General features: G+C 50.5%; 1 protein-coding gene across 1 annotated transcript; it reads right to left on the minus strand.

Moving 5' to 3' along the window:
* Nucleotides 1–42,948: 42,948 nt before the first annotated feature.
* On the minus strand, nucleotides 42,949–102,453 carry LOC108927599 (heparan-sulfate 6-O-sulfotransferase 1-A). The gene is made up of 2 exons (XM_018741010.2): nucleotides 101,753–102,453; nucleotides 42,949–45,382 (listed from the first exon to the last, which is right to left on the minus strand). The coding sequence occupies exons 1-2, from the start codon at nucleotides 102,247–102,249 to the stop codon at nucleotides 44,686–44,688; spliced, it is 1,194 nt and encodes a 397-aa protein (XP_018596526.2). The 5' UTR covers nucleotides 102,250–102,453; the 3' UTR covers nucleotides 42,949–44,685.
* Nucleotides 102,454–144,179: the final 41,726 nt, after the last annotated feature.

Consider the following 144,179-nt stretch of genomic DNA (forward strand, 5'->3'; position numbering starts at 1 on the left):
CGACCCATCAGAATGCCGTCTGCATCTGCGTACCGCCATGTTGGCGAGGACTACAGCACAGAAAAGGTCTTGACCAGGCGTGATAAATGGCTTCGGTCCTCTCTGCTGCCGGGAGCACCACAGTACACTCTGGTGCACCATACTCTGCACCATTCTACACCACTCCGTCTCTGACGACAGAGGCGGGGGAATCGAGGAAAGCCTTTGCAACACTTCTCAATGGCACTGTTAGAGCAAAACAAGATGTGGACACCAGGTCCACTGAATGAGAAGGTACAAAATGCAGCTTGTTACAATTTCCCCTACATGCGGTAATGTAGATTTCACAAGTATTACATAATATCAGTATAGATACAAGAAGAACCTGCAGTGTTTCTCTGTGAAATGATTCACCGAAATTGTACACATGAGAACATATCTGAGCATGTGAACCTGGTTCCCACACAGTCAAGTCCTTTGCAGCTGGAAATTAAATTATGCATTCAGTATTCAAACCCTGCTGTCCGCTTCTTCTTCCACATTTATACAGCTGAATATGCACAGGGAGTTTCAAGTATCTCGCCCAAGAGAACAAAAGCAGTTCCCTTGCAGAACTTAAACCCACAACCTTTGGGTTTGCTATATTTTTAACCGATACATAGACAGAGACGCCCGACCGCCTCCCTGCACCAGAAACAAAGCGGGTCAGGTGGAACACGAAAAACAACCAGTGTGACATTATTCCAGGAGAGATGGAAGTCAGGGAGTAGGACTTAGAGCGAAAGTAAATGGTGAAGCCTGGCAGTGCAGAGCAGGCAGACAGCAGGATCAAGATGCTGAAGCGCAAGGAGTGAAAGGATGGGGTGGGGGGTTGGGGGGGATGGGTCCATATCAGGGATCGGCATTAGCTGGGAAAGCTGGTTTTCAACAAGCACCTGCCATAAGTGCAGGCCTGGAGAGGAATTGTGTCCATACATACACATAGAACCATACACACATGCAGAGAGACAACATGCACCACACACACACACACACACACACACACACGCATACACGCGGACACTCGCAGCATCCAAAAACACAAATTCTGACTCATCTGCACACTCTTACAGATGCTCAGACACATGCAGATGCTGTGAGACCCACCAGATAGTGCTTGAGCAGAAAATCAAGCACATTTGAAGCACAAAAGCTTAATATATCATCATAAACACCATCGCTTTTTGAGACGAGATAATAGAACATGGTTAGAAGGAGCCATTAGAGAACAACTACTATCCCAGCGACGGTAAACCACAGTGATGTCTACTGACCACCGTTTCACACACAGTGGGAAAAAAAGCCCATGAATTCTTCCCACCAACAACACTACTTTCTGCCTTGATGTGGTCGCAAACGTCAGGTGTTTGTTTTTCCACATTCCTATTTGTGTCGCGCTCTAGCACTAATGCAGCAAAACACATCTGTTCCCTTCCTATCATTATTCACACTGGAAACGTCTTCCTTTTCGCGGCAAACAAGACCGTTGAGCCACTAGTTAGGGGATTCGATGGCAGATTGCCGAGGATCTTTGAAGATCCCGCTCGCTGGTGTCGCCGGACCACCGAAGCCGTTAATGAGCCGCACGGCACAAACTCCTTTGTTCGTGGGCCGTCTCCCAATATGTGCTTAGAGATCAGAGGGAAAGAGAGCTGGAACGGGAAAAGAGCTTCTGATCTTACCGTTTTCAGCGCTCTCCGACTGCGGGCTCTAAGTGTGGTTTCGCCGAACTCATTGCGGTGTGAAGGTGAACACCATTCTGCATACGATTAACCAACTCGGCTACGCTGCAAGCGATTCTGAACATTTTCCGAATCTCAAAGACAAATGATGTCTCTGCATCATTAACTTAGGATGGAAAAACAGTTAAAACGTCTGCTGTGGTTCTAATTACTTACTAGAGAAAGACGGGGTGGAAAAATGTAGTTGTTGAGGCCCAAAGGCTTACAGATATGAAAATGATGGCTCAATTATTGATTATTGACTCACGTCTGAAACATCATATAAGGTCAAGGGTAACAGGTAGCCTGTTGGTGACCAAGGGCTTTCGGTGGTGACGACTGGACATCCTGCTTTTGCAAAGAAGGCAAAATCTGCACTTGGAAACTTAACAGAACATGGTGTCAGACTAATGCTGTGTGACCTTCAGAGGGTCAACAGTTGAAGGGGAGTGTGGATGGGGGGGCTCGCCATGTCGCCACGGGGATCCACATCTGAAACACAATGTGAAACTGATGTTGAAGCCTTTTCACAGGATCATATTGAGCTGCTTGGGGTGTGAGGGCAACGACCTCGGTTGAGTTGAGATTTGCGAGGTTGGGCTGGCTGAAGAGGTGTGTGTCTTGAGTATTTGTAGCTGTAAAAGACAACTTAAAGGCATTGCATTAACCAGATCCCAGGCAGAAAAGCACTATGTCCATGATTATTCCACCGCAGTGGAATAAGTACTGTGTTCTCACAAAATGCATGACGGGTGTCTCTGGCAGGGGGAAAAAACAGCTTATATTATTAACATTGGTAAATGCCAAACTGGCTGTTGCCACACACACACAAATTTGTGTAAACAGACATGTGTGTGTGTATATACTGTTTGTACATATTTCAATAAATGTAACTTAAATGTGTACGTGAAAATCTGTCCAGGCGTACAGAAAGAAAGAATCACCTTAAAGACAATCCTACAGAACAGAGGATGCTTTTTCTGTCTGGTGTCATGGTGAGGCTAGACATTGCAGCTGATTAAATTATTCAGCACAGAGGTAACACAACGGTCAACGTGCCCCCGGAGACCCAAAGTACGTCCTGCTATGGAACCCCGTCTGCTGACGAAAGCAAGGTTCAGCAACTGACCTTAAGAGCGGCATCAAAACAAGCAGCAATTCCTTAAAACAAAATCAAACACGAGCATCAAAAACCAAACCTCTGCTCATGTGATCCTGCCCCTACATGGAAAGAAACAGCTTTGTGTTCTTTTGAAGAGCATCAGCACCAGAGCAATGCTGTACCAAGACAAAAACAGCACCTGAGAGAGACTCCTAATTGTACCTTTTAAAGCACGAGAAACCCCACATGGGACTGAGTGAAACACGAGAAACCGTTCGCTCTGCACATTTACATAATCGCCTTCCATGGTGTGATTTATAATTACAGCAGGAGAGCTCAGTTAAGGTGGTCGACATGCCATCGCTCAGCGGCAGTACACCTGATCTATAAAGCCTCTGTATAGCCTCTACACCTGTATGTATAAACCACTGAGGGAGCTATATATTATAATATTGTTATTATATTGTCTGTGCACAATGTGAAAACGGGTAAATGAAGCTGAAGCATCACTTTCTCATCCCTATGGCCATTTGCAACTCGGGCACAAGGAATCTCCAGTCAAATTTCTTGCATAATGTCAACAGGCTGCCATTTCAAGCCAACACAGATGCCCCGACACATGCCCTGACTTCTAACATCCATGATGTCCATATCACAGAAGACATGGAATTACAACCCTCCATTGCATGGTGGTGGCTGGGCAACTCCTCCACCTTTTGGACCTGAAGTTCAGCATGGCTTTAGGTGTGTGTCTGCCTCACACAGTCTCCTTGTCTCAAAATGCTCTGTCACTTGGCCAGCTGCACCTCTGCAGGTAAGACTCCCATGGTAGCGGAGCACACTGAAGTGGACACAAGTTGCAAACCCCCCCAGGGGACAGTGTGAACAGTCTAGGAGGTGGCCCGTCAGTCATCTGGAGTGAGATGACGTTGCTTTGCATTATGTCCAGGGGGTCGTGCAGAACCATGGTGTGACAAGTGCCTTTACCTCTTCCAATACTGTTAGGTCCCCCTCGACGTCTTGCAGTGTCTTCACTGCCTTCGTCTTGTCAAGTTGTCTGTTGTAGTTCCGCCCCACTTCTGACACCAGTGAGACAACAGGGAACTTGGTGAACCAACGCTTGCGTTTTTTGTCGTTTTTTCACTATTCAGAGCACAGGTAGAAACCCGTAAACCAACAGAGGGCATGTAAGAGAAGATATTCTGGGACTGAGCAACATAAAATGACAAATACACATAAGCAGTAACCCACCCCAGTAAATCAATAGATCCACTGAATGGAGAATTGAACAAAAGTTAAACCAGTTACAAAGCATAGGTATGAACAATAACTGTATCACAACAATTTCAGACTCTGTTCATGATTCTTAAACCTGTATTTTCAGTTCAGTTTCAGTGTTGTGAAGCATTGTGAATGGCACACAACAATCAAGGACACACACACACACACACACACACACACACCTGGGAACCAGTAGATAGGAAGACATCAGCTGCTTCTGTCTATCACTTTCTGTATCTTGACATTAAAATTCAATGTGGAATTCAGCATGGGGTGAACGATGGGGGGGCTGAGGTTGGCAGGCACTCATACATCAGCAGTCTTATCAGTTCCAGTCCCTCCCCAGCACTGGCATCACTGAGCAAATGTACCACCTCTAACTTTGCATTAAATCCAGCAGATTAAAGTGATAAAGTTTGTAAGAATGATTGACTGAGTTCATAATACATCCTGGCTGGTGACACAGTCAGACTGCGTACTAAAGCAGCCCGGACATCGACCACAACCACAGCCACACCTAACGGCTACGTGTTCGGCGGTTGTGGCACACTTGAGGTTCTACAGAGGTGCATGGCATGAAGATATTGCGGCTGGACTGCTGAGTGGTGTATCTAATGATGACTGATTCTGTGTGATGACAGACACAAGTTGCAAGCAAGTTGGTGGATCCAAATGCAGAGTATTTAATTACACTCAGTAAAGTGAACATTAAAGTAATAACTCAGGATGATCATAAAGAATAAGCAGTAACACTGAAGAGCAAGAACTAACGGTCCTTTTCCTTCTCTACTAGTGGCAAGAGCTCTACCTCCCTCTGCCTTTATAGGCGGAATGACCGTGAAGCAGGTGAGAACAGCTCTGCAATTGGAAGGGCTCAACCTGTTGGGTCATATAGACGGGCAAACCCAGGACGTGATATTCGGAAAAATACAAAAAGACAATCATTTGCAAAAAATCTGGAAATGAGCCAAAGAAGTATGAAGTTAAGACAAAAAGTATCCAGATTTATTTTTAAAAAAACATTATTGCAGATGCTTTTTGACTTGTAATTAGCAAATTCTCAGTAGAAATGATACACCTTGCAAGTTTCAGTTCAAGTTCATCACTTCAAAGTCAATATTTATTCTGAGAAATGCAAAATTAATCAAACAAACAAAAAACATTTACTTTCTATGGCAATGCTGTACCCACACTTTACTACAATAGTTACAAGCATTACAAGGACGTTACAAGGCCATTGCCAAGGTGCTTCTCTTCGGAAAGAAACTACTGTGCTGTTTTTAGTTAACCTGCATCTAGAGTAAATTCATTGAATACCTCAAATGCTTGATTTAAGAATCAGGCTGAATGTTGCAAACTTGTCTCTCTGTCTCTGAGAAGGATGGGATTCAACTGCCTCCTTTTCTGCCATCTGTTTCGATCAATGTTATATTAAATGTGATCTGGAGGCAAAACTCAGCCTGGTCACAGAAAAGCACAAAAACATGTTAATCCCACAAGGACTTTTGTACCAGTTTAAACATTTTGGGGCTTGTGATGCTAAAAAATCTGTATTACTGGCAGTATTAAACAGCAGATGCATTTATGGCTTTGGAAGAGCACTTGGTAGGAAACAGTATCACTGGATTCATTGGATCATCGGTTACACAGCAGTGCAAATGCAGGAAAATGAACAATGTGATAAAAAGGTAGGATGTCAGTTTAGTAGGTACCGTATGAACTGTAATTATGCAATATGAGTTTGCATATTGAATATGAATGCATGTAAACCATCGTGAGCTTGGTAAAGAACAGGAAAAGCGTTATCCGTGGTCAATCACACCCGTTCTTCTGATATGTAGTGTTTATCAGAACATGTCACTGATGGTGAAATGCAGGAATGAGGCCATGTGCTACAGATGGAAGGGCTCCCACACTGACATCACACCATTTGAGAACCTGATCTTGTATTCAATTCACTCTTCCTTAAAAATGGAATAAAAATGCCAGGGGCAAGTAGTATGGAATATACTGTAATTCCTCTATTTTACAATCTGATGAATCCAGGTTTGCCCTGTAAACTATTCATGAGCTGCACAGCTAAATTCCTCCATTTCCCCCCTTCCCTGTTTCCCTCGTTTCTTTGAATCCAAATCCAATTTGAAAACCACAGTAGATTACCATCTCTCATCATTCCATACATATTTTATGCATTCAGTGTCATTTGGAGACAAAGGTATTGTGCGTGACACTGGTTCATCTCAAGGTGCTTCAAACGTTTCCAAGTGTGCACACACACCCCTTCCCCCCGCTGCCAAGACGAACTCAGTCAGCCATAGCAGGTACACTGTATTTTTACAAATGCGCTGTCATCAAACTCTACGCAGTGATTTTTCACAAGAGTTAAAACAACATTGAAAAACAATGAAAAATTTAGATGACAAAGAAATACTAAAAATTGCCCTTGGTGGAGGATAACCCTCATCCTCTGATACTCCGTCAAGTGCTCTTTATGGAGTCTGAACACGACTTTGATTGGATTAGGGCCACTGAACAGAGAATTGAGAGTGTTAGAGAAGAGATAGACAGACGAAAGGAGAGTTGTGAGCACTGAAAATGGAGAAGGTGACCTTCACTCCAGGCATCGTGCTGTGGTGGGAGTATAACTTGGAGAGCCCGTAGTGTGGTGACCTGGAACCTAAACTTCTTACTGGAACGAGTCTCAAATGTCAGCCGCTTTACCACACGGTTCCTGGTGGTAGAAAAGGAGATGATGAATTAAAGGGAGAACAGGAAGGAGGTGGGAGGTACTCCACTGGACATTCCAGCCCCTTTGTCTCCAAAATTATGAAGATCCATTGGTAACAGTCCCCATTACCTTCATCCTTACAGGAACATTGGAGGAGAAGATCAGATTGATGTCTTCCATTGGATAGATGCCAACAAAGAATTTGGAGAAGTGCTCCAGATCTCTCTTTAGCTCTCTGGCATTCTTACACACACACATCCACAGTGCCAATAACATCAGAGACCACAGACTACCTCCGCATACCTTGCGTATGCAAATACACACCCCCCCCCAACAGCGAATAGACCCAATCTACCTCTGCAGGACTTTGCACATGTGCGACTTCCATGTTCACATTGCGCACTGCACACTTTATATATGTATATAACCGCATTTCTTGGATTTTTGCACTAATAGTAATTTTTGTAAATTTGTGATTTACGCCTTGTGTTTTTCTTCTGTTTTTCTTTTCTTACATCCTTATAATTTATGTCGTTAGGCTGCTGAGAGGATTCACAGAGTAAGAATCTCATTGTATGGTGTAACGAACTGTTTACTGTACACATGACAATAAACTCTTGAGTCTTGAATCTTCTTGTTTCCTGAATGAAGTGTATTCACGAATGAGAAATGCTACCAGAGCTGGGAAGACCGAGAGCGTCTCCAGGCTGCAGTGTAACAGGAGGAAAGTGTGGAAAGGAGAACCAGAGAGGAATCTCTCGGTTTGGGGCTCATGTTTTGGCTGCAACGCTTTACTGCATCATGTTCAGCCCCAGAAAACAAGTGTGGCTTTGAAAATGTAAGTAACCCAAGGTTCCGGTCAAAATGAGAAACATCAGACACCCTGCTCCTGACATCAGCTCCTGTTATTAAAATTTAATCACTTCGCTGATCACCGCATTATTGCCGTGATCAAGAGTAATTCTCAGAAGTGCTCTGCTCTCTTTAAATGATTCATGCAAGGTACCCTGTAATGAAGAACATGCATTGGCTGATTTATTTGAATTAGGGTTTCTGGAAAAGAGAAAACACCTTTGAGAGAAAATGTACATTAGCAAAAAAAAAAAGTTTTTAAAAATTGTTAAAACAGGTTCATATAGAGCAGCTATAAATGACTGAGGCAGAGGGCAAAAACACACATGGACTTAAAATACAAAAAAGTGCTTGAAGACGCCAAACCTAAATGGAAAATTGTTTAATTCTCTTCTGTCTTGTTAGTGTAGCTGGAGATTAAGTCTCGTCCATGAAGTGTGTAAAAAGGTGGCGTACGGCATTTTGGAGACTGCAGCAGGCCAAAAATGTTTAATTGAAATTTTAAAAGAAAAAGGAAGAAAAGAAGCAGTTTCTGAGGAAATAATTGCCCCCCGAATAGAGGTTGCATTCCACTGAGCATTTTCATTAATGACAAAATGACAAAAACTGCTCCGTGAGTCTCCTATGAATGTGTTGAATGTTCAATAGCCGTAGAGACGACAAAAGCAGCAAACAGCAGAAGCAAAACTCCCATTCGGTCACGATCACTTAATAAGGTTAAGATCTCGCCCTTCCAGCCACGGTCCGCAACAGAACAGCGTACAGGTGAAAGGAGGCTTCGAACCTCTCCTGAGACTTAGAGCCACAGAGAAGCTCTTCCTTTTCCTGCATTCGTTGCTAAATGAGGATTTGCGTCCTTGGAGCTCAGACCTGAGAGACCGGAGCATGAGTTGTAGAAACAATAGTTGAGAAATGTAACAAGAGGCAGCCATGAATACCGGAGACACATGTTTTGTTGCCCAGAAGTGCGGTCCTTGTGTTCAGGTGTACAGGTGCATCGTTGGAAGGATGCTGCAGCGTGCAGCAGGGACGAGTAGGGCGAGCGGGGCGTCGGGACGAGCACGGGGGGCTACGTGGAGCCCGAAGAGGTCTGGGTTGGCCGCTCGTCCTGGCAAACCCCGCGGGTGTGGCGGCAACTGCAGGCAGCTTGAACATCAATGTTTAATGAGCGTGTTTGCATTTCCCTAACAGCCTAAAGAAAATGGTACAACAGGAAATAATAGGGAACGGTGCTGAGCTCTGCCCAGCGCTTTTATCATTTCTTCTGGGGGTTGATGGGGCACAGAGAATGGGGGCTGAAAGAAGGGGGAAATGAAATGAAGGGAAACATATCCAGAGAGCAGGTAACACAGATTCTACCCTAACAAGAACTTGGAAGACACTTACGGTGACCCAGAGGAGCAGAACAACAAGAAAAGACCAAACTTGCTGTCCTTACAACTACATTTATTTGACACTTTTCTCCAAAACAACTGACAATGTCAAGTTACAATTATTCACCCCATTACCCAACTCAGTAACTTTAGGGGAGCAATTTAGGGTAAGTACCTTGCTTAGGGATACTATAGTCAGAGGTAGTGATTGAACCTGCAACCTTTAGAACCAAAGACAGGAGCACTAAGCCCTATGCCAGCAGCTGCCCAGCACTAAAAGGGAAAACAAGTTCCTGCTGATTGTTTCAACTATTGTTTGTGTTCCTTTTGCTGCTAAGATCTATTTGCCATGAAAACCCCAAACAACCAGCCAGACGTGGACTTGAACAACACAAGGGCCTTTCATTGTACTGCCCACCCATGAATTGTACTGTGACTGCTCACGTCCGGCTCATGATGGCCTCTTTAAAGTTTTTAATCGGCATAATTAGGCCTGAACAATGTTGGTCATGTTTTCGGGAGTAAACGACCATCAGTCCTCATGTCCGCAAAATAAGCAGCAGAAGAAAGTTCACCTCAAGGTTGGGCGTAAGGAAATGAGACTTGACTTCACCTGCTGGGAGACCCCATGCGAGCGTACGTGGGACCCGTCACGAACATTTAAGTCAACTTTACCCTGTTATTCTTGTATTTTGCCCCATTGCTCTACAATAAACTCTGTTTTCGGGTACTAAGAACCCAAATTCTCATTTCTGCAGCACACTCAGTCAGGTGCAGGGGGCTTTCTTTCTTCGCAGGAGTGACATGAAATATGCCATTAATTAGTTATTCTTGTAAGAGGTGCCATGGATAATTACTGGGAGATACCAAAGGGGCTGGAGGATTTGCTTGGGTAGCGCAGCCATAGCTAACTGTGGATATTCAGCACCAATGAATTATTCATGGCTTCTTCGTCCACAGCCAGAGCTTGCTGTCAAAGCCTCGAGGCAGAACAAATGTGGTTTTTTAAAGAAATATTTCAATAAAATTGTAGAAGCGGCCTTGAGTGGGATTCTTCTCCTCTTATGCCTTGCTTTTTGAACAAGTGTTTTCACAAGCACAGTCTGTGAAATGGCATAATCCTAGAAATCCAACAAAGAATGAGGATCTTCTGAGTAATGACTGTTCTGTAGCCGCTGGAATGTTGAACCGAGGTATTTCGAACTTGTGCCATGTTCTCCCTGGCTCCGGACAGGAGTGTCTGCCAGGCAGGTGCTAAGGACACGTGTAAGTGAGGTCCAACGACCGGCTGTCTTCTCGCGCTCCGTGTTTACGCCTGCCTGCCACTGCTTGCATACTTTTACTTCGAAATATTATTATATAATAATACACACTTTGTGGCCCGCAGAGAAACATGACGGTGTACTAACACATGCTTGCAATTCCGCATACCAATACATGACATTTACTGTACACTTATTCTTCTGTGGCATCTTGCTCATTTCCAAGCCTCCGTCCCCCACTCACCCTTACTGCTCTTGGCCATCCGCTGCTCCATCCCAACGTCAGGCTCCTCCGGCCGTGGTGAAGAACCTGCCCCAGATGCTTGACCTGTAGGAGACCATTCTGGGGACGGACCTGCATTATTGATCAGGTGAGAAGGAGACCTACTGTTTTGAATAATTCATGAAACCCTGGACTTTAAACTGTTTGGGTTTGCTCACAGTGAACTGCAAAATCCATTAACACAAACACGTGGGGACTCCAAAGCTTTCGGGAAATGTAGTCCCCCCAGTGATTTTATTGTCTGTTTTCCACTGTACCGTTATGAAATTGTAAATTACTTTTTTCCTGACTTTACAAGGCCACTTATCTTTTTGTCAGCTTGTTACAAACGTGTAACATTTCTCATCTTGTGTGCTAAGTGCATGTCTGGCAATGTAATTAAAGAATCCATTTTCAATATGTAATTTATGTAATAAAGAAATTAAGTACAGTCCCAATTACAGAACACGTTCTGTTTAACCAAACGCTGAACTGCACTCACTTCACACACATTCCAACAGATAATTGAACAGAAATCATTTGTCACCTTAGTGGTAAGTCTGAATTACAGTGTGCAAAAACAGCTCATTATTGTTAATAGCTACAGATCGTCACAGTACCGTTGTCTCATCAGCTCCAATTAGCAATAGATTTTCCATAAACAGCCTGGGTGCGATATGGCACAACAATCACTGGACACCAAGAATGAAGATGTGCGCCAAGGCATTTCAGAGCCAGACCAGAAACTCCTAAAACTCAGAAGTCAAAGTGTCCCTAAAAGTCTCTTTCAAATAGTTATAAGTGGACAGTTTCCTTTTTACATTTGCTCTTTGTGTCAGAAAGCCATACCCCAAAAAATAAAATGCCAATAGATAAAATAGATACAAAAAAAAATCTATAGTATGACAGGTAATTAGACATAACAAAAATAAAGACAGTTCAGACATTCCTCCACACTTAAACAGAGAGCACATTCACTTTTGTGTTAGTATTGTAGTGCACAGCACTCTGGGTTTGAATGGGGGGTGAAGAAGGACACCCAGGCCACATTCATGGTGACTGTTCTCCTAGAAAACCAGTACACATAGAGAAACAAAACTCTAAGGACTTCTTTTTCTCCAAGACCCCTCTCTCAAACCAGAGTGCTTAACACCCTCACTCCTTTTTCTTTACCTTGGCAAACACAGTCACCACATTATTTTCCCTGTAAGTCCCCCCACTGGTTGCAAACTTTAATTCACATTTTTCCCATAATGCAACTATTTACAATAAACAGGTTTCCTGCTCAAACATGCAGTAACAGGGGTTGTTACAGTATGTTTTTTTTCTGGTGGGTAGTCAGAAGTTTCAAGAAAAATCAATGTTTATCATTTTGTCATCTCTCCAGTTTTGAGATTAAATACTTCTCTTTGTCAGTGAAATTGGATAATTATGTGTGACTGGTTGGATGTGGGTTCATTCATGGCTGAATGTGTGGAGTCTATTTGTGACGGTGGCTCATTTGTTATACGCTAAAAGCCCCAAAGCGTTGCTGTTCAGAAACAGACAGGTTTCAGTTCTAGTGAAACATATGATTCAACTTACAGCCTTGGCTGAGAAATGAGAATGAGAGAACCTGCAGGATTTGCCATTCAAGACCACGAATTGAATAGCTCTGCCCTAAACCCTGTGAGAATTAATTGTTTTCGTGAAAAAACTATGTCTTAATTAATGCATTCCTTTGTTCCATCTCCCGGTGCCCTTCCTCCCTTGGAGGATATGATATAAATTCCGGCTTCTTTCTCTCGTCACTTTGCGGTCAGGGTTGTCTTTCCCTTTGTGACACACGGTCAATTTTCGACGTGAACGAATCAGCATTAGCACAGTCTGTACCAGAATGAAAGACGTATGTCTACCACTGCATGTACCACCCTGCCCACATCGTAATACTCACAACTATCCCACTTCACCTCTTTGAAGAAGCATCATCCTCACGATGTCCTTTAAATTACCCATCATGCAGGAAAAGCAGGCAGCCACATTCCATAGCGCTGCTTTCCAGCTGAGCACTAAGTGCCTGAAACGTTCTGTGGCCCACCCTAACAGTGGTCTCCAAACTTCATTCGCTGACGTTGTCAAGGGCGCGAACGTCCGATGCTATAGACCCAGAAACAGAAGCTGAACCAGCTCTTGAGATGTTGAGCTGCCCATGACAGGTTTCATGAGCACACAGACACATGCTGCTATTTTAAAGTGCTGTGAAAAATGGGAAATGTCCCTGCTACTGCCCCACCACCAGGAAATGTCCCAGGATGAATCTACAGTTGGCCCAAAGGCACCAACGGAGAGGCGACAAGTAGTGCTGCTCAGCAGGAAATATACCTACCTGTATCTGTAAGTGGAACCTGAGAGACAGAAAAAGAGACACCACTATTGTTTTTGTGTCATTTCATTCCTTGGTGTGGAAGACAATGCAATGAGCAATCATAAGTTTAAAAAAGTAACTCCGCATTCACGGTCAAAATCTGGTTGGAACACCTTTAGCTGCAATAACTGCAACTAAATGATTCGTGCAGCTCTAGACGAGGTCCTCATAACACAGGAATTTTGGCCCTCTCCTCCATGCAGGACCGATTTTGCTCAGCGACATTTGTTTTTTGAGCTATTAAAATTAGTGCTATTATTTCAGGCTCTAATTTAATATCAAAAAGCTGCACAATTTTAATCAGAAAAGGGGAACAAATGCTTTTTCATAAGACTGTATGCCACTAACAGGAACCTACCTCCACCAACAGGAAGAAAGGAGGGCTGTACGCAAGTTTGCGTTTGCCTTCGACAAGACTCAATAGCAGGCAGAAGCTGTCAGCTACGTTTCCAGTCCTGTCCTTGGGACATTCATCAGGGCACATCTGGCCTTCAAAATTACTCACCGCTTTCACGACCGAGGGTATCGTAATCCTCCCCCAAAGACAAAGACAAACACACGTAGTACCGAAGGCAACTGGAGTTGGACCTAATTAGCGTGGATGCAGGTGGTCTTCGCTGTTTCCAGTTGCCTGTGTCAAGCAGCAGTTGAGTGGTTGTCTCAACACACAGGTTCCACAGCAGCTGCAGAAGGGTGCAGAGGTGCCCGAAGAGTAAACGACGAGCACAAGGCCCAGGGACAATGCAAGAAATTCAACATCTGATTCAGTGTACTTGCTGGTAAGAGGGGAGCAGAAGGAACTCACAGATGCTTTACAGTTTCCCATTTAGCCAAGGCTTTTCTCCAAAGTGACTCACAACAATTTACCCCTTAATACAACTGGGTCATTTTACTGGAGCAATTTAAGGTAAGTACCTCACTCAAGGGTACCACAGATGGAGGTGAGGCTCAAACCCACAACCTTTGGGCCCAAAGACAGCAGCTGTAACCCCTACGCTATTAGCTGCTGCTTTAAATCAAAGGTAACAATACAGGCTACTGTTACACACTGGGACAATTTGTGGGGTGGAATTGGCCACAGCAGCAGGACTGGGGTGTCAGACAGCTGTGATTAAACAAAAATATGGTTTTATTTAACCAAAGAACAACCCAGCTGGAGGATACAAGTCTTTAATTTCTGTCAACCAGCAAAGCCACAGCGACCAGGGAACAGCGTTCCCAACCCCCCCCCGCGACCCACCCTTCGCTTCCTTCTTCTTTCTCCGACAACCTGCCTCATATAAAGTCTTAATTGTTCATTTACGGACAGATGGTCCTCATTAACAGTAAATTAGCACAGGACAGGTCCTGGAAGTTGTCCATCATGTGCAGCACCACCCCCTGCTACGGCTCCGCTTCTTGCCAGCCTACAGTATTTAAACACACACAGAGCTCCGCTCGCCTCTATTGCACTTGACAAACTTATGAGGGTTAGTGAAAGAAGCCTGTTGGCTCTGTCCCAGTCACATGTGAAGTTAAAAGTGCCACTATTTAAACAGGTCCCAGAAGGGACGCTATTCTGACAGTTACATATGACATGTCCAACCAATGTAATATACTGCGAGATGAAAATATGAGGGAATTAAAGCAGACAGTCACAGTCTGTTAATACATGCACGTGAGCATGTAGAGAAGGGGCGCATAAGCGATCCCAATGAAAAACGGGAGGAAAAAGACTTTTCCTCAGGAAGAAGTTGGAGCGAGCCATTAATAGGACAAAAACTTAACAGATGATAACAAAATCCATTTATAAGGTCATTGATTAAAGAGTACAATTAATATTCTCTACAATTCAGGCTCTGATGCTGTGGGTGGCATTAATATTTCAGGCACAGAAGCTCGGCACTGTGCAGCAGGAAGAGCCTTCACCTTTAGCGACAGGGCCACTGCGCTCCTCTCTCTTTTTAGTTCATTTTCTTTTAGCCGAGTGGGAACTTGGCCGTCGGACCAGCGAAACCGTGCTGCCGTTTGTTTAAAAAGAACGGCTAGATGACTAATGAAACCTTCACCCATTTACGCTGCGATCTCAACAGTAAGAGCACGTTGGCTTTTCAAATAATCCCCACGACATCCACCACAGGAGAAAAAAAAACATTCACACATGGCTGGAAAAGTAAGAAAATTTGTATGGTTTGGTGACACTCTTGTTTCGCTCACGTTGATGCGTTAACCTTCTTCTTCTCTCTGTGTGCAGTCTTCCATCTCCCAGTTTCCTCAGCAGACTCTGCCCTACTGGACTGAGTGGAACGTTACACATCTTCTCATCGTCTGGGGGGGCTGGCAAGGCTGGCGAGGCTGGGGGGGCATGAAAAGAAGACAAAGCAATTACAAGGCTCGGTAGATAATGCGGCGCTGTACCACAGAGAAAGCAATCCTTTCTCTTTCCGTAATCGCTGCTCTTCTGCGCTGCTCTTCCACAATGACTGTTGAGAACAAAAGACGGATTTGCGATCCTCCGGGGACAAACGCTGTGCGTTGTTGGTAGCTGTTGGGCGGCTTCCAGGTTTAACGCTACAAATGAAGCCAGATACAAATGAAATGAAATGGAGGGAAAGACAAAGTCGCAAGAAACACCTGAGACGGAACATCCCGATGCTGCTCTGCTTCGCCACGTTAACTTAACAGAGTTGTGCTATTGTGGATGTGAGTGCGAACGTGAGAAAAAGGGGCAAAGCTTGTTTTTTAGCTTGCCGAGGAAGGTGGTCATCATGTCATCGTCATCACTGCACGGCCAGCTGCTAAGCTGTCCATCACACTCGCTGAAGTCGGGTATAAGGGACACCTCCTGGCCGAAAGGAACCCAAAACAGAGACAAAGAATAAAAGCCAAAGTCAACATGTACAGATGTTACAATTTAAACCGGCTTTTCCAGATGGACGACTAAGTTTTACACGCTGCCTGAGGCTACAGTATGTAACTGTACCGGGAACTTAATTTCTGACCCTGGAAAAAGGAAGACGGAGGTGAAGGAAAGCAGCCAGGCTGATCCCCAACCCCCTTTTTCCACGATTCGGTAAAAAGAAAAACTACACAAAGCCACGCAAAACAGACGGTGTCTTTCGTTCAGAACCTATCACATTTAAAATGTATCAAAGAAAAACAAGGGAAACTAAAGAGCGAACACTGATTGTTACAAAAATAATTATCATTCATAAACTCTGCCACATTTTCTTCCTTCTCATTGTTGTTCCATAACTGGAACATATGGCCTCTGTTAATCAAGCTAATGATCTGATTCAATAGACTCATTATTTTCTGTGATTTGTTCTCAGAGAGGGTCAGTTGTTGCCAGAAATGAAAAAGAAAAGGCTGATATTTACCCAGCACGCAAACTAATGGAAATGGGGAAACTGGTCGTATCGACACGCAAACTCTGGCTGCAGCTCCTTGTCCAGTCAACAACAGACCGCATCACCAATAATGTAGCTTTATATATATAGTGAGAACATTTGATCAACCAAAAGTAATTTATTCTAACACATTTCTAAATTTTCCACAGCGAACAAAGAAAAGAAAACCATTGTTTGTCTGTAGAACTACTGAAAAACACCATCCATCCATCCATCCATTGTAAGTGACTGCTTATCCAGTTCAGCATTGCAGCCTGGAGTCCAGGGAAGCACAGGGTGTGAGGAGTGTGTAGGAGACACCCTGGATGGGAGGGGATAGGATGGGATGGCCATCCATTGCAGGGCAAACAAACACTCACTCGTTCACAGCCTAAGGGCTCAATTTAGAGTCACAAGTTCATACGAAACACGACTTTCGACTTTGGGATGAAACTGAAGCGCGTGGAGGAGATGCACACAAACACGGGAAGAACATGCAAACTGCATGCAAACTCCACACAGACAGAGAGGGATTCAAGCTCAAATCCAGACCGAGGGCTCAGAAGCTCAGAAGCGCAACCGATACCCGTTGTGCCACCTCTAGTTTTCCATGCCGCTCCAAAAATAAATTGAATTCCCGACCATGTCCCTGCTACTAGGGGTCAAAATGTGAAGAGGTGCAACCTTCACACTCATCATGGTGAACGAGGCTGGGGAAGATATGGAAATGTAAAATGTGTGTATTGTTTATTATTACTAGATGAAGATCAGATCACATTTTAGGAGCCATTTCTGCAGAAATCCAGATAATTTGAAAGGTCACGCGCCTTTTTCTCACACCTGCAATTATAAAACATGACCAAATAATGACTCTACACCCATTAATTTCAGAAGACCTCCAAAGCCCCACTTTGGATATATTGTGCACGTAAAATGAACAGATGAGTCCACCGGAAATAATGACTTCATATTGCACGTTCTCCAGCTGGAGAAATGTGGACGAACAGATTACGGTTATGATGGGCTTTGACAATCACAGACCTTAGTAACAGGTAGGGTTTATGATGTGCATCTGTAAAGAATTTGTTTTCTTCATGTCAGACCAAAGCAGTAATCTCAGCTCGTACAAGAACTTGCTTCCTCCTGTCTGGGGGACTTTATTTGAGCAGTGTTTGCACTTATGTAGTGTGTGCTCAAAACTAACGACGTGGAAAAAAACACAATCAATCAAGAGTTTGTTTTTAAAAATTAAAGATAAAAAAAAATCTGATCGTTTCAAAATTCATTCACACACTGAATTGAATCACATCTGAAGCTAATCCAGTCTGTGGACATAAGTATGGAAATTGCGATTCCCTGGTGTTATGGGCCAAAAAATTGCATTATTATACAAGTATTATTTCATCATTATTGCTCTCTTCGCATTGTACGTATTGGAAGTGACGATTTCTTTTTGTTCACTCTCTGAATCTATTCAGCCTAGGCTTGAACCTTCGGACCATATTTTAGATATCGATATAAAAATATCTTGGACCCAAACAGCAAAGTTTGGCTGTCTCTGTCTTTACAATATTGTTTGCATGAGGGATTTACATATGTTACTGGGAATTAGTCATGCTCTGTGCTTCTGCTAACATTTGGAGGGGTGAAAGATAAATGTGCAAATGCAAATTGTATTTGTGCTCAAGTGTTTAAAGTGTTTTTTTACCGTTTTCCACGTACAATTCAGAGGCAGGGTATCTGTCAGCTCTCAAGTGCGGTTTGACTATGATGCCAGATGTTGCATAGTCAGAGTGTCAGAGTGTGAAAGAGCACCGCAATGGGGCCGTGGGACAGAAACTGACCGCAACATTGCAGGTTCAGATCCCAAGAAGTAAATTCACATAAAGTTCTTTAAGTAGGTAGAGTCAAAAACGCTGCTTTGGAAAACATTGCATCATGTAAATAAATAAAAGAACAAGAGAACTTCCACATTAGCACATCTTGGAAGTTGGTCAAAATGAATGAATGGGAAGCTTCAGAGTATCTTCTGGCAATGTGAATAGGAAATGAGTGCAATTGTATTTATATGTGTTTTTATTTTTTTAAGAATTGTCACTGAATGGTGTCTTGTGTGTGTGTGTGTGTGTGTGTGTGTGTGTGTGTGCGTGCGCGCAATTTTAAACCCAACTGGCTCTATCACTTGGCACTTTAATGTTCCATTGCTACCCCTCCAATCTCTCCCCCCACCCCCCCGGCCACAAAAAATACTGTTTATATCGAGTTCCGTTTACACTTCAGTTATTCTCATGTCATATCTGCAGGGGTGGCTTGGGTGGATCCCCAGGACACAGCACCAGGCCAACCTCCAAAGCACCACCGAGAACTTTTCTACTCGTTGACTGATGCGGGAGAAGAGCCCTCATAATATCTGCACAGTACACATATTCACTTTGTATTTACCTGCCTCTTCCTTTTATTAGCACACAACACCCTAATTTCTGAGTTGAATAAAGGCGGCAGACACTGGTGAATATCAGCATGTAGAGTAAGTCTTCATGCGGTCGAGGAAATAAAAATGATACCTTTGACAGTTGTACTATAGTACAAGCTATTTCAGTGACACTTACAGTTCGCTGAAGCTATTATCCAATGTCACTGTAGAAAGAGATAGTAAATTTAATAACAATAGCACAGTAGGGAAATGGAATTGGTAATGAGTGGCTGCAGAGCAGAAGCACTGCTCCGGCTGCTGACTAAGCTATTGTTTGCAGAATCGGGACGGTTACCACGTTGGCGGCAGTCATGCCGCAGCGCTTCATCGTCAAAATGCGTAGCCGACAGACTTTATTGGAGGGATTCGCCTTTCTAGCAGGATAGAGTGTATTTTCAGTGGCACGTTTTTGGTTCCCGCATCAGCGCCACGTATCTGCGTTCGCTGCAAAGGGATACGATACCCTGTTTTTACAGGTGGGAGTCTGGAGCTCCTTCACATTCCAAGTCATTCCTTTGAGCCACGGAGGACGTGGAGGCCAATCCAGGCGCGAAACCGAAACAGGTGAGTTATGTGTCGGCTTTTAAAGCACCGGGTATCATTATGTGTATCGCTCAAGTGTTTCCAGCATTTTCCAGGAGAAAAGAAGCGTTTGCTGGAGCGAGAGGAAAGGCAAAGGCCACGGAGTTTCAGTTAGAGAGAAACACTCGAGTCCAGAGGCCACATCAGGAGCCAAAGAGGGGCCGGTTTTCGCTGGGAGGGACTCGGGGTGAGCCGTAGCGGACGTCGGCCTCCGCCCGTCTCCAGAAGACCAGGATGACACTAAGCAGAACCGAAACGCTCGCTTCTCTTGTGTCCCCAGCAAGTGGTAACACACTGCTTGCAACATAATGAACTGTGTGTGACAGCACTGCCTTTGAGGGGAAAATCGCTTTCACCGCTCGATCAGAGCGCTTTAAACAGCCGCTGCTCGCCAGCACTTTGCAAATAATTGTTCAGTAGGAACGCACCATTAAAAGCCAGTTGGTATAATTAGAAGTCGATTTGGACACGAGTGGCAGATATGCAGCGTATTGATAATAAGAATGGCGAGAATAACGGGGAGGAAGAAGGAGAATGCCCACGTGTCCCTCGGCTTACGCAGATTTTCGACCCTGCCACCATGCAAAATGGCACGGACTTGCGGCGCTGGAGGCTCCGCTGAGCGATTATTAATAAAGTGAATTTCCGAGTGCCATGAAAACAAGCTCGTGGCCCTCGGCCGGACTCCGTCGTATTGCGCCACGCTGCTCAGTCCGCCTGCCAAGCGCGCTATAAATAAACTCCCATCTCTGGAGCCGTCCGGGGGAAGAATAACCCGTCAGCCCGTGAGCCCCGGACTCCCTGCAGCCACACACACTAATGCGAGTCTCCGTCAAGCTGGCTGCCAGACTGACGGGCCGTAATTAAGAGGTTAGCTGTCACCGCACCCGACTGCCTGACAGCCGTGCGATTGGACCCGACGGCGTGCCCCCGAGGCTCCTTTCGGTCAGTCGTTGGCCGCTTAGTTCTCAGCAGTAAAAGTTTGCACAGAACTCTGGGTAGAAGGAACATTGGCGGCTTGTACGTTGTGCTAAGTTGAAGCCGAACTCCCGAAGAATCAGTTGCCGCCCCCAAACTTTTCCCAGTTAACGATGTAAAATGTAAAACAAGTGGCCCCGAATGACCTCTTTCCAGAGGAACCGATTCAGGTTTTCTCATATAACCCATCTGATCATTTGTAACCTTTCAGACAAGTACTTGTTTTGGTTTGCCGCATCTGTTGATGTCTGGACGCTGTACCTGACTGCCTTGATTAGGGATGGATGAAGATAAGTCTGCTACCAGATGCTGTATTTGTTTTGTAAAGACTAGGACCCAACGTTCCTCTTAAAGACTTGTGAGTTTTGTGTCGGCTAATAGGAATGTTTAGGTTTAATTACAATACAGGTGGTTCCCGATTTACTTATGAATTTTTTACTTTACGATGGTGAGCTGGCGATAGACATTCAGCAGAAACCGTACTTCGAGTTTTGAATTTTGATTTTTTTTCCTGTGGAGCGACACTGTCTATACTGGTCAGTGACAGCGATTCGCATCTCCCAGTCTGTCACGCAGAGGTGTGTATTAGGTGTATTAAATGCATTTTCAGCTTACGATGGGTTTTGCGGAACGTAACCCCATCGTAAATCGGGGACCACCTGTTTTCTTAATTAGAAAATCATAATTCTCTGAGAATTATGTTGAGTGGGTTCAATCCCCGCTCAGTCTGTGTGGAGTTTGCATGTTCTTCCCGTGTCTGTGTGGGTTTCCCCTGAGCGCTCTGGTTTCCTCCCACAGTCCAAAGACATGCTGTTCAGGTTCCCCCATAGTGTATGAGTGACAGAGAGAGAGAGAGAGAGAGAGAGAGAGAGAGAGAGAGAGAGAGCGTGTGTTCCACTGATGAATGGATGAGTGGCCCAGTGTAAGTAGTGTATCTAGCAGTGTAAGTCACCTTGGTGAATAAGGTGTGTGGGCTGGTAACACTACACAGAGTTCAATGGAAGTTGCTTTGGAGAAAAGTGTCTGCTAAATAAATAAATGTAAACCGCTAAAGCACAATGGAGTGAAGTGGATTCTTTGAATGAGCTTGAAGTTTTGTTCCTGGTTGCATAGGGAGATGCAGGCAGGGAAGACTTTGGCACATGTAGATGAGCATTCATGATCTCTAAAAGACAACTCAAGGTCCTGTTCCTATGCTAGAAATCACTCAATGCATTGTAAAAACCAGTAAAAATGTTTGATAAAACAGTGTACAATGTAGAGATCATGACCCTGGAGTGTATATATGTTCAAAAATGTGCTATCGGCATGTTGTGCTCTTTCCCTGGTCGGCACAGCTGTGTGGAGGTATGAAAGGGAAGATGGTGTGAGGACCTCCAGGCCTCTCGGAGAGGTTTAACATTGAAAAAGTTCTCAAAGACAGCAGTGAGAAATTGTCTTTCACTGCATCCATGACTTGGGAATGAAGAAGAAAATCCATTCCCAAATTAAATTAATATGTCCCCCACCACACTAGGAAATAGCATTGCAAGTCCTCTGTGATGAGCGGGTGCCCAATATCCTGAGTGCCCTAGACATGTCCGTGGGGCTGGGACAGACTCAGTGCAATGATGAAAGCCCTGAGATCATTAAAAAGAGCTCTTGGCCACCTCTTGCTATAATTTACCATCGTAACTTGACATTGTTGAGTACATAAGGCTGTGTGTGCTGATGTTTGGGCTCATGGAAGGGAGGAGGGGGCTAATATTGAGAAGTGATTAATCACAGAGCTGTTCTCCATCCGTTCCATTAGCAGTGTTTTATTTGCTTTAACGATGCTTGCCATCTTGGGCAATTTGTGAAATAGGAATCTAAACACCAGGAACCCGACTGAAGAGGACCTCTCACCCTACCATACCGGTTTAAACTGCAAATTTCCTTCGGCAGCTCCTTTGACTTCCCTCATTTCAGAAAGGCAGCCATCTTCATGATACTGCTTAGGAAAGCTTTAGGGTTTGGAACAGACTTTTTCATGAGCTCTAGAAGTTAAATGGCTTATTCATCTACAGGAGGTGCATCAATCAATCCAAATGGCAGCAGCTTCAATTCAAAAGTGCCTCTGATAGATTACAGACGTAGGCAATCTTGCCGCTGGTGAAACTGTGACATGGATTATCCTTTGTTTTAGTATCCAAAGGCCTGGCCATTACATTCAATACCTTGATGAGGAAATACATTTCATTCTGGTGACTTTCTCTGTTACAGTTCATGGATCTGGGAATCGGGTCTGAAGTAGTGCATCTTCTCAGGTGAATTGCTGGCACACACTCCATTTATTTATACTCGGTTTACTTTGCCACTTTCTGCTTGCAAAATATTGTGTGATTAATGATAGTTTGAATTTAGAATCCCATTTTCCACAGAGTGGAAGCAAGGTCATTTTTTTAAAGGCAAACAATATACCAGTACGGGGAATAATAAAGTAGGTTGTAATCCTATAACTGCGACCAAAAATACAATTTTTAAGACAATTATCTATCTCAGGCAGGATTTGCATTCTCTCTCCAGTTACCGGTATGAACATAAACTGTGGAATTCATTTTCAGCCAAATAAAACACCAGGTACATACTAATTCTATTTTTCACAAGATGGATGTCATAACCTTGAAAGTTACGTAGTTCAAATGGAGGTCATTCTCCACCGTCCCCAATGTAAATAGACTGTTTAAGTTCAGAACAATGTCTAGTAGAAACAAAAACCTTACGTACTGTGCACGGGCTCCCACAGTGAGCAGGGAGCCTTCATCATTGCTGAGACACACTGCGGGGTTGCCATCAAATAAGAATGAAGTGCAACGTCAAAAAAAGGTCTTAAAACTTATGTTTTCCAGACTCACTTTGCCCATGATCTCTGTTAGTTCATGTAAGGTGTAATGTTCATGGACTATAACTTTAAGATCATCCTCAGATAAACTTTTAAGCAGCTGCTCCTGTAATGTAATGCAAATGTTCATACGTATGTATCTCCAAAAAAAGTTACTAGGGAGGTGATCAGGAATCGTGGATATTCTGATAAAATTTTATGCAGCTACTCGTATGATGAACATTGATTCACGGTGGAAGGAAACAAACTATCTGTACTTAAGGATCACACGTCGGCAACTATGTCTCGTTCTCCTAAGGTTACGCATAAATTGTATTTTCTATGAGACGTGCGTCGTTTTGAAGAAAAGCGTCTGCTAAAGGAATACATGTAACTGTAATGTAAATGTAAATATCTGTTCTATCGCCATCCTTTCCATACACAAGGCTGGACTGTGAGATCAGCATCTCTGATCAACAGGGTACCTGAGTGAGGCTTGTAGGTCGTCCTGAACTGTCACTCTGAGTTTGTGTTGGATTCACTGGACCGTGAGCCACCATAATGGACTCCCTTTGTAGCTGTCCTTCCCCAAAGGACCCTTGCACTGTCTCCAACCCTGCGCCCTCTATCCCGGCCCACTCAGGACAGCAGAGCAATGTCATTTTTTAGCAACACGATCCCAAGGGCTAAACTGTTCAAGTGAGCGAGATAGCTGCAAAGAAAACAGATCAACGGAGAGTTGCTCATATGGCTGCATCAGAGGCTGGGCTACTAAGTAATATCACATTAAATCAATTTCAATCCAGGGAAAATCTACACAGACATTCTTTTCACCAGAATTCACAAACTCGCTCTATACTCTGCAGAGGCGTTAGATGAAAGCGTGCCGACAACAAGAAGAAAATATGAAGTGGACGGGACATCATCACGTGTCTTTACATCGCTATTTTACCTGCACATCTTACAGTAAACATTACTATAATCATGCACATGCAAGAGAAGCTGTCTTTAGTGTGTGCAGATATAACTCGAAAAAAGGGATTTCTTAGTCTTTCAAAGCTGTCTGTTTGATTTATTGCATTTCTGCCCATGGATCACATCCAAACTCCGCCCCTTTTTTTTGGACTCACATAATGAAACCCCATGAATACACACACCATTAATATTATGTATACAACATTATGCCCATGACCGTCACTGCACCGAGATGACAGAGGCTATGAGAAAACCCTTATTAAAAACGGCATTGTAGTGCAACCTTTGCTGAGATGTGCCAATACGAACAATATATGGTCCAGGGAATTTAAGCCATCATGGTGTTAACACCCCTCCCCCCCCATCAGCTGTTTCACATAACCTGTTTGCCGGAGCACCCAAGGCTTTCTAAGAGACAAATACCTCTAATATTATTTGATTTCCTCCATGATTCTAAGCTGCTCCCACAGTCAAAATGTGATTCCTTATCAGTCCCTCGAGATATCAGGAAATGTATTGGCTTTGGGTTACACTATTGCACTTTTTCAACTCTTGTCATCCACATAAATAAGCTGTTTGGGTAATGCTGTCTGTAGCAGGCAAAGAGCATTGAGTATGTAGGGACTCTGAGAAATATCATGAATCCATTGGCTGTTTTTGGAGGCATGTCATGCTGGAATCTGGTATACAGGGTCATCAGTTGGGAAGGGGACAAAAGTAAATACTATAGTAATCCTTACAGTGTATTCAGAGCGGAAAGGGGTAACAATTCAAGCTTCATGTTTGGTTTTTTGCATCCGGTCACATTCCCAGAATAAAGTGTCAAAAATAGCCAGAAATATTGATTTAAAAGAGCTTATAGTGAAGACCAAGAGGGACAAAAGTGGCTTTCTACTGAAGGGCTTTTAAGCTGTTAAATTAATGTTGCTCCAGTGAAACTTGCAACCTGTCTAGTTCTGAGAATAAAGGCACCAAAGTACCTGAAGTGGCTTCTCACATGAAGCAAAGGTATCCCTGGAAGCAGCCAGTAAAGATGAGCTGGAGTCAGGGATACAGTGTAAATAAAGCAGGAATACGAAAGATGTTGTAGCACAAGCATTATTCTACAATTATTAAAGGTAAAAGAAGTAAACACAATTCCATTTAAGTGTTCGGTGCACTGTTCGGCAGGCTATTTTTTAATCTCTTTGGGAGTATTTAAGCATATACTTCTCTTAAATATGTTGGCAACCCAGGGAATAAGTTTGAATGGAAACAAATTTACCGTAACACGATGATGTAACCTTGGAAATACAGTCTATCCTATTATGAAAAATAATATAAACAAGAACATGTGCATCAGAAAAGTAGGAGGCAGAAAGAGAGCGATTTCAAAACCCTAATAAAAGGAGACAATAATAGCACAGCTATAAACAGACACTGACAACCCCCACCCTTCTTACGCCTGCACCCCTGCACCCCTTTACCCCAAAGAAGCTGTCAGTCACTCCGATATTTACAGGTGCTTGCTGGAGATGGCGCCCACTTTGTAGGCCCATCGTTCCCAGCTGCACCGTTGCTCGGGAACCCATCATTAATAGGATGAAAAGAATACCCCCCCGCCACCGTTTTCATGCCAAAAGACACAATGAAGGAGGAAAAAACAGATGCCGTTTCGGCTTTTACGAGAAAAGGAGGGAAAATGCGAAGGCCGCAGGGAAGCAAGAAACCGATCGCCGCAAAGACCGTTGTTCTCCGCCTAGTGAAAGCAGAGCTCCTCAGGCTCTCCCGGGCTCCCTCCAGATGCCGTCCCTTAGAGGCTCTCAGGTGTCTCAACGGGCTGCACCTGCGCAGGGGGCCTCGCGTGCCGGAGCTCGACAGACGCGTACGACGGCAAATCGATCAGACAGTATCGTTGGGAGCGCGTGAGACGAGACAAAGCGAACCGCTCCGCAACACTTTCTGCACGGCGGCTGCTGCCAAAATTGAGATGGTTTAACTGAAAAGCACGTCCCGCTTGAAAGTCTACCTCTCGCATTATTTAATTACCTGGAACGCATCCTGAGCGGCACCGCTTACGCACTTGGTGTATTTACCCAGTACGAAGTAACAGCTTCTTTAACACTTGGCGAAAATGCCAGAATGAAAATGCACAGCGGGGATAACAAATGTTTCACATGAGCATTTATACGATCTCATAGCATCTCATTTTGTTTCATGTGCGAATTCCCCTGAAACGCCGGGATCAGATTATCCCGCCGCATTGCAACGTTAGCCGTAATTCGACTTTTGGCAGGCGGCGTAAATCAGAATGAGGCCATGCAGCAAGGCGCGGGAGCCGCACGCGCACCGGTGCTGAGATGTGAGCAGAATGCGTAATAGTTTGCTGGTTTCGTCTTTGGAATCACAATGACTTTCCCGCGTGTCGGCGGTGAAGGGCGTCGATGGCTCCACGACGAGAGCAATTTCGCCATCAAGGCGGCACGTCGAGCAGCACATCGAGCGATGTGGGGGGGGGTTGGTATCTCACAACTAAGGAGGCGCTTCTTAAACCGACGGGCGGGCCGCTATTGCTGGGCCCATCGTTCACGTGGATCCACGAGGTGCGCGTTGGACCTCGTCTGCCGAACACGTTAACGCGAGAGCGGCGACCCGCCCCAAGTCAACGGCGTCTCGCGGACGTTTCCGTTTCGGCGTTCGCTTCAAGAATCGGCCCCGAATCCCGTTCCGGAAAGAGCACGTACTGTACGTGGGAGGACGAAGGAGACTTGAAGAGGAAATCCAGCTGTTGCTCGGAAAGCAATTAAACGCAATCGTGGTTTCTGGCACCGCGGTTTACTTTCGATCCAAAGCAGCGCAGTCTCTTTCCACACCCTTGAGACGTGAATATAAAGTATATATAAAGTGCTTTTGAGCCGCTCTGCCTCGTGGTTCTACTTAGAGCTGTGAGTCTCCTGCTGATCATTCTCGGTTCATCCTTTCTCTTGTAGAGACGAAAGCTCGCTCATCGGGCGCACCTTGCGTACCAGGTGGGTGTGTTGTTCGATGGCGACAGCGAAGGGTTTTGATGCTCATACCTAAGTGGGTGAGGCTGAGAAAGAGCTGAGAAGGAGGGTGAGAAGAGGGAGGGAACGTTCAGGGCTGTTCAGCATTTCAATATGTTTACTGCGCTACCCTGAAGTCTACTTTGGAAATAATTTGTTGGAATGAATACATTTACATTTATTTATCGATCAGACACTTTTCTCCCCAGCGACTTCCAGTGAACTCTGTGTAGTGTTATCAGCCCCCACCTTATTCACCGCGGTGACTTACACTGCTAGATGCACTACTTACACTGGGTCACTCATCCATACACCGGTGGAACACACACACACACACACTCTCTCTGTCACTCTCACACTATGAGGGAACCTGAACAGCATGTCTTTGGAGTGTGGGAGGAAACCAGAGCACCCGGAGGAAACCCACACAGACACGGGGACAACAATGAAACTCCACACAGACTGAGTGGAGATCGAAGCCATGTCCTCTCGCACCACCCAGGCGCTGTGAGACAGCAGCGCTACTTGCTGTGTCCCCCTTGGAGATAATGAATTATTCTGAAAAAAGAGCAAAATGTTAGTTGTGTAACTTTCACTGTTTAGCAAATATCCCTCAGTAGCATCTTGTATTGACATTTACCAGGAGCAGAAGGACAGCAGAGGAGAGCAGGTTTATTCATTTCATTCACGTCGTCCTGAGCTCCCAGTCCACTGACTCATTGGCTGTTTCATTCCTCTCACAGTGCTTTACACTTTAGTTCTCTCTCTGCGTGTGTGTGTGTGAGAGAGAGGTCATCGAGGCTGGAAACTGATTCTTACAAATATCACTCAAGTCATATAAAGCAGCTGTGGAAGTTTTGGGTAAATACTTACAGTCACTACAATAGGTGGCAGCTGATTTAGCAGTTAGGAGCATTTGAGTCCCATTCTGTCGTACCCATGATCATGGTACTCGCCAAGAATCACTGCATGATAGTTACTTGATGCTTTTCTCCAACACGACATACGGCATTAAGCACCCTCTAGGTGTTCAGTCATTTATACAGCTGGGTAATTTCACCGGAGTAATTTAGGGTAAGTACCTTGCTCAAGGGTACTACAGCTGGAGGTGGGACAGAAACCTACGACCTTTGGGTCCAAAGGCAGCAGCTCTAACCGCCTCGCTACCAGCTGTCTCCATGAACACAAATAAGTAAATTATTGTAATGACACAATGGTACCATGGTAAGGTGCCTCACACACGTCTGTCAACTAAAGGTTAGTAACAGGCAACGGGGCAGGTGGATCGGCCGAGTTTGCCGTCATTGAAGCACCGCGAAGAACTCGTTGCGCAAAATCAGTCCCGACTGATGATTGTCATCTGTCGTTGAGATGCTGGATGAGTGAAAAAAAAAAGCCCACCTGCAATACACCTTTCGCCTGAAAAGGTTGCAAACGAGTAAAACAATGTGGACTGAGAGTAAATCATCATTCGCAGCATTAAGGTGTGTGTGTGTGTGTGTGTGTGTGTGTGTGTGTGTGTGTGTGTGTGTGTGTGTGTGGGTTTGTGGGTATAAGGTGGGGCAACTGTCCTCGGGGCAACACACCTAGTGTGATGCAGATTTAGGAAGAAACACACACTGCTGAATGAGAAGGATGTTGCTGCTTATTAATCATTCAGCACTGAATGTCAGTTAATGTGCTGGAGAGAAGCATGAATAATTCACTTGTACCGCGGTAATCATCAGTCCAAAATGGAGACAAACCATTGTTTCGACTCGATTCCCTCATTCCTGAAAACAAAGCAGCGTCTGGGAGGTGTTCCTCTTGGGTGTGTGACGGCCCGAGTGGCGTGTCACCCGCACACACGCACGGTGGAGACAAAAGCACAGCAAGAGGACATTCGAATAAGTAAACAAAGACACAAATACAGTAATAAAAGGACGTGGACGAACGGAAAGACGACTCGGGGACTAGACGGACACGAGCTTCCGCCCCGGACCGTTACGCACAGAGATGTGTAAAAACGAAAGCCCGTGTGTTCCAGCCCTGCTTCACGTCACCGGACGCCCCGTCGGTTGCGACCGCGCTTGATGGGCTCCGCCCCACCGGGTGACACTTCGCTCTCATACATATTGATGGGGGTCTCAGCTGAGAAGGACACGGTGGAACAAAGCAAGCAGAGTGAAAGTTTGAGCGGTCAAGAAACGGTAAATCCCCTCCCTCCCCTCCAAACCGGAGTCCGGCAGCGTGCTGGTCAATTGGCGGCAACGGGATCGAGGGCATCGGCCCCTCCCACCTGCCCCTAGATAACCTCATGGTGACCTGTCCCAGCAGGGTCCACTTGACCGCTTTGAGCATGTGCATTGAAGCAGAAAGGAAATCGTTCATCCGGAGCACCGGGGGCCCTCCTGCCAACAGGCGTCCCTCTGAGGACGGCCTTCGGCCGACGCGTCCCGGGGACGCGCGCCGCTGCCGCGCCAGATGGGGGACCGGTCGGTCGGAGCCGGGGCGTCGTTCGACTTTTGTCTCCCCGCGACGCCCGTTTGCGGGTGGATTGCAGGGTATTGATTAGGACCATTTGGTTATTTATCGTGTGCCGCGTGTTGAGGGCCCTGTCAGCATATATGAATAATAACGTTCGTGTAGAAGCAGCAGGCGTTACTCATTATTGAAGCTGTGGACAAGGAGTAAAGTGCGGCCCGTACACCTACGAACCATACGGTACAACGCAATATAATACGGATGCTCCACCAGGGCACTTCACCGGAGGCGAGCGAAAGGGCGATGCTCACTGTCGGAGCGCATCGCTCGACTCTGCCGCCACTCCGCGCGGCTCCCCCGTGGAGATCGCCTTCCGGAATGTGGGAACGTTTCCTCGAGAAGATACAGCGAAGGTTGACGTTCGAACCCTTGCGCTTTCGGGGAACGTCAGCGCGGTCTTCGAGCCGCAGGCAGTCGCTAACGTCCCCCCGAAGGAAGCGACGCCTCCCATGATGCGCCGCGGCGACGCCGACGCCGAGGAGCGCTCGCCCGGCCTCTCGCCGCACTTAGCTTATCGAGTCGTAGGTGGCGCCGCGAGGGGGGCGGCGGTGCCGGAGCTGGGGTCATCGGGGGAGGCCATTTACACCCCCTGCGCCGTCTCCATAATCTCATTCATCACCTGTTTTCAAAGACAGGTTAGTAAAGCGCCGGCGCAGCACCGCGCCTCCAAATTGCTCCTGAAAGAGGCGGCGCACAAAGACAAGCACTTAGCGCACAGCGGTGACGAGGAACGCGCCTAAATAATGATGTTCCCGGGAAAAAGGAGGGAGGGAAGTGAAATGTCCATTAAGCACAAGTGAATGAGGCTCGGAGAGAATGCAGACAGCAGGCCTTTGTTTGTGGAGCTTTTCAAAAATGTAAATGAGATTCATGCACCCGGTCCCTCTTTCTTTCTCTCCCTCCGCTGTGTTTGCTGTCAGTCGGACGCGAGGAGCTTGTTAAAGTCGGATCTGTACCTGCGCACAACAACGGGTATCGGTTCGCAGAGCTGAACGGCGTCCTCGGGCGAAAGCCTCCGTTTTTCAGAGCAGGCTCTCGCAGCTCGACACACACACACACACACACACACACACACACACACACGCACGGACACACACACGCACGGACACACACACGGACACACTCCCGATCTCCGAGTGGACGTGTGTTTGCCAGCGTGCGGACGGGGGCCGGGTGTTTGCCAACTGCCACAAACAAGCTGCCTTTGCCGCTGTCCTCGAGCCCCGGGTTGCCATGGGGACGGGAGTCGGTGGCCGAGGACCATTCGGGGCCCAGCTGGGAGAGACGAGCTCTCGTTTACGGAGCCGCGATGAACGTGAGACGCCGAGTGTGGCTTTTTGGTGCGAGCGGATCGGTGCCGTGTGCGTTACCCACTTGTGGTGCGACTGTACCTGGGGTAATAACTACAGTCAGACCCCCCCCCCCCCCCCCCCAACGAGGCTCCGCTCAGCACTGATTTAATTAATGTGTTTGTCCGCATGCCGATAATGCGGTTCACCTTGGCGCTTTCTGAGTCACTAATGTGTGAGAAACAGCAATAATCACGGGCGGCGGGGCGGGGGCTGAGGGGGTGCAGGCCACCGGTGCCTCGCTGCCTGGGCCGCTGAACAAAGGCAGAGGCGTGCGTCTCCGCGGAGGAAGAGCAGTAGGGCAGGGCTGCGCCGCCGACACGTGACGGGCCGGGCCTCCCCGGGGTTCGAGGGAAAGAGACGGGACTCGACGGGACACCTGACCGTAGGCAGCAACGCCCCCCCCCCGAGCACGATGCGGGGGACGCGGACGGTGACGGGTCCCCTCGGACAAACGTCCATCCTGCCGCAGAGAAGCGGTGTTTGGTCAAGAGCTCCTGGTGCCGAATAGAAATGGAGACTTTGAGAGGAGTGAGCGCGCACACACACACACGCACACACACCTGTGGGACCGTGCATCCATAAACATACATACGGCATTAATACACACACATCGAAAGGGAAGGAGACAGAACGAGAGGCAACAGCATGTTAGCGCGTCCTTGACTCCAGCCTATACACGTCTCCGCAACGTTCCCACGCATCACACACGTCCCCCGTTCGCACGCTCGGCGCTCGGCCACTCGTCTCCAATTCGCAGCGCGTGACCGCTTCGCAACCACACTCATGCGCACATTACTATGAGTCACATTTATAACTAGAAGTACTTATAAATCGGCGTACAGAGGGACGCTCTCGCCAGCCGTGACCCTCTGACCTTTCGCGTCATCGCCGCCGTCTCTGTCGGCTTCGCGTGTCGTCCAATCGGGAGCGGCGTGGACACGTGCGTTCCGGCAACGAACGCCGAACTGTGTGATGCGTTTGTTCCTCGGACCGATGGCACGCGGCTCGCACGAACTGTGCCCTGCTCCTCCACCGGAGGCTCCGGTGTCTGACTGCGGGTCTCCCAGGCTCTTCGCTTGGAGACAGGTGGACTCTGAAAGACAAATTGCGCCCCCTGCTGGACTTCAGCAAGTGTCCGATTGGGATTTTCTGCATTTCCGCCAGTCCGCTGAGCGCGCATGTTTTGGAAATTCGGCCCAAGCAGCCACACCTGACTGTCCGCTGCGAACCTTTCGCTTCCTTCCTTTAGCTAAAAAGGTCTCTCTTTCCTGGACAGTAACAACTGGAGCCACAGGTGCAGCCCCACTCAGAAGCACATGGACACAGGAGGTGCTTTCAGGATCAGAGCTCAACATTTGTCTTCTCTGCATGTGAATCATGACTCCTGCGCACGACTCAAAAAAACAGAAAACAGAAATAAGAAACAAACAATGTGGACAAATGTTCTTTTCATAAAGTATTGGACAAAATGACAAAAAGCGTTGCCATGGTAACCGTAAAAGGAAGGGGGTTACAGGGAAAACGAGGACTTGAATTATGATCTACGTGTAGATTTCTCTTTTTCTGCTTTAAAGGGACTGATCTCAGCTGTTGGTCTGACTGTTCCAGGGTCCCCCCCCCTCCAAGCCTCGACCTTGACCTTTCCTCTCCACGTTCAAGGAGACAGGGACATGTTTGATGAATTCCCCAACGCTCCTCCCTGCTATGCCAGAGGTCCGCCAGAGTGTTTTACCAGCATGGCACTATGGGGATGACTGCAATGAGTACATTCATCCGCTGTAACGCCAGGTTGTTCTAAACACATTTCACAGGTGGTACGGTGTGTGCGACGCGGTCTCCGTGCTGACTGATGAAAGACAGAAAAACATTGTTGCGGGAGAGCATCAATCCGTATGTGCAAGGACTACAAATCTCACAAAGTCTTCGCACTTTGCACAATTTGATGTTTACCTTGTACAATTTAATGCACTTGAAGAGCTGACATGCTGATGATGTGACTCATACTGATTTTGGAAATCAGTGCTTTGTTTCACACTCACACTGCCCCCTGGTGGCCGCAAGTAAAAACAAGTCTAAACAACTTTTTTTTTCCTAAACATGGATAATAATTTTTTCCGGTATTTCATTTTAGAACACTTTTAAAAATGTTGTCATTTATTCAATTCTGTAATATTAAGTTCTTCTGTATTTCATTAATTACTGGGTTATGCACATTCACAGGCCATGAAAGAAAAATGTGGAATTTCTGCTGACCAACTATGGGGGGGAAGTAGAGCAGCACGGTGAGCTTTTGCTGAAACCAGCACAAGCTATTGACTCGCTCAAGAAACTCCTTACGGGAACAGACGTTTCAATTCCAAACATAGGCCTCGACACATCGAGCACCACTAAGGCAACCCCAGCATCCTGGACGTGTGCGTGTGTGTGTGTGTGTGTGTGTGTGTCAGTTGTAGTACTTGTGTCGACTTCCAAGCATATCTCAGAGTTCCTGTGACTCAGCAGGGAGGGGATATAAGAGTTAGGAGTGATAACAGCAGTTATGAGAATTGCCCCCTTAGCAATAATAATAATAAAAATAACAATAATAATAATGATAAGACACACACACACACACACACACAGACACACACACAGAAACTGCTTGTCCCGAGTGGGGTCACAGCGAAACGGAGCCTTACCCGGCAACTCAGGGCGTAGGGCTAGAGGGGGAGGGGACACACCCAGGACGGGACGTCGGTCCATCACAAGGCACCCCAAGTGGGACTTGAACCCCAGACCCACCAGAGAACGGGCACAGGTCAAACCTGCTGCATTACTGCCCCCCCCCCCCCATAATAGTAGTAGTAATAATAATAATAATAATAATAATAATAGTAAAGTCTGGCATCCAGAAACAGATTGAGTCGAACCCACATTTGAAATCATGAGCCGTAAGCATCTTCAGCACCAAACCAAAGAAACAAGAAAGAACAGAAGAAGCAGGGAAAGTCAGAGGAAGTTAACAGGGGAGGAAATGCGACGGAAAAAACGAGCGAGGCAACGTGTGACGCGCGAGCGACGATGAACACGTTTTACCGGACACGAAGAGGTGGCCAAGCGGTAAACTGGGAGCACGCGGAGTCCGGCGCAGAACGGAAAATACTCTCGGGACCACGGTCGCACCGACGCAGAGGCGTACCGCGGTACCGCACAGCCTGCGTAGGCCCGTCGCCCCGCGGCACGTGTCCGGCGGCCGTCGGAACTCCCGCCCCGGTTCCAAAGTGCCGCAAAACCGGAAAGGGGACAGACACCGGTGTCCTATTTCTCCGAGGAGCGCGAGACAACATTACCGCACCGTGTTTTTACTCTGCTTCTCCTTTTAAGTAGCACGGCTCCAAAAGTGAGGAAGCACCCCTGTATCCGGCAGTAATAAAGCTCACAAACTGCATTAAAGCTTTGAGAGGGAGATCGAATCTCCTCTCTGGACTCAAAGTGTTTGCGGTATCAGGAGACGAGACGAGAAACGCGACGGAGCAGAAACGATCCTTCTTCTTCGCCGCCGGGGTCGATGGGACCGGAAGACCGCGTACGGAGGAACTCGATCGCTCTCGTCAAAGAGCTGACGACGACGAAAGAGCCGCCCGCGTTTCCTCCACGCGGTCCTTCGGTAACCGCTGCGGCAGGCCGTTAGCCACGAGCTAATTAGCCGAAGCGATTCGACGTGCGAGCTGCGCAAAAATCGAAACGTTTGTGGGTTAAGCTCCCGGGCGGTGCGAACGGATGTTTTTGCGGGCCTAACGCGGTAAACTGTACCGTAAACACCTCCGCAGCTTTATTTCTGCATCGCTTCTCTTCCACAGCCGTGCTGGAGCGGCGGGGCAGCCGGGCGAAGAGGCGCTCCCACGCGCATCGAGACCGCAGTCAGGCTTTCCGGGGCGCCGTCCTTCGAGAGCCGAGACGACGCGGGAGCGAGAAAGGCGTCTTTCCTCCCCCGCCGACCCCGGCGCTCGGCCCGAGGCACGTCGGCTCCGGCCTTTCCGCAACGCTGCTCCCGGCCGCTGAGGCCGAGGGGTCTTCTTCGAAGGCCATCTCTCCCCTTCGCTCGTCTGTCTCACCCCTCTTCTGACATTTTCGCTGTCTCCGTTGCTGGCATTTTGTAACAGGCTTCACCCCAGGCGCCCAGCACGCCTTGTCGGCGACACGTGTCCGCGATGGACACGACAGCTCGACTGGTCTCCTTCCCGCAGGCGTTCAGCCCTCAGCTCCCGGAAAGCGACGACCGTTGGGGCAAAATGAGGCTAACGCGAGTGTCCAAATTCTCTGTAACCGGTCCTCCAACGTCCAACATGAACTTCACGCGACTCCGGCTCCGCTCTCACCGCTCCCCCGTTAGTGTCTCACGCCAAAACTCGCTCGTCCAGAAAAGCTACGCTGCAAAAAGTCACGCTTGTTGCGCTTCCATGGATCTTCACACCTCATCGAGGCACTATAATTACGGGAGGAAGCCCTCTGAGAACAGCCAAGGTGCTCTGTATATCTCCTCTCCGGCTGGCATCTTCATTGTACAAAGTGTCCTTGTCCACTGTGCTCTCTTCGCTGCAGAGACCGCAGAATTTCCCACAATCCCATTCGTGCAGGTCAAGCGAAGAGGCCGAGGAAGGCGTTGTCCGGCACCATGCGGCACGTTCGACCGAAAGCTGCGGGTGGACCGGGACGCCGGGAACCGTCGCGGTGCTTCACGATGGTCGGTAGCGCAAGGCAGTACCTGGGCATCCCATGAGCGTCAAACACGGTCACGGGGAATACGTACATGAGGATGCGGCGGCCGGACGGGCTCTGCATTTGAGCAGCCTCGGTTTGTCTTTGCCAGGTCAGCGATGTTTCAAAACTCCGGAATGTACGCTGAAATCCTTCCTGTCATGAGAAGGAGTGACGGACTGACTGACGCCTGAAAGCGCGCACACCGTTGGCCGCTTTGCGGCCCAATGGCCGGGGCTCCCCGACGCTCCCGACGCCCAGGATTAGAGCCACCCCGCGCGTCACCGATGGCTAGAGGCTTCACGGCGCTGCACGCCGCCGTTCTGAACGGCAGGGGGCACTGCGGCATCTCTGTAAATTCGGTGCCGTCGAGAGCTACAAAGAAACCGTCACGCTTTGTAGGCGACGTCCGATTCCGCCGAGTCCAGCCGGCCGGCGGTTCCGCGCTCCGGCCGGTAAGTCTTCGCGGCTGGCGAATCTCCAAGGTCTGCGCGACGCTCGAAGACACCTTTGAATACTGTCGAGGTTACTGAGAGATGGACTTTGCGGAAGGCAGGATCGATGGGAAATACAGAGCGTCCGCAGCACTATTCACCATCGGCGCCTCGCTACCGGCGAGACGAACCTCCTGGAAGCGCTGCGAAGGGCCTCCAGCGTTTCAGCTTCGGTCGGTCGGTCAGTCGGTCGGTCTTCTTTAAGGAAAACAACACAGTGTGCTGGGGTGTCACAGATTCACCTGTGGTTTCTATAGGTCTTACCAGTGAGCTCGTACTATAGTAACTTGTGGATATTTACTAAAGTGATTCATGACCGTGTACCACATTAATCTGATGCTGTGGACTAGACTGATTTGTTAGATTAATTTATGGCTGCAAAACATGACCTTTTTCGTCATGATCAGATCTCGGGTACAGAACTACCATTATATTGCTACGAATCAACGGAATTAATGACAAGATCCTTGTGTGTGTGTGTGTGTGTGTGTTTGAGAGACGGTGAGTGTACAAATTTGTGTCTGTGTATATTTTTATGTGTTTGTGCATGACTAAGAGCACATGGGTGCACATGTCATTTTATGCCTGCAAGTTTGCGCGCGTGCGCGTGTGTGTGTGTGTGTGTGTGTGTGTGTGTGTGTGTGTGTCCCACATTTCTCATGACCCTCACGGATACCCTCAGCGCTGACGCCCCTTCCTGACAAACTTTCCGGCAAGTTCAGTTCGCACCCGCCTTACGCTTCCACTCGCGTAACGCTCCAACTCGAGTTTCAGGGACACCGGGGTGTGTTTTCTGAGGCCGTGTGGAGACGCGTGTTGATGAAAACAGCAACCGAGAGCCCATCATGACAACAGATGAAATTGAAGAAAATGTTAAGAGGCAAATATTCCATTTGCTCTCATTTCATCAATTTAAAGCACTTAGGAGAAATGTGTATTAAGATGTGTATTTTTCTGGAGCCACGTTTGATTTAAAGGCCTTCCTCTCGGTGCCCGATGCTTCCAGTAATGAAGCTGAACGAGTCGGCGATACCGGTGTAAAGTGATGCGTCGGAGGGGCTGCTTGTAACAAGTTTTGCGGCGGCGCTGGCTTGTATTAAAATGGATCAGAAAGAGTGGGGAAATTTAATTTGCAAGATGTTCTAAAAATACAGACGTGCGCCTCTTATGCTCTTGCCGTCTCGAGTTCCCGTGTCGGGGCGGCGTCGGACGGGTGGCTGTCGGCTCCCCGGGACGACCCACGAAGAAGCCACACGGTCCTGCCGTGTGGGACCGGAACCCAAACCCTGCGTTACAGCGGAATCCCTCGGAAAGAAGGCGAAGCACCGCAACATTCTTCGACGGTCCCTGCTTGTCCAGCTCAGGGTCGTGGTGGTAAGGAACCTATCACGGAAGCAGAAGGGGCTGGGCAGTCTCGTCGCGGGCGGGACGCCGCTCCAGCACAGGACACCAACGCACACATTTGAGAGGCGCTTTAGAGCCGCCAGTCGATACGAAACGTGTCTCTGTGGCAGTAAACCAGGCGGAAACACGGGCCGAACACGGGTCACGCGATGCCTCCCCGCAGACCGAACCGCATCTCAGCCCTTGCTTTGAGAGAGCAGTGCTTCCCGCTGCACCGCTGTGCCGCTTTGACAAGGCACCTTAAACAGGCGGCCCTCGCAAACAGAGCTTCGAGGGAAAAACCGAATCATTACAGACGCCCCTCGACCGATGATGGGGTTACGTTCCGATGAACCCATCGTAAGTGGGAAAAGAATACGGCAGGGCACCTACCGCACGTCATAGCCCGGCCTGGCCGACGAGGCTTAACCGTGCTCGGAACACTTACCGTAGTCCACAGCTGGGCAGATTTAAGCAGGAGACACACGTGGGCGTTCAGCAGACATGACGGGTGATGCGAAAACACGAAATAAGAAACGCTTCCAACACAGTATCGGTTATTTACGCTCATCGGCGTGATCGCTACGGAGACTGCGAGCGCGGTTGAGAGGATGCCGCGGCTCGCCGCCATCGCCCAGCATCGGGAGAGAGTATCGTACCGCGTGTCGTAAGCTCAGGAACGGAGCGAAATTGAAAATTCCAAGTTCGGATTGTACGGAATGCGCATCGCTATCGTAGCATCGTAACTTGGAAAAACCGTAAGTCGAACCATCTGCGCGTAGAAGTGCGTAAAGAAGGAGGGGAATCGAGACGCGGAGGCCCACGTTGACATTCGCCCGCCTCCTTCACCTACAGCAAGGCACAAGTCCAACACCTCGAGCAGTCGAGGCGTTCGGAGAAAACGGCCTCGAGGCTACAAACACAGGAAGGAAAACGTGGTGCTGTTACCCTCTTTATGGATTCTAACTCATTTCATATGTTAAGAGGCTTGATATTCAGACTTGACCTATTTGGGAAATTTCAATCTTGTTAAAATTACCTGAACACACCTATTTTTTTCCTTTTCTTTTTTATGACTGAGGGCGCTGAGCAATTACTGTTGAGAAAGAGCCACCGAGACGTTACAAAGAGCCATTATGGCGAGACAAAATTAACTAAATCAATAGTGAGCAGCGGCAGCAGATTCCGGAGCGCTGGCAGGAAATCCAAACAAATCACGGGGGCGGAAACGACGGTGCCGCGGTTTTCTGCCCGGGCGCGCAAAGATAAGGCCTGCCTGGGCAAATTGTCGAGCCTTAAAAGGAGCAGAGGAGGAATGACGAGAAGCAAAATTAAGATGAAAAAAGAGCCCCGTTGTTCGTTCCATTAAACACGCCAAACAGCGAAACTATCGCGCGACACACACTCGCTTCCATTAAGGCCTTTCTTCCCGCTAAATGGAGCCGCTCTTCCACTCGCCGTCCGCGTGGCCTCCGCTCCCGTTCCTCCATCGGCGCTTGCGATCGGCGAAACGCTAACCGGACGTAAAACCGCGCTTCTCAGTATTTCCAATTACATCGCTAGATTACATCATTGTTCACGATTTAATGTTTCATGTAGCCGTGGCAACACGTCACTTGACTCGGGGCTTTTTCCGGAACGTAAATGGCGTCTAAAAACAAGACGAGCGGTTTCAAGATTCGAGGGACGGAGAAGCTGCCAAAGAGCTGCAGATTCAGGAATCCCCGGAGTGGAGCTGTACTTGTACCCTTGAGAAATGCACGCAAATAAAAGTGAAAGAGTAAAAAAAAAAAAAAAATAAAAAAATTCCAAATGGTCAACGGTGAAAGTTTCTAAACATTCTCTCTTCTTGTCTTTTTTTTACACAGCATCCCCTTCCGATGCTGCTCTCTGGGCATGATGCTGGGTTGCCGTGGCAACAGGGCATTTGTTTACCCCTCTGGCTGGTGCCCGGCACGGTCGCTGCGCTCCCGGAACTCGCAGACCCGGTTCCGGACCTTTCCGAGGACCCCGGTGCTCCGGTGCCACGGAGAGTTCTCACAACACGGTGACATCGCGCGCTGTGCTGGTTCAAGGAAATAACTTTTTAATAACTTTTTTTAGCATTTGTGTTGAGCTTTACAACGTCGCTCTCAAGTGCAGGCATGTCGAAAGTTTTGCCTGTTCTAATCTAAGTACCAAGACGCATCACTTTCTCCCCATTAAAAAGACATCCTATAACAATTAAAAGATGATTAGAGGACTAATCTCGAGTACTGCTCAGCACCGACACCTTTTCCTTTCGGTCAGGCGAAGGCGAGAGCGAAAGGGAGCCAATATCGAGGTAATACCCTGTAAGGAGATCTAGTCCACAAATGAACGGATCTCAGAGTTGCTGTGAGAGGCAACAGGATCCAGGCAAACGAAGAACGATGTGAGTTTGGGACAACCAGGAGCTCCTGGACAGCTTTCGTTATCCAATCTCCGCACCTACAGCGTCCTGGGTTGGAACAATGTGTGGACTTTCAATTAATTTTTAATATCATTACCAATAATTCACTTGGGTGATGCTTTTCTACACTCTAGGGTTTGTATTCTGTGCTACTTGCTGTAATTTACCGCTTTACACAGGGTAACTTTTTCCCGGTGCAACGGAGGGTAAGTAACCTACAGCGGGAGTGAGGATTCAAACACGTTTCACACACCAACCGAGGGGAACGAAAACGGGCCGAACATTGAACTGGAGAAGAAAGGAACGTAAATTCGGTTGGGGGGGGGGGGTCTGCTCTTGAACCCTGGAGTAAAATACTAGCGAAAGAACTTCAGTAGAAACTCGGGCTGCCAAAACAAGGGTAACGTGGAGCTTTAAGCAGTTTGGCTTTGTGACAGGAACACAAGTAAATAATAATAAACCATAAATAATAAAAAATAAATACATAATGTAAACAACCAACGCAATGCGACGGAGGCCCACGGGGAGCTTTTGCTTCTTCTGTTTGGCTGCTTTCCTGAAAGCCACAATGATATGGGCCACTGGATACTGACCATTGAGAAAAGCCATTACTGTCATTGCTGTTTAGAGCAAAATCCCAGGGGGGTGACGGTGGGGTGGGGGGGTCATGAACACAAGATCCTGGCAAAAGCGATTTATTATTTTTTTCCCTTACAGAGTGTTGTGTGTAGGGTGTGGTGTGTATTTTGTGTGTGTGTGTGGGGGGGGGGGCGGCACAGATCCTTTCATAATCGCATTAGGGTTTCGTTTCCCTAAATACAGGTGATCAATTCTCCGGCCGCAGAGGCACTGGAGCCTGTCGCTGCTCTTCTCTCGCTTTTCCCTCCTCTTTCGGGATCTCCCCGAAACGCAGGAGAGGTACGCTCCGAGCTGATGTCCAAGGAGAGCAGGCGGAGCGGACGGACGCCACGTCCCTCCCGTCCTCGCAGGACCAGACGAGGCTCCCAGGTCGCGGGCAGGATGCGGAGGGACCTTTAGTCCCGCGCCTGGATTCTTCAAGGGCGCACGTTGTTTACGTTGCCTCATCGTGACGCCGTCGCAGAGACCCTAGTGCACCCCCGACCGCCCTCCCCACTCCCCCCTGCCCCCACGCTCCCGTGGGCCCACGTAGGATTGAACTGTAGATCAAAGCTGACAGGCCTAAAGCACAAGGACTCACTGTTTTATGAGGTGGGAGCGGTGGGGGGGGGTCACAAACAACAAGCAGAACATCCCAGCAGGAAAAGGTGTGTGTGTGTTTCATCTCCGGTCCTGGCGTCTCCTGCAGCCTGACATTTCTAGCCCCAGATGGAACGCTGTTACCTTCCCTGGGGGATAATGTTCCACAGTAAAATGGTGTAAAAAAAAAAAAAAAAAAAAGGTTTCACTGCAGTGCAGTGATTTCCTTAGAGCGCTGTGGCTTCTGGGCAGTGTGTTTGTGTGGGTTTCCTCCCGCAGCCCACTGTGTTTCCGTCGAACTGCGGCGTGTGTCATTGCCGTGCTGTACGTAGGGCTGAATGACTGTAGGGAGAGTACCGCACTGTACTTTACCCTACTGTACTGTATATAAGAGCATTTTAATATACCTTGGCCAGAGCTGTTGGGTAAATACCAATGAATAACCATGGTATGTTACTCTGGAGAAGTGCACCTGCTGAATGAATAAATGTACAAGAAGGACAACCAACCTCTGTGAAGCTTCTGAAGGAACCGGATCCCTGGAAACCCTTCGTACGGTAAATTCTCCGAACTCTAATTCTCAGACGACATCATCACCATTAGTTTCAGTGGTACAAACTGACACCGAAAATGACACCAATTCATGCTAAAATATCACCGCATTCCACTAAAACGCACATTATTTTTTCCATTACATTAGTTACCGTAAGACAAGGTAACAAGGCAGCTTCCCTTCATTAATTACTCTGTTATACTGTAGTGCCGTTTACCTGTTTACCTCCCTGAGCTCCATCCTTTTGCAGCTATTATGTACCGTACACTTAAACACGCAGAAACAAGACATACATTTTATATATAACTCAGTGTTTATGTATTGATTCACTCGTTAATAAAAAAACTAACGACTAAAGAAGCCAATGAAAACAAGGTAAACATCCTCCGAAGGGTTCGCACGGTGTCTCGCAGCACCTTGGCGGCGCAGTCCGATATGGGTTCGAACCCTGCTCGTGCTTTTGCATTTCCCTCTGGTAAAAATTGCCCCGTTTCGTGTGTGTGTGTGTGTGTGTGTGTGTGTGTGTGTGTGTGTGTGTGTGTGTGTGTGTGTGTGTGTGTGTGTGTGTGTGTGTGTGTGTGTGTGTGTGTGTCGTGTAGGTGCTCCGCTATACAAGCGGGTGATGGGCGTGCGCTCGTCCGCCTTCATTAGCACGAAAAGCTCACTCACCACTGGTTCCAGAGAGCCGACGTGGAGCCGAGAGGAGAGCCGCCCGCGACGTCCCCCAACATCGTCGACGCTCGACACGTCTCGCTAAAAATCTGCTTCTCTTCTTTCCGTGACTTTGGATAAACGGTGGAGGCGCCTGCCCGTTTTTCACCTTTCCTGTCCGCAAATGAGCTCTAATCGCATGTAATTGTGCAGAAGCAGTTTGGCAACGGAGCGAATGAGCGCTGAGCTAATGGTTATGGATGATACGGCATGTGCCGTCTTATTCCTGCCGACGTCCACCTCTGCGCCGCCCGCCCTGAGCCGAGACTCGGGCCGCAAGGACCCCGTCCTCCGCGGGCGACGCGCACGGTGTGTCGGCGGAACCGGGACGGGACGGGACGGGAAGAGGACGTTTGCTTCCCACACAGGAAAGCGGGGACGACAAGACAGGAAAAGCCTCTTTTAAAAAAATCGCTCTTTATTGTCAGCTTGACGATTCAGTCTGCATGAGAGAAGAAGGAAAAGAAAGAAAAAGAGAACAGAACCACAGCGGTGTAAAAGAAACACGAGGACGTTAAACGGAGAGACACAAAGGAGGCGCCGTCGCTCCCTTGCTGGGTCACGAGCCTCTTCCCTGATCCCACGGATCCTTCGCCGCTACGACGACGCCGGGGGGACGGCGAGGAAGAAGGGCCTTCGTTTAGATGACATCACCTGCGAGACCCCACAGGATTGGTCTATCTTGGTCACGTGACACAAATTCCGACAGCAATTGGTCCATTTGTACATTTTTTAAGCCACAAAGTCAAATCGAAGAACACTTTTCCGTATTTTTATATTAAATTCTAGGTCAGTGAATACCCTTGATACAAATTCCAGAAAAGAATAAACACACTCAGCCACGTGTGACAGCAACTAATTTCTAACAAACAAAGTTGCATATCTTTAAAATCCTTACGTTCGGATTCTGTTTTTCAGCTCGTTTGAAGAGTTACGTTTAGTTTTCTCATAAAGTTCATACTGCGGGTACAGCGGTGAAGCAAGGGACCCCCTCCCCCCGTGGACGACCCCGTCGGAACCCTGGGCACTTCACAGAAGACAAAGGGTCGTGACCTCGGCCTTGGGCTCGTGGTACGAGAGGCGTTTTTGAACACGCGCGCACACACACGCGCGCGCACACACACAACCTCACAGACGCTCCCTGTCTCACTGTGAGCATCATGAAGGGCGACTGCGGACGACTACTACAGCAGGACCGAAACAAACAAACAAACAAACAAACAGCACATAAAGGACATGAAAACAACACCTGCTTTTCAGGACAGTTGTCTGACGGGGCAGTTTCTCCAAAGGTCAAACGGCAGGGACCCACCGACTACGCAGAGCTCCATCCCAGGCAGTCCACTTGGGTGACACAGGTCAAAATACAAATACGAAGGAAGTAAAAATGAAGGTGGGTCTATATTTATATGCTAAAACATGTTAATTTACCTGCAGTTTACCTTTAGCGCGCCTATTCAGAGACACGGAGGACTTCAGGACGACTACGACCGGATCATCTTTCCACAGAGCGCTTAAAAGTGGTTTAAAAGGAACCCATCGACGCGAAACGGAGGACGACCAGTAAAGGTTTCTTTTTGTCGATCTGAGGAGAAATTAACTCACATTCAGAGTGTATCTGAGGGACCTGGGTCCCGCTGACATGGAACCCTCCTGTCCAAACCGAGTCCCAAAGCCCATCGACGACCTGTTCCTTTGCATACTGTCGTTTGACGCGCCACGCGTTTTCCTTTCGAAGCGATCGGCGCTTTTTTGTTTTCATTTTTAAATTAAATTATTAAGAGTTTCCCACGATCCTCTCCTCCGAGAGGCGGTCCGCGCCACCGCCGCCGCGCGCCGGTCGGCCCCGAGCCCCGGTTCCGGAAGGCCGCCTCGCGACGTTCCGGACCACCGTCTCCTTCCCGTAACGGTCCGACGGAAGGGCTCCGCGGGACCGACGTGGGGGAGCGTCCGTCTCGCCGGACGAAGCCGCGGCGCCGAGACGGTCCGTCCCGCCTCTCGCGCTCCGCCCGCCCACCCACCCGCGCACCAGCTGCGAGCTACCACTTATTAATTATGTGGTTCATGTAGTCCTCGGTGGGCAGGCGCGCCGCGTCCTCGCCTCCGTCCTCCCTCGGGGGCTCGGCCCGCCGGCGCCCTTTCAGCGTGAGCCGCTGCTCCCGGCGGTCCAGCTGCCTCTTGTACTGGTAGCGCTGCTGGAAGAGGTCCTTGGCGTAGTCGTAGAGCTGCATGTCGAGCTCGTTGAGCTCCTCGATGCGCAGCACCGTGTCGTTGTCCACGTCCACGCCGGCCGCCCGCGTGCTGTTGTACTGCACGAAGGGCCGGATGAAGCGCAGGTGGAAGGTCCTTTCGAAGAGGTACTGGGTCTTGCGCTGGAACTCGGTGAGGCCGAAGAAGGCCATGTCGCGCAGGTTCTTCTTGGCCGACTCGAGCAGAATCTGGGAGCGCTTCTTCTCGGGCACGAAGGACATGTTGTAGCAGCCGACGAGGCTGAGGTCGGCCAGCATGCGCACCTGCCGGTTGTTGGCCAGGTTGTAGGGACAGTCCATGAACTGCTGCAGCGTGCAGCCCGACCAGTCGGTGCCCTCGTAGCAGGAAGGCAGCTCCTCGGGGGTGGGGGTGCGTCCGTCGCACATGTGCAGCGAGGTCTTCCAGGTGGCGCCGCGCTGGACGTGGCGCCACTCGCTCAGGTAGCGCGACACGGGGTCCCGAAGCAGCGTGATGTAGTAGAACTTCCTGCGTGGGGGTGGGGGGGACGGAAAAAAACACACAAATTAATTTGTTGATCAAGGGTTCTTCATAACCGGGCATGGCAGCGCGGGTGCAGTCAAGCATGCATGCACGCGCACACACGCTCAACCCCAGGGAATACAGACGGCGCTCGTGTCGCAAACAAAGCCATAAATATAAGGCTGAGCGAGAGACGCCTCGACATCACAGATGAACTGAGCTGCGTAAATTTCGAGAGCGCACCTCCACATAGTTCTCCCACATTTAGCGCACGTTTTGAAATACCACCTTGGGTGAAATGGAACGATCACGATGAAATGACCCGACGAAAGGTGGAGAATTCCAGAACGTCTCTGCGAGGGACACCCCTCGGGCGTCGACGCCCGCACGGTCAAACCGCATCCTGGCTGAACCGGAAACCCCGAAAAGCTTTCCGTTTGCGATTCTCTCCACGTTACTTTTTATTTACGACGACCGAAAAGAGGAAGAAGCGCGAGACAATAGATTCAGAAATAAAAGCGAAGGTACAAGTGCAGCTTAACAGTGTCGTCCTGTGCTTCACTCACTGTCATTTCATTCGTTTTATTTCAGAGGAATAACGTGAAATGAGTGGCGCAAACAGAGCAAATCCCAGTTATACAATGTAACCTTCCTGCACACCGATCGCTTCTGTATCCTTAAGGTTCGTGTAAAGGCAGTTTTCAAGTTACAATGAGACGGATTGCGACGTGTGTGTGTGCGTGTCACTACCACTTGGCCCTGACAAACTGCGCCCTGCAGGTGGCACTAAGCTCAGGACTGAAATTTTCACCTGCAGCGGAACCCGAAATGCTCCCCCGCACACCTGCCACAAAGGGAGTGATGGTACTTTCCGGAAAGTTACGGTCCAGCAAGAATAATGGCGCCTTGAGCCGTGTTTAAGGTCCAACAGCTGACGGGCAGCGGCAGCCCGATCCCGAGGACATTGTCCTGATCGGACCCACAGCGCTCGAACCCCATCCATCGAGGGGAAGAGGAGCAGCAGGGGAAGGGGGGGGGGGCAGACGAATGGGCGCAAGGAAGGTGGGAGAACAGGGTGAGAGAGGGTTGATCCCATTACGCCCATCGCACTCCGTCCAGCTTGTCCCGGGTTCGATCCCGGGGCTTCTGGGACCCCCTCGTAGAGTGTCTGGTAGAATAAGACAGGTCCCCCCGCCCTCTTGCCTGCAGAACCAGATGGATGGCGCTTGGTAACCTGCCTGGTACCGTGTCGCATGCTCACCAGCGTCCCCCTGCCCCCCGGTCTGAGCGAAGGGCAGATGAGCAGACGAACAGCTGACCTTCACTTACTTCCACTTACTCTCTGTGAGGTACAGTACTACTGACAGCTACCCCCCACCAACCCCCCCCCAATCCCGGGTCCGCTCGTGTCCGACCCCGGATGGCCGGAGCGGGTCCCCGGTGCGAGCCCGACGTCAGCAATACCCACGACGGCCACATGGGGGCAATGGTCTGAAATGTTGATGGAAAGAAATGCCACTTGATTCATGCCTCCTCCTCCCCGCCCCCCCCCCGCCAGCCGGCTACTGCAGCTGTAACAACAAACAGCTCGAGCTTAACAATAGGACGCAGTTCCTACACACAGAGACGCGGCCACACGACACCGTGGTGCGGTGCTAGAGACAACAGTTGACAGCCTTTGGAAGGAAAGTGCGCTACGGCGTCTCGCGGGTCACCGTTGGGGTCACCCTGCGGGACATTTTTCAGCTGCTTGCATCCGGATATTTAACTGCATTTACGTCTTCTGGGATCTGCACCCACAACCTGCAGATGACACACGTTTAGAAAATAAATGCTCATAATTTTTCCTATGATTATAATAAAACTCATAATTTTGTACCTCTTCCAGACTGATGGTTTCAGCTGAGTAACACAGCTGTCTTTATACGTCTCTCAGACAGCGTGTCCCTCAACCGATAGTCTGCGTGTACAGCGTGCACGCGGTCAGGTGGGTCGCGTTACTAATTCCATGATGCAATGGGCTCCGGTTCCCAGGTTCCCTCGACTCCCTTCTCCTGTATCAGTCAAGTTCACCTCCCTCACCTCCCTCACCTCCCTCACCTCCACCTTCCGCAGCAGCGCTCGTCTCTTCGCCGGCCGCATCGGACAGGGCGCCGCGCTGAACTCGGAGAGACTGTCACTGTGTTGGCGTCACTAATTAATCGGCAGGCCGTTTCGAAAAAAATAATTCATTAATTAAAATCAACGTAATAAAATAAAAAGGGAGGCAGGCCTGCTGCAGGCTGCTGCTCTCCACACTCCGCCACCTCACCCCAACCGCACGGCTCAGCGCCGGGACGCAACGGCCCGCTGCGACACGTCTGACGTTCTCCGTGGACGCCGGCCATCGCGAGCGTGACGGGATACCACGTTTAAAATCTCATTTTTCAGCGTTACATCGGCGCGGAAGCTCTGCTGCAAAGCAATTCCCCAAAAAAGGCTTTGGCCGCAATTTGCACATGCGGAGAGAGAGACGCGAGCGACAAACACACCTCTCGTCCTTCTTTGGACGGAGTCAAACCAGAGCACGCGAGTGCACCGTTTTACCCATCGCCCCTCGGACCTTCGGCCACATTGACCGTACGGTGTCAGCAAGGAGAGGAAGAGCGTTGGGATAAAGACCGTGTTTACCGTGTTTAACCCCTTTGGCTGGTTCCTAGCCACCGAGAGATGAGCGGAGCGTCTTCGGCACTACGCTCTACGGCAGGACAGCTGCACCACGGCCCGCAAGAGGAACTCTCTCACATCTTTCACTTTCCACGCTCCTTTGCCCAATTCATTGCCCGCGTCGCTATGACTTTGGGTGGCGACCGTCTGTCCCCCCACCCGGGCGTCCGAGACCACAGTCTGCCGTCCCCTCGACCGCCTCCCCCGCCGCACGCGGCGACCTTACCGTGGGAAAAGCACTCGTCTGTGGTGACCCTGCGCTTCACCCCGAGGGGCTTTTTAAGCAACACGCGAAGCTTAATGAATCCGCCATCCGCACACGCCCCGCGCCACGTGTCCCGGTCCCTCCATTTACGGCTCCCGCGAGTCAAAGCGCTCTCAGGAACCGCTTTGGTCGCGACGTCACAATAACGGTTACGGCAGAGTCGGTCTGCATCGGTTTAACACGGGGCAGCGGGAACTCAGAGCTACGAGGACAAAGAGGCGAAACGAAGGGAAAAGGAAGAGGAAGACGGAGCGACGAGCGCCTTCCACCCGCAGCACCGCTGTGCACCGCAGCTCCTTCAACCAGGACGTTTCTCCTGCTCTATTTACTCACTTGTAGTGAGAATCCAAAGGAGGACAACGGGGTAATAAATGAACGCAAAGAGGTTTCCAAAATACCCAGGGATGAGAGACCGTGTGGACTGGGCGCTTTGTGACCCCTGACCTCGGGTCTCCTGGATTTACATTTGGGGCAAATTTCCCAGCGATAAAGGAGGGAAATGGAAGGCAGAAAGACAGTGATTTACAGAGAATGGAGATTTGAGAGAAAACTGCAGCAAATCACCTTAAGGCTTCAGCAGAGCCAAGGGATTTCAGGGTTACAAAGTCTTAAGGATTACGGGGCCTAGAAACACACTGCCTTAATGGCCCCAGTTTGTGTGTTAAAGCCCTGGATGGTGAGGAGATGGAGGCGTGGAGCCGCCGCATGTAAGCATGTTCCTCAAGAACGTAAGGAAATAATGGACTCGTTTATCCTCCGCTCCAAAGTCTCCGGCTACAGGGGTTAAGCCTCTACATTTGAAACGTTTTATTTTCCCCATAATTTCATAATCTTACGTAATCGGAAAGGAGACCAGAAGGTGACCCATAGCTGTAATCGTAGGGTAAAGGATGGCCGACTGCAGGAATTTACCCCTTTTCGGAAATATACGTATTAAAAGGTCACGTCGCCCCCCATTAGCACTAATGAAAGGCTCCTGATGGAAGAGTGGGACCTCCAGTCTTGTGACCATAACATCTCCCCTCGACTCGGCGGTCGACAGCGACACGAAACCGCGGGAGACGCCAAAGGATTCCGAGTTAAGTCCACCGAGGTGGAATGATCCTACATTCCAGAATGTTCTCCAAACAAAGGCTGGATTGACCACGTTGAGCAGGCAGCAGTGGCGGCTGTGAGCAGAGGTCACCGGCGGGCCGAGATACCCCGCTGCGATCCCTGCGGTCAGAGCTACCGGAGTCTGAAAGGGACCGTCGTGGAGTGCCATGGAAGCTCTAAGAGACTAATACGATAATACGGCTGGTATTGCAGTGGTTAGAGGCACTGCCTTTGGACCCGAAGGTCATACGTTCGAATCTCACCTCCAGCTGCAGTGCCCTTGATCAAGGTACTCGCTCTAAATTGCTCTAGTAAAACTACCCCGCTGCGTACCCTGGTAAACAGCTGTAAGTCGCTTCGGAAAGAAACGTCAGGTACGGTAAGACCACGGTCCTGCCTCCGATTTACTGGGGACTCTAAAGTGACAGGTGGGGCTCAACAAAGGCAAGTGCGGCCCTTCCCGTCCACACCGGGCGCCGAGCCTGGCCCTTTCGCGGAAGTCCAAGCGAGAACGTGAAGCCGAGGCGCGACCGTGCGTCCCACCGTGTCGCCGCAGACGAACCAGAGCGCTAATTACCCTCCGCCCAGCATTTCGTATCTCGCCGCTCAGACCCAGCCAACGCTCTTTTGCCCCCAGCGTTTCGGCTCTTGGTCTCCCCTTCCGTCCTGCTGGCCTTCCAATTAGGTTACCATGGCGACAGCGTGACAGGTGAAGAAACGGCGGGACGATGGCAGGCCGCTTCCACGGCGGGGCTCGGGCCGACACACTCATCGAATCCATCCTTAATTCCGCCTCTTTCACAGCTCGACGGGCTTGGCATGGCGGCGGATGCCTTTTGTTGCCTCCGTCTCTCCAGTTCTCCCTTCTCCTCCCCTTTGGCGCGTGGCCAGGTTCTCAAGGCCAGTCCGGATTGTCGCGACGGCCGTCTTGTCGGTCCAAACAAAACTGTGAGTGGGTGGGCAACACAAGGCCAGAGTCGCCTTCCAGAAAGTCACTAAATGAAAGAGGTCGGGACACACAAACAAGTTCCTTGGATGCCGTTTCCTGGAGCCGACGCTGCCGACGTCCTGCGTGTTGAGAGCAACTGACATCTGGGAGTGGTTGTGGCGTTCGTGCGTGCGTGCGTGTGTGCCTGTGTGTGTGCCTGTGTGCACGCGAGCGCTTCCATGAAAAATGTCACAGGCCGTTTTTATACAAAGAGTCAGCAGATATAATACACCCTTAAATGAGCACAAAGCCTTTTTTTTCTAAAGTCTGTAAGAATAAAAGTGCAAAAACATCCTGTGTTTCAAAGTCCTTGTAGTTAGAGTTTTGTTCCAGTAGCGTTAGGAATTATTAATATTATAGCTAAGGAAGACAGGAAAACTATATGCGTGTGTGTGTGTATGGAGTGTGTGTGTGTGTGTGTGTGTCAACAGTGATGGGGGCTCCTGCCAACAGCAACGCTCGAACCACACACACCCAGTCACCGCCGACGCTCCAGGTTCCCTTTCCGCTCTCCCTCTATGACCCGCAGACAGGGAGACCGGAAATCTCCAAGGTCCCGCGTCAGCGGGACATGGTCGGAAGGAAGATCACGTTTTACTCCGGTACCGACCGGTGCAGGAAGGTGCACAGGTTGATGGTCGTCCCGGGCAATCGGAGGGGAACAGGTCCACTTCCTCATGGTCACCCCTTCGTACCGCCTTCACGCTCTGTCCTTCCAGATGCAAACAGAGCAGTAATGACCTCCAGCAGAGATGTCACATCTCGACACTCGCATCTACTGCATAGCTTTGCCCCAGCATTACTTTCCCTTTCATCCTACTGGCCTGTCAATTACGTTGCCATGGAGACACGAAGACAAATTAACGTATGGACCGTCCCAGCCAAACGGTGTAACTGGTCCATTTACGATCTCGCTCCCGGAAACATGGCACAGAGGGACCGGGGAGGCACCCGACTGCGCGGTTTCTCCAACACGGACCACCGCGCTGTCCGCCGGTCCGGTTCTGACCTCAAAGTGAGAAACGAGAGGATCCGGTCCCGGTCGCGTACAGGGGGCTCGGCCAGGAGGACTCGCGCGGGACAACGGCCCGCGAACGAGATCCCGCAGGGTACGAGGGCGACAAGGGCTGCGACCCGCAACGCCCCCTGCTGCCGGGCGTGACGCCCAAGTGTAAGTCGGAGTGTAAGCGCGAGCGCGCCGGGCGACGAGGGGCTTCAGTTCATGATGAAGTGGCAGGTCTTGAGGGAAGAGCGGATGAACAAGGCCTAATGGAACGTGACAGGCCGTGTAAACACCGGAGTGGAAACCCCGCTCCTCTCCTTCTCCGAGCCTGCAAACACCAGGCAGCTCCCTCCGTCACTCTTTCAATAAGGAGCTTTTCAATACGGAGCCCCCCCCAACCTCAATGAGAGAGAGAGAGAAAAGAATTTGACTGAAGGACAAGGACACTGGAGACATATACAGAACAACAGAGAACTAGTAGTACAGTGAGAAGCGCTACTGCTTTTGGACCCAAAGCAGCAGGATCACAGGTTCGAATCCCACCTCCAGCTGTTCTTCCCTTGAACAAGGTATTAACCCTAAAACTGCCCTGACAAAATCAGGCAGCTGTATCAATTACGTATATAATTCAAAGTACCTTAACAGTATGAGTCTCGTTGGAGAACGTTGTCAGAAAGTTGAATAAATGTCAACGAGTACAGTGCTCAGCGAAAACTTCTCGTTAGTTTCTAGCAAAGTTTTTCCCAATTTGTCACCAAGACTAAATGTCACAATAATACTTAAGTATCATTCCAACCATTTAACATTATTAGGCACTATAGTGACCTTCTCCCTTACAGAAAGCCACTAGTCTTACCTGAAATATGTGGTGTTTCTCAAAAAGGGAAAAAGAGGGCACTCTGTCAATTAGGAAAGGTCACTGAGCAGAAATAAAATTAATCGATAAAAAAGTTATACTGTAATAACATTTTTCTTTGTTTCATTCTTACATCATTCTTCTTGGGATATTTTTCATATCTGCTATCAGCTCAGCGATACTGAACTTGTGCTGCCATGTCACTACAGGGGTCTAAAATTCAAGTGGACAAAATGAAAGGAGGAGACGGATGGAATGGAGGACGGCAGAGGAGGAGCACTCGGTGGAAGAGGGCGGAGTCGACAGATGATTTTTTCTACGGCGGGGCGGAGCTAACGGTCGATTGACTCGAGGAGGGAGGAGCCAACTCATGATCTTCTAGAGAAGGGAGGAGCCGACAGTTGATTTAATTGAGGACGGTGGTGCTAATAGACGGAGGAGAGCAGAACCGCCTTGGTGAAGGAGGACGGAGCAGGTTCGGTGAGGTGATGCTCACAACACGGCGCCTGCGCCATGAAACGAGTCGACTTTGGGTCGAGGAAACCCGAGCACCGCTACCCGCCCGCCTGCCTCGGATGCCGGCTTCACCCCGCGCCCTCCCCAACCCCTTTCATCGCAGGAGGCACCTACAGCTGGCCCGAGCTGCAAGGCCTCCTGTCTGCCAACACAAGAGAGGGAACCCGATCGCAGGAGGGCTGGCGAAAGCGAACGCAAAGGACGCGCAACACACCGGAACACGTTCGCATCGCTTTTCGCCCAAAGTTGCCGATGAAATGAACGCGACGCCGCAACGACGGCCTGAACCCATCACGGCGGCCAGCGCGGCATCGAGCCCGTCCCATCCGCTCCGCGCCCCGGTGCTCCGGCGCCAGGTCATCGCAATCAGGGTCTCCATCTGTGAGCCTCTGGCTCCTGAACTCATTATCTCCTAATCAACAAATTAACTCCTGTTCCACACAGAACGATCCTCTTTTTACAGTTTGGGTTCGGACCGCAGCCAAATCGCCGTCCCGGCGAACCCGCGAACATCTGGTTCGAGAGCAGGCCGCGATGGGCGAGAGAGGAGAGGCTGCCGAATAAACGGACGACGTGCACCGAAGGTACGGGGAACGTTCCCAGTTCTCCCAGTAGCCGACCGAGGACAAGAGCAGCGGGCACAGCGAGGGAGTTGTTGCGCCAGTCCTGGATATACGTTGTTTGAGCGAAGGAAGGAAAACAAAAAAACGAAAAAAACGTTCCAGTGTACAGGTTGACCAGCAAGCTTAGGGAGAGACCCCCGACCCCACCCCACCCCCGCGCACGCACGCACACACACACACACCAAGAATGGCAAAGCGAACCAAGCGTCGTTCCTGTGCAGTGCGTCAACAACAGAAAATCAGAGCCGTCGCCGCCACACGAGGAGGCAGGAGGCAGGAGGCAGGAGGGAGAGCGTAACATGTGCCACTTAAATCCTAATTAATCCTTACATCTGATTAGGGAACACATGGAGACAACACACACACTCTCACACACACACACACTCAAAGCCAGAGAGTAAACTGAGGGCACTTTGAGGGTATTAACCATGCCATTCTTGCCACCGTCTTCCTTCCTTTCCTCCCCACCCAGTTCCCTTCTCGCCTCGTACCTTTACCCCCCGCCGAGCGCCTTCGCCCCCATCCAAACACAGGACCGTGAAACCACATTTCGGCTGTCGGTATTAAAGCCGCTTATTTATTTGGCGCCAAAGATAAACTAATCCGAGCAACACGCTTGCGAGAGCGATAAAGAAAATAATTCACAGCTTGCCAGGACACGTTCCGATAGCCCACACCTCTCGTGTCGCTCCTCGCTCTTCGCTCACCTGAGTCGCAGCTTTAATGTTCCGGCAGTAAAACGTGCGTTTCTAGGGGCACCTGGTAGCGTGCCGGTCAGAGCTGCCGCCGCTGCCTTTGGACCCCGAGGTCGCACGTTTGAATCCCACCTCCATCTACAGCGCGTTTGATCGAGGTACTTACCCTGAAGTGCCCCGGTAAAAGAGGTAAATATCTGTGGGCAGATTAAGGGCATTAAATCGCAGAGCTGTTCTTTCGGACAGCGAGCGCCAAGGTCGGGGATACCAGGTGTACGCCGGTGACGAGCTACACTTTAAAACGCATGCCTGCGAAAGACCGGCCGAGAGGGATTGCCCACATGGTCGACAGACCCCCCCCCCCCCCCCCCCCCGGGGCCCCCCGTGTTGTTAATTGCATGTCACAGTAATGTCACCGCACCCCCTTTTGCAGATGACCTGTGCAAAACGCTGCTGTTCCAAATACCCAGGGCAGGTAAACAAACAAACATTCTCCCCAGTGGAAATGATAAAATATGCAGCCATTAAATGTGTTTCAGGCCATGATTTTATTTATTTTTTTAAAATAAACTTTCCAGGCAATTAAACACCTTTTAAATGGCAGCAGATTCAGTCTAATAAGATTTACTTGTACAAAATATGCTATTAGTTATAAACGTTCTGAATGACAGCCGGCCGAAAAAAGGATATTAAGTAATTCATTTGCTTATTCGAAGAGCTTCTATTTCCCAACTTTGTCTTCTCCGAGCGTTGCCATTATGCACGCGAACCACGTTTCACCGGTCGGGCCCAAACGGCGCGGTACGCGACGCGCAGCCGGCAGCGTCCAAGGATGCTTTCGCGGACCGTCCGGGCCGCGCCGGAACGCACGCGTCGGGATGCTCGCGCAAACAATATAAGGCAACGTAATTAAACGGAAAAGGTCCGTCTCCTTGGCTTCCGTGGAGACCGAGTTTACGCACAGGGCGTGGGTGACGAAGGATGCAAATGGCGACGATCTTCACCTTCTGCGCCGCACCTCCTCCGGAGCCAGCAGGTTCACGTCTTACGTGGTTCCGGAGCGTTCGTACGGCACAGGTGCGCCAAGAGGCGCGTGGCTCACGGGACGCGACATCCTTGAAAGCAGAGCCAGGAGCAAACGCAATGAAAAAGGATTTATGCCGGGAGGTATTAGAGACCAGATTCTCAGGCAAGGTTTATAAATATGCTCAAAAAGCTACAACAGCTACAACTGTACCATATGAATAATCTTCATCTTTCCCCACATGGAACAACCCCGAACACTGATGTTACCACTTGAATGGCCCTGATTCGTATGCCTCAATGGGGCAACGGGGGAGGAGGGAAAGCTGGCCTACCAATGGCCCTCAAAGACATCACCTCCACCAACGCTCCCATCATCATTTTGCAGTTCAGGTCCTTATATCCTCATGAAGACACACGCACACATTTTCAGAACCGCTTGTCCCATACGGGGTCGCGGGGAACCGGAGCCTACCCGGCAACACAGGGCGTAAGGCCGGAGGGGGAGGGGACACACCCGGGACGGGACGCCAGTCCGTCGCAAGGCACCCCAAGCGGGACTCGAACCCCAGAGCCACCGGAGAGCAGGAGCCGGTCCGACTCGCCGCGCCCCCTTCCTCATGAAAATCCAGAGCAAATTTCAACGTGTCAGAACAGCAGAGGGGCGAAGGGAAAAAAGTTAATCCTTAAATATTTTACAGAACTGATGTTATGAATGTGAACGGGCTGAACGAGGAACATTAGAAAGTCTTTTTGAGGTTTTACGCTAGAACATTCTGGGCTCCATGCTGCCTTTTCGCTAACAGTACATCGAGAGAGACTCCGTCGGACTAATGAAACTACGGAACCATGAGATGACGAAAGATTAGAAGAGGGGCTTCATCTAAGGTGCTGCAAATAACATGCAGTGCGGTGCTCCCAGGAACAGACGGTGGGGTCACACACACTTACCTGGAAGTGGAGAAGCGGAAGGAGGACGGCACTGGCAGGAAGGTAGCAGGTGGCACACGGGGAAAAAATGTCTCTCGCAAACACCTCGCTCCCCAGGTGTACTACGGTAAACCACGTACAAACAGGGTTGGCGGGTGACACCGGCACACCGGATGCACAAAGACGATGCTGTTTTCAGGCAGCGGCTTGAGTTCCTGCTCTCACGTGTTCAACCATAACGTGAAATCAAGCGGACTCATTATTAATAGCATTTCCGACGCGGCCTCTCCGAGCTCTCACACACACGCGCGCACACACACACGTAGAGAGCAGAAACAGTACCCAGCTCTCTCTCTCTTTCACTTCTACCCGCAGAGTCCCCATTTTTCACTTGTCTCGCAAAAACTTTGGGTCTACATGGCACCGATTTTTCACACTACAGTGGAAGCCCCCCCTCCCCCCCCCGACCAGAAGTGGAACGCAGGAGGAAGTGAGGTCATCGCAGCTGTACACAAGTACCGCGTTGTTGTGTCTCTTTGGCCATGAGCGGAGTGGCCCATCTCCTTTGATCGCTGCTCAGGTCTCGCTCCGGAATACGAAATTCGACACATCTCACAGGGTTGCCGTTTGCCCGGCAGGAATGTTCCGGACTTGTCCTTTCATGCGAGGTGTGCGTTCTGGCAGCGCACCAGCGGCCTCCCCGCGTGCAAAGGAGAAGGGGACAACCTCAGGGGATGGGCAAAAAGTAATTGGCCAGGATCCAGTGCCAAGACAATGGGGGATGGGCCCCTACTGGAACAAAAAGCCCAGTATCAACGGGACATGCGGGACAACGGACTAGAGCTCAACACTAACTGGATAGGTAAACGGTGTAATCAGAAAAAAAATCTAAATGCTGGAAGACAGTAGAAAAACATGAAAAAATAGCAAAAAGCAAGGTGGGAGGGGGAAAAAGAACCGAAGCCTGTTTGCGTTTTCAACTCGATATCATTGCTGCGTAGCTGAAAAGTCCCGCTCGCAACCCCCGTATGTACCAGCAACGGAAAAATAAATCGGAACACACACGGAGCCCTCGGCCAGCACACATCGCGACGAGAGAGGCACGCGGCAGTCTCTCCGCACGGCAGTCTAGCTTCACAAAGTTCCTCTCGCCTACTTCGGTCCCCGAGGTCGCCGGTCCAATGGGTTCTTAAAGGGCAAAGGCTTTTCATTACCTCTTGAGGGGAAAGTGCTTTTACAAAAACATCCAACAGGTCCTTCCTGACATTTGTGAAGGCCCTCGCTTTCAGTGGCTGGAGGGTCATTGAGCAACCGGCCCACCCAGAAGGTAGGCTTGCAGAGCTCGCCTTTGAGGCCGGGGGTTCGCTCAAGTGTATCGCAAATCCTCATAGCCTACGCAGGTGGCCAGAGGTACGCGCACCGACACGGTTCTAAACGGCTTGGAAACAACGTGTGCCGAGTCCAGACGGGATCACGACGCAGGTAGGGAGCCGCCCCCACAATCACTTCCCGCTTCCTTCAACTTCGGCCCCACTTCCAATGCCAAGCAGAGCCAACAGTCTCAAGGAAGGCGTACGTGGCGGAAGCTGGGAGATGATAAACTGTGCGACGAGCTCCGGTGTGATGGAACCCGATGCTCCGGGCAGGGATGGGGGCGGGTGCGTTGCCATCGCCATGTGCGAGACTGTAAACCGCTACTTTCCGCCGGAGAAGAGGAGCAAGAAGGACAGAGGGCCCGTGGACAATGCTGACTTTGGCGAGTAGGGAAGCGTAGCCCTGGGGAGATGTGGCTCAATTAAGTGTGAGTTAATGAGGCTAATGACTGAACAGATGGAGCAGTTAGGAGGGCGTCCGCAGCCCCGAACCTCGCTGCATAGATTAGCGGCGCAGGTCCTTCAGCAGTGAAGAGACAACGTCTGGAGAGCAAAGAGCGGTCCCTGTCACGGCCCTCCCGTTGGCCCCAAACCGAGCTCCTCTGCAGTGTCTTCTTCCATCTTCATCAATTTTCACACAACCAGAGAGGGTCACTAAATGAAAACGCTGCAGTTGTCAAAGACCAGACGTCGCACGTGAACCTGCGAAACGTGAAATGACAAGACGACAATACGGTGCACAACGGTAGACCTACTTGTGCAAAATTGTTTTCGTACATCTCCTCATGTGTCAGTTCATATTTCGGGACTCCAGCCGCAGCTCTGAAATTGGTCTGATAACGTCTCACCCTCTTTGTTCTGTTTCGTATAAACAGTACCATGACGCAAGAGTGTCCTTTCACTACGTGACGGTTACATTTACTCGAGTTAGAATCATACAGACTTTCATGCTTTAAACTTAAAAGAATGGAGTCGGGGTTGAAATTAAACCCAGCATCGTTCCCCCACCCCACTTCTTTCTCTGATTTGTGTGCTTGATGTTCTGAAGTGACTGCGCCAGCTCTTCTCCCACAATGCATTGCTAATTCCGTTGTCCTGCCCTTTAAAGTCACTGTCATGCTGCAGCGATTCATCAAAGGGACCACCTTATTTTCCCCATCGCGGGTTGGTGCCGTCAACATGTGGACTGATCAAAGCCTCACGGGGTGGGGGGAGGGGAGGGGAAGGGAGGGGAGGGGGGGCAGTCATTACCCCGATCCTCCGGCAGAACACTCCCTGATACCTGTGAAATCATATGCTGTCAGAAAAGGCGGCACCGCGAGCAATTAATGTACGTGAATTCCTCTTGGACTCGGATGGGTCTTGCTTGCAGTCGGTTGTGTAGCTGTGCGAGGGGCGAGACCGAAAGCGTCTCCAGCTTCTGGATGAGGAGGTCTGGATTTCTGATTCTGCGTACTTTTATGTGTATTTAATGCAACGCAGCGTGCGTGAACAAGGGGACCAGAGCGACGTGCGATCCTGGAAAAAGCTACGACGCCGCCGTGCTACAAGCGAGCGTGGGGTGTCACCGACACTCTTTTAAATGAATAAAATAAAGTAAAATGAAATGAAAGAAAAAGCAAAACAGGATAATCCCATTGGCCAATCCAATGGGCACCTGCTCTGGCCTGGATGCGGAAGGCCCGGCCTGCGGCTTCCACGGTGATCTTAATGCCTGGGAGCATATGGCACTGTCACAGCAGTAATTAAACACCCCATTAATGAGATGAGTCCTGAACTAACAAGCAGGACAGATAATATTTCGAGACGCCACCGCAACAGGCACCCCAGTTCGGGTTTCCCTTTGCGTTTCCCACCTATTCATGAATAATGTTGCGGACGTCCTCATCCGAAGCGACGCGCTTACAATTCACAGTCGTCGCCTTAATCCAAACCCGTACCCAGAGCTATGCATGACAAGTAGAGTTTTAAAATAGATATACATTTTACTGACGCAGTTCAAGTGATACGGCTTCTTCTCCAGGGATTTGAAACCGCAACCCCCAGAGCAACGGAGCACATGGCACAGAGATGTGTGCAAACGAGGTAAAAAAAAAAAAAGGAACAAACACAGAGAGCAGCGTGAACATGTGTAGACCTGCAGAGGCACTTCAAGGCAAGTCCCTCTTGTACGTCTAACCCCACACTGAAGCAGCGGGGTCAGCGGGGGGGGGGGGGGTTTGAAGCCCGAGGCGAGCAGCTACCCCCCCGGCAGATCCGATGGGGGTGGGGAGCATAGCGACGTCGGCGAGTGGCCGAGCTAGGATGAGTGGAAGCGTTGGCGTTGCGGGACGAATCTCTCAGACACGACTGAAATAACACCCCTCCCCTCCCTTCCCCCCTCCGCTGGATGAATTCACAAAGGAATGGGCCATTCATGTGTTCTTCCCTTTCAAAGGTGGTTCAGGCTCAACAGAAGCTGCAGTTATTAGAGCTCCAAGTGCGCACCTGCAGACACCGACGCTTCCAGATAGCGAGAAGGAAGCAGGAACGCACAAGAGTTTGGCCTCTGAGCCTCAGAACCCATCAGGCAGCCGGTGGCCTTGTGCACCAACTCTCCAATGTCCCGGTCTATTTCTGTCCCGCCTTCAGTGATTTCCAAAAATGATCCCTACCTGGCCCGAACCCAGCAGACCGCCTGTGTGTCGGAAGCCTAGGATTTGAGAATAGACCAGTGATCCTCAGCTTGGATTCGGAGAGGAGGAGGAGGAGGAGGAAGGGACCGAAGGTGGGGAGAAGGGCAGATACTAAGGGTGCCGAGTTCTCCGAAGCCTCATTACCCAACCCTTGTTGCGAAGGGAGATCACCATGGCAACCTAAGTCAGCAGCACCCTATGTTTGGCCCACTTTCCAACATAAGCGAGGGGCCAGGTCTCGAGCGATTTAGCGACACCACTTGGTTTCTTAGCGTACACTTTGCAATGCGCTGAGAAGTGACCTTGTTCAACCGCGGCCTCTTCCGTCGCACGGAGACGTTACGAAAATCGGAAGGGCCACGGCAGGCAACGGTGCACATGGGTAACTCCGACACTATATTCTCCACACGCAATTGTGCCACCGATGTGATACGGTGCCAAACAATGAGGTCAGCGCACCCCCCCATTGCGGAACTATTCCAAAGCTGGCAGGCGTGGTGGTCCAAAAATTTCCCTGTCCACCGAAACTGCGGCCCGGCCCGTAACACGGGGTAACGGCGATGGAGGGAAAAGGGTCGTGTGGGGGTCACTGCGGCTCAGTATTCATTTTCCACTGTGACAAAGTTCTGATTTAAGTCCAATTGGCTCCATCACACTGGGACCCCATCAGGGTGCAGAGCAGCAGGGCATGGGGGGGGGAGTGAACCTTTTTCTGAAAGCTTGTCCCCCCCCCCCCAGAATGAGGAAACAGCGGATGCCACGCAACAGCATGTCTTCACAACTCTGCAGCTACCAGAATGTAGAGAAGACTTAAAGCCCTACCGTTTCCAAACATGTGAATTCGAACCTGGCCGCTTTTGGTCAGTTGATCGGTTTGGTCAGAAAGTTCCAGATGTGTGAAAAGGGAGCTCAAAGAGTGTGTGTGTGTGGCACGAGTTTCAGAATTGTGCCTCCATCACCCAGGTGTCGTAGGAAAACTGAACCTAAAGGGTGCTGCAGGTAGCATGGTCCAAAGGGCAGTCAAGGCTCTGGGTTTGAATCCCCGCCCGTGCCGTGTTACACGCATCCTTCAAATAACAGAGTTTGTTCTTTCCATGAAATCGCCCAGGTGTTCATATCCCTGTTGTTAAGGGTTCGAGCTAAATACCTTTATTTCTTATGGAAAAAATCATTTCCCAGACATGAAATATGTCACCAAAATGAACTAAAATACAAATACAAAAGGTACTTTTATGTAGGGCAAGGGATACACAACTTTTTTGTATTGTGTTATGACAATTATGTCTTGCTTCTCTTAACGTAATATCTTCATTCATTCATTCATTCATTCATTCATTCATTCCCAAGAACAATGTGCCCAATGCAGGGATGCCCTGGCCAGGACTTTTATGGCATTTTCAACATAGTTTCAACACGGTTTCAACACGGTTGCAGAAACAACTTGAAAGCTTTTCCTCGACAACAAGCAACGCTCATGTAAACGTGTGTGGGGCACATAGGAGACCAGGGGAGAAGCGAGTCGAAAAGAGGTGAGTTCTGAGACGCTTGTAACAGCGAAAAGAACTTGCGAGTAACAAGCTTTGCAGCAGTACGAACACTGACAAGCGCACCGTTCAACAGGTACCGTGTCACGAAGAGAACTCGAGTTACTCCTCCTTTTTCAAAAGAGCGGAGGATCAAGAAGCTGGTGAACAGGCTGCACGCGATCCTCCGCCTTCACATGGACCAGTCGCGCAGTCGTCAGCGAAGCACCGTCTCTCTGATCCTCCACCTCTGTGTCGGAGCGACCGATGCACACGTTCCCATTCTAAGTATTATGCTTGTTCTGGGCGTTCGTGAATTTCTTGACGCGTAGGGTAAAACTGGGATCCTGCAGTGGAAGACGCGCGCAAACCCCCCCGGTCCGGCCGTGGGGACGGTCCTTCGCCGTGCTTTCTATTTGCGGCGCGTGGGACGTAGAGAGGGACGGCGAGCTCCGGCACTCTTCCCATCCGAAAGGCCCGTAGGTTCATTCGCCCAAGGAGCTGTCTGGGCCGCCGACGTTTACGCTCATTCGCTTTTCTCCAAAGTGACTTAGAGCTCAGTTAAGAGAAATACTTTTCACCGGGAGAGGAAGCGTTTCGGATGCAGACGCATGATTTGTTCAAATAGGGGCACTTACCTTAGAGTTACATTTATTTATGAAGCAGACACTTTTCTCCAAAGCGACTTCCAATGAACTCTGTGTAGTGTTATGAGCCCACACACCTTATTCACCGTGGTGACTTACACTGCTAGATACACTACTTACAATGGGTCACTCATCCATACATCAGTGGAACGAACACACACACACACACACACACACACACACACACACACACACACACACTCTCTGTCACTCACACACTGTGGGTGAACCTGAACAGCATGTCTTTGGAGTGTGGAAGGAAACCAGAGCACCCAGAGGAAACCCATGCAGACACCTGGAGAACATGCAAACTCCACACAGACCGATTTGGGATCGAACCCACGTCCTCTCGCACCACCCAAGCACTGTGAGACAGCAGCGCTACTCGCTGTGACACCGTGCCGCCCCCAAAATTATTGCCTTCTCCCCGTCGGGGAATCGAACCCCGGTCTCCCGTGTGACGGGCGGGGATGCTAACGACGAACGGTTCGCGTGAGAAGCTGTGTGCAGACTTGACGAGGAGCCCCGTCCACCGCACGTTACGCTCCACTGAGAGACTTTGAGTAACCAACCGATTCTCGGCCCCAATTACGTTTGTCAGTAGGGGATCGAGCGTTTTCCTCGTTGTAATTTCTCGCTACACGTGGCCCCATTATATGACGACCGAGAGTACTTCCGAGCAATGTGCATACCCTGAATTAATCCAGTAAAAGCAGAAAAAGGATGAATAATAAAGGTAAATAAATGGTTTAGTACATGAGCAAAGGACTCGAAATTCCAGGAGGAATCAAATAGTGCGCCGCTAATTGAGAGAGCGAGATCGAATAGCTGAGGAAAAAAGCCATTCTTTGTTCGGCGCCATAGAAACATGGAAAAAAGCACAATGAGGATCTCTAAGTGAGAAGGGGACAAAGATAGAGTCAGGTGACACAGACTCTCGTTTTCCCGAGGAAATGGACACCGGTGCAGTCCGCACCCCCTCCAAGCTGCGCACGCACGCTGCCAGTTGGCTTTACAACACCTGCTTATTGGGACGCATCCCTTGGAGGGTCTCAGTCAGTCGCTTTGTCATCTCCACCGCCCACACGTGGCCCGCAGACCTACACATAGCGGTTTCATCGCTCTCCACCTTATCCGGGGGAAGGGTGATAGAGGCCCGCTTGCCCCTCCGTCACTCTCTAAACCCGTAATCGGCTTCCCGCAACTGCGGGGACGCTTGAGGATGACCGGAAGGCCCCGCTGCTCCTCCCACCGCGGCCTCGGGGCTTCGGGGCCTTCGCGCATTTGGACGGCCAATTAGGACCAGAGGCGGACGCGAGCGTTTAAGATACGTTGCTTCGGGGGGAATTTTATCTGCCAAATGACATGAAAAGGCCATTCGGCAAGCAGCTGAAAGACGTTCTGGTGAGGAAGATAAACTAAGCCGCCCCTCCATTCAAAGCCCAAGACGAAGACTTGTGGCACCCTCAAGCAGAGAATTTTATCATTAGCAAGGTGAATTACTTTACTTTAAGGTAATTTCTTTGGTAAACATCCAATATTCTCTGGACTTAAGCATTTACTGAGCTCCCGCATGGTAACATGTACATGTATCATTTATCAGACACTTTTCTCCAAAGAGACGAACATCTCATAGAAAAGACTATGTGTTCGTCCCACGAGGAGGAAGAGACACTTAGATGCTGAACAGTAACGCCGACCGTCAAACGTGGGCTTTGAGAACAGTTCAGGCACACCGAGGACCGGGGGGTTGGACCGCGCTCTCGTGCACCAGGAAGCGCCTCCCACGGTCACACAAACGCAGCCGCCAGCAGGAAACGCATCGTGAGCCTGGGCTCCGGCTGCCGGCGGGGGGGGTCATCAACGTGACGCCGAAAGAGCCCAATCAAAAAGGCAGCTCGCGGGTCATCGGTCTCCCGCACGTCTCCAGAGCCCGTCGCTTACCGAGCGGCTGCTCGCGGAGACGGCACGAAGCGGGGCGCCCGCCGGCTAGGCGTGGAGCCACCGCTTGAGCGGCTGGGCTTGGAGCTTCCGCCTCGCTGGCAGAGCGCAGGAACCCTTGGAGAGACGGCAGCCGGCGGCTCAAATCCCGATCCGTTTGCCGGAGAGCAGAAGGCCGACAGATCTCAGGCACCCGCCGGCGTCGCTGGAGTCGTTGGCGGCGAAAGCTCGCAGTCCTGCCGGCCGGTTATCCGGCGCGGGAAGCCGACGGGACCGAGAGGGCGACCGCTACGACACTCGCGTGCGCCTGTCCCTGAGCTCCGGCCCTCTAACCCGGGGCAAATATGTGCCGGTTAACCACCCCCCAGACCCAAACCCGTCACAACCAACAATTCAGCTGCAACTTAAGTGAGGCGGACAGCTCCACCGCAAGCCGCTTCCCTGTCACATCCGCTTAGTTTCTCCGAGTCATTTGCTTGGTAAATATTTCCATTAATGGTTTAAGCGGGTGTCCTCGGAGATCCCGTCCGCCTCATTTATCAACAGCTCCTGGCAGGAAACGGCATCCAGGGGCTCCCAGACACACCGATGGCCCCTCCCCTTACCGCCCTCTATAAGGCCCGTACCGTTACTTACCGCGAGCGTGTTGGGCGGAGGGAGAACACCAACAGGGGTGTCACAGTGAGTGAAAGTACCCGACTCCATCGCCGAGGGCGTGTGCTCTTCGGCCGAAACATCCCATCGCCGAGGGGGTGCCTGCCCTAAGGACCGCCCGTGACCGCGATTTTAATGGGCCCGTTGCCCCCGCCTCTTCCCAGCTGCTTACCGCACCCCTCCCCTCCTGACGCCCCTACCCGCAATTCCCACCTGGTTGCTGTGGCCTTAGCCTCCTGTTGGTTTCTGCCGCTGCCGTTTCAGCAGCCACTCCGGACACCAGGCGTGTGAGCTCGGTTCCTAAGCGACAAGCAGACGAACCCGGGCGGACGCACACACGCGCGCCCTGCGGTCGACGCCGCTCTGCGCTGAAATGCATGCTGGGGCTGGATTCTGTCAGCTGCCACCCAGGGCTCCGCCGAGCTGCTCTCAGCGGGCACAGCGTGACCAGGCGCGCAATCCGCACCGTTGCATTTCGTACACCGGTCCAAATCGGTTTGGTGACACACGGCCATCCAGGGCCATCCGGTCTGTTGGGCTTTACAGAAAACCTTGTTCTCTCTCAGACAAGTAGCCCGATGTTTACTTTCAGGGGGTATAAACAAGGCCAGACGAAAAGAGCCGCACGCCACTACTTCTGCGTGCTGGCAGCAGTGACCAGGAGGCCCAATCCGGAAGCGCGCGGGAGAGGGACGAGACCAGGACGGGCGTCCGCGAGCCGCTCGCCTGGTCACCTGGGCCGTCGCCCCAAAGGACCGCGGTCTTTTCACAAGAGCTCTCCAAACAGGTGAGGGCAGCGCGGGTCCTCGAGCAACTACGGAGGATTCGAAAAAGATTTCAATTAGCACCCGATTTACTCCCAAAACAGCAGGCGAGGGGGCTCACGACCCAAGTAATGACTTCGATCAAACAATTAAGGGCCGAGACGGGACGAGAAGCTCGCGTAGCTCGCAGCCACGGAGGGCTGCAATTGCCGCCTCCTGCCCTGAAATGAATGTCACGGTCCAATTAGACGAGCTTGTTAAAAGAGAATAATAAGGTGGAGTATTGATCTCTCTCTCTGCCACATGACTTCAGGAGAGATTCTTCCAAACCCATAAAAGGGACCGAAGAGGCCGACTGAGTTCTGTCCTCAACGAGAGGAAAAACGGTAAAAAGCGCCACTTTCCTGCATTCTCCCCTGCGGTGCCGACTGGCCCTTTCTCAGTATCGCTCCAAGGCCACGTTAAACCGCCCCTCAGCGTGCACCTCCCCAGCCGTTAAGAGGTCAAGCGTTGAAGGGAACTTTCAGGCTTTTTTCACACGCCCCCCCACCCCCAATTCATTTTGCAGAGATCGGTATAATCGAAACCCTGCTCTGTTCAGCTTCTTACCGAGATCATCTCCGACTATCCCGTCGCGGGGTGAGGATCATCCAGTCGGAGCAGAGCCGGAGCCTCGGCGCAGATGACGCCTATGGCCCACGCTGGGGTCCAAGGGTGACCGACACGGCCCCAAAAAAAAAACATGGGAGGAATGCGAGAGGGGAAAGAGACCATTTGACCCCACAAAGCTTTAATTCAGGTCTCAGTCTGCTTGGTGAGGGGTGTATTTGTGGCCCGGGAAACAGAAGTGTGTGTCCTGGCGCCACCACCTTGACGGGTGAGGGCGAACCGGCCGGCGGGAGCCTACCCCGCCCTCAAACAGCTAGTCTGGCCGGGCTGGGGGCCGAGGGGACGGCCTCCTGCCCGGAGCCTGGAATTCCTCTTCATCGAACTGGGGATTGGAAGCGGATCATCAAGAAGCGTGCGGTTCGAGGTAGGGAAGGGAGGGGTGGGTAAGGGGGGGTGTGCTAGAAGAGAGACACTGCCGCTGCGCCGTTGCGGTCAAATTTATTTGCACCCAAGCGATTTTTACCATATCTGTTAAAGTAAAATGAGGAGAAAGAGCAGCCAGGAGCGATGCTGCAGCAAGCGAACGTACTTCCAAGGTGAGTATAGAGGGGTTACAGTCCGTTCGTGGGCTCTGGTTTCAGATCCGGGTTCCAGGTCTGTTCACACTGCACAGTTTTCATGTTCTCCCCACGTTCGTGAGTTCACTCTGAGTGCTCCAGTTTGCTGCCACAATCCAAAGGCACGTATGGAAGAACTCAGCTGTAAACCACTTCCCAGCCCCCCGGTGTGGAAACTATGCGAGCGGTCAGTTTCAACTCGACGGCACTTACTGGACGAACCCTTTCTTACCGCAGCCCCCGTTCGCGAAGATGACCGAACAACCCTGAGTTACTTCACACTCTCGCAGTTAAGGCCAAGTCGATGGACAAAGAGGAAGCGCAGAAGATGAGGGTCTAATGGACAAAAGCTGAACCTCAACTCATGGTACCGTGGTAGATGTCCAAGTCTGGAGAGAGAAAACCCCTGGTAACAAGCGACGGAGTTCACACAATTTCTCAAGGTGTGTGTGTGCGTGTGTGTGTGTGTGATACAGCCACGCACTGCGGCTTTCATTAGCGATCAACTTTCACCTGTCAACCAGGAGTTACCTTTGGCTTTTGGCGGTTGGTTAATTTTCCCATCAGCACAGCGCAAGTGTAATGGTTTTCCTTTCTCATGTAAGAAGGAAGCAAGCTTTGCCAAAATTTTTGTGGTTTGTGCCCACTGGGGCCTTGTGAACTCTATTTATCCTGGGGGGTGGGGGGGACACTATGGCCGCTCAACGCCGGCCCGTCGCAGGAAGTGGCCGGAGACAACAAGTTGCCGAGGGTCAAGGTTGGTTCAAACGCAAAGGTTGACCGACGGGCCATCACCCCCCCCCGAGCGAGAGCGAAGGGGTTCTTCTCGAAACCCCTCAAGTCAGGTGTCGGCACAATGACCGCTGGGAAAGCTCTCCTCGGAAACACACAACATCCATCTCCTTACTTTGAAAAGGTCATAAAAAAAAAAGAAAGGAACAACTTTTAAGAAATGATTAATAAGAGAAAGTCCCGTGACCACGGCAAAAAAAAGAAAAGAAACATCTGTTCAAGACTGTGTTCTGTTCGAAGCTGGCAGAGGGTTTGAACGAAACAAATGTGAAATATTGACTGCGATGCGGCAACACGTGTAGTGTGATTGTTACACCACCTCGTCCCATGGAAAAGGGGCTCCTTTCTCCAACTCCTCGGTGCAGGTGTCACCACGGGTTCTCAACCAAGGTCTTCCCAAGTGGATTAGGTCACGTTGGGTCACACGGCACACAAGGCCTCGCCTGTTGTTCGAAGTTACCGAGAATCTGTAATTCCCTCCAACGGGGACCCGTTAGCTAAGGTGGACCCCCGCTAGACTCCCGAACCCTACTTCTTCACTGCAGGCCCTTTAAATACATTTCCATTTATTCATTTAGCACATGCTTTCTCCAATTAGTAACTTGCATTTCAATGACGGGGGCGCGGTGACGCGGCGGGTTTGGCTGGGGCCCGCTCTCCGGTGGGTCCGGGGTAGGCTCCGGCTCACCACAGCCCCTCTCGGAACAAGCAGTTGTAGACATTGTGTGTGTGTGTGTGTGTGTGTGAGTTTCCATGATGCTTTTCTCAAAGGTGACTTGAAATACTAGACAGACTACAATTGAACTCTACCATCATTCAACTTCTGTGAAATTTAAGTTCCCAAAACTCATCTGAACTGGGACTCTGCACAGATGGCGTTGTATTCGAACCCCCATCTGAACCAAGAACCCAGGTGCTGTAAGGTACCAGGGCTACTTGCTGTGCCACAACGGACTTGTCCATCCAGCCTTTAACGTGTAGCTTCTGCTGGTGATCAGGAAGCAAGTTTCCTAAATTTTTACATACAGCCATAAAAGACTCCGCTGCAGGTATCCGAGTGTCAAAGAACATAAGCATAACAATACTGTAAATTCCATGTGTACATTTCCGAAGGGAACATCGGTGTGTAGCACACGTCCAGCGTGAAGCCCCGGGCGGCAGAGAGGGCAACAGGACCCGTAGGTTAAACACCAGGCTTCGTGGCGCTGGAACTCGGGGGTGGAAAACAGCTGTTTTTCCTGTCGTCGCATTATCATCACGGAGGGAACTCAATCCCTTTGCCCCAGTGTCGGCGCCGGGCTAGACAGTACAGTCCGTCTGCTATCGGCGTCTGTCTCTGTCTCTGTGTGTGTGTGTGTGTGTGTGGATGTGGTGTTGACACCGCACTGGTCCGGCGGTGACCCGTGGAGACTAGAGGAGAACATCATCAACTGAAGACGCCCCGCCAACAAGCCGAACCTCACGGACGGTTGCGGACCCCCCTTTGTGAACAGAGAGGCCGAGAGGCGACGAGGGACTCGATGGGGACCACGCGCGTCTTGAGGGACACCCCGGTCCCAGAGCGGTCGAGCGTCAAAGGCACCGGGAAACTTCCCGCCCGTTTTTATTTAGGCTCATTATTACAGAGAGTAGAAGCACCAATTTGTGGGGCCTCCAGAAAGCCCAAACAAGCGCTTGTGGGATTGCACTTTTTCAGAAAGTGCTTCAGCATGACAAATCTTTTAGTCCCAGAGCCAGAGTGTTGAGCGTCACGAGCAGGTGCGCTATCGTTTGTGCCGAGAACGGCTTTCGGCTCGCGTCACACGCGTTCGCGGCCGCGGGTCGCTCCTCCAAGGCAGCGGTCGCTCGGGTACGTGATGCGGACCGCCGCCCCTCCCCCGGTAGGAAGGAGCGAGGTGCGACGTTCTGAGGGATTAACTTCTCCCTCGCGGTACCGACGGCGTAAACTGCGAGGTGGGCCACCCCGATGGAGCCCGAAGGACCCGAACCGGACAGACCGAACCAATCCGACCCGATCGGCGGCTCCCATCGAAACCCCAACGTTTAGCCGGAATTTGAAGTCCGGAAAGTACCGTAAATCTGAAAGGCGCGGCAGCCTGGTCACTGTCCGCTCAGAATTACCCCAAAAACACGGTACTGCCCAAGCGAACCTGTGTAACGCATGTCCTGGTAAGAGCATTTTCCCATTGAACGCGTTCCTTTTCGCTTGTTGAGCACTGCGCTGCACTTGACCGTCCTCGACAATTTGTTTGCAAGAAAAATCCCACCGAGGGGGTGTGTGTGTGCGTGTGTGTGTGCGCGCGCTTGTGCAAAGGACAGTTTGCTCATTTGCGACAGTTAATTAAATTACCGCCATCTGTACTGTGTCATTCATAACAATTAGGTGATCAAATTGTTCAATTAAACGTTTCAGTCCAAGGAATAATTAAATAAGTGATGAGCTGATCGATATAAAACTAGGGTCGATACAGGGCGCGTGTGTCCGTGTTTAAAGCAGCGTCACGAAGAGACGCGAGAAGGCACACCTCCGACGCGCCGCTTAGCACGACACACTTCCGGCAGCGTCCCGGCGGTCAGAAGAGAGCTCCGCGGTGGTTCCGATCCGCCTCGGCCCCCCCCCGAAGGCCGGCGTTCCTCAGATGGGACCGGAAGCGGACGTGAGGGAGCAGCTTGTGACCGGAGAGCTTCGAGGTCCAATTTCGCCGCCCCATTAAATATTCAGCTGCGCAAACAGCTTGGATGCGCAAATCGCGAGCTGCGTAAGGGGCTCCGGAGACGTAAATAATTCAGAATAAATTACCGAGGGGTTCGTTTCGTCCGTCCACGTCGGAGGAGACCGAACGCCCGACTCCAGCGGGTGCGAAGGAGGCCCGGACTTCCTTCAGTCGCCACATTTCCATTAGAGCGGAAACAAGAGCCATTTACGGAGGGGGGCGGCCGCTACCGTCAGACCAGAGGCCTCCGAAGGCTCCGACGGCCACTCTCGCGTCGGCACCGACCGAGTCGCTCCGGTTTCTCCGAGAAAGAGCTTCGCGAGAAGGCGGCGAGCGCCCGGAGGGGAGCGAAGGCGTCCGTCGTCCGTCCGGCGCCGCGCGGCCTCCCTCCGCAACGTGTCCCGCGGGGGCCCGCGGCGGAGCTCCTCTTTCAAACGCGGGAGAAGGCAACAAGAGGCACAGAAGTGCTCAACAAAGACGCTGACCTAGACGATGTAGCCGGAGGCTTAAGGAGCATTTGGGAGTTACAAACGCAGCCTGTCAATAAGGGGTCAGTCACCCAGACGGGCAGAACCTCCACCGGCGGCTCTGGGATTGAATGCGTCTTTAGAGGAGGAATGCGGGCGGGGGTGGGAGAAAAGAAAAAGGAAAAAAAAAAAAAAAACACGGATCTTTCAGAGCAACTTCTCCTCTGCTTCCGCACCCATCCGTGGCGAAATGGCCCGAAAGTGACACTCGTTACGGCGGGTGACGCGACGCTAAAACCAGACGAGCGGGCTTCCCGACCGCCGCTCGGCAACATGAGCTTCATCTGCATTCACACACATCGAGTGCGAAGTGCGTGAAGGGGAGGGGCGGCGGAAGGGGGGGCTAGAACTTGTGAATATCTTCTCATGGAGTTTATCCCACAGTGCAGAAGGTCCTGGAAGATGCCCAGATGAGCATGAAGAGGTGCTGATGAGTGTGTTCGGGGGGGTAGGCATTCCAGAGCCTGGGCCTTTCCACATCGACATTCCGACCCCACGACCCCACGCGCCTGGTGGAGGGGGAAGGGAGTGCCCCCCCCCGCCCCGGCCCCCATCTGTCTGGCACTCTCCCCGGGAGGACGGCGAAAGCCCCCCTCCCCCGACCAGCAGCGGAATTCAGGAATGCGCCGGGCTGGAGACGAGTCGGAGGCAAGCGAGCGACGGGCTCCCGGTTTCTGACGTCTCCCTGGGAGGTGCGGGATGGGGGGGGCGTATTTATGCTGCTGGGTATTTTTACCGGGGCGATTCAGGGTAAGAACCTTGTTCAGGGTAACTATAGCTGCGAGAGGAATTTGAACCCAAGTCCTTTGAGTCCGAGGTCAGGGGACGTAACCGGCATACTACCTGCTGTCCGTTCCCACCTGTGTGCTTAGGTACTTGCCCTTTACCTTGTTTCTGTGGTTACACACACACACACACACACACACACACACACACACACACACACACACACACACACACACACACACAAAGAGCAAAACCTCCAAGTGCAGCATACATTTACATATTACAAACACACCGACACAGAAGCTCATAGTTGAGCACATTTACATGCTTGTGCATGTGTGCGCGCGCACACACACACACACACACACACACACACGCACACGACACACCTATTTCCCATACTGTCTAAAAATCGTATTGCTCAAGGGTGAACCAGGAAAATGAAAAGATGAATAATTCACCACACTGTACAGTATATCTTTTTCACACACACACTTTCTCCCCTTTTGTTTCCCGCTCAGGCTCTCTGTGCTTTCCGATACGCATCACGAATCCATCTTGTGGCAGCGGGGGGTGACGAAGGAGGGTGAGCGAGGCTCTACCAGGGTAAAGCAGGGTAAACCCCATTAATATTGTGCGGATTTAAAAAGGCCAAGGCTGCGTTTGCGCCTCCCCCTTATGGGCTCCAGTTCCGACACAACTCCCGCCTCACGAGGTCCGCGGCCCGCTCCGTTTACCTCGTTTAGGCCGCCATGGCTGGACGGCCGCGTTTTCCCGGCGAACGAGTAACATGCCGATGAGCTCAGTGTCGTCCGGAGTGAGGGATTCTGGGAGGGAGAGAGAGACTGTGTGTTTTTTCTTGAGCGTGGCGCACATTTCTGTGTGCGTGCATCTGTGCGTGCATCTGTCAGCACACACATCCAAAGAACAAGATCCTCTCTGCGCCCAGCAGGATGACAAACGGTAAAAAAAGGGTAAAAATAACGTGTGTTCCGCCTGTCTGCCAGCGTCCTCGGAACGCGAAGAGGAGAGGGACCCCGAGCGAACGGAGCGAGAGAACGGCGACGGGGCGCGGAGAGGAATCGCTCCGTGAGCTTCATCTCGGGGGTCCGGAGAGGCGGAGGTGACGCTGGAAAGAAAGGCTGTCGCATATTTAGCAACCTTGGCAGGTCTGTCTCTCTCTCTCTCTCTCTCTCTCTCACACACACACACACACCAGGTGACTGCTCTTGCCTGCCCTCGAGCTGATTACTGCAGTACGGCTGCGTCTCCACGCCGGGGGTCTGGGGTTCTACGCTTCCCAGAGCGGCGAAAGCGAGGGATTTCGTGCGGGACACGAGTTCCAGGGGCTGCACACACACTAAGATACCTGGCGTGGCCTTACGTGTGGACTCGCACTTCGACGCACTCACCACATACATAGACGCGCTACATCGACCGTTGGCTTCCTGCACACGTCTCGGTGCCCCGTGGGGAAAAAAAAAAGCGCGACGCAGCCGAAAACACGGGGGAGAAAATGCAAACTCCACACGGACTGAGCGGAAATGAAACCTCGCGACCTGAAACCTCAAACCAGGTGCTCTGATTCACTGCCGTTAACAGCTGCGCCATGGTACTGCTCTGTGTGTGTGTGTGTGTGTGTGTGTGTGTGTGTGTGTGTACCTGTCTCCATACACACATTCAAACCGGCAAAATCCCGCAAAACACTTGTACTCACCTCTCTGCGCTGGCTTCCTATAGCTGCCCGAATCAAATTCAATAGCCTGGTTATTGTCTACAGATGCATCAATAGAACCGCTTCCAGCTATTTACAGGACTTGATCAACCGCTACACCCCAGCCAGACCCCTTCGCTCGTCTACTTCTGCTCGCTTGGTGGTCCCGCGCACGAAAGGTAAAGCTCATAGGTTCTCGGTTCTGGGTCCGTCGTAGTGGAATGACCTTCCCCTGTCACTCAGAACTGCTGAAACTCTGTCTGTTTACAAGAAGGGTCTGAAAACCCACCTTTTTTCCAGATCCACTTCGCCCAAGATCTCTCCAGCTCACCTATGGTGCAACTGTTCACGCATCGTAACTCCAGAAGCATCCCCAGATACAACCTTTATTCAGCCATTACTCTGGTATTATACTGTTCATTTGTGTATCTTATAATATATAATAAAAAAAAAAAAAAAAGAAATTGATGTGGGTATCAGGATTTGTCTATCTTGTGTCTTATGCACCTACTTGAACGATGAACCTCGGTGCAGCAAGTGGTTGGTAACAAACTAGGTTTGCAGCTATGTCTCCTTCTCTCAATGTAATGCATAACTTGTACTTTTGCTGAGATGTACGTCGCTTTGGACAAAAGCGTCTGTTAAATTAATTAATGTAAATGTAAATGTACTTATTAGTTTAAAGCTCTGCAATATTTAATGCGCACCTGAACACGAGCGCATCGAGTCTCTGCTTTCAAGTGGTCTCTTCGGAGGTCGAGGAGGTCAGTTCGGCTACAGGGAGGTGCGGCGACTCGGAACCGCAGCGCTTCCTGGCACCGGAAGGGAACTTGTGCAGAGACTCGAGAGCCAAACTGTTTCCGTTTCGTTTGTCGCGAGACGTCTGTGGGGAAAAAGGGGCGGAGCAGCAGCTGGAGGATCGCCCGGTGGCCGCAGGGGGTCTCCAGCTCAATTCCGCTCCTGATGCCGTGCCTTTCGATGGGATTCGTGCGCTCAGTCGTCCTCCTGTATAAACGGAGCGCTTACTGTAAACTAGGAAACATCACGCACCCAGAGTAAGGGCCACTGAGCATAACAAGAAAAGATTTACTCTGTTTTTTCACGTTCATGTCACGTGGTGTCATCGAAGGGTCATCGCCGCTTTCTGCGCAAAGATAAGTATTTCTGCTCCCCTCCAAACTGGACAAGTTTCACACTTTTTGCTTCTCTCTTTGCGAGCGAGACGCCACGGCTCGTCTTCATAGAAGCCTGAGGTCAAGGCGAGAGCCGCTGCCGTGAATGAACGCGGTGTTCGACGACCGTCCCCACCGTCGTGTTTCCCGTGCGTGTGCTGGGGGAGCCATACGAGCGCCGCTCCGGCCAGGTGCGGCTTGCGTGTCCTCCCTGGTGCTCTGGTTTCCTCCCACATTCCCAAGATACTCAATTCAGAAGGAATGAGGACTGTCAACTACCACCCCTAGTGTACGTATGTGTGTCACACTGACTGCGAGGAGCTTAGCACGGTATTAGAAATGGATCTGCTACATCAATCCTTGTGAGTAACACACATGAGGATGGAAGCAAAGAGTTCCTACAGGGTGGCTGCACACACCTAAACAGGGATTAGAGGAAAGAAACACAAGGAAGGGCCATATGGACTATGACAGTGTGTGCACACCAAGGGGCAACTGGAGTACTTCTAATAAACACATGTGTTCCCGGGGCCCGTTGTGGTGTCTTCACTGTGGATGTGTTGCATCCGAGTGTCTCTATTTGACTTTAAAAAAAAAAATGCAAAAAAAAAAAAGAAGAGGAGGACATGTCCAGTCCCAGTCATTCCCCACTCAGGACCCAGTGAAGGAACACAAGAAACTGTCTCTCTGCTCAGCGCCTGATCACAGACATACTGGACTGGTACCGGGGACAGCCCGCCCTCCCGCCCTCCCGCCCCTCGGTGCTCCGCTTCTTTCCGCCGGCCGAGCTCTTTGAGCCTTCGCTGCGGCGCTAAGCAGTTGGGAGCAGCACCCACACCGTTCCAAATCCCATTCGCTAATAAGAACTAATTTCGGAGCATTAGCCCAGTGCTCTCGCTCGCTTTCACCACCCTAATTGACAATCAATCCCCTCGCCTCCCATTAGCATAAACAGCGGCTAATGTGGGTCAAAGCAGTGGGACATAACGTGGAAACGAGAGGTGAAAAAGCGCAACCCTTGCAGACGGAGGCTTCGGGGAATCGAGGCTGACGATGCCACGGGAGCGTCTTGGGCGGGCGAGCCAACCCCAAGAACCCCACGTACGCAGTGCTCCGAGACGCTTCGCTCGGGCCACCCGCATTCTCAAGAGCGGACGGCCGTTCGACGGCTTTAGAAACACGTGCTCGAGAGCTGCCTTCGCATTACAGAAACCGAAGCCCGTCTCCTTCCCTTCCGACGGGCTAAAGCACCGAGGCGTTCCTCCCCGACTTCCCTAAGGAGCACAAGGGTCACAGCGTGATTGTTTACCACGGTGATAGATAATAGGTAAGAAAAATTCAAGCGATGCTGCACTTTTACACCGATGTGTCCAAAAAGAGGACGAGCAAAACAGGACAAGGAAGAGCGAACGCACCAGTGTACCGTGGTACGAATTGAGCAACAGGGTTCCTCCACGCGTCTTCGTCACCATTTCATTCTTTCGGTATTTCACGTGAACTACTCAGGATTTGCGGGAACCTGGCGCCGCCACCCCAGGATCGTGGACAAAGGGGACGGAAACACAGGTCGACGGCTCCCTCGCTCTCCATCGAACATTTCCCACGGAAGGTTCCAGAGCAGAGTTCGCAAAGAGCGCCAAGACGGCAGCCACGTCCGTGCGAAGCGCTGATCCGAAAGTAGCGCGTTAAGCCGCAAACCACGTGCCAGGTTTCACCGTGATTTCACTCGGCCGCACACTTCACGTCCACGTCCACGTCTCGCACGCTGAATGATGGAACAGCCCGAGAAACAAGAGCATCAACCAGCGTTTCAGGAACACACACCGAGAAGCACGCTCGCCGTACACACACGCAGGCGCACGCACAGAGACTCCCGCAGTCCACCTGTTACGTCCCTCGAGCGGCTCTGAACTCGCACGCCATCCTGTCAAACGCAGAGCGGAAGAGCGGTTAGCGTGCTCATTAACCGGCGTTGCCCCCCGATGCCAATTAAAATAAACACACACACCTGCCGCGCGCCGCAAAGCGCCGGCCCGCTGCCCGGCGCCTCCTGCGCTTGGCGGTCACGCTCCGAGAGCGGGGGGTTCCGGGGGGTCTCCCTTCCCGCCCGGCCGCACGCCAGCCGACCGAAACACGTGTTCGTTTGTTCGGCAACAGCTGGCAGCTCCCGGTGCCCGGAACACCCCACGTGCCGCAGCACCGCCGCCATTAGCGCAGTCGCTCTCACCAAGAGCGACGTGGCTGCCAAGGAGCGGCGAACCCCTGGATCGATAATCGACGTCCCCGCCAACGCTGCCGATCACCAACTTACGCCAGTCAGTCTCTCTCGCACGCGCGCTAACCCGAGCCTCTCGGGACGTGTTCCGCAGCCGGTCTTTCCAAAGAATGCGCGCGTGATTAAAAGCCCAGGTACTCCCCTCGGACACACGCTGAGCGTTTTCATCACGCTCTCGCGTTTTCTGACGGGGCACATCGAAATGCTGTCCGCAAGGTTCATCCGCCCTGCGCGCGCACACACACACACACACACACACACACACTCCCCAGCGTCCATCTGGCCTACATATTTGCATGCTCGCAAACACACCCTGTTCTGTCCTCAACAACCTTGCATTTCAGTATTTCTGCACTTCTTGCTAAGGAAAGAGCACCAAAAAAAGAAAGAAAAAAAAAGTGTTGAGGTTGCACTCCTGCTGGAGCCCAACCCATCTGTGAACACGCACCGATTCCACAGACATCAGTGCTGAACCTCAAAGAAGGAGAGTAGATGGAGCGAGATGAGATCATGCTCTACCGTGCTCAGGGTGACGCTTTAATGGTGAGGGCCAAGACATCCCCATGTGTTCAATAAGGCAAAGAGGGAGCGCAAAGTCTTAGAGTCATCGTGTTGCCCCAAACCCAAGAAGCGACGCAGAAGAGCTGCCTTTGTTGAACAGAAACCCATCTCAGCCCCACAGGTGGAGAGCAAACGTGAGGATGAGAGCGAGCGGAGAAGAGAGAAGGAGAGAGGCAGGACGCACAACCGAGAAGGTTTGAGAGAGGCTACAAGCTGCCCACGGACGCCATGGGAACTCCATCCCAGGTAACGTCTCACGGGGAATGTGGTGAAACCAAAGCATAAATACCTTGTTAGTGGTAACCCCGGAGTCGCCGAAGTGGAACGGTAATCATCGTTCGGGGACATTGTACCGCGCTCCGGCAGCACGTGGAGCGATGGCTCAACAGCTGGATAGAAACCTTGGGCAGGAAACGTAAGTTTCCAAGTGCTCCTGTAGCTGACGCTTTTCCCTAGAGTGCCTTAGAGCGTCGAGCTATTTACAATGATTTACTCTTTTAAAGAGCCGGGAAGTGTTTCCCAGAGAAGTTCAGGGTGGGGGCTTTCCTCAAGGGCACAACAGCAGGCAGCGGGACTCAAACGTGGGTCCTTGGAGAAGCAAAGGCGTCAGCTCCACACACACCGCACCGCGCCGCCCCGCACACGCCCGACGAGAGCGGAGCTTCCCGCTGTTAACGGCTCCAAAGGCCGTCCTGCAGGCGGCATCGCAGATTAAGACGCGTTCTCGAAAACACCAAACACGCACACACGCATTTCCTGGTGCGTACCATGGCAGAAATCCCACACGGGAAATTAAACCAAGACCACAAACAACGTTTAGGTGACAAAGAAGAGCATCTATCTCATGGACTTTACGAAGGCAAGAAACTCAGGCCCTCGACTCAGGGATCATCCGCCGGTCTCTCGCTCGGTGTCACGACTCGCTCCGAAAACGGCAGAGTTTCTCCCTTCCGCCAACACCTCCACCGCACGTCACCAGCACAGCAACACACCACCGGCCTCGCGTCACTTTCTACCGCAGTCTCAACACTCGGCGGCGGAGAGCCGGCACCCACGGAGGGCGGAGCTCACCGAGCTCCCACAGCGTGCGCACCGAGACTACGCCTAGGGCGAGAGACGTCGGTCGTGGCTCGAAACGCAACCGCATCTTTCGGGAACGGAGAGGGTAAAACGGGCGGTAAAATAGCAGGACTTTGCTTACCTGGGATAGAGGTCCAGCGGCAGCAGGAAGAGGAGCGAGGACAGCAGGTCACACGTAGAGACGTAGAGGAGAATCCCCCCCCAAAAAAAGAAAGAAAGTAGTAGTTAGTTTTGGGATATTTTTAAATATCGAAAGTGCAGTAAGAAAGAGACCGGAAAAGCGATATGACAAAGCAGCGTTGCCGTTCTGACGAAGCTGTTAAAAATGGGACGCTTATGAACTCTGCTCACTGGCCGAGGAAATATTCTACACGTTCCCAGCAATCGCCGCCACCCCCCCTCCGGGGTGGTTGGCCGGGGGTCCTGTTCACGGGGCCTGAGCCCTTCCTCTGGCTCAACATCTCTGTGCTCTCCTACTCCTCATCGCGAAGAAACATCTCCAAAAAGCCTCGACTGCTGGTTTCTTCTCGCGGCTCCGCCGGTGGAAGTTCAAACCCGACGCCGCTCCTTTGAAACTCGGAGAGGAGTTCAAAACACATGCCAATTTAAAGATTAAAGATAAGCCAGATACGATTATGAGTTCTTACTCAGAAACGGGGGGTGGGGGCATGTCGTAACAAGGCCGAGCCCAGCGATACGGATGATCCTGCGGGACAGAGATACGTTCTCCGCCGCAGCTCTTTCTGCGTCAATCATCAATTAAAATTCAAATAAACATACGACATGTTCGCAGTTTACCGGCTTTGATCTTTCATCGCATTTACACGTCCGCAGACGCGAGCGGCTGCACCGACGAAAGGCTCAAGTACGACGCTCTAGAAGCGAGACGTCCCGCGCTTGAGAAACAGGATGTTTAGCCCGATTACAAGCGAGATCCTACGAGAGATTGTTCGAGCGGCAACGCACTTAATGTGATTCGCGTCGATGAAATACCCACCGCAAACACGAGCAAAGGACGCGATTTTAAGAAGCGAACGAAAATGCGGCCGGTCTCCGGAGAGCGAAGGACGGGAAGAGCGTCGAGAAGCGGAAATGCGACCTCAACTTGAGGAAGGATGGCGAGAGCGAGGCCCGTGGGAGATGCGCGCAGGTGAGGAACGTGCTCCGAGGAACGCGGCTCAAAGCAAAGCGATGAGTCACGTTCGGCTCCTGAGGGAGCAGATGGATTGAGCCCCCGTGGCGAGCTGTGAGGTGCGAGCTTTGCGTGGAGGTGTGCGTGGGCGTTGAAGCGTTCATCGGATGATGAAGAGGCGGGCGGCAAATCATCTCGCATGATAAAGTGGCGGAGGACAGGCATCGCCAGACGACGAGCGGAAAATGGCCCGGAACGCCGCACTCGAGGGGGTCGGGGGGGGCTCCGGATGGGCTCCGGATGGTCTTTTCCAGGTTCCGCTAACCTGCGGCAGGTGAACAAGCGGCGATGGCCTCGGATCGGCTGCGGCACAAGAGGGGGTCGGGCCATATGCGACTAACGTAAATGAGAAGACGAACAGAATAACGTTTCTGCAGGACGGGGTCGCGAGCGGTTCCTCCCCCACTCCGTATCCAGCGGGTTTATTTGCTGCAGAGGCCCATCAGCCGGAGGCTCCGAGAGCGGAAGGGTTAACGGCGGATCCCTCGCGCACCGACATCAGCGTTGCTTTCTTGTCGACGGCGAACCGACCGGTGCGTCCCGCTCCGTAATCCAGCTAATTGTGCTGAGCGACGCAGGCCTGGGGTCAGTGAAGTCATGGCCAAGGCCCACGTGAGCAGAAAATCCATTTCCGCTCGGCCGAGCATCCGTTCACATGTCGCGCCCTCGCTTTCGCGTTCCTCTTCGGTACGGCATTTTCGCCTCGCTTCAGCTTCACATTTTACAGGCTACGGGTAGTCAGAGGAAAAGGCGAACGTCTCTAACCAGAGACTCTGTTAAACCCGCCCCCCACAGTAACCAAGGACAGGAGATGCATCATATGTGCAACACAGTTTCCCTTTTTGAGGTTTTCGGTGAGTCACAGCCTGAGGGGGCGGGGTCGCGTGCGCAGCAAGCACGTTAGACATTTCACTGAAAAGCCAGATTAGCAATCTTTTCACCAGGGTAAATGGATTGTGGGAAGGATAATCCACAACACTGGGACAGGTCATCCAACATCCTTCGGTATATGGTATTTCATCTCACTAACAAGCGTCGGGCCGGAGTTTTCTGCGGTACCTCCACCGCTTCTGGCCTTCTCACCTCTCCGGGCGATCATATGGACGGCAGAGGAAGAGAAGTCTGAGAACCACGAACCCCCGTGGACCACTCTACTAGGTACCAAAGAGCAGCATGAAGGAGTGGGCTGACACGCACAGGACTCGCTCCTCCTGGGAAAGGCGAAAGGTGAAGCACATATGCTAAATTTAAAGTGTCCGCCTTCATTTGCAACCGAACGCTTCCCCGTTTTATAGCAGAAATACCGATGTATCAGTTGTCTCCATCGTCCAGTTAAGAACAAATCCGTCACGGTAAGACGACGTACCGCTATGCGTCTGTTCAACGAAATCTACGCGGACGTCGGCGTTTCTTCCGAGACCTAGCGAGACCTCCTGATGGAACCCCCGAGGCGAACGGCACCCGGGTTTTCTCCGGCTTTCGCAGCTGGGAGCGCGCAGAGTTCGGCCGGGGGTTGGGGGGCGGCAGGGTCGCCCCAACGGCACAGACTCCACAACAAACGCCACACTGGGGGAAGGTGCTGCAGGAACAAAGAAATGCGTGTTTGGCAGCAGAAAACAAAAGGAAGCAGCATCTTCACGTTGGATCCCTTTGCAGGTCGTTCCAGACACTTCCCCCAGGCAGGCTCGGCCTTCAGAAGCACGGCCAGCGGGCGGGTGACCGCTGCCAAGCGGTGCCCTTCTCCGCTCCCCGGGTGCTCGGAGGAACAGGAGGGTGGCAGCACCTTTCAGCGGCATTCTCCAGATGGCCACACCCCTAGCGCAGCGTACCCTGTTTCGCCACCCGCCTCTGCCCACCGTGCCCACGGCTCGTTTCCACCACATTGTTTAGGTACTAAGCAGATGCTCTTATTCGCAGGCATCTGCCCCAGGGCAAAGCTTCCCATCCCCTACTGGGATCTGAACCCGCAACCTTATGGACACGAGCCCGGTCCTCCCGCTACAGCGAGGAAGCGGGACGTTCACACAGCTCGGCGCAGGGTTGGGGTGCATCAGCCGCAGAGCTCTTTCACACTCGCAGCACTGGTGTTGAACTTATTGGCACTGCTGTCGATATATTATGCTAAATCCCATGTTGAGTTTCTCGTTACGTCTCTCTCGACAGCTGAAGGCAGCGCCAGGGCGTCCATCACACTGCTCTGTGTGTGGGAGGACAGACTAAATGCGGAACCTCTGCAGAAATATGTGTTATTCCGAACTTCCCTCTAACCACGGAACATGGTATTATGTCAGAGTAAATTGCCACCCTTGGTCAGGGAATGAATAACCAAATGTATCACTTGGGCACTCGCTATAGTGCTATGGCTAATTTGTTATTTGGTTCTGGCACGGGGTTAGGCCAGCGCTGCCCCCAACGTCACTGCCGCTCTTGTTTTGGAGTACAGTCATGTGCCGCTTCACGACGTTTCGCTGAACGACGGAGCACATGTACGACAGCGGTCCCATAACAGTATAACAGAGCTGAAAAATTCTTATGGACTACGTAACCATCGTAACATCGTAGCGCAACGTGTTCCTCATGTGTTCGTGGTGGTGCTGCTGTAAACAAACACACTGCGCTGCCAGTCGTATAAAAGTACAGCACATACAATTATATACAGTACATAATACTCTAATGATAAACATCTATGTCGCAGCTTTATGTATTTCATATACTGTACTTATCGTTATTTTAGTGTACTCTTTCTACTTATAAAAAAAGTTTTCTGTAAAACAGTATGTTGTGTTACCCCAACAATAGCATCATAAATCTTGTGTTTACCGTGTCTCTTGACCGCATCGAGGCTATACCATCTAGGTGTGTATAAGCACACTCTGTGATCGAGGCTATACCATCTAGGTGAGTATAAGTACACTCTATGATGTTCGCTCAACGACGAAATGGCCTAACGACGCATTTCTTAGAACCTATCCCCGTCGTTAAATGACACATGTCTGTGCGTTCCTCCAAAGACCCCTGATGGTATGAAAGCAAATGCGAGAAAACGGTGACACAAAAACACCCATGACTGAACATTATCCGCACACGCAAACACCACATACCACATTCCATACACCAGCAGCAACATCTGTTTGTGGCCTGTTTGGTCCATATACGACACTTTGAAATTTGCCAAAGATTTTTTTTTCTAGCAAAATGATGCAGCGCGTACTTAGTCCAATGTGTCGAAATGAGACGCTGTCCATCTTAATCTTCCTAGCTCTAAATAAAGAGTTAACATGAGGAAGTTCCAAATAAAGGGCTGCATTTATCATATTGTAGGAGTAAATTTATACAAAACCAAAAAAAAAACACTTGGATTTTATAGAGCAGCAGGTCTAGAGGAAGGAGTGCATGTTTAATGTGGGAAGACTGCAGAGGCACAGGGGTGAGAAGGAGAACATTGATCCTGATGCCTCCGGACAAACAACACCAACATACCCAAGAGGGGCCTTAACAACAGCGCTGCAGAACAGAACGAACAGAGAGGAAAGCGAAGAGACTAATTGATAATCGGGCCACTTACGTGGGGTGTGGTAGCGCGGCGGGTTTGCATTGGTGCTACTCTGTGGTGGGTGTGCGGTTCGAGTCCCGCTTGGGGTGCTTTACGATGGACTGGCGTCCTGTCCCGGGTGCGTCCCCTCCCCCTGCAGCCTTACGCCCTGTGTTGCTGGGTTAAGCTCTGGCTTGCCGCGACCCTGCTTGGGACAAGCGGCTTCAGCCTGTGTGTGTGTCTGGGCCACTCATTGGACCGGCACGGCAGAGATGGACAGTTGTTCTTAGTTCATGAGTTGGTACAAATTTCTGCAGCTGGGTGAGTGATGAAAATTCTTCCGTTAAGCAATAATGCTCTGGGTGACACTACAGACTTTTGCTCTTCTCCGACTGCACGGCTTTCTTACGCATTGCCGTCTCATACAGCTCGGGACCTTTTATGATACGCAGCAACAGATTTATTTACTTTATCGTTATTTATTAATTTATTTATTTTAATGGAGCCCACGGAACGCTCGTGAAACACCGCAGCTGGATACGTTCACAGAGGTTTATTCAGCCACCGAGGATTAGCGATCGATACATTAAACACAGTTATTCTGCAACAGGCTCTCAATCCATCTCCACACATTACCATATGCATACAAGTAATAGCTTTCAGTCCCCCGGTGCTTTGGCTCTCGAGAGCTGCTATATATGCAAAGAGGAGCTATCATCATCGATGTATTGACAGCTCGCCACAATGCCTCCGCGAGCCAGGTCCGCCGTTACATTCTGTCGTCTTTCTCGCACGCGCACACACGCACACTTGAGATTTCGCTCATAGCGCACGGCGTGAACGGAGGAGGACAAAGCAGCTGTCTGAAGAGATTTATTTTAAGGGCGCAGAACGCAAAGGGGCTTGTAATTAATAACAAAAATATTTTCGGTTTCTCTTTGCCGACGGTTTCGATCGTTAAACTGCTTGGACACGCGGCCGCTCGCAGCTCTCATTTTTTTTATATGTCAGTCAGTACCGTCGTTTTCATTAACATAAAACGAACCGCTTATCGTTTCTCCTCTTCAAGCTTCCACCACGGCCAGTAGCCGGAATAGCCCATCAAAAAGTCATTTGGCTTCCTGGAGCAGGTCCAAATGTTACGCGGTACGGAGAGGGCTTTGCTCTTCGTGACGTCCCCAAACCGCGGAAGAAAATAACCCAGCGTTGGACCCAGAACCTTCTTATCGCTGCGAACTTCTCACAGACACGCTTGGCTAAGGACCCGCAAAAGAACAGGTGCCCAGAAGGTCATTAAAATTCCATGCAGGGCCCATAAAACAAGAGCTCCGAGATACTCCCTTCTATGAAACCAGCCGTATCTCCCACCATTTAATCGTATGGCCTGAGCAAAAAACGAGGAATGTCTGCCGAACACATTCCCTCCCTCGGTAGACGGACAATCGGGGTCGGGGAACGAGGGACCGGAGGCACCGCCCTCCGGAAACGCCCGATCGCGCGTCGGCACCGCGAGAGACGTCGACCTCGAGCAACTTCCGAGTCCCCGCAGGGCGGAGCCCGCATTTGGGGAGGAACGAGACCGTCCTCCCACCCCCCCCGACTATGCGGGTCTTGTTTACTCGCCGGGGTGCAGCCCGTTTGCACGGCTCTCGGCCAAAAGCCCACGGCACCTCGTGTCACGGCGACGGCTGTGGAGCAGCGGCCTTCCCGTTGCGCGCGCGGTGTCGACGCTGCCCCCAGCGTATTCACCCGCAAAGGGTGGCCAGATGTATTACGAATGAACGCGCCGCTTCGGTGTCGCGTATACCTGTCCGCGCTCCTCCTCCGGCTGCCGAACAGTGACGTGCTCCCCAACCCCCATCCCCATCCCCATCCCCAGGAGCCCCAAATGTGCCAGTGGACCCGTCAGCCTCGCCATCCATCCAACAGCTGGTAAAAGCCACACGAGGCAGACTGGCCCGGGGAAAGCTCAGATGGGCGATTACAGAGGAACGCAAAAAGGCATTGTTTTCGCTGAAGATTAAGCGTAGATTATGCCCGTAAACATGCGAGCGGGCACCGTCCCCCCGCCCCCGACCCCGGCCTCCGTTAATCCAGCCGAGTTGCTTAATGGCGTTTAATGCAACAATGGCTCCCTCGCTCTCCCTCCGAGAAAGGCCATCAATCACAAGCTGCCGCCGAGGCTTTAATGGAACGCCATATGGGCCGATCTCATGGAATCATGTTATACAGTCTGCTGCAGGACTGGCGTGAAAATTCTACCAGTGTTCGCAATTACGGAGAGCGAGCGCGGCCTCCAGAGACAGACGGAGCAAGCGAGAGGGAGGGACACGGGCGCGGGGGGGAGAGGCACTCGAAATCTGCTTTGGACTTAAACCTTTGGAGCGCTTTCAGTCCAACAGGCATCGCTACGAGATGATGAGGGACACACTTGTAAGACAGAGGCGGAAAGAGCAGAAGACAAGAACGCGAGAGCACCCTCCAAGCTCCCTTTCCATCTCTCGGTCAATAAGCAATAAATTACTCGGAGCCTGCAACCCAAAAGTTCTCGCATCCCGTTTTCCCTCCAGCAGCCTTTTCATGTTGAGAACGGCGGCTGACGGATGACAGATGAACGCGCTCCCTTTTGAAGTCGGGGGTGTGGAACTTTCCGGGTCAAGTGGAAGACGTGCCTGCCCTTCTGCTCCTCCCCCTGGGTCTCCAACCTTCCTGCCACGAAGAAAGCACCAGTCATTAATGAAACCCGGCCTACCTCCTTTGTACTCATGAATATTCATGTGCCGACAGGCCCCAAACCAGCCTTGGCCCGAAAAACCTGCCAGCTACAATCATTCCGAATTGGACAGAACTCAGAGGCGGAAAATAAAGCGCCGATAACAGGGCACACCGGTGCCGGCGGTTCGCCAAGGCTGATCTCCGGAGGAGATGGAGAGATGCACGGCACTGCTGAACCAGCTGAGCTCCGGACTGCGCGCACCTCCCTTCGCCACATACGAGGATGACTGCAAACTGTGATCTGAGCCCCAGCCCAACCCTGGGGGATCAGATGAATTCCCGATTACACCTCAGCGGTTCGCATTTCCGGAAACAGGAACACAGGCCTGGAACACTGTTTTTTTTTTTTTTTTGTCGTCCTCTTGAACCGCGATCTCCACCTCTTTTGTCCTTTCCCCTTCCCATAGGCAGCTTGGATGAAACCCAAAACGACGGAACATGGGGGTGGGGGGGTGGGGGGGGTGTGTGTGTGTGTGTGTGTGTGTGAGTCACCGCAAGGCTGGGGATAGAGGGAAGGTCCAGGTCCCGGTCCCATGTCGTATCACCGCTGAGATGAGCTGTGTGCAGCCTCTCCATTTGTCTCATTCCACCCAAACATTGGAACCCTTCTCTGGGACTGACTGGCACTTCAAACTATTCAAATGGAATAGTTACTTCTTTTTTTTTTTTATCAGAATCTTTTCTCCAAAGCGACTTCCACTGAACTCTGTGTAGTGTTATCAGCCCACACACCTCATTCACCGCGGTGACTTACACTGCTAGATACACTGCTTACGGTGGGTCACTCATCCATACATCAGTGGAACACACACACACACACACACACACACACACTCTTCCCTGTCACTCACACACTCTGGAGGAACCTGAACAGCATGTCTCCGGACTGTGGGAGGAAACCAGAGCACCCGGAGGAAACCCACACAGATATGGGGAGAACATGCAAACTCCACACAGACTGAATGGGGATCGAACCCACGTCCTCTCGCACCACCCAGGCGCTGTGAGACAGCAGCGCTACTCGCTGTGACACCGTGCCGTGTGCACTGTGGTGCAGTTCCCTCTTTGCACCGTAACACTTCTTGAGTCAACGGTAAAGCAAAAATGAAAAGCCATCTCACATGCCAGAGCTCCGAGAAGAAGTCGCACTTGAATGTGCCGCGCTGGCGAGAAAGGAGGAGCCGCCTGGCCGCGGTGGGCAGCGCTCTGCCGGGATGCCAGCCACGCACACCTGGTAGAGCTGCAGGAATCGGCACACGCCGTCCCACGGATGAAAAAAAAAAAAAATCGCTTCTTTCCACTCAAAGTCCTTTGCCCTCGGGTAACCCGCACCTCGCACGCATTCGAGAAACGGAAACGAAGCGGGCGTCCTTGACCCGTCGCCAGGCCGCGCACGTCACTCCAGAGGAGGCAGAGAAAGGCCTTCAGACTGGGGCACGTGGTGGTCAGAGAGAACGGGTGCCAATCCCAAACTTGCTTATTATTCTGAGAGAGGAAATATGGTGGCAACTTTCCCAGAAACCCTTTCCTCATAGCTTACAGTTCCCCAAAGCACATGGGGAAACTTCCCCTCTCGCACTTGTGACGGAAGGCCGGGGCGTTCCGACGGAGAGAGGCGTCCGAAAAGCTTGCCTTTCTAGCGCTCCGAACGGCCAGCGTCTCTGTCGGGTGTCCGCTGGCGGGGACGGCAGAGGTGGTGCGCGCACACGCAAACACGCACGTGCACACGCGCGCACACACACGCACGCTGTCTGAAACCCCCCGGTGGGGTCGCGGTGCGTCTCTAAGCAAATGTGAGTCGCTGTGTAGCTTTGCAGGCTGGGGGTGAAAAAACAAAGAACTCAAGTGCAGCGGCAGTAAAATGGAGCCAGTTAACTGGCTCCCTCCAGCCAACCCCCTCCACCCCCACCCGCACCCCCACCCCCATACCCCCCCCATAGCCCCCGACGCTTAGAGCAACAGGCCAATATTAGCATTTTCTCACGAGTCAATTAGCACGGTTGTCCGATAGGGTGGGTTCACATGCTCCCCATCCCCCCACCCCCCACACACACCCAGCTGAAATTCAGCGTGCCGCAATGCCCCCCGCCCCCCGCCCGTTGCCTGGTGGAAGCTGTGTTCTCCACCCCCATCTCGCCCCCACACACCAAGAGGCACTTTCTATTCTGTCCCAACACTGCCTGCAAAGGGAAGATAAGTGTAGCTCCGTGCTTCTGGAACTACAGAAATCTTCTTAAAAAGAATTTTCAAACGGGAAACAAGAAATTTCTTCAAAAAAGAAAGGAGAAATCAGGAGCGAGCCATGCGCAAACACAGAGGAACACGCACACAAACTCCTGCTGGGGTTCCGCCGCAACTGCCTTCGGCCCCTCGCTTGCTTTTGTCCAACAGCTCGCTTTGACTACCGCAGCTATAACTCAACCGGTATGCGACTCAGCACCTCCTGGGTGGGAGAGGGGCAAGCAAACAATGGCCCTGCGCTCCGAATTCTGCGGGTACATCGGAGCGCCTTAGGTGCACGTCGTGGGCAAAGGTTCGACGGCAGCTCGCATCTATGGAATTCACGCGCAGTCACGCGTTCTCGCTGTGTTCGCGGTCCAGAGACGTGTGGAGGATGACAGCTGCAGCAAACCGCTCGCGTACTCCCCCCGTGCCGCGAAAAGCACCCGAATGGTCGTCGAGTCGAATTCGACTCCACGACCGCTTTCCCTACCAACGCCGCACGCCGGGCTCGAACATCGTGCTTCGGGCAGCCGTTCGGTAAACGGACAGGGGTCGCGCAACATGGAAACCGCATACGTGCACGAACTCGGCCAACAGAGATCGGACAGCGACGCTAATCCACAGCCGCGGACCAGTCGGACCCTTCGTAGTGCTTTGCGGCACCGGGGAGTCCGCGGCGTTCCGGGCCGAACCCTTACTTCCCAGCTCCCGGGAAAACGTGAGACAAACCTCTCGAGATTTTCCCGACCGTCGGAAACATCCGCTTCGAAAGGTCTCCTCGTCGGCCCACCTCGGCGCCGATGCTCGCGGCGGTCCCGGAGGTGCGGCGGAGGAAGAGGCCGGGCCTCGTCGACACCACGGGGTCTACGACCGACTACAGCGTGAGCTGCAGAAGAGCCCTCTCCGGCGCCCCGTCGAGTAATCCTCACGCTCCACCACATCCTCCGCCTTCCGTAATCCAGAGATACGGTCGGCTCTTAAAATCAGCAGCAAGAGCTCCGGTGTCAACTTTAATCTTTAATGTGCTCTGTGACCGAAGGAAGGAAACGAGCGTTAAAAAATGAAACAAAACTGCCCGAACACCACAAGACCACAAGAGCGAGCTATTCAATCAACCGCCCTGCAATCACGCTTCTTAGGAGGAAGTCCAAATCCAATTAATTTGTTGCATGGAAAGAACCCAAGACCCACCGGATTATTTCTTAGATATTTTGCTGACAGTTAAGTGTGAAAAAATCTCTGTACATGCATTCACTCGTCTTTAATATGCAGCACTTAAGAGGAAACCAAAATAACTGACTACAAAGAACAAATAGCAGCCCATTAGGCTAAATCTCAGTATAATCGTTCCCCATGTTGGAAGCCGACGGCATACGAGCTCGTTTGGTCAAAACTGAAAAGGCAACTTTTCGGGGATTGAAACTGCTGCCGTAAATGCACACGTCTACCTGCGCGGTGGACCTTGTGCGCTTGGAGGCCCGCGGTGCACAGCACAGTCCAAACCACTCAAAGGCCTCTCTTCTCTCGGGGTGTTAAGGGTTAACAGCAGCTTAGTATCAACTGGATGAGATGCTCCCAAATTCCTAAAGATGGCATTATCAGAAATTCCCCACCAAAAAAACCGTAACCAAACACGCCACACTTGGACTCTACTGCACTCCTTGATATTCCACCCTTGCAAACCTCCACATTTTACTCACATAGTAAAGCCCTTGATACTCAGCTGATGCCCAGGTTCTCCTGAACATCACAGCCACAGAAAGGAAATGATTCTCATTAAAGTTGCTGGGTTAAAGGAATGACACCACCACAACAAGAACCGACTTCCAGCCGAAGCTTGCACCGATGTTGACTGCAGTTTAAAAAAAACAGACGACAAGCCTTCTGTGTTGCTTCTCATGCCGGGTCCAAGAACGACACCGAAAACATTAGGAAGCCGAAGGATGGATGGAGACGCGGAAAGAGCAGTTGGTCCATGTTCCGGTGGGAGCTGGAGAAGAACATGTCCTGTCGCGGGAAGAGGTAGGCCGCGCTCGTCCCCGTCATGCCTTCGTGCATTCTAATAGAGTAGGAAGATTAACTATGTCCCCTTTGTCCCCCATTATTCTCACTGTTTTCAGAGGTCAACAACATCTCCCCCCTTCTTTCTTGCTTTCACTATGCTTAACTCAGTTGGATGTACTTTCCCGCGAGAAAGATTCTCCTGCCGGCGGTGAAGCCAACGATGCACAGCAGTAAAGAGCTGAATCCAGGTGAAGATGAGGAGGATGCCAATCAGACATGACAGTAAATCATTCCTGTTTTTTAAAACCTACAGCTATAAGGGAAACGTTCATACTTTGTGTCGAGAACATAGCTCTGGAAAAGCAGGTAGATAACATCTGCCTTTAGAAAAGGAAACCGGGGAAAATGTTTACGATTCTTCAGTAGGACTTGTGGGTAAATGTCAAGCTTTTCGCTGACCCACACAGAGTCGTGCAGCGAAGCCTTCCTTTCCAGGCCCAGAAGAACAGAACTTGAGAAGATCCTCACAGCACTCAGAGTGTGAAGAAAGAGACCGAGAAAATGGAACTCTGTGGGTCAGAGGACTGGATTTCAAAGCGCCGCAATGATGTCCAGCGGAAACAACTCTGGCTCTGCGATGGGCTCCCGTACGGGAACAGCCGCAGTCGACCCTCCAACCACCATCGCCTCTTTGGGTCGTCCTTCAGCGGCGCGTTGCGCCGGGTGCCAATCCCGCGCTCGGACCAGCAGCCCGGGCAAGCCTGCTCTCGGGTCTCGGCGCACGTCCCCCCCGTCAATATCCCGGCGCTCGGCGAAGCCGATGAGACCTCCAGGCAGAAGTAGGATCTGCATATCGACAAAAAAGAGCAAGTGCACACACTGCAGTCACGGCGCGGGACACAACCGCAGATTCCCAGGCTGCACACAGTTAGGGAGTTTGCCAGATGCGTCTCATGAGACAAACTGCACCTAAGTGACAGACGAGGCCCCAACGGCCCAGCGCAGTGTGTCTCTGAGCTTCGAAAGGAGGAAAACTGCCTTCCTTGTGCTCGACGGAAAAAAAAGCTCTCCTCCCAGTTGCTCCCTCGGTCTCTCCGTTTCCGCCTCTCCGCCCCAGATACGCTCGGCTAAATGCACGACGAGCTCTCCGTACGCTGGCGAGATGCTGCGGCGCACGTTGACCGCTCTGCGGACGCCGTCTCTCCCTTCCGTTCGGAGCTGGGAGTCCCCGGTCCCTCCACCTGCATCTAGAGTTAACGCACGATTGGCCCGAGGAGAGCCGGGGCACCCGGGAGCACCCGGTCTTCTCAGAAAGTTCGTGGATAAACCGTCGCCTCGTTCCCTACGCTGTCCAGCAGTTTCGCACTTCCCGAAAGCACGTTCTACGCTTGAACGCAGACCTGAACATAACACACTCCCTCGATGGTGGAGCAGGGGCTCTTCGCGGGCCCTACCGACGACTCGTGCGTCAGACAGAAAACACATCGTACGGATTAAAGAAGAATCTATGGGCAGCTTGTAACGGATCAGGTTTGCGCCAAACGCTCCGGGAAGGAGTAGCGAAATCCCGAACTTCCGCAAACTCAAGAGGAGGATTAAAACGAGGACGAGTCGATCGCGGCCGAGCGAGAGAGGAGCAGAGGAAAAAGCTCTTTGTCTGTGGCCTCGTTCGAGGACACCATTAGCCTAATAAGAATGGATTTATAGCTTCTCGTTCTAATCACGTCAGGGTCGCGGCTCTTACAAGTCATACCGCTGCTCGCCGCTACAATGACGAAACGACACCTCTGACGTAAGACAAGAGGCATCGGTATTTTCCACGGCAATGGACTGCTGCCACTTCTCACGGGCAGCAACGGCCTCGAGGACGACTTTTTACGGGATAAAGTGCTTTCGTTGTCGCTCTCCTTCTCGTCCGATCCTTTATTCTCCAAGCAGCAGGGCGATTCCCTACCGGCTCCCGGCCTGACGAGAGCGCCAGCGCTAAGAGTAAGTAAACGTGCGTTGTCTTCTGTGTTTAACACAAGCTTTCTTCCCACACTGAGTGGCTTAATTAAGACACATCTGATGGCAAAGAGGAAGAAAACACCAGCCTGCACGTAACAATGTAACGCACAAAGAATATTTGTGAAGTTTCATTCATTTAGCCAGGATAAATTATACTCATTACAGTACAACAAATAAATGTTTGCTTTTCTTTCACAGCAGACTGCCCGAAGGGACCGTTTCACTGAGATCGGTGCTTCTTCACATCCCAGGAAGCACGGCCATCGTTAGCTGCCATGTGCTGCTCTTTCGCACTCAAGACCCATCAAGGATCCAACTGGGTACAGCGAGCAGAGCTGCTGTCGCAGAGCGCCTGGACGGTGCGAGAGGATGTGGGTTCGATTCTCCGCTCAGTCTGTGTGGAGTTTGCATGTTCTCCCCATGTCTGCGTGGGCTTCTTCCGGGTGCTCTGGTTTCCTCCCACACTCCAAAGACATGCCGTTCAGGTTCCCCCATAGTGTGTGAGTGACAGAGAGAGTGTGTGTGTGTGTCCCACTGATGCATGGATGAGTGACCCAGTGTAAGTAGTGTATCTAGCAGTGTAAGTCACCACGGTGAAGAAGATGTGTGGGCTGATAACACTACACAGAGTTGATTGCAAGTCGCTTTGGAGAAAAGCGTCTGATCAATAAATAAATGTAACTGAAACCGCCTCACCCAAACCCGGTCTAACCCTCACAAGGGACCAGGTATCCCGATCCCCACTGCAGAACACCAGTCGTGCCGCACGGAGACATGCAGGCCTTCAAAATTTTAGGCCTTACGGTTCAAGCTTATGGTAGGGGAGGTAAAGGGGGTAATCAGTCACACTATCTGCAAATGGACACTATGTTGTCATAGTGATTCTAAACAACGTCTATTTGTCCACCGTAAAGTGGCATATTTATCATGATAAAACATTTCAGAAACACTGCGAAAGGGCTCTTCGATATTCCCCGAGGTAAAGGTAACGCTCGTGCGATAACACTGGCAAAAAAAATTGGGCAACATTACTGCCGCGCTCTAAATACGGCTCTTATTTTAACAGACACCGATCCTGCAGCTCTCGATAACAGTCGTGCCTTTCGCAGGCTGTTCGCAGGCCACACACAGGGTGACGGTGAGAGCGAAATCGTGTTACGCAACCTCTTTTGGTTGAAGCCCAAGAAGCCCGGTCAACTGTCTGTCGTCCCCATCGAGGACAAGTACGGTTTTGCCGCTGCGGACTTCGCAGGGGGGTCACGAGAACGATGTCGCCTGGAACGTATTAGGAAATAAACGGAAGAGAAAAATGCGTGACGTGCGCCATCCCTGCGTGTCAACCGCAAGTCTGCCGCTCTTGGACCGATCAAAGTGCCTGAACGTGGGATCTCATCTCCAGGCTGCCTGCGCAACAAACTTTGTTCCCATGACACCGTTGAAAAATTGACAGGGGCCAAGTCATTTATCCGTCACCTTACGGGGAGACACGCTTCCAAAGCTACGGGCCTCGGGAAGCTCTGTAACCGATCTCGGAACAAAGGCTCACGCGGCTGCCTCTCGCTGCAAATTACGGCAGACGTTGCTCAGCTCCGCAGGAAGCTTCCGAGCGAGGCGTTCTCATCGACCTTCGCGCCGCGAACTAACCCGGCTGCTTAGCGGACCCTTCCAGCGAACGCGGCGAGCCTTTGCGCGCACCTCGGGTGGGGCACCCTCCTCAAGGGTCAAACGGCAGGACCTCGACATGCCTCCGTGCGGTCGCCGGTACCGCATCCCGTCTGATCGCGCCTCCGATCGTCCCGGGATCGTTCGACAGGTCTCCGAGCGGTCATTCCGCGGCTTCCCTCGGATCGCTGCCGTGTCTCCGAAGGCAGAACGCTACGCGGCGGCGGCGGCGCCGTAACGGGGCGGCCGGCAGCGGGGAGGCAGCGTGTAACGTGATCACGCCGAGACGAACAAAGCTCCTCTCTCTCAGGCAAGCACTGAAATGAGAGAGAGAGAGAAGGCAGCTCCAACAATGTTTTTACTGTTTGACATACAAGAGAGGTGCACGACAACGCCTTTTCCCAAGCATCCCGTTACCAGCGTCCGCGCTCCCCGAGCCGTATGACGGGAGGCATGATTCACATTTGCGGGCCGCGAGAAGATTTGCATAGCCACGTCAGCGGCTTTGACGCCGCGGGGCTTTAATCCACACTGATCTGATTGGATTAAGAGATCAGCGCCGCCGTCCTGCTTAAGGGGGGGAACGGAATTAGTCTCACGGCTCTCCTGACACTTATCCGGCTGCCTCGCCACACCCGGCAAACCGCGGCCGGAGACCGGAGACCTCTCCGCCCGGCAGCCCGAGCACCTGGCCATCTTACGTAGCCGCACACCTGGTTACTTCCTTTCCGAAAACGTCTAACCGCTACCGTACACGGCGTCCATGCACGTGACGTGAGGCGCCTTCCTGCAAGGGGTCACACACACACATAAAAGAATACAGTGAGGTGACTGGAGTTAAACCCCCACCCCACCCCAAAAAGGCACACATCGCAGAGCTGCCGCCGACCTGTCGCACGTATCGAAAATTAACGCGGAAAACTGCAATGAATGTAATCGGACACGAGCGGCAGCGGGAATCGATTCTGTTCCGATTCCCACGTCTCGCATCGGTCCCGTTGGAATCGCAGCTCGCATCAATTCAGGCCACGCAAATCCAACTCCATTTCCTCCTGCAGGGATGGGATTCAAGCCCAATTCTGGACATTAAGCTTCTCGAGATTGATTTTTCAATTCTCAAGCGGATTCCTGCTGTACTTTGACAGGTGGCAAAATGAAGCGCACACAAACACACACACACACACACACACACACACACACACACACACTACTCAAAACGGGAGTGAAAGGAAGGTAGGAACAAAAACCAAAATGAAGAAACGTACTGTGAAAATTCACTACCCTCCAATGGAGATTAGAGACGAACGAACGCTGATCCACTAATTGAAACTAATCTCACAAACACCAATATTCTTCTCCCAGTGGAATCGCACATTTAAATGTTGAAAAGAGCAACAAACGTTGAGTCGTAAAGACCCATTTCCCACAACCTGACCGTTAGGCTCCACATGCACTGTAGCTCACATCCTGCACACCGTTAAAGCTCAGCTGAGAAGAGACCTGAGCTGCAGTGAAATGGACTGTTGTTTGGACTGCGCTGCGCGACACTTTGGAAAAGTGTAAATGTGGAGCGAGAGCAGCGCAGCGTAAAAGTGATGTGATTCCATATGTTGGCGTTTCCAGTGAAACGCCCACGCACTGACTGAAACCGCTTGTCCCGAGCGGGGTCGCGGCGAACTGGAGGGGACACACCCAGGACGGGACGCCAGTCTATCACAAGGCGCTCCAAGCGGGACTCGAACGCCAAACCCAGCAGAAAGCAGGACCCGGCCAAACCCGTTTGTAAGCGTGAGCCGACGACGCTGTTGCGCACCGAGCCCAAAATCCAAACGGCTCCCACGTAGCGAAATGAGTTTCAGAAGACACTGCCGTTTCAGTTCCCCTGTCCCCGAACCCCTTCGGCTCAGGGCCTCCGACACGAAGGCGTCCCCCGAAGGACGGCTCTGAGGGACCGCGGGTCCCGCCTCGCAGACACGGGTTCCCCTGGACTCGGCGCGACCGCAAAACGGGCCCGAGGACAAACGCGAGGCGCCGAAACGAGCAGAGAGGCGGCGCCGCGCTCCAGGACGGCACGCGCGGATTAGCGCGTTACGCGCCGGCGCTGCCGGCCGGTCCGGGGAGAACAAGCATGTCTTTCGGGGCCAGGTGTCGGGGCGCTAAATCTGACGCGTATAATTACAGGGTCCCGCGAACCCACAGACACGCTAAATACAAACAAGGCTTCCCCACATGCATGAAGCCACATAAAAATTTGGCTCATTGTTCGAAAAGGAACGCCCCTCGGAGCTTTACGGAAGCTCACGTTAACGCCCTTCCGTCGTCGCATGGAGCGGTGCGGGGCAGCCTTACGCGTCTGGCGCTTCTCCACCAGGATGCATAAAAAGAAAATGACTTCCCTTTGGGCACCGAGGTTTGGTAATAAATTGCTTTATGAGCAGAAGCGTCAGTAATCGTTCCGCCGAGCCGCGCGGCTCAACAGCTCGGCGAAGTCTGTCGACCACAGCAGCGCTCCGTCTCAACGTGAGCGCGCCAGTTCAGGTTGTGTTACCCATCCGCTGGCGCGGAGCCAAGTCCATCCCTCCCCCCGCAGGTATGCGGTTCGTCACGATAGGGGCCCCGGCGACTTTCTCATGACCTACGAAGGAGGCCCGGGGCAAGAGGAGGAGAAACGAGCGGCGCGCCGTGTTTGCGAAGGGCGAACCGCTCCAGCGCACCTCCGGATCGCGTCCTCCGAGCGCCGGCGGAAGGCGGCCGCCGGCGACCGACCTTCTTCGCAGTTTACATAACCTACGTCTCCAGGGCGAAGTCACGCGACCACAGCCACGCCCCGGTGACGGCTGCGCCTGGGTAAGTGGGGCAGGTGACATGAGGAGCGGTGCTCGGGGCGCAGTTACAAAGAGCGGGAGGTGGAGCAGCTCCTGAAAGCCGCCCCCAGGAGGGATCTCCAGGTCTCCCAGCCGCCTTACCGCCATGAAATCAGACCCCACCGTGACACAGGAAACGGGAGAGAACATCGTGCCGCCGAGGCAGACGGGGAGCGGGGAACGGCTCTTCAAACGAGCCGTCTAGGCGCCCGAGATCCAAGGCTTACGAGGGAAGACGTGCTTCAGAGCCATTTCGAGGGACGCCAAAGAGCATTTTTTATGAACGGCTTCCTTCTCAAAGGGACTTGAGGTGACGCGTCCCCATGTTTGAAAACCACGTCATTTCACGCTTCACAGGGACGCCTCTTTGGAAAAGCAGAGATGAATCCGGCACCGCGTTTCTATCAAGGGCAGGAGCTTTTCGGTTTGGAGCGCAGCTGTAGTAGGCGACACGTGCTAGCAATACGCGGTTCGCCGAGACACCAAACCTCCACCGGTGGAACGTGGGAGACGGAGAAACGCGCCGAGTACCCGCCGAGGGTGACCGCTCCTCACTCCTGCCGTCAACAGAGTGAGCCGAAGCTCTTTGCAATAACGGGTTCTTCACTCGCTACGTCTCAAGGGAGCGGAGTAACACGTCGCAATCGGGGTTCGATTCCTCCGCCTCTTGCCCGACGGGACCCACACGAAACGCTCGCGGATCGAGCGCTTCGCGTACCCGTCGGCCGACTTCCTCAACTGAAGCGATTTTACGGGATAGCAGACACCGCTGCGATGTCACGACAGAACACGGAGCTGCCAGTGAACGTCACAGGGAAGTCCTAAATGCACGACGAGTCATGGGCACCGTGCAGAGCTGAGATGTAGAGGCGCAAACCCTATAACAATGATGACGATCACCATAAAGAACAACTACAAGCCACTAAGGCCACTGGCACTTGTCACTGTGCCTCCACCCAAACCCGCTGTTCTCTCTCTCTTCACATTCAAACTACGGAAGACCTTATGGGAACCGCGGACGCCCTTATCTACCCAGGAGCAACCACCGAAGCTATCAGGCATCTGGCCCTCTGACGGCAAAGTACAAGGTCACAAAACGCGAGAAGATGCCGAGAGAGGGCGCCCGACAGGCCAGCCTCCGCCCGCACGTCCACGCAACGAGGACCTCGCGGAAGGAAGGCTGAAAAGAGGCGGGCACAAAGACGGCGACGACTCCACCGCGTTCCCCTGTACTCTCGATTAGCGAGATCACGCTGTCGAGACTCAACGGCCGTGGGAGCAATGTTTCTCCTTCCTTCGAGCGCTCGCTCCTCAGCGATACTTAACCGCGCCGACGGGGACGACTGCTGTCGGACTCTCCGTCATCACGAGCGCTCGGCAAATTGACATCCTGTTGGGCGACGCGCGCTCAGCAGTCCTCGCAGAAGGAAGGAAAAATAAACAGCACGAGCGTTACGCGGAATTGCGTTTCTGTTTTAACTACTATGAAAGAGTCCTCCCAAATCCCTCGGCCGGTGCGATTGAAGAGCGAGCCCACGCAGTATTCCCCGCGCCGCGGCCAGAAACAAGCCGTCCTAATTTAGCTTCCGACTTGAGGCAGATGAAACAAAAAGGCCTACTTCCGTGGCGACGCTCGGCAGCAAACGGCTCCAAACCGCGTTGAGCGGAGCTCCGAGACCCTCGCGGCAACATCCGTAGGGTTCGAATCCTGCATCGAGTGTCATTCGGCCCCGGTTCCTCGATCGCGTCATTCGGATCAGGCGCGAAGTCCTCGACGCATCGGGCAGACCAAGGACGGGCCTTCGGCGGAGCTTCGCAGTTGGGTTTTCATTAAACGTTTTTGCTTCCGGGATCCAAATCGGCGGCCATCAAAAGGCGGGAGGTAACGTACACAATGCGAGGGCAACGCTGGGAGAACAGAGTGTGCCGGACTTCTCTGGAACATCTGTTATTTACTCCCGAGAGATCGTGTGCGGACCTGCCTTTTTTTAGTCATCACCCAGCACAAACGTTTAAAGTAAATAGGGCACGTTCGCATTCCCCGCCAGGACCAAGTTCAAGGTCTGCACGCGGGCACCGGGAACACTCGATCTCCGGGCTCAACGAGGCCAGAGGAGATTCCGCTCGATATCGAGCGTCTTTGGGAGATTAATTGTCACCTAACAGCTGAGCTGCAATGTCATCCCTTCACCTGAGAGATGCTTTCCTGGACAGACACACAGTTACACCCAAATTTGTAACGTCTGGCCATTCGCATCCATGTGTAACAACTCCATGTGCTTTGTGTTGAAAAAAATATTACTCTTTATATACAGACATGTGTCGCTTAACAATGGGGATATGTTCTGAGAAATGCATTGTGAGGTGATTTTGTCATTGTGTGAACATCATAGTGTACTTATACACACCTAGATGGTATAGCCTCCACCATAGAGTGTACCAAAGCAACTTCCAATGAACTCTATGTAGTGTTATCAGCCCACACACCTTATTTACTGCAGTAACTTAACTGCTAGATACACTACTTACACTGGGTCACTCATCCATACACCAGTGGAACACACACACACACACACACTATGGGTGAACCTGGACAGCATGTCTTTGGCGTCTGGGAGGAAACCAGAGCACCCGGAGGAAACCACACAGTCACGGGGAGAACATGCAAACTCCACAGACTGAGTGGGGATCGAACCCACATCCTCTCACACCGCGCAGGCGCTGAGAGAGAGCAGTGCTACTCGCTATGCCACCGTGCTGCCCCACTTATACAAGCCAAGATGGTATAGCCTCGATGCAGTCAAGAGACGCGGTAAACACAAGATTTATGATGCTGCTGCTGGCGTAACACAGCATACTGCTTTACAGAAAACTTTTGTATAAGTAGAAAGAGTACACTGTAAAATAACGATAAAAAGTACAGTATATGAAATACATAAATCTGTGACAGATGCTTCTCATCATTAGAGTATTATGTACTGTATATAATTGTATGTGCTGTACTTTTATACGACTGGCAGCGCAGTAGGTTTGCTTACAGCAGCACCGCCACGAACACGTGAAGAACACGTTGCGCTACGATGTTACGATGGTTACGTAGTCCATAAGAATTTTTCAGCTCCATTATAATGTTATGGGACCAATGTTGTGTTGTGCTTGCTTGGCGCATGATTGTATGTGCATGTATGTCTATATTCCACTCCCCAAAAAGACAACTACAGAGATGGACATGACAGATCTCTCTCTCTCTCTCTCTCTCTCTCTCACACACACACAAACCTTTTTTTTCCTTAAAATTAAGCGGACCGAGAAAAGACCTCTGGAATGAGAAAGGTGGCAAACGACCGAGTTCGGCCCCTCCCAGTACAAGAAGCATGAGAGGCGACACTGACTGCTATGCCGGCGGCACCGTACAACAATTTGCGTTGCATCACGTCGCCGTAATGAAGAACGCCGAGCTGCCGCGCCGCTCGATTGGCCTCGATTAGCTCCGTCGGCAGAGGGTTTGAGGTTCAGCCCGAAGAGCGGCGCCGGTCCGCGGCGCAACGTTGGAGTTCGGCGGAGAAGCACGCGGCGCACAAGGCCGTCCGCCGGGTCCGTTTCGGTACAGAGCGCAGCGGCACCTCCTTCGCGTCTCCGCCCCGGGGCTCTAGAGCCATCGGCTCAGCGCCGGGGTGCCGTCTGCCCTAGAGCTCGTCTTCGGGCGGCACCGGTGGTTCTTTACGGCACGGAAGCGTAACGTCGGACGGAACCCAGGCTCCGGGCCTCGTTTAAAAGCGTCATTTCACCGTAATGCCAGGTAGCGCCGTGGTCCTTCACGCCGCGCAGGCAGCAGTGACGCACAGCGCTCCAGTCATTGACGACTCGCTTCTGCGGCGTTCTCACACACACGTACGTGTCATAAAAGCGACCTGCAGAGAAGAGAATGTGCACTAAGAGTATTTTCAATAGTGTGTGTGTGTGTGTGTGTGTGTGTGTGTGAGAGAGAGTGAAAAGCACAAAGGCCTCTGCTCTCACTGCAGCCCCTTGATGACTGTCACCCACCCGTCCTTCGAGCTGCACTGCCTGCTCCCCCAACACACACACACACACACACACACTGACTGTACCCTAAACCACATGTGTAACGCAGCGTGCGGCGGCTAGGCGCGCGCCAATGATGTCATCCCGTCAGAAGAAGAGGAGTGAAATGTCGGGTTTACGATTACTACTGACTACCGAGTACAGAGTACCGAGTACCCGCTCCTTGGGCTCCCGGGAACACGTGTCCCACCGCTGACTGGGGGCTCCGTGGAAAAAGTCAACTAAATATTGCATAATTAAGTTTTACTGAAATATTCAATGTATTCTTGCAGCGACTCGCCGGGAACATAACATATTAATCATTAATATCGACATGATCACCTAACGTTACTTTAGGGTCCTCAAAGGGCGCGTTACTCTACAATATTCTTATATATTAGAATTTACGACTTATAAACTTGAAAGAAAAAAATGACACTATTCGCACAGAACACACTGATCTCGTCACAAGCGAATTCCCGAACTTTCTGAATAAACGAGTCATGATAAAGTGTGTGGAAGAAAGGATCGAGTAGCGAAGCAAACGAGAACGGAGGTCGGAGCACGAGCTGAGGAGACGTTTCATGGTAAAAACGACGCGCGCGCACACAAGGCTGTGTGTTGCGGGTGGCACTGCCTGTCCCTGTCCCCCCCCTCCGACACACACACACACACACACACACACACACACACACACACCTGGTGAGAATTACTCCGGGTGTTTACAAGGGCTGCTCGATAAAGCAGTAATTTTCCACTTTCCCCTCCGCGGTCGGGGGCCATATAGCGCTCCAACCCCCCCACCCCAGGCCACCGCCACCCCCTCCCCTCGCACCGGCCGGGACTGCCTTTCCGTTCGCCGGCTGCGGGCGCTTGCTCCGGTTGCTCCGGTTCCGCGCCGCAAATGAATTTCATTTCTCTTCACCGTAAAAACGGCCCTCAAACTCAAGCAGCAGGGAAAGTTGGCACGCGCGCGCGCGCGCGCCTCTACCTGCGGGTCTTCATCTTGTTCTCCTTCTTGTTGAGCACCCCCGGCACGCAGTTGGTGAGCTCGGTCCAGTCCGCGTGCAGCCCGCAGCTCCAGCCCGTGGAGAAGCGCGAGAAGAGCCACGTCTCCTTCCTGTTGGGCCGGTAGCACGTGCACTTCTTCTGGCCCGGGCGGCAGTCGCAGGGCAGCTCGAGGCGCACGTTCTGCACCAGGTGTCTCCCGAACGTGGTGCCGCCGGTCTTCTGGATGTGCAGGAACACGATCACGTCCTCGCCCTTGATCTCGAAGTCCACGGAGCGCTCGAGCTCGCGCACGGGGAAATAGTACTTCTTGACGTAATGCGGGTCCGGCGTCGGGAACATGTCGGCGTCGTCCTCCACCAGGTAGCTGTGCGGGGAGCCCAAGTTCATGACCCCCGGGGCCACGTACTGGTAGAGGATGAGCATGAAGAAGACGGAGCCCGCGACGATCAGCAGAAACGTGCTGCTCCGCTCGACCATGATCCCCGCCGGCGCCGCGCCAGCGCCACCCGTAGCCGTAGCCGCGTAGCCGTAGCCGCGTAGCCTTAGCGCGTCCCGGTCATCGCAGCCCAGCCGAGGGGACGACGGTTCGGGGCGGGAGCGCGCGCCTCAACCCGGCCGTCCGCGCTCACATCGCGCGCTTTGTGTGGAGCCAGTGCACACACGGGCGCGGGCGGGCGGGCAGGCAGGCAGGCAGGCGGGCGCGCGCATACACACACACGCTCGCTCCCTCGCTCGCTCGCTCTCTCCTGCCCGCCTCCCCCTCTTCCTCCGCCGGCCCCCCTCTTCCTCCGCCGGCCGCCCGCCCGGACTGTCCTCACTGAGTGGCGTGACCGCGCCGCGCGCCGCCGTAGTCCGTCTCCCTGCGCACCGTCATCGGCGACCGCAGCTCTGAGCCCCGCACGCTCGGCCACACACGCTTTTGCGGCGCGAGCGCGCGCGCGCGCGCACCCAGGGAGAGAGAGAGAGAGAGAGAGAGAGAGAGAGAGAGAAACAGCGCGCGGCTCCGTCATACAAAAAATGAAGACGCGCGCCGTAAACGCGTTCAATACGCAGCTTACGGAGCGAAACGTCTCGTAAAAGCAGCGAACCTGTTCCTACTACGTATCGTATCGTATCGTATGTAGCCGACTTTACCACGATTTCCCTTTATACAGCAGCACGGTATTATCGCAGTAGTAAACCCTTGATGAAGGGTACAACTGTCAGGAGGAGAGCGACTCGAACCTTTAGCAGCAGGGACACTTACTGCACCGCCGCTCTTTCTTTGCTTCTTTCTTTCCGTTAATATTTAACTGGTCCTGCCTTTTCTGCGCCACTTGTGCGGATATCATAAAATAAACTGTCTCGCAGTCATGACATCCAGTCGCGTTTTCACACAATACCCATTATGGCACTTGGGACATTACAAAAAGAAATAAAAATCAATGCAGAACTACATGGCAATAACGTTTTAAAGATTTCCTACAGTACAGAACTCGAATGAACGTATAAACTTAAGAAAAATAGTTACTAGTACTGTCTGAATAAACAATGAGTATGAGGCCCCTCCCCCCCGAATATTAGTAGACGTGCTATTTACAAAAGTGCATTAACTTAAGTGTCCGTCCAGTCATTCATCTCATCGCTGTAATATTTTACAAAAGACACCCAAACATTTACGTATCTTTGCAAATGTACGAAACGGACACGAAAGAGCAGCACACAGACACCGCTGCGTTTCGACGCTCTTACGGATAGATGGCGCTGCTGAGCAACGTGTCCTTCGCCTACATTGTATCCAGTCGTCGGGCCTTTTCTGTCGCCTCGGAAGTGGCCGATCATCCCATTGTCTTAATCCTGGTGCGTGGGCCTGAAGACGTTGCAGCAAAATTATTCACTTTTTTAGTGTTGCTCCTTTAAAGTGTATTTACACGAATTCATCTGCGTCTTTCTTCGAATAGGAAACCTGCTTGTGTCATTATCACCAGTAATAAGTCAGATTACTTTAAATTTAACCTCCGTTTCAAGCGATCGGCAGGTGTCAGAAAGGCTTTCATGGTATCAGTTTATTATCTTCGCCTGAAGAGTCGCTGCAATTATTCCTTTTCACGTTTCGGCTTGTTCCGGATGACTGTGGCCTTAGCTCCCGCTTAATAGGCAGTCGTTACTTTGCGGGCAAATGTCAGCAGGCCAGGCCCCCTCCCCTGAGTAAGTGCGAAGGTATGAACGAGTCACATGTCTTTTAGGACACAGCTTGGGTTTGAGCCTTTGTTTGTCAAAGCAGAGCTCACACGTTAACTCTTGTCTCGTGCTGTCAGATGTCCCTGAGAGACACAAAGAAGTTTATCCCTGGTATTTTTCAGCTTAAAGGTGCCCTCTGGCTACGTCTCTCCTCCGCGTTTTGAAACACACACTCCTTGTGGGGTTGCCGTTGGTTGAAATGTTTAGAGAATGCTGCACACTAACTGTGGGATTCTTCCATCTACGTTTAAAAAAAAAAAAAAAAAAAAAAAGGCTTGTGGGATCCTGCACAATAACGCTTTTGTGCAAATGTTCTCGCTGCTTCCCGGAGGCCCGGCACAGACCTCACATACCGCACGTGCGGAACATTGCAAAATAAGTGAATGAAACAAAGAATTGATTGATTGCTTATTTATTCAGCTGCTTCATTGTATAATGTCTCCTGAGCACCGTGACACTGAATCTCCGGTTTGTTCGATGGCATCGCGCCTCATAAGCCGCAGGTCTGTCCTTGACCAAGGTGTCTTCGAAAAGGTGTCGGAACCAGGCGGTCCCAGCTATTCGCTGCCGTTCGCCGAGTTGCTGTCGGAAGGAGCTCTTTTGAGAGGGACAGTCCGTCCAACTTTCCTCCGGATACTTAACGGAAATTGCAATGGGAACAACCTCCGGTCGTCGCACCAATGTAAGGACTGTCAGACCAGTTTTTCTTTCCTTTAGGACAAAGTCGAGTAGTCGTACACACCTCAGGCGGCTTGATTTTTGAAAGAGAAGATGCGTAAAGTTGCTTATACCAAACGGATTACCAACTTTTTGAAAGAACGCACAAGATCAGAGATCTTTATAGAACAATCAGTATGGGAAGAATTAGAGATATGTTGTTTTCGTGATTTTAAAAAAGAAAAGGTGAGGATCACTGCAGTGCTCAGTTTTGTTTTGAAATAAAATTACCTTTAATTATGTTTATAGTATGTACATAAATATTCATTCTCACAAACTGCCTGTCCATTGGAGGGTTGTGGTGGATCGAGCCTGAAGCCTAGGGCAGGCTGTAGTGTGGATGGGACACCAGTACACACACACACGGAAATGCAGAATCGCCAGTTTACCTAAAACAAGTCTTTGGGCCGTGGGAAGCAACTGGGCCACTCGGGGAGGGGGGGGACCCAGTTGCACACGGTGAGAACGTGCAAACTCTATAGAGAGCGATCGACCTGCTGTGCCACAGTTCCACGTTATCCCTGTAAAAGCTTGCGGGAAAATTTGACTGTGACCGTAGCGGACGTGTAGCTCTAAGCTCTCCCTGAAAACGCTGCGTGGACCTCAGTTGCAGCGATGGGCAGAACAAGGAAGGAATACGCTAAGGAAGTGGAATCTCGCCTATTTGGGTCAGCCGACGCACAGTCCATTCCGACTCGGAGGATCGGCGAGCTCTGCGACGCACGTTTTGGTCAAAGGCTATTTATATGTGTTGCGCATCACAGGTGTAAAACAAAAAACAGGAAAGTTTCCCTTCTTGAGAAACCACCGCAGGGCAAAGGCTAGGTCGTGCCCCCACCTGAGACCCTGCACCCGGTGTGGTAAGGATGTCTCACATATCCTCGGTGATAATGATTCGCAGATCGACAGAGCGCCGCATGCTGCTTTCTTCATCTGGGGAGGAAATTGCTGCTAATTGGAATGTCATGTGCAGTTTCCTGCAGATCGCCTGACATCCTGGAAACTGGGTGTCCACCAAGTCAAAGTCCCCGTTTCAAACTTTATTTTTATTTTTTTTTAGGCCCCCACCCCCGCCAACTCCTCCGCTTGCTTTAAAGGAAAATAAGTTGTTGGGAAGAGGCGGGGACAGGAGCGACTGCCCTTGTTATTCAAAGATGGGTTCGGCTCACCGTTTTCCCCGTTTCCTCGAGGTATTGGGGGATTGAAAAAGTGTCTGCTTCTGCTTTGCTTCTCCATATAGCCAAAGGACAGAGCAGCATTCTGCTGAATAAAAGCGAATTCATTAATACTCGTTTCCCCATATCTTCCGAAACAAAAGGTAGCGGAGGGTCCTGCTGCGCTGGGAGGTACCGGACTCGGCAGCTACGCGTCACGCAGCTTGTGCCAGACAAGGAGAATAAGCAAGACATGAGTAAGAAAAACACCTGTGACTTGTGCTAGATATGGAAATCTGCCAGCAAAATAAAGCCATGAATTAAGAGAAAATAATTTGAGCTCCAGCAGCTTAAATGAAGAAGTGCTCCCTTGAGTTCTGACAATATATTTTTTTTCTCGTAATTTAATTTAGCAATTCCCCTGTTGACCCTCGGCCTGCGGTTCCATCCACGCACAATGCGAGAAGAATGAGTAATAATTCAAGCCCAAAGGAAATGGTAGCTGTTGAGGAAAGTATTTTCTGCCCTGATAACGTTTTTCCAAACTCAAATGTTTTTTGGACATGACTCAAAACACGCGGCGCGAGCGAGAGCCAATAATTTGACAGCCTTCCGACTTGCGGTTTCCGGCACTTACTTTCCGATAACAAGTCCCGCTGGGGGCACGACCAGGACAGGGAGGCTGTGAGACACCCTCGGTGTTTTGTTGGCGTCGCAAGGAGCCAGATGACACGGCACGGCACCGGGACCTCGCGGGAGTATCGCAGTGATTCGCTGGACATTCGGTGGCTGGCCGTTGAAGTGGGATATAGGTCTACTGCTGTCCCCCTGCCCGACTTCTCCTGAGCGCCGTTACACACTGAGCAGCCCCACTCTTGTACCCCGGAACGAGTCTTTTAGGTCCTATTGCCTCCCGGCAATATACCGTATATCAGTGGTTGAATGTGTAGAAATGGGAGTGAACTGGTTGAAAAATATGAAGTTTGTGCCCATTTCAAAGCCGTCTTCTGAGTCACTAACTGCCATTTCTGGACTCTCTCTTTTTCCCCTGAAACTGGAAATGTGTGAACTTGGAGATTTTGAAAAGAACTCTCGTTAAAGTTTCCTCTGGGGAGAAACACTGATTTATTTAACTTGATTTAGCTTGTTTTCCAGTGGTCCGACATGTAGTTACTGGTTTTCTTTTCTTGAAATGCCATGAATCTATTGTGGGCTGTTGCTATTTACTTTGCTGTTTGTCATCCGTAATTTCGACTGTACTCTGAAGCTCGGCGAACAAAGAGACCGTAAATCACCCCAGATAAGGGCATCCAGCAAAAATGAACAAATAACCCTCCGAAAAAACCTCAACGAGAGAGGCTTCTGAAGACCCTTCCTCCCAGCCAAAGTGCACAGCAGACTCCTGGCTACACTTGAAGTCAAACCGCGGCACCGAGGAAACGCGGTAAGAGGCGAGCGTTTTGTGGCAGTGCGTAGGGAAGAGAGCGATGCCATCTCCGTGCCCGAGGACGAAGGGCCACAGGCGAGCGATGCGTTATTTGCCGATGGGGTGGGGGGTGGGGGGGAGCCTGCCCTTACCTCCTGAAAACAGACAGCGTCCCCTTAACCGTCCTTTTCCTTCTGGGGTTTAAGCACGATGACCAGCATAAACCTCGAGCTGAAGGAGCGGAATTCGCTCAGTTCTTGGGAAGAGTTGAGCGGGAAAAATATGGAGTAAAACAGAGTGCAATGAGCGAATGCATAAGTGAAAGTGACAAAAAGTGCGGTCCTTTCGGTTCCGTTTTATTTTCCCAGAGCTCTGGGAGGATGAACCGCTTGCTCAGGCATGACTGGAACTCGTAACAGCGCTGCGGTCGAAGGGTCACGGCTCCGAGAGCTGCAGCCGAGCGTTTTCCCTCCCCAAACGCCCTTTTACAAACAGTCTCACCTTTTAGCCCTTTTACCTAAAAGTAAACAGAATATGTTCAGATTCACGATTGTAACTCATGTCTGGATTTCCGCTGTTGTCTTTTAGTGCTGCTGTTTGTTCTCCAGCCTGGAACATATTTAAAGGCCTAAATATTTCCCAGATTTTTCCCATCGCCCTTTTTTTTGTGATTAAGTTTCATTTCGAACGCAGCCGTGGCCACGTCGGGCCAGCGGATCGCCAGTAAGAAAAACTAGCGTTTGTGCCGCTTACGAGATCCGATTCTTTCACAGACATCTGAAGATAGACTTGGAAGAGAAGCCCGTGGCGCACAGCTCGGCCCGATCACTTGCCAACATTTATTGCAGTTGCTGAATGGAACATTTCACACACTCGAAGCTGCTGCATTTATGCTAGTAAAAATGCGCTATTCCTACACGCCCTCCTTGGCACGACTCGCGTTGAGCGTTCGCGTCCTACTTGTTGTTTACATTCTGACGGCAGAAATAAAAACATGGCTCCTCCGCAGACCTCGGTCATGGGAACGTTTACAATTTTGCGATCGTCAAATAAGGAGCTTGCGGCGAAAGACATCGAGGGACGTGAACGTGGCAGCGGTGCTTCCCGTTCTGCGTTTGCGTGTGTTGCAAACACGGCTGCACAAAGCGCTTCCTTTAACCACGAAAACACCGTTGAGTGAATCCTTCACCATGTTATTACCAGAGAAACCTCATTTTCCAGACTACGAAACTATCCTGTTTCCATTAACAAGCTTGCCTGGGGTTCAGGGCTCTGCAACATATTAACATTATTAACTAGTCAATTCAATTAAAATGCAAAGCAGGAAGTCCCTGGAGCACGATAACAAATTTAAAACATTGCGACTTTTCTTCCTTTTCTTGTATGTTTCTTTTATGTTCCATGCAAGTGGAAACGTAAACGATTCTGAAAGCTATGAACCGATGAACAGCCCTTCATGAATTATTCACCGAGAAGGATTTTTTCGTTTGTAGACGGACTGAATGGCCAACTGCTTTGTTTAGGACGCTTTGCCAAGGCAACAGAGGCTAAGTACGAGCAGAAGCTTCCAGATTAAGGAGGAAATGTAGACGAGCAAATCGAATACTGCGTCCAGTCGAGTCGTCGTCATCAGTGAAAGACCTGGCAGGAAACACATGTGTTACATGTATTTATTTATCGGATGCTTTTCTCCAAAAGCGACTTCCAATGAACTCTATGTAGTGTTACGAGCCCACGCACCTTATTCACCGCGGTGACTTACACTGCTAAATACACTGCTTACACTGGGGTCACTCTTCCATACATCAGTGGAACATACACTCTCCTTCTCTCTGTCACTCACACACTGTGGGTGAACCTGAACAGCATGTCTTTGGAGTGTGGGAGGAAACCAGAGCACCCAGCGGGAACATACAAACTCCACGCAGACTGAGCGGGGATCGAACCCACATCCACTTGCCCCACCCAGGCTGTGAGAGAGCAGCGCTGCTTGCTGTGTCGCTGTGTTTTGTGGAGGAAGAAGCACACTTTGACTACAGAGACTGCTGTAGAAATGCCATAATTGTGGAAAAGGCTCTCCGGACAAGGAGTTCCTCCTCCTAGAGTTGCAGGTGCGGGTCAATCGCTGCCAGTTGAAAGGTCCTGCGGTTCTCGACGCCCTAGTTCGCAACCTGCCGTGAAGTCAGGTGCTGTTAAGAGCGCCGCATTCGGAGGGGCAGCGCAACTGGGCTGCCGCATCTCATCCCAGCGTGCGCGAGCGGGACCCGGAGAACCGTTGCCATGGCGGCAAAGGCAAACGCGAAAGTTCAGCACGTTGACGTCACGCTCTAGGCGGTCCGTGTGTGTTGCAGGGCAACGTAATCATGTGCTTCGCGGCTTCCATCTTCTGCGGTTATGCAAGATCACAAAGCCATGTCCCCTCAGCCCTCACGCTAAGAAGGATTTCCGCTAGGAAGGTGACGCACGCCGATGGGCAGCGCTCGCTGTCACTGACCGGCTCGACGTACGGACGTCTCGACGTACTTTTCGCCATCGTATAAGAAGACCACATCTCAGAATAATACTGCTCATTATACCCTTGAGAAAGTAATTAAAGACAAATCAATTTAGTAAAATGTCCTGCAGTGTAAATTGATGTAACCTTTTGTAAATTGACTGCAATGATATCATTAATGTATTAAGCCAATGAATATATTAATCACTTTATTAATTAACCTCTGACGCGTCTGCACACACACCTGAACAAAAGACCTGTGACAAGTCTCCTCGGTGATATACCGCATATGACATTTGTAAAACAGCTGAATTAATCAATCTCACAGAGTAAATGTATCGCAGAGGAGGAAAGCCACCGGTAATATGACGTACAAGGAGAGGACCGAGCGATGACCGTGAGTGAGGGAAATAAAAAATGACGCGTTCCTTATTCCGTGTCCGTCGGACATTCCGAGAGTGCGCGAGCGCGAACGAAAGAGTAATGTGCTCCCGATCCTCTGTCCCCATGACATTCCGACTGCGAGGGTACGAAAGAGTAATGGCAGGCGGGGAAACTACCACCCACACAGCACCAAATACCGAGTGAAATAAATCAAGGAAAAAGCCGGCTGTCTCGCTCGCATTGTGTGCCAGTTCAGATAGGTTCTAGCAATTGCACAGTTTTCTCTCTCTTGACACGACATCCTAAAAATGCTGGTTTTAAGCGAGCGTGTTCAGACAGGGCCAAGAATAAAATGTGGGCGAGAGCGACGATGTCCCAGGTGCCCGTCTCCCGCGTCTTCGAAAGTGACCCAGAAATGCACGCGCGCACACAGCTGTCAAATTCCAGCAGGCGTCACAAGTTTCGCTCCTTATGTAAGATTATTCGCAGCGCTTTGTTTTTGCGTCGAGCGCATTCCCGACCCAGCTACTTCTTCCGAGGACTCGCAGCTAATCGCTGCCGGCCGACTGGACCCGAAGCGCCGTCGGACGATTTCGAAGGCGGTAAACAAGCTGCGGTTGAACGTTGTTGTCGATTATGCGCGTCTGAAGGTGAGCGTCGCAGGTAGGTACTCGCAGACACGGGGCCTTTGTCACTTCACCGGTGCACATCTCGGCGCCGGCGTGAAACCGAACGCGCGGACGGGAGCGAAGACGCCGGTGCGCGGCTTTGACGGTAAGTAAGTAGGTGGTGCGGGGGTCGGGGGTCGGGGGTCGGGACTGGCACCGAGAGCCTCGTTTCCGGTGTTGGAAGGACTCGTTCCTGCCTTTAAAGGGCACGCTTGTCCTCGGACCCTCTGACGAGGCGGGGGGGGGGGGGGGGTGTTAAAACAGACGACGAGACGATCGACACTCCAGTGACGTGTGTTCAACACCAACGGAGCGTTTGTGCCCCTCGTACATCTGCAAGGTCAATGACTTGAGTCAGAACGGGGTGTCCTCAGTAAAACATCCTGCTACGCTTACAAAGAAACGGAAAAAAAGAATTACATTAGTTGGAGGACAGCGAAACGCAATAATGCGATGCAATAATGAACGTTTTTAGAAATATAACCTCGAACCTCTGGGTTCCCGAACTGCGTCTCTGAAACAGCCCACCTCTCGCACAAACACACTGTCACATGTAATATAACCTTTCATTGGGTGGCGTGCGCTATTTTAGGCTTCATTATTCCAAGCAGCGCTTTGTAGAGCAGCCCTTAATAAGAGCTGCTGCTGACAGCAACAGTCCATCATTTGCCAGTTATATGAAAACAAGGAGGCACAACCGCCGGAGACGCACCTCGGGATGACACGTCTCCGGCATCAGGTGGCCAAGATGCATCGATGCACCTTTTCCTCGGCCGACGCCCCCCGCCCCTCCACGCTGGGCTCCCACCGCAGTTCCCACCAAATAAGCCGCATTTGTGTCCTCGCCGGCCCGTCGCTGCTTCCGTAATGGCTTTACCTACGCGTCCCCATTACCGTCCTCGCCAGCCCGTGTTCGGCGGCCACCCCGTCGGACGTCGCGACGCACCTAATTAGCGGTTCGGGCCTCGAAAAGAACGGACGAGGCCCCGTACGCGGTGCCTTCGGTTTCCAAACGCGCCGCTGAAAGCGCTTCGGACGTGCGCCGTCCTCATTATTGTTTGCTGACAAACCCGCAGAACGCTGTTAGACGGCACAAAGAGCGCGCCGGGGCTTTGATCCCGCGCCGTAATCACTGTAACGTGTCACATTATGCCCTGTAACCGTCATCCGGCTCTCGTGAAACCCCGCATAGCGTTTACTTCGCAAACGGCGCATGGTTCTCGACGTGCCGCAATTATACGGCACGGATTCGGCCGGAAACGCAGCGTCGCCGACGACACGCGAGCAAGTCAGCAAACAATAGAGCGCACGGCGTTTGGACGATGCGTTTCGTTTCGGAGGCAGGCGGCCGAAGCTGCGCCCGCTGCTCGTCGGGCAACGAGGGCAAACGGTGTCACGAAGCTACGCTCTCCGGAGCTGTTAAAAACAGGAGCGTGTTTTTCTTTCACTTTACAGGGTGTGTAAGATAGAAGGAGAACAAGTGAGCAGGTGAACGGGTTACGAGGCTGCGTTCGGAAACAGACGGCTGCTCATTCACACCGCAGCTGCGGTTTAGTCAAGTCGACGAAGCCCCAAATGGTGGGGTTGACCAGGAGTTCAGACACGTGCCTTCTGACTTAATCGCAGGATTTCAACATCCGTAACTGGTGGTGTGAAAGGATGTGGGTTCGATCCCCGCTCGGTCTATGTGGAGTTTGCATGTTCTCCCCGTGTCTGCGTGGGTTTCCTCTGGCTGCTCTGGTTTCCTCCCACAGTCCAAAGACATGCTGTTCAGGTTCCCCCATAGTGTGTGAGTGATGGAGAGAGTGTGTGTGTTCCACTGATGTATGGATGAGTGACCCAGTGTAAGTAGTGTATCTAGCAGTGTAAATCACCGCGGTGAATAAGGTGTGTGGGCTGATAACACTACATAGAGTTCATTGGAAGTAGCTTTGGAGAAAGGTGTCTGTTAAATAAATAAATGTAAATGTAAACATTACCATCCAAAAGAGACAACTTATAACCAGACACGTGACGTGCCGGACTGCAGGAAAAAGGTTTTAGCCACCAATGCTGGGAATGATCACAGGCACAAACATAACGGCGTAATCGCCTTGAACGTAAAAGGCCGAATCCTTACGGGCTCAGAGAACGACCCTTCATTCTTGAGATCGTGGGCAAAGATTCGACGATCATGGGAACACATTTAAGTGGTGCCACTAAAGCGCGAGGCAGAGCGTCTGCTCAGAGATATCGGGCTATCAACGTGAAGCAGTAAAAACACAGCCTTTCAAATTGGCGTGGAGAGTGCAGCTAAATAGAGGTGCTATTCCTGCAGCAGAGAAGGGAGGTCACCCGAAGGCAATCGTGTTTTAGATTTCAGAAAGTCACTGAGGCACACAGCCTGGAACGCAGGTATGCTTCCGATTACAGCACGTGAATGGGCAGCTGGGTAGGGCGCGAAGGCAGTCGGGGAGCCGCTGAGCCGCGGAGCCCAGACGACAGCCTTAAACCCAAAAAAGCGAAGGTGGTTCCCGCACTTCCAAAGTTCACAACTCCTCTGGGAGCCGGAGTAATTTTTGCACAGCTCATTCAACACCCTGATTTTACCTCATTGGCCATAAAGCTTGTGACTTTTACATTTCAGGAACGAACTGGGTGGCCTTCGTTGGTTGCGAAACAGGCGAGTGGTTTGCTAAGCAGGCGAGGCGGTCGTCCGGCACGTTGCCCCGTGTTAGCTTTTAGGACGTCTGTGGGCCACGAGTAAGGCTGGAAGACCACCGGTCCTCTGGAGAAAGAATGTTCAGTTGGCTCTTCCTCTCCACTGCGAGTGAGGGAGGAATGCGTTAGTGGAAATACGCACACCTGAACGCTGTTTTCCTCTGAGAAAGACAGGTGGGCGGAAGCTCTAGTGGTCTAATATGAGTGAGAAACGGAACACGGGGACTGCAGACAACAGGTACATGCCCAGCAGCGCAACGAAAGGACTATTGGCTGATGTTACAGTGGCCCTCTACCTTGTCCATCTTTAAGACGTGAGCCGTGAAGGCGGCTCTGCCAGCCCCGTGCCCCGCCGAGTGCCCTGTTCTGTGAGAAAAGTGTACCCTGCCACTTCTGCGGGATGAGATCTTTGCGACAGGATGAAATGCTATTTCAACATTGCTGCAGTGTTAGACATGAATTATGGGCCTGCGGCAGGGGACGAGGAACACGTGCTTCCTGTTCATCTCGGCCTCTCTAACTAGGGTCTAGTGCAGCAGGGGTGCCAGTAGTCTCCTCTCTTACGGGATCACGTAATCAGCATCCCGCAGGGACTCTTGGTTTTGTTCCCTCTACGCCCTCAGGGATTTTCATTTGTGCCACGTGGCTGGGCCCTCCCTCATCTGGCCTCCGCCGCATTTGCGTTACGGGATGCGTCGAGCTGCACCGCCTCCTTCTCCCGCTCCCAGAATCAAATCACACCTGGGAACACATGCCTTCCTCATCTGTCCTCCTCAGGCACACGCTATATCTTTCGGCCGCAGCTCGGTAAAGGTTGACCACCCTAAATGCGAATTTACTCTCACTCGAGAGGTGTGAAACACTCACATTGGGTTTAATTAATGATGCTGGTCCTTGAAAACATGGCGTACTAAATGGACTGCAAATTTGTGTCAGGCTTTAGATTAATTTCCCCTGAACTCAGTAATTAAGATATTTATAGATCATTATTTGAATGTTTTCCATACATATAAGAGGGTTTTTATACTGAAAAACAACCAGTGTAGAGTTTAAAGAAAATAATGTGGTTTATGCAGTTACTGCACTGCCAATTACAAAATATTTATTATATAAGATTTCCAGAGCTTGACAGATTAGATTTTCTGCACCAATATTTACCTCTTTGACTGATAACTTGGTTAAAAACAAGTCGTTTTCAAGACAGGCGATAATTACAGGCTGTCTACAGTTGCTAACCAAACAGCAATTTTATACTGCACTGCACCTAAAAGACTATGGAAAATGTTACTGAAAAGGACAAATAAGCCCAACTGAATGCAGAGCGCAGCACCAAAATGTATGGACATGAAAATTCACGTTCACACTGTGAGCATCAGAAGTGAAGATTTAAAACCATTTTTTTCGAGGGTACCTTGTGTAGGTAAATTAGAGTCAATGGATTCAAGCTCCTGCTTTTGCATGGATACTTTGGTCTCGTTTGTGCTGTTTTGATGGGATGCTGCCCGCTGGTCTGCCTCTCTGCTCCCAGCCATGGAGACCTAGATCACATATGCTGGGGTAAACACGCACAGGCCCCACAAACAGCTGATGTGTCTGGAAAAGACACGCTCTTGCGTCTCCTTATTTCCTCTCAGCTTTGGCAGAGGCGGGGGGTCAACAACAGGAAATGGAGGAAATGTTCTTCCACCCTGGCAGAGCAAAAATACGCTTCTGGACGTCAGTGCCATATGTTTAACAGTGGGATACGGAGGCGTTCCCCCAAACCCCCATTCATTTTGCAGCTAATGGCCTAAATCCAGTAATCAGACTGTTTATTATTATTTTCCAAGCATTCCACACAGAGTAATGGCAGGGGGTTGTTGCTGGAAACCAGAGCAAAGTTGAAGCCAGGAGTAAATGGACGCATTTTCCATTAAACTTGAGTTATAAGTCGTTAAATGACTGATGCTGGTCGAAGCAGAGAAAGTCAAAGAAAATGTACAAATTTTTGAACAAAGAGCCTCGTACAGAAGGATGCTGTCGGACGCCAAGCGTTTAAGGGATTTGTGGTTTGCATTGATTAGTCACTTAGATGTTTTAATTAAGAAAAGCAAATTGATGAACATCCCGCAAAGACACACTGCCTCTTCTAAATTTGCCAGGGTTCTTTCCCTTGCTTTTACTCGTTACTCTTTAGGACAAAGGCAATTTGCATCATGTCTTCTTTTGCGGTCTATGACCTCTGAACCTCTTTGTGATCAGGCCCTTGAGAATCACAGTAATAAGATGGGAATGTAGAGCCCCACGGTCACCTCACTGTAAACGAAGGGGACAGCGAACGAAAACAAAATGTCAGACGGGCATGACCTTCCTCCGGAGAAGCTTTCATGCCACGGCAGAGGCGCTTCGTTCCGAAGGTTGTGCTTATTTGAATCAATTAGCTCCTGACAGGTAGAATGAGCATCTGCATCTGCTTCCTGGAACATTTAGTTTTGAAATAAAACAATTAAGCACAAATGACAAACCAGATATGAAATCACATATGGTTTAATTATTCACCAGTGGGAGGGGGCTGTAATGGAGAACATGGTCCTGTAGAGTAATTTATAAGCCTTACTATTTAATCTGTGCTTGATATTCCAATGGGCCTCATGTGTGCTCTCTTTAAGACGGTCTGTCGAAACACCTGTAGCAAAAATGAGCGAACCACAAGAAATAAAGCACTCGCTTCTGTCCGTGACAATAAACGCTCTAGAACATTGGGCAATTTTGGGAACTTCCCCGAATTCCCTTTCTTACAGCTGCACAGAATGGAGGACGCGTCTTCCCATTTGTACAAGTGTAATTAGTCCTGTCCCGCGGTGTCTACGAGAGATCTATGCCCCTCGATGCGTAAGAGCTCAGGCTACCGGTGTGGGGGCTGGAGATCTCCACAGCCATCCGCTCTGCGGCAACCCACGCCGAGCACAATTTCGATAGTTATTGACATTGCTTTGTAATTTAATATTTAGGCACCTCACCCACTTAAGAGTCACATTGACCAGTGGCTGCAGAAAGGAGTGACCACAAAGTCAGCAGAAGAACTTTCTCAGCATAAAAAAAACAGCAATAACTCAACGAGGAAAGCTTCTCGTTTTGTGTTGTTCGTGGTCTCTGACAAGGCAGGGTTCGCACGGGAGCCTTAAGACCATGATATCCATAACACCTCCGCTGTACTCCCTGTAGCTGGACTCATTACTTATTAATATCCCTTGTTTGATTCCACCTTTCAAAGAGGCCCCTCAGTTTGAGTTTGGGGAGGACAATAAGTTCTCGATTGAGCCGGACCTTGGTTTCCATAGGGGTACCAGCTCTGATGTCTCACGTTGTACAGCCGGTCTTGTGGGGTTCATGCAGGCAGAGCAGGCTGCAAGGGGCAAACCAGAGACCGTGAACATCTACAGAACATGGGCCGGGGGGACCAACCTTCCACCAAAAGGTCAGGAAAAAATGAGAAAAGACCCAATTTTACAGCAAGATCATGCCTCTCTGCAAAGATGTTTCCCGAAGCGGCAAATCAAATCTAAGCTAAACAAAAATTATATTGTGTGGAAAGAGCCACAAACAATGGTTAAATAACAACACCGATGCAGCTCTCATTACACCTCGTTGGCTCTTTGTGTTTTATCAATATGACACAATGTTCCCAATTTAGCAAGCTTCAGAAAGCCTTTCTTCCACCACATTCACGTTTAACTGCACTTTTATGGCCTAAAAGGCATGAAACAAATCTAATTTAAGTTTTGAAACTTTGAATAAAGCAATTGGAACCTCCTGTACCATGAACGTGAATGCCACAGTGAAGACAAAATGGACGAGTGGGAATATTTTCCAGGTCAGTATTCCCAGATGAATCCCATGTCACGTTGCTTACAGCACATGGCGAACGCAATCAGCTCTCCGATTCCGCTTCATTGGCCATGTAGAATCGTACACATGCTCCATTAGCACAGCATCACATGTTCCAAAATAATTCACTGTATCCTTGTCTGAACAGTGTGTGTCAACACATTTAAAAACATGAAATTCAATGTGTACTTAAAACATGACCAAAAAATTCAGTTTTTTTGACAATGTTATAATAGCAATAGATCAAAATCAGGAATATCGTGGAATTCCAAGCCTTCCAAATTTCCAAATTCCGCCACACCCGGGGCCTCGCAACAACCCCGCGCACCTGTGGCTGATGAGGGAGATGGAGCACGAAAGGACGACGCCGAACCGCCCAGATCGCGGAACCTCTTCGAGCCGTCCGCTCACCCACGTCTGTGCTGTCCTGTGCTGTGCTACTGTCTGTGTTCCTGTTCCCTGACCCTGTGTCCCTGTCCCGGCGTTTTCCCGGTGTTTTGATCTCGTCGCTTCTTTCCTGGATTACGGTTTTCGGATTCTCCTTTTTGCTTCGACGTTCGCTCATCGGTGACCCCTGCCTGTTCTTGACGATTCTCTCTGCCAGACCCTTGTCAGTCCGACAGCAAAGGAAAACGGCGCAACCGCACTTGGGTCCGTCGCCTCCTTGCAACCATGACAAATACAGAGTATTAAGGATCACTGTTAATACTGCTTTGCAAAGATGTATAAAGCTCTCCTTCATTAACCTCCGTCAAACAGCTGGCAAAGGGTGACCTGACCAAGAGAGACCTTTAAAAATTCAATTTTCTTTCCTCTAAAATAATGTGTGTGACAAATAGCTAAAATATAAAGAGGTTCATGTGTGCCAGAAAAGATCCTTGGGGAACACCCAGAGTGCAACGGCTGACCTTAGATCAAGCCCCTTCCAAGGTCACTTTGCGGCATCTCTGAGCCAGACACAGGCAAGGTGGTTGTGAAATCCGACCCATAAAGACTGAAGATTTTAAAGATTATACCATGCTGGGAACAGAAAGAATGAGCTTGTCTTTTGTGTGGGACACACCTCCGACCATTAAAATGGCAGTCATTGGTGTGGCGTGTACTGTAGTACCACCTGGTATTTAAATACCACCTGTCTGGTATTTCTTGCACACTGGAGCACAGCTTTGAGGTCGATTCAAACTGATCTCTGAGTTTGGGAACTGCATTGGCAAACGCCATCCATCCATCCATCCACCCGTCCATCCGTCAATAATGCTTTCTAGGAAGGGGTGTGGTTACTCAGAGCCTTCCTAGTGCATCATACTGGTGAAAAAGCAGAGGGACAACTAGTCAGCTGCAGGTTCACACAAGACACACACGCACGGTGCTGCTATAGGTCAACAGTTCACCTGAATAAGGGCATCTTCACACAGTGGGAAAAAGCCTGAGCAAAAACAAGGAAGGTGTCAAGTGCTAAAACCAGCCACCCCCCCAAACTCTGAGTGTGCAGTGCAGGCCCCGAAGTTACCATGCCACATACGCATTTCATATTTCAAATTTTAACATACAGCATTTTTTTTTTGCGTACAGAAAATTTTAACATGGATGCTGATGTAGGTTACTTAGGGCATGTGGACCCAGGGACAAGATCTGAAAGAACAGCCGGTGAAGGAAATTACAGCCGGTTCAAGCCACAGAAGCCCTGGAGCAACCCTCCCGCTCACCTGGACTTGGTTTGGCTCCGTCTCCAGCAGGGGAAGAGCGGATGCTGTGGCCTAAGCCTCCACGTGCAGAGCTGGGGCAGACAGACCAGCTGAGCAGGGGGTAGGAGCGCTGGTGTGCTTGCGTGCTGCTTTCTCTAACGCTGTGGAAAAGGACAAAGGCAGGTCAGCAGCTTCCAGTAGGCTGCCTGGCGACCCGGTTCCTGGCAACTTCATTCATCTTTCATCATTTTGCCTCATGCCGCGCAACACCAACAACAATGCAGTTTTTAATTACGCTCAAAAAAAGCCCCCGGCATGTTCGAAAACAAAGATGACCCTGTAATCTACACCATCTGCCCGATAGAGATTCGTCTTGTGGGGCTCTGACAGAATTTAATCAGTGAAAGTTTGTGAACTCCGCAGAAGCTTGCCCAGTAGACGCAGAAAGCCCGGGCCTCGATATTGCGCTCGCCGCAGATTCCAGATAAAGCTCTCCAGGGAAGCTACACTTTATGCATATTAACACAGGCCTCCATCTTACAGCAATTATGACTTAGCGTGCAGGTTGCCGCCAATTGTTTTTCATGTCTTCTTGTGCGTATTTATCTTTTCTTACGGTTAATTAGGGAATTTTGGTCTAAGCGGAACTGCTTGCAGTCACTGGCCTGTGACGTCAACGGGGCGTCTAGCGCTCGGAGCTAAAAGAGCTTTCGGCCGTCCTCCTTCTTACCCTTTTCTCTGAGGTAGGAGTCCAGCCAATGCTGTGGATCACTGAAGAAGCTCAAGAGTTTGCGCCAAGGTTGAGGAACAGGTCCTCCCAGGGGACGACAGCAGCGTCACATGAATGCCAGCTTGCTGTGAGCTCCTTAGCTTCACCGTGGGATGGACGAGACTTGAGAAGCACAACGTGACCCTAGTCGCAATGCAGTGCTCATCTCCTCAATGAAAGTAGCCCAGTTCAAGTGCTGAGGGTACAGGTGGCCAAACTTCTTCTCCAGAACACAAGAAACAGGACACAGGATACATTAAGAGACCAAGAACTGTTTCGTGCCCCATTTCGGATGTGTCAGACTCTGCATTCCTGTACAGTGCACACCAAGGTGTCTGTGCCAAGACAAATATAGACATTTTTATGCTCTTCCTCTCTGGATAGCGAGGTGTAAAGCTCCAAAGTAATTAGCCTGATAATACACATTTGCTTCCGCCAAACTCTGAAAATGGCGTCCTGCCGGGAGAGATAACAAGCAAGTTTCTCCACGCGGATTTATTCGTGCGTCCCCATGTGGTTCTTCATGCTGCTTCCCATCTGCGGGTTTCATGTTCCCTGGATGGACGGGGTGATAAGATTCCTCCTCCGCACGCCCCCCGCCCTCAAAGACCTGCGCGCATTGCTACTGACAACAACGGTCCCCTGATGACACTACGGCCCCCATCATCCCTGAGCTCTCCGAGCGCGCATCAGCTTTCCTTTGTTTTCCATCATGCTTTGCACATTTCTCTTCAGCTTAGATACTGCTGCAGTTTTTCCAAAATAACACGCATTTCACATCGGACGCGTAGCTGTACGCCCAGATAACGGTCGCCTCGGTTTCACAAATCGGATCCTCATTAGCCGTTAGCCGCTCAGCTCGCAAGCAACGTGCATCCGCTACACGCTTGTTCCGCAGCTCACGAGCACAACTGGGACGGATGCAGCGAGCAAATGCAGCATTTTGAAATGCAGGGGTTAGGGGAGGCAAAGAGCAGGGAGCTGCTCTCCTATTGAACGCGTGCATTTGCTCTGAAAAGCCCGCACGAGATCGGTTCAAGACGGAGTATCAGACGGGCGGCGCGAAATGAGCTAGCTGAGCCATTATCGTTTTCAAAGGCCATTTCCGTTGCGCGCCAAAGAGATAATTAACGTGTATTTATGGGTGTACAATTGGTGCGGGTGACGTGGGTTAAACAGCGGCTCAGATCCGGCGAGGAGAAACGCTTTAAGAGCCGCTACTGCGAGCAGGAGGTTACGTGTACTAGCAGAGGAACTGCCCCGATGGTAGAGTCTCTACGGGAAACAGTTCAGTGAACGCAAGGCGAGTCGGCGGCGTCACCGCAATTTACCGTTAAACAAATGATGTTCTGATTTTGTTAAATGCCTTGGCCAAAGAAATTACAACGACAACAACAATAATAACAACAATAATAACAACAACATAGTTTTCCTACAATTATGCAATGTGATAAGAAGCTCCATTTGGTTCCAAGTTAAAGGCTCTCCATTCACGTGTTTTTGATTCTTTAGGTTCAAGACAGCTCTGAGCCACCTGAGCCACCGAAAGACCTTCTCTTCATTTTCGTAACTTGGTAAATTCTTCGTCTTCAGCTCTCATTTTACATGTTTTTTTTTTTTTCAGCTACTTAAAAAAAATCTTTTGCTTAGGTTTTTTTCTTCTCTGACTCATAGCATGAGAAAATGCTGACCGACAAAAGCAGCGTCTGGGAGTATTTTTGTGGCTGTTGTTGCCGTTCACAAAATCCATTTCGCTGCTCATTTTCTGCCACTAGAGATGGTAATAAAGTTCGAAAATAGCACCTGAAAAAAGCATCTAAAATGATTTATGGATATTGGGACTGCAGTGCCAGCAATCAAGAAATCCAGAAAAACCTCCGCTGGGGTACCAAAGCAGCACGGTCCATCTGCCAGAGACAGGACCTTTGGAATCTCACGATAAAACAAAACCACACAGAGCTGTGTCTTAATTATTAATTGATTTTAACTCACTCTGAAAGGCAACTGGGGGGGGTCTTGGTGTCTAAGGAGCCAAAGCTATTTGCGACAAAATGGGAGCAGGAGGAAGGGACGGTCTCCCTGGACTGGCCGCCGCACATCCGTGCGCCTCGGTGCGCTCGTGAGGAATCGGACAATCCGAAAACAGCCTCCTCCTGGAGATCTTTGAAAGCGCCGATGCTCAAGAGTAAACATCCGCGGAGGGATTCCAATTAATATGGTGAGAAGGAACTGTAAACAAAAGTGTATGCTAGACAAACAGACATTATTTCGTAGCCCCTTAAGGGAGACTCGGCACACAGAGTGTGTTTACAGGAGTCTGGGCTGTGTCCTCTCACAGGTCTCTCACAGGTCTAATTGCACTCTTATTGGTCCTCAGTAGTCAGTCCACTGGTGATCCACTTTTAATGGCCTGCCAGCGTGGGCCTTTTACTCCCTAAATGTGGCAGAACTGTTACCTAGGGGTGTAAATAACAACCATTCTTGGTTTCTCTTTCATGTGGATTGAAAAAAAAATTCTAAATTTTTTTTCTTCAGATTTTTTTTCCTTCAGAATCCAGCACTTTGCTGTGATTTAACCCCATCCCACAAATCCTCTCCTATATGGTGCTGGAAAGGTCTGTTTTTTTCTTTTTTTTTTTTTTTAAATTTTGCATTTGAGCAAGCACGGAGCACTTCAGAAAGGGATTATAGAATTTCTCTCGCCCTGTGGCTCCTTTGATTTACAGCCGCACACTTTGCTTGGGTAGAGAGCGTCAACCTCCATACTGTCTGTGGCACCAGTGAGTCATTAATTCTGAATGGGGCACCTCCACACACTAAAATTACTCCTCTTAAAACATCCTGTTCCTCCGAGCCACAGCAGCATCCTTCTGCTAAGACAAAACACAATTCTTTTTTAGAGAGTAACCTCATTTCTCTTCCTGCTTTCTCGGGATTTAGGCAAGCGCAGGCCAGCAGGGGGTCGGAGCAGGGATTAGGAGAACGGACACTGGATGAAAAAGGTCGGAGGCTCAGCTTCCAGTCAGTGAGGCACTGAGTGAAGACACTGACGAACTTTAGCAAAGACGCCCTGCTGTGTTAAAAATAAGCAACAATATGCATTTCACGCTGTTGAACACAGGCACGTACCCACACTCAGCAGAGCGAACATAAATACACGTACCCAGGAGAGTAAGCACGGGCACTTACTCATACGGCAAGTCTTCAGTTTACAAACTGTTTCAGAGATACAAACAAATCTGGCCAAATTTGTTCAATATGAGTTCAGCTATGTATCCAGCTTCCTGATGGTAAACAATGGTTATACGGCAAGTTCAGCCAAAGCACAACAGACATGTGGTGGGGGGGCTGGTGGCACACTAAACAGCACTGGTCACGCATGGCTCCTGGACTGTGGGATTAGATGGGGGTTCAAGCCCTGCTCTGTCTGTGCAGACTTTGCTGCAAAAGTTAAATACCAGTTCAGAATAATGATGCATTCACCAGCAGTCTGACAGAATTCCCAGCATTCTTCACATTGCAGGCATTCCCAGCCAAGCCACAGACATTGCTGCGATTTGGAGTTTTTATCACTGCCTTGTGTTGCTTCTGTGGAATTTGGTGTGTCCTACCCCGTCCGAACTTTGCGAGTGCCGGAGCCATGGTATGAGGCGAGGAGTAACTTGAACAGCAATCCCCCACTCCATCCTCATGCTAACTCAGTTTAATGACAAAGAGTTGCTGGCCACCGGCCCCAAGGTTAAGGTCACCGTGATGAGGACTGAAGGGCTGATGTAGGAAGAGCAGAAGGCAGCAACAAAGCTCTCAAAAGACATGCAGGGCTTTGATTTAGTTGAACAATATGGACATTTCTGCTGTTTGTTTCCGTCCTGTTGACTTTCTATTTGGTTCTGTATTGAAGGGACTTTGTCCCAACTTTTCGTTACTTTTTAATGAAAGATTTATGTTCTGTGAGAAAACTTGCTGATTCTAGTCTACACCCAGTACAATATCCGAATAGCACTGATAGTGCTGGCAAAAAAGAAATATTATGGAAGCAAAGTGTACATTAGAAAGTTGAACAATGTGAGAAAACTGCACCTAGGTTTTCTGCATCAGCTATTTAACTATTAGAATTATGCAATTTTTCAGAATTTTACATATTTTTTGAAAGTGATAAGGAAAACATTTGACTTACGAACATATAGACTTACAAACACATCTGTAGTTGCGATCCTGTTTGTAATGTGAGGACCCATTCTAGAGAGTTACCATCCCTACATGCTAATACATGGAAAATAAACATGTCCATATACAAATTCTCAAGGAAGCAAACATGATTTATCAGTGGACAGTGCAAAGCTTGCCTACGCACATTACTTGGGTTATTTATTTTCCGTTACACCCTAAAGTCCCTGCCATCATAACAATCTCTTTTTCCTGTTTTATGACATAATGAACCACGGACAGGATTGATTTTTTTCGTACGCAGATCTATCAGTGCTGTCCAGAACAACCTTCTGTGCCACCTTCAGAGATCTTCCAGCCTATTAAATACAAGCTCCAATGTGGTCAGAGCACTGGACTCTGAACCTGAGGACTGTAGTGTAATGAGGCTAACAGTACTGTGGTCAGCAGTGTGGTTGGAGCTCTAGACTCACGCCAACTGGATCTTTGGAAACCACTAAAAAGCAACAAGTAAATTTATTCCAAACTGTAAGCCCCCTCCCACCCATACTTTTTACAGCACAGCCCAAGTGATCAGACTTGAATTTGCATATTCTGCTATGAAAAATGGACAATTTCATTATCCATAGAAAGACTATTAGGCTTGATTGATATGTAATTTTACACCAGATGAAAAATGGTTTGTCAGTCACTTTTGATTGTAGGCTGCAGTATATTATTCATAAATTTGAATTTAAATCATGAAGTGAAAAGTACACTTAAATCATACAATGTGACGGCTGGAAATAAGTTTCGGAGCATTTTCTTTTCTCCTCCTGTCTCTCGGCAGCCAGACCTGCTCTAGTGACGTGAACAAAGAGGTTTCATTTTGCAATTTTGCAGTCAAAAGAGCTGCCCAAAAGAGAGCGGTATTAACATTGCCACACATTCCGGAAATTTCTCTTCAGGCTACAATTACCTGATTTCAGTACCTGACCACTAACTGTAGTTCTTGCGTGTCTCTCAGGCAAGGTGGTAAGTGGTAAGGTTTTGCCACCGACTTCCCCCAGCTCTAGTGAGTGAGGTGGTGACTGACCATTCCTTGAAACTAAAGAGGAAAGAGGAGCGTCGCCCACCGATCTCGCAGCACTGGCAGGGTTATTTTATCCTCAACGCTGACCTGTTGACTGTGTGTCTCTGTGCAAAGTCACAAGTTACTGCTAGATTCACACAACACCTCTGTGTGCAACCAGTTGTCATTGATTTCAACAACCAGCTTTCGCCCCGGGGAACAGCACCATCAGTCGCATGTGGAACTTGTACTGTGGTAAATTAGAGGGCAACAGGGGTTATTAGCAATAGGTTTCATTGCATTCCACAGGTCTCATGTTTAAACACTCAACGCAGGGACAGTATTTCTAAAACCGAAGCTAAAGCGTATTTGACTCTGATATTGCGCTGCTTCTTTGCGCCATTGGACTCCACTGCTTGATGGTAGGAAGTGCAGATGGTTCCTGCAGCCCTCACACCTGACTTGGGCACCTGCAGAAATGCATCGTTCCGAGCCTCGAGGGCGGCGCGCAAGCGAGGCGTCTCTCAAACCTGCGCTGCTGATCGAAGCTGCCGCGTTGGCAGCTTGAGGAACATTAAACATGGCTGAGAAGGCGCCGTACTCGTTTTGAGCTCTGGAGCCAAACGGAACCCATATGGAGAAGTTCTCTCATATAGGGAAGGGCTACTTTGAACCCACAGTTAAAATTATGGGACAGCATTTTTTCAATGTTTACGTTGTCATGGGCATGTGTCCTGGGTGTGACATTTTGCTTCTCGAGCGTTTTCGGTTTCAACAGTCAAGAGGCGGCGGCTCACAGGTAGCTCTGCGGGGAATCCCAGGCTGCCTGGACTGGAGAAGGCATCTGTGTCACATACACACACAACAAGCTCTTGAGGTCACCTACAACACTGCAGTTCCATGGCATCACTACTCTCTCGCTCTCTCCTGCTCCATCTCGTACAGTGAAACGTACACGAACTGGTTTTCGTGCATTGCGTTTTTGATGCGTTGAGTGTGTTCATCGTGTGTATGACCACATGCACTCTTGAGGGAACTTGTTTGGCGAAACTGTCATGTCACAGAGGATATGGCCAAGCCAGAGGCCTTCAAAAACCAATAATGACCATGTTGCCCAGACCCCCACGTGTCTAATCTGCATGTCCAAACACCTTAACCTCAATATGTGAATGTGTTTCATGGCTTCACCACAGAAGGGCAATGTGTCCAGAGACCATCATGTGGCTCCGCCAGCGAGTTAAGGGTCAAAGGAAGGACAGACGTCCTGTTATCGAGTTACAGGCCATGACGTGGGACAGGCACCACATTAGTCAATTACAGGCTACAAGGGCCCTGCAACACTTTTGTGGAAATAAAAGAAGCAGCTTGTTGTGCATCTGTGTGTGTGTGTGTGTGTGTGTGTGTGTGTGTGTGTGTGTGGGAGACAGGGCAGAACTTCATAACATGAGGTGAGACGTACGTCGTTTTGGAGAAAAATGTTTGCTAAATGAATGAGTGTAGCTACAAGTACATGTTTATAAAGCCAATGTAAGAAAACCATCATTCTACGATCGGCGATATGGCGGCACTGTGGCCTTACATGGCCTGTGATACGACCTGGGCTGTGTGATGGATGAACAATTGTGTTCTGTCTGTCTGGCATTAATGTGAAGCCACTGAAAGGCACGTGTCCGCAAGAACACCGCCTCTTGCTATGGTCCCGGGTGAATTACACACGTCGTCTTGGTAACTGATAAGTAATGTAATTATTGCAACATCACCAAAGACATTTTGACAAATTAGAATATGGGAAACCAATTTCAATTAAGGCTGAAATCACTCAGTCAATTCAGTGAGTCATTGGCTCAGGTCTTATGAGAAGGTTTGATTGAAAGTATATTTCTTACTTTCTATACAGTGTGAGCAGGGCTTTGATTCTTATGAACTCAGCATCCTAGAGCCGCCGATCTTCCTCACGTAGTGCGAAGAACCTGGAAAGGCATCCACAATGAGCCCTGATGACCCCATGACACCTTCATGACTCTTACTCCCACCTTGTGACTCTCACAGCTCTCATTCGCAGAAATTCTATCTCAGGTTCGCTGAGGTTTGAACATCTGCCGTATCAGATATAGGGCTGCTCTGGAAACCTTAGATGTTCTGATTGACCTGCCCTTTCATACTTGATATTTGTGCTGCCTTACTTATCAGCACATCCTCGTCTAGATACGTGTTTGTTCATGTCTGTTCATGCCTATTTGAGCCTCGTCACAAGCATTTCAATGCCCAGTGTACCCAGTATAACTGTGCAAATGACAAATAAATGACTCTGACTCCGCTGTGTGTGAAGGCATATAGAAAACTCTGACAATATAAACAGAAAATGAAATTTACAGTTTTTTTTTCCTAACCATGCAAACTTCCCACAGACAGAGCCAGATTCATGTCCATGTCCAAACCAACGGCCCAAGAGTTGTGAGACACCTCTCTTTCCCACAGAGCTACCACAGAGCCCAACATGGAAAATCTCCTATATAGAAATAAATTGAAATTGAAAATCACACACACACACACACACACACACACACAGTCTACAACCGCTTGTCCTGAGCAGGGTTCTGGCAAACTGGACACTAACCCAGCAACACAGGGCGCAAGGCTGGAGGGGAAGGGGACACACCCAGGACGGGATGCCAGCCCACTGCAAGGCACTCCAAGCAGGACTTGAACCCCAGACCCACCACACAGCAGGCCCTGGCCAAACCCACTGCACCCCTGCGCCTCCCTTGAAATTAAAAATAAATAAATAAATTAAATTAAATGTAAAAAAATTAATCACCAAAATGGGTGCGACTTAACAGTTTTGATGTATTATAATGGTGCGCAGTGATTGATTTCATTCATTACTCTTTACATTAAGTTTACCCTGGTACTGGTTTGGGCTGTTGTCATGGAGAAAAAATGAAATGAAAAATCAAAAAAATGAAGAAATTGTCTGTAAAGCAAAATAAATAATGAAATAAATGGGTTTCATCCAGTCAGACAAAAAGTGTGAATCTTATTACACATGCTGCTTTGGCATTACTGCAGTACTTCACACATAGCGTTGTGAAACACAGCCTAAAATCGCTTTCGATGACAAGAACGGTCCAGTTCAATTGTTTCCTCAGAAGTTGGTACAGTAGCATCTCCTTTATGTTTAGAGGTTCCTAAATGGTTTGTGAGTTGAACAAAACCCGTGGAAGTTTCCAGCAAGAAGGCAAGGATCCGGCCCAATTGAAGAAGCTGAAAGACTGCAGCCTTGTTCCTACAGAAGCCCCTTTATCTCAGTCGCTGTGATGTGCAAACATTGTCATGTTCTGCGCTCTCTGGCTTCCCTGAGGGTGTTTCCAGCTCTTTGATGACTTGGAGATTTTCACACAATGGTCACGGTGAATGGTGTCATTTTAAAATTTGCTCTAATTAATCATTTCTGTTAGTAAAGCACATTTTCAGAGCAGAAGAAGGTATTTCACTTTAGACAGGTCTGAGCTGCTTTTTTCAAAATATATCACTATAATTTACAAAGTAAAGCCTTTTTTATGCTTTTAAGCAAGATTAATATGGTGTTAGAGCAGTATATCACCACTGCCATCTTCTGCAAATACATTACTGCTCTTTCCCATTTTTCACACATGCTCCCCAGCACTGCATCATTACGTCCTTTCAGAAACTAGAAAAATAAGTAATACCCACAATATATGCAGTGTGTAAAAATTACTGTGGAAGCTTCCTCTGTTCCGCTTGTTCAAAGAGCATATTACGGGCTGACAAGGCAATGGGACTTGAGCAAATGCTAAATTTGGGGAATGGTCACAGCTTCAAAAGACAGAAGGTCTCAAACCAAAGATGCCTGCGGTTCCTGAGTGTCTCTGAGCGCAAGTCTCTGGTAGAAAGGAAAACTAACCCAATTACCACATGAGACACTGAAAGGCCGAGTCCATTTCGGGGCCTATTGTGCACTTACCAGGATTTTTCAATGGGCCACGTTGCACACGAGAAGGACCTCGCTTCTCATATCCGTCTCCTAACTGAGCCGTTAACAGCAGTGCCATGCGATGGCGTGATGATGAGTCAAACATGTGAATGTGTTTAGTCACAGAGCAAAGGGGGTATTGATATCTATCAATCAGTGCACTACACTCGGTGGTCTCGACTGAACATGTCACTTTTCCCTCTATAGCATAAATAATCATTGTTACATTTCATTTCTTCATTTAGAAGATGCTTTTCTCCAGGCTGCACTTATTATTATATTTCATTGTGCTTATATACATATTTCAATGTGTTTCAGAGGCTTTCACTAGGCTACGACGGGCACTGGTTTAAAATTGCTAATGCTAATGGATCTGTACCAAACCTTCCCGTCTTCCCTTTTCACATTTCTGTGTCACATGGATAAATAACCTGCACAACAGCTTGAGTTGAATGCTGCTCCCACTGTCAATTGTGGGAGATAAACAATGAAATGGTTACAATTAGACCTCCGTGGTGCGACAGGCAAACAAATAACTGGCTTTCAAACACCTTTGGGATTGTAAATAGCTTTGGACACCTTCGTAATTGTTATTCTAAGTTTCTTTTTTTTTGCTCTTTTCTTCTATTTAAGTAGCCTTTCTTCAGAAAGAAAAAAAACCCCTGATATCAGTGGTAGACAACCTGTTCATTACTACTGGCCTAGTGGCACTTGCTGACACATCTGAATATTGGTGGTATAATTAGTGCCGAATTTCCGAGGCCAGGTGAATCACCGGGACGGTGCTGAAATCCCGGCCCGTTTCTCTGGAGCGTGAAATTGCTTTTTCTAACACCCCGCTTATGAGTTAATAAAAATTGATTCCTTTCTACCTGCCTGCCCTGTTGAATGAATTGTACGTAGGGGTCAGGTGGACTGGGAGCGGGTGTGTTCGGAGAGCGGAGGTTGGATTCCCGATTATTGAAATTAGCCTGGTTTTGTAACCTCTTTCATTTTCGAGCCTCAAGACGGATACAGGATGTATGCTGCACTAACTGAGCACAACCACGAAATACCGGTTGATCTAAGACCTACTCGCTGTGAGAGACAGGAAGACTAAATTAGGAGAAGAAGTGCTTTATATCCTTGTTTGTGCATTGTTTCACACGTTCGTCGCTGAGGCACAAAAACGGAAAGCGAGGAAATGTCTCGAAAAGTAAAACGAGCGGAAGAAGGAATGCACTGTAAAGGAACGGATGGAAGAAGAAACGAAGGAACGAAACGAACGTTCATTTTAAGGAGAATCGTGAATGAACTCGCACAAAAACACAGAGCCCCGAGCCTGCAAATAAGCAAGACTTGTCCTCAGTCCCACGCCTTAAAGCAGAGGCACCTTTCTGTCCCGTCACTTCCGTAGTCCTTCCTGTAGCTCTGTGACGACTTCACCAGGTCCTGTTCTTGCATAAACTTGTAGATTCGCATCTGTCTCGATTGTCTCCGTGTCCTGGCACCCGGCAGTCCCACGCAAGTAAATAAATCTCGACCCCGTTCATTAAGGCGCACTTCGAGTTGCGCGAATGGCTCCCTGTGCTCCCAGAGCTCCGGGCATCCCGCAGAGAACGCAGAAGAACAGGAAGGAGAGCGAAGCAGAGCCGAAAGAGAGGGCCTGGACCCTGGCGCTGGCGTGTCTCCGAGCTCCAGCCGCACACAAACATCGGTGACCCGAGGTCTTTCCCCTTGAGGTGGTGAGCCTGCGCTGCTGAGATGCTTTTCATTTGGTTCGTGAGCAGCGCCGTCCGTGTGCTCCACGCCGGCGCTCGAGGTGCCCCCGGGAGAAGGGTTAGCTCGCTTGCACCAGCACAGCATCGCTCTCCTGAACATGACATGAAGCCACTGGCTCTAAGCCCAGGCAGGACTGGGATTCGGCGTTCGGTGGCGTCATTAGGTTCCTCGCGCTGAGAACCGTACGGGTGCGAGCCGGAGCTCTTTGTCCTCTGCCTCCCTGTGGGCTAAGGCGGAACGCCGATAACGCTGTGTTGGGCTAAACCTGAACATCGCCGAGAAATCGTCATTCTTATCCAGGCAGAGGCGCAAACCGCACCGCTACGTTCTCTCGGCATCAGTCGCGGGACTCCGAGTACCTTACAGAAACAATTGTGCGGATCGTTTCAATTAGATCTCTGAGTCTCGGGGATAATGATTAGCTCCGTCTCGCGACGAGCGCTGCGAAAATTCCCCCGAATCTTAGTGGCGGCGGCGCTCAGATTCCCGGGGAAATCAATGGAACAATCAGATAAACAAACTCGGAGCGTCGGGCAAAAGGAGTTCGATGTGCCGACGCAGCAAGCGGGCCCGCCGCCCTCACGGATCCGGAGCAATCAGGGCCCCGTCGGCGCGGCAATCAGCCGCCGACAGGAGAGACGCCGCCGCATCCAGCCGGACGCCGCCGCAGCAGCCGCCGCAGCAGCCGCCGCCTCCCCAGGCACATCGGCAGCTGCGAAAAGGCTCCTGGGAGGGCGATCAATACAGACGCACTTTTCCGGAGAAATGGATTTATCTCGGATCCACTCAGTTTATACCGAACCTCCCCGATATCGCATCCGCGGCCTTGTTTTGAGCTGCAACCTGGCACGGGAGGATTCCCCGTGTTCCGTAAACCCGTTTGTATCGCGCGGAAAGCCGCTCTTTATTACACATCAGTCGATAGCGGCCCACGTCTGGGAACGAAGAAAACATTTTCACACTTGGAGAAAAATCCGGGTCCTCGGGGCGTGTGATGAAACGTTCACGAGTGTGTTCTTCGCGTTGCCGCCGGACGCAAAGAAACATCCGGAGACTGGCAGTTTGCTTCAGCGGCACTTTCCCCGCTGATCTCACCGCAAAGCAAACGTGCGGGAGTTTTCCTATATAAACAGCCCTCAGAGTTACATATGAAGACAATGTGAGCATAAATACAATATGCAAGATTAAGAAAGACAAATTCACTGCCTGCCGCGGGGAAAGTGCTTTATAGGGACATAACGAAATAAAAATCTATTTACAATTCATATTTCTGTGATTTAATAATGGAAAAAAGGGAACAAACTGAGCTAAGAGCACACAAATATTTGTAGTTAATTTGTCACACAGAGCCAACCTCAGGCTAAACACTCTGCGTGGAACGAGTTCAGCTCCAGCCCCCCCCCCCCACCACCACCGCCATGACCCCACCTGTCCCTTTGTTGAATTAAGTAGTACTATAATTACTTTGGCAAATAACCTTTTACGAACCGCTGGGATGTGGGCGAACTCCTCATGTGATTATCTTCATTTCAGAGCGAAAAACACTGTCGCTGTCGCTGCACATGGGCGCCACGTTGCTGCATGGTAGAGCGTATCTCGGATTTTCCGCAGTTTTTCTTCTGCGCTACGTTGGGATGTTCGGCGGGTAACCCCCCCCCCCCCACCCTGTTCCATGGTCGCACATGGTTCAGGGGTCCCTCGTTCGGGCCGCAAAGTGAGCGCTGCTCTGCGACCCTGACGGCGGAGCCCTGCCGTGCCAGAGAGGATCAGCCTCACGCCGGATCAGGGCCGCCGAGCGGGTCAACATCCTCTGCTTTGGGCATCAACCCAGCAGTGCTTTGAGTTCTCATGCACTGTACGCATTCCATCCCCCCCACCCCCCGCTGCACCCCATGCCACCTCTGGACCGCTGGAATGTGCTGCATGAAATGAGCAATGGCAGCTGTAGAAAGCTCTCCAAGTTCGTTTCCGTTCACAAGAGATCGCGCTGCGATTATTGCGAGTTTCCGTGGAAGCGTCCCGATCGTGCCGGGTCTGGACCGAGGTGGTCTGGAACAAATGCGGTAGAATTGCTGTGTCTGCTAGAGCGCTTCTGTCTCTGTCCGTGTCCAGGAGAGGGGAAATGCATGAAGAAAGAACGGGAAGAAACACAGAGAATACCGAGCCCCCAGAACAGAGGGCGTCTGTCCACATAAAGCTACAATATAATGAAACGATTAATGAGCATGAGGTTCGTGCAGGAAACAAGGGTCACAGATGTAAGTACAGCACTGTACTCTGGATGTTTACATCACGGCAGCGCTGAATAAAGATCACTTGTGTGCGTGCGTGTGTATGTGTATGTGCGTGCATGCGTGAGCGTCTGTCTGTGCGTGTGTGTGTGTGTGTGTGTGTGTGTGTGTGTGTGTGTGTCTGTCTGTCTCTGCCTCTGCATATCTTTGTGCTCTGCAGCAAAACACACATGTGGTCTGAACTTTTCACAGGAAGTCAGAAACAATTGCAAGGTCCATACATCACACTCCACCTTGGTAATTCTTCTCTTATACTCTCTCTTCAAGTCCCCGAAAGTCGAAACGGAGAAGCCCCCAGCATCTCCAGTTCCAGTTTCAAACAAAACAAAACAAAACAAAAAAAAAACAATAAAAGCTGCTGTCCATTTTTTGAAATCATTCTTCCCAAATGTAAGTTTATAAAGTGATTCAGTTCAGTATTTACTTACAATAATTCACTAAACTAAATAACCTAACTTACTGTTTACTTGTACTGATTGTAGCATTTAATTCATGGATGTTTTGACATCCTCTGATGGTCAGTTTATCATTATTCAGAACGATATCGAATGTTCACTTGGCTCTGTTCAGTCAGACACGAGATTCTCTTCCTCATCTGTAGACAAGGAAGTGCTAAATTTGGGATGGCAGCTGAAGGCCCTGTGCTGCAGAACGGCTGTGATGTGTAGCGAACAGTGAAAGGCAGTGAAAGAGGGCTCAGCCTTCCGCTCTGAGCCCAGCAGCAAATCTGTGGGTCCATCAGCCACCAAGTGCTTCTGGCCAAGTAAAGTCGTCTTTATCCATTCTCAAACATCTGCAGTAAGTCAAGTTTACTCATGCAACGTACGCAGGACAAGATGTTACATTCCCTCCTACACTAAGAGGTTTGATCTCATTCCCAAACAAACCACGTGGACTCACTGGGTACCAGCATGGGTATTTCACCGCGGTTATCAAGCGGGCACCTCCCGTCCTTTCCTCCCTTTGTTTCGTTGGGTTGGGCCCACGACACTTGGGGAAGGCGCAACAGCGGGGTCTTCCATCTTCGTATAGAACAAAAGGAGTTCACTGCAACTCGGGCGAAAAGTGTTTTTCTTGCTGTTGACCAACACTTGAGGAATTGTTATCTCTGCAATCCCACCCAACCCAACAAGTTAAGCTGCACCCATCTGTGCTCCAGAACATGTGTCAAGGCTGCTGGTGAACACCAAAGTCTATCTGAGGGGAAAGCAGTGGCACCAGACCTGGTGCAAACGATAGCATGAATCCGAGAACCAAAATCGACTTGACAGTACTAGACAAGTGGCCCCGGCAATGAGGGGCCAAACGGCGGTACGTTCCGCTGTCATGGAGAGCAATATGTGGCTTAGACCATGGATGTCGATTTTGAGCCATAGATTACATTGTTGTAGCACCTTTCTTACATCGAAACAAGCTTTGACGATGTCTGGTTACAGATTCAGGATGTCTGTCCAGTCTGCTTTGGCGGCGTCCCATGGGTCACCAGGGAAGAGCCGTCCCCCGTTATCACGCTTCACACTATTTGTACTGGGACCAAGTCACATGGACACTCAAAATCGATGAAGGGTATTTTTGAACGCAATTATTTCTGTGGGACTGCAGACACACAGCTCCTCCTTATTTCTGAGCCATGCTGAGAGGAGCAAAAAAAAAAGAAAACCAAAGAAAAAGCGCTGCCTATCAATCATGTCACGCTGAAAAATCATAAAAGAGGAATTTGCATTTTTCCAGGTTGCATTTTGAACAATATCTGCATTTTCGAGGTATCTCGCTAGTTCGGGTTCACTCGCTTGTGAAACGAAAGGATCTGTGTGCAGCAGGATGAGAAAGCTGAAAGGTGCCGTAGATATTATTTACATATTTCTCTCGTGTGGGGAGGGTGGACCCACAATCCATTGCAGCGGTCAGCAGCTGAAGATACCTTGTGGAAAGCTGCATGGCGGCTGCATGGTCGAGACGTCCATCAAAGGCCTTCCCTAGACTTGACCTCCTCACCTCGCCAGTCATCCCAGTGTGAGGGCGGCACGACTCTGCAGGGGGCTGGAGGACCGTAGTGGGAACCTGGAGGGAAGGCAGAGCCTGCTGAAGCCCATCGGGTTGTCCAGTCGACACTGGAAGCAAACGCACCGCGGTCACCAAGGCGCGCTCACTGCGAAGGCACTGGAAGGCACGGATCATAACGCCCGCAGCGACTCGTGCACACGAGTCAATGAAGACATTTCCAGCGTCTCTTACCTCTGGAGGAAATAACGTTGCGGCCGGTATTTCCTTTTCCTCGCCCATTACTGGCGCTGGACCGCTCGTGTTAAGAAGCCGTGGTGCCGCAGAAGGGATTTGCTGCTGAGCCCTTGAGCGAGGCACTTAACCTGGAAGCACTGTGTGGAACCCAGAGCAATACTCATTACAAAATGGCTCTTTTCTACAAAGAAATAATGTAATGGCATTAGCCAAGGGTCTCCTCAAGACCGCCCCCTTGTGGCCGCGGTGGTTGGCGGCGCTCCACCTCCTCGTGGCCGCAGACAAGCGGGCAAAGCGCTCGGCGTCCGCGGGGGGATAAATAGAGCCATCTGTCAACCTGAAAAGGTCATCGGCCGTGGCAGGGAGGCGGCGGCTCGAAATGATCCGTTAATTAATCTCGGCATCGCGATAGCCGCTCGCCGACCCGGGGGGAGGCTGGCTGTGCCGCGCCGCAGAGCTGCGGCTGACCTCCTTCCGCTCTCGGCCCGCGTTTGCAGCGGGGCCGGGCTCCGGGGCCTCGAACCGTACAGCAGAAAGGAGAGAAAAAGAGGAAACCTGTTCCCTCTACTGAAAAAAAGTGCGCTTAAAAGCCGTCCTGTTTGGGGCGTCGAGCTGCGTCGCGGCAAGCGAAGGCCGACTGCAGCTCAGACATCAGGTCGCCGTTGTCAAGGGCACCGGAGAGGGAAAAGCTGCGCAGACCACATCAGCCTCTTGAAATTCTGCTCCCGCCCCGGTCCGAATCAGCACTTTCTATTTGGAGCCTTTTTAATAGATAGTGAGGGACACGCTTCGTTGTACAGCATCGGTTATTACAGCAGTTTACGAGACGGAGCGTGTGCCGAGACGCGCCGAGACGAGCTGCGGCTCCGCGCCGACGGAGCCCCTGAATGCAACAACAGGACCACATTGCAGCGCTTTCCCTGCTTCTAGTCCTTCACTCGTTTCAACGTCTTGTCACACCTGCGGAGACGCACAGGGAAACACACACACGACACACGTACGCACAATCAGACATGCAAGCCGGTCTCTTGACCTGGAAGCTTCCTCCATTCCTGGTCCGGAAGAGCGAACACGCAGGGCTTTCCAACAATGCGTTTTGCGAGGAGGAGGAAGCGCCGGAGAAAACGGTTGCTGAGGTACAGCCGCCGTCCGTGGCGGCACCGACTTCGCTCTCGAAGCCTTCCTCCCAGGGGCCCAGGGAAGGGCAGCGACGGCGACACTCGGAGTCCCCGTACATTGGAGCGCATCCAAAAACGCAGAAACAAATGGCCCTAAAGGGCTAAGACTAGGTTTAGGGTCAGGGTCAGGGTCAGGGTGAGCTGATGACCCCACAACGGACTCCTCTTTCCCCGAGACAAGATGACATTGAGACGAAGGCCTGTTTTGATCCAGTAAAAGAGAGCTCACGTACAGAGCTAGGAAACGGCACGGCACCCCCAGCAAGGCAACGTCGCGATATTTCCATAAATTCCTGAGCAAAAAGCAAAAAACTGCAAGCTTTTAATGATCTCGCCACGAGCTCTCCAGTACCTTCTCACCATTCGTGATGCACCGCTGAAATTAACGTTCATTTGCGCGGGGAGAGAAAGAGAAGCCGAGGCCGTTACGTTACACCTCAGTGTCCAAGTGCACACTTTGCATCTCTTCCTTCCTCTTGCCTTCTCTCTTCACGGTGCTCTTCCCTCCTTCATTGTTTGGGTTTTTGCTGAAAGCTGAATATGTCTCTCACCCACACCCACACACACTCCCATACAATACTCTGCCTATTGATAGAAATCCCTGATGATGAAGGGGTGAATCTCCTCTCAGTGCACAAATGTCCCTGTTAAACTCCACTCTTAGTTGTGCTGCAGAACTGAAATGTCCGATTCACCTGAATTCTTTGAATGTGCAAATTAAGCGGACAGTTTCAACATTAGTGTTGCGACTCTCCGATTCATTACGGTACCGTACCGCGGTAGCTGGTCACAGACTTTGTTAATTCTCTGCAATTTCTCGTCTACAGCGGGGCATTCCAACTGCTTTCACACCACGTTTTCTCTTTTCCAAACACTGAACTAAAAGGAAGCTTCCAGATCTTTTTGAGAGCATTTCTTCAAGAGCAACTCAATGGCAGCAATACTGTCTACTGCAATAGTGCCCCCCTGTGGCCAGAAGTGCCTCCTGAGGGGTTTTATGGGAACCGAGTCGACTGAAGGTGAGACGTTCGCCTCGCAAGGAGGTGGGGCTTTAGCTGAAGTGACCAGGAACGGGTTCGAAATCACGCTGAAAGATGGACGGGCTCGATATTGGAACCATCGCGTGGCACGAACGGGAAACCGGCCAGTCTAGCTGGTTCTTTCCCTCCGCCCCCCCCCCACGGATGATGTTTTTCAGCACAGGGAAGCACTTTTGAAGCACAAATGGAATGACCTTGAAACAAGTGCACAGGCCACCAGGCCCTCAGCAATTACCCGAAAACGAAAGCGGAGCGTTAATTATGCTGCTCACCAGAGGGGAACGGTCAGGGTTGCTCACCTTGACCGCGTCCAGTGGAGGGCGAGTCCCCCCCCACAGACACACACACACACACACACACACACACACACACACACACACACACACACACACACACACACACGCATGCTGATGGAGTGAAGCGCAGCGCCAGAACCGTGGACTTCTTGAACACGTTCAGCTGGCAGAGCGGCCCTGTTGTGTCGTTCGGCTCACTGCGGTCGCGGACCACGCCAGCGCCAGCAATTCCACGCTGCGCTCGCTACTGTAAACAAGTGAACGCAAAGAACTCGAGGGAAGGGGACGAACGGAAGGTGAATAAAGACATAATGAAAATGTCTAGTTAGCAGGAAAGCTGTGTAAATGTCAGCAATATTATCCCACCGCTGTTCAGAAATGACACACTGTTCCCAGAGAAGTGTTTGTTTAACGAATCCATGTGAAATTTGAACCTGGAATGAAAGTGGTGTCATCTGTGATCAGCGAAGCCACTAAAACATCAGAAATCATAGCTGTGGACTGAAAGTAGAAGAAGGTGCAAGATGACTCTAAAATGATTAAGTGGGTGGGATAAAAGATCTGGGTTCCAGTCCCAGGGTAAAGTAAGGTACCTCAATGGGTTCAATGCCCAGTCATGTCAGCTGAGAAATGCTGTAGGTAGACAGTTGTTAAATAATAAATAATATGAGTAAGAGTTACAATCCTTGCAAAAAGTGAACCAGTCCTGCAGACAAACACACACACACACACACACACACACACACACACACACACACACACTGACCCATTGTGGCTCACAGGTCCCCAACTGACTGGCAGCTCACTAACTGACCGGCTGAGCAGCAGCAATGGCGCCCACTGAAAACACAGGAGACAAACGGTGTGTCAGGACTGCTCAGCGAAGCGACCAGGGGGACCTTAAAGACACGGAAATGCACAGGAGCGTGAAGCTCCGCTGGAGCCTCCACCCACCCAACGCAGCCCGCATGCCAATGAGTCACCCCCTGCCATGTCCTTCTGGTTGAAATGCCGAACTCATACACCCTGTGCTCTTTTCGAAACAAAGTTAAAGCTAAAAGAAACGTTCAAAGTGTTGCGGCACATATTTAGCGTTCAGTGTAATTCCACAGAAGGCAAAGGTACATCTACAAATACTGTGGCTTTTTAAAATATACGATGGCTGGACCAATGTACAGTAGCTTTACAGACACAGTTATTTTTCAGTACCATGGTAGAGGAGCCCTTCAGACTTCTTGACCCTCCAGTACCATAGTAAAGAAGCCCTGTAGTCTTTGTGACCCTCCAGTACCGTGCTAGGGAAGCCCTGCACTGACTGCTTCCTTCAAGGACTGGCGCAGAGCAGATCCGCAGAGATTTTTACTCTCCAGGACCAGAGCAGAGCAGAGCACAGCGACTGATACCCTCCAAGACCATAAAGAGTTGCCCTGTTGAGACTGTGACCATCCAGGACTTGGGTAGAGTAGCCCTGCAGAAGCCGTTCTACAGGACGACACTTGAAAGACTGTCATTCACCCCGACCCCCAATCCTTCCGGTATGTTGGGGAGGTCATCAGATTGATGTTGGAACACACTTCATGGCATTTCTACGTTCTCTCAGTGTGACTGAAAGGATGGGAGGCACAAGGAGCACTCTGTTCCGTCTTGTGCTCTAACCCCTGGCGTCTTCTTGCGAAGCTGCCCAACACCTGGCCTACCTTGCGTGGCATCGCCCTGGTCCAAGGTTGGCGGGAACGTCTACACCTTGAGGATCCCTCTGTGCAAACAGCAGGGAGAACCAGGGGCTGGCGCAGCTACATGAATAATTCACAGAATCCCAAACAAATTACAGCTTGGCTCGAGCTCTTAGATATTCATAAACAAGGGAACGGAATCAGAGGGGGAAGAGCGTGTTGTTGCCTTCTCATAATAACTACCTCTGAGAAAGGCTCGCTGAATTACTGAAGGCAGCGCGAGATTTGTCTGCCGCTTGTTGTTTGATACTGAAATAACCAAGGCTATAGATAATAAAATATACAACAATGGCATAATATATAATATAATTATTTGCCCAGTATTTCCTGGCAATGCCATGAATGCCGAAGGAGCCTTTTCAGCAGTCGCGTGGGACTGGCTGTAGAAACGGTTTTTCTCAACCACACCAAGAGATTTTTCCATAATTGATCCTTTCATCGAATTAAATGGAACGAAACACTCCATCAAGAGGTACCTACATATCTAAGTGTGTCTATAATGCTGACTGCTGGGTGACCTGTACCTGTACTTGTACCTGTACCTACAGGTGCCTTGTTGGGATGTAACTCTAAGAGAAGATCATCACAGATCAATAAAGTACTGATCACGAGCGTGATTCGCATCACAGGAACGTGTGAGAACGTTCCGCATCAGCGACGCTGCAGGCTCCGCTCAGCAACATCATGCGTGTGTGTTTCAGTCTCATGAAAATTTAATCTACAATGCAATTTTTTTTCCTTTGCATATGCAACTGTGTTTTCATTAGCGCCTAATTTCGGATTCTGTCAACGATACTAAAAACTTAATTAATAGACGGATAAACAGTGTTTTAGTAGGACAGTTTTTGATTAGCATGTGCATATATTATTCACGAGGAATATGAACTTCGAAATAAAAGAACTTGAAGACAAATTTCTCATCAAAATGAGATAAATGTCACAATTGATAAAAGAAGCTGAATTAAAAGGAATAAATCAACCATTTGTCTAGGCAATTATCATTTATTTTGATTTACTGTGATTCTACAGCCCATCTCACTTCAGCATTTAATTAATTATGTCCATAAATAGGACAGCTCAGGAATGTGAATAATGCCAGTAAAAGTTAACCAGTGGCTTCACTCTGAAACATGTATGCAGAGCCTGTTTTGGTGGCTCTATATCTTATTTCCTCTTGTTTCCTCTTTTACGGAAGCGTGATTATGCGACAGCAACATATATGATCCCCCTCCTATCTCTGGCCTGTCCATCTCAGTCTAGAGGAAATGCAGCTACGTCACCATTCGGCCTCCTATAACCAGGAGAGACGCCTTTTTCTCCCAACATCTATCCGCTGCGGCAGTGAAATCATACCGTAAATTGATTAGCTCTGCTTCCTCTATGTATAGAACTTTGAAGTTCAATTTGTGCAAAGGCAGCTTCTTCACACAGTTTAATGGGATTAGCTATACCATGTTCATATGAGACGCTTTGTGGTGTATGTTTCTTTCTCCATGACGGCCACGGAACGCTAGGGTACCGGCTGGCGGCTCTTAGAAGGACATCAGGTGACGCAACAACATTCTGTCTCGTGCGGAGTCTCTGTAGGAGACAGTTTCCTCTGTAAGCACTGCAGTTCCTTACCCTGGTAATGATGACATGGGTTTCCACAGCTGACACATCCAGTGAACTAGAGAGTCAAAGCTGCTTTTGCGTAAGGAGGCAGCAGATACGGTAGTGGTTGGACCCATCACCTTGCAACCACAAGTTACCCCTCCAGCTTAGTTACCCTTCAACAAGGTACTTCTCCGGGATAAAAATACTCTGTCGTATAAAAGGCTCATTCATCGCAAACTTAAAGGTCCAACGTTCTAAGTTGCCTCGACAACAAAGGCAATAGCTAAATGAAGGTTATTAATAGTAAAAGGTTGACACACAAGAAACCACGGTAACGAAGGCTTTGTTTGTGACCGTTCGGCTTCCCTCTTGCTGTGGCGGCGAAGTCGCCTCAGTGGAATCAACGGGGGGAAGATCGCGATCTGCGAAACACAGGATGAACACAAGACCGACTGGTCCAGCCCACAAAAGTGTGTTTCTGCTGCTCAGGGGTCAAGTTTTAGTTGACTCGGGTGGAAGATGGTGCCTGCTGGAACTCTTACCCCAGAATTATTCTTGTTAACCTGCAGCTGAAGAGCTACATATGCATCTTCTCAAAGACTCTAGAGGTTGTCAACTCACAGATGTAGATTAAGAGCAAACCACCAAAATCTCCAAGCAGGCAGGAGTCTGGCGTTCGTTGCCCCCTTGTGCCTTAAACCCTGAGGTGTTGAGGGAGCCACGTGCTGAGAACTTCCTCTACGTACATCGCAGTGAAACGGACCGTACGCGCTACCGGTTTATCCAGGAAACTGGAGTCAGCGTCCTCAAGTGGAACACAAGCATGAGGGTTTTCCTGCAAGTGCCAATTATGCAGAACCGACACCAGAGGAATCCAATCCTCTTCCTGGAGGGCTGCAGCTCTCTTCAAACAGCTAACAGCCCCAGTACTTAGAGAGAGAGCTAAACTGGTCCAATTATGGAAATAATTTGTTTAATCGGGTGTTTAACAGCTGAAATGTAAAAGTGCTAATGAATATTCATAAGCCCCGCCCCCTCACTGGAACCCTCAAGGTCTGCATGCTCATTTTTTACTTAAAGTGTGCAAGCAGCTCTTGGAGAAAACCTATATGTTTTGTTTCTCTGGGTGTGGGCTGAACCTCCTGGTGGAGGACCTGTTGTCAGGAGCAGGTGAAGGTGAACCATCTATTCTGACGCTTCCAGATGTGGGAAGAACTTCTACATGTTTCTATTCCTCATAAAAGCCCCACATTCGTGCAGAAACGGAAATAAGTTTCTTTACCACGAGTTCCATCCAGCATTCCAGTGAAGTCGGCCTTCTCTTTCATAGAAACAAGCCCTTATAACGTACCGTCTTTATAACTGTTGAGAAATATTGTTTCTTTGGCTCTTTGTGCCAGATTTCGATAATTTTAAACATTCTCCAGTTCATTAAGGCTGGCATTCAAATGAGAATTCAAATATCTTTGAATGTCCTGATAGATGAATTGAGGTGAGGGAAGAAAGCCCAGAAATTTATGAAGTACTTTTTAATGGCACACTTTATCTCTATTTAAATAAGATTAGATGTGTTCTCATAATAACGGTTATATTAATTTAGGAGAAAATTTGATGGTCCGATAAAATTCAGATGCAGAACAGGTGGCAATTGCTAATTAAACGGAATTTTTCATTAACCACTAGCTTTGCTCTTAATTGCTTTCAACTTGCATCAGAAAAGTTTCTCGGCCAGGTACCCGGGTTAGGCAGGTGTCCTTCGTGCGGTCCAACACCCGCGTCACCATCGGCGACAGAGCCGCACACGCTCAGCGCCACGGCTACCCATTTGGGCTAGAGAAGCGCAGCGAACAGACGAACAGAAGTGTGTTGTGTCAACAACTTCCTCTGATATCGACACATTGAAATACAGTGAGAAAATGTCCCAAGGCACTTAGTGTGACGCTCAACTCAAGTGACTAAACCGCACTTTGTCTCCTCGGCCCGTCGAACCCGCAACGTGCTTCCGTGGGGGCGTCTGAGTTCGAGCAGGTGAACCGCAGAACTCCGCACCGTCTCCTGGGTTCAGTCCTCCAGTCGTGTGCGCTTTCGTCTTTGGACCTTAAAGCAGGTTCCTAGAAAAGCACGAGCGTCTTCAAGTTGCTCCTCCAACATCCTCCTCCGAGACTGAAGTGCCCCTCGGGAAGCGACCCTTCGCTCCGTTTAGGAACAGCGCAGCCGTTTGAGAACCATTTTGCTCCTATTTTGCCATTTCTTCAGGAAACACTATTCAATGTTCAGTTTTGGGGAAAGTTTATGAAGTTTACCATCTAAACATAACCATGAGTTCTTAAGGTAAGACTTGGAGCAGATGTGTTTGACAGCGTGCAGCTCGTGAGGAACCGAATAGGTTCATGTTTAATCTTTCCTGTCAATTTTTCCCCCGTTGGCTCTTCTGCCTACTGTCTCTGAGTGGAAGAGCAAAGATTCACTGGAAACTTTAAATGGTCCTCACGTCTGTGTGTGTGTGTGTGTGTGTGAGCGCATGTATTTTTCCGAGGAACCTAAAAAATGCAAAAAGCAAACTTTGACAAGTGCGTCTTTTTGAACCATTATGAAACTGTTGTAACAGTAAGAGGTTGTTTTTCTAAATGGACTTTGGAGAAATAGATGCAGGATTTCAACATGGAACCAGTCGCACCTGCAGCACTTCGGGAGAAAACCTATGAGATTCACAGGCAGACGAAGCACTTTTACCACACGCAGGTCCAGCGCAAACCGCTGGAGACACAACAACTGGGACACTTTGGTTTTACGCTGTGGAAAAGTATCTATGCCTAGGATGTACAAACTTAATACATTTGTTAAAAATGATTGTGTGAACATTCATTGTGAATCACATGGCCAGTTAGAGATATATCCTTGGTATGAACAAGAATGATTTGTCATATTCAGAAAGTACCGAGAAAATTCTGCTTTATTCCAAAATTCATTCCCTCCCA

Source organism: Scleropages formosus, chromosome 19 (assembly GCF_900964775.1).
Source record: "Scleropages formosus chromosome 19, fSclFor1.1, whole genome shotgun sequence".
NCBI lineage: Eukaryota > Metazoa > Chordata > Actinopteri > Osteoglossiformes > Osteoglossidae > Scleropages > Scleropages formosus.

Bases quoted from the DNA above. Each gene is read 5' to 3' on its own strand.
- LOC108927599 (XM_018741010.2), bottom strand. From the start codon at position 102,249: ATGGTCGAGCGGAGCAGCACGTTTCTGCTGATCGTCGCGGGCTCCGTC. The intron at 45,383-101,752 runs GTAGAGGCGCGC...ACCCCCACGCAG, and splicing joins AACAAGATGAAGACCCGCAG to GAAGTTCTACTACATCACGC.